The sequence below is a fragment of the Capra hircus genome, chromosome 17 (assembly GCF_001704415.2).
Source record: "Capra hircus breed San Clemente chromosome 17, ASM170441v1, whole genome shotgun sequence".
NCBI classification, from domain to species: domain Eukaryota; kingdom Metazoa; phylum Chordata; class Mammalia; order Artiodactyla; family Bovidae; genus Capra; species Capra hircus.
The window spans coordinates 57,693,620-57,814,202 of record NC_030824.1 but is presented as its reverse complement, the minus strand read 5'-3'; the positions used below and the strand labels follow the sequence as shown (position 1 = coordinate 57,814,202).

Genomic DNA, 120,583 nt, shown 5'->3' with positions numbered 1-120,583 from the left:
TGTAGCCAGTATACTTAAATACTTTTAAGCCTGAGTTTCTGCTTTTCTCCTAACTGAATTAAGTGCAGTTCTAGGGAATGATACAAGAATGTGAATAAACTGCAAAAGAAGTACAATTTCCCTTCACAGACCTTAACTAATTTATAAGCTCTACCAAAAGTGAACCATGCACTCCTCAGAATCATCAAGCTACAGATGTTGGTATGAATGTCAGTTTTTTAGATTGATCCTTTGAGTTCATTAGAGAAACTGGAGCTTAAAAATAAAATTTTATTTTTTTAAAAAATCAACTTTTAAAATATGTGTCACTACTAGGATCACATTTTATTTTTCACATTTAGAAAAAATCTTAGGGATGTTAAGTATAGTAAACAGTGTGGGTCTTAGGCCTCATCTCTCTTCGAATGTTGAACTAGGAAATTACTGAAATACTGAACTAGGGAATTATTAACTGATTTCAATAACAAAAATCTTTGTAGTAAGCTAGTTTTTTAAAAATGAAAAATTTGGCTTTGGATTAAATGCCCTCAGCTAGGCTAAGAAAGTAATGCTGTTTTTAGTACTTACTTAGGATATGCCTCTTACTAGTGGTATAACTTAGTCCTTTATACTTTTATATGTTCAGAAATCGGGGGCCAAAAATGGAGACTAGAAACCAAGAGTTAGACATGAAATGACACAAGGCTCTGCTCCACGAGGGGATAGATGTGCGTGGTTGCCCATCTCATTAGGTGAAGATGAATAGATACGGGAGGCAGACTTTAGGCATGTGCAGTTGGGAGCTGGGACTCCTATGTTTGCATTCGCATCAGGAGCACCCCTGGAGAAGGAGATGGCAGCCCACTCCAGTGTTCCTGTCTGGAGAATTCCATGGACAGAAGAGCCTGGCCGGGTACTACTGTCCATGGGGTCGCAGGAGTGAGACACGACTGAGCAACACCACCACCACCACCAGGAGCACCCCGGTCAGAGGGGCAATAGTGGTAACTAAACATTTCCTACAGACAAGCCTCTCCTTGCCTGGTTTCCAGATTCTTAAGGAAAAAACAAAAACCCACTGACTGTAGTCATACTTGTTTAGTTAGGTTTGATGTCCAGGAATCTGTAAGCTAAGATGAAAAGTGGTTCTGAGCTGGTCTGGCACAAGTAAATGGGAAGCCTTTGAAGAGACCTCCGAGCCAAGGTTCTTAACCTCAAGAGAAATCCATGAGTTTTATCAGCTTAAACAGGGATTTGTTTTCCTAAGAAATCTGGAAGGAATGTGGCTGCTGGCATTGTGTGGCGTTTGACGGCAGGGCTAGCATCCTTGTGACTTTCTAAGCATTTCCCTTTTGTCACCTTGTGGGCACAACACAGCCACAAAAAAGTGTGCCAGATACATATCTCTTTTTGTTAGGAGAGCAAAAGGGCTTCCAGAAACTCTCGAGAGGCTTCTTTCAGCTTATTTATTGGCTAGAACTGGTCAACATGGCATGCTGAGCTGCAAGCAACATGGATATATGAAGAGGACTGTCATCATGGCCTTAGCCCAATTATGATCCACCAGCTGCAGCTGAGTACATGGCTTATCCTACCAATTAGGCAAAGGAGGTACTGGTGAGTAATAATAAAATGAAAATTAAAGAATTGTAAGCTGCTGAACCGATTATTTGACAAACCTGTTTCTCTAGCTGGTTTTGTTTTCTCATTTATTCCTACTCAGACCATGTAAAAACTTCCACCTTAAATCTTGGAGGCACTGAAAGTTCACCACACTTTTGCCTGTATCCTTCCCTCTCACCAAGCCCACGCTGATATATCTGACCCGACCTGTCTTCTGGTTCACAAGGATTATCTTACCATCTTTATAGGTTCTATTTCCCTGGCAGCCGCCGCCTCTTTTGTAGTCCTTTCTGACTCTCCAACCCAGAACTCTCTTCAGAACCACATGGTACTCATAACTCACCAGACACTGGGGTTCAGGGCTTTTCACGTATGTACACGAAATACCAATGAGGGAGTCAAATTACGTAACAAAGTAAGTAGTTGCCTAGTCTTCCTATAGAAACAGAACCTCTGATGAGTAGATTGATCCCTTCAACATAGCAGTAGGCAAAACTACATGTCAAGACACCAAACTACACATTGAATTTGTAAGCAAGAGAAGGTACTGGACTTCAAGATGCTATGGTGTAAAATTAGGTTAACTTAAGTTGCATATACACTGCTTTTTTAGACTGCTGCATGCTATGTTAACTACGAACAGTTGATACGTACAAAATGTAAAATTCAAAAGGCAATAGGTGTGTGTGTATATGTGTTTCCTTTGTTCTGTTCCTAGCCATCAAGTTATCCTTCTCAAAAGCGTTGTTTTTGAGTATCCTTTTATGTATTTTAGTACTTCATGCATTTTTATAAATAGTGGTGTCTTACAATAAACTTATGTTGCACCATGCTTTTCTGCTTAGAAATTTTTTCTAATCAGGATATAATGATATAGTTGAGCAGTCTCATTCTTTTTAAGAGTTAACATCTGCACTGAGGTATTTGAGTTGGTAACAGATTTTATAAAACACTTTTCTTTGTAGTAATATTTTAAGTCCTTTTCTATTGCTGTACAAAATTTTAAGTAACATCGAATTCCTTTTTAAAATTTTCATTTAGATGAAAAATACAACTGATACACATTCTATATCAGCAATAAGTAGAAAACTGGGTTCTTATATCAAAAATATTTTAAGGACATAGTACAGAATAAGTAATTAAAAATAGATTCTGTCTTATTTTATTCAATATATTTGAAATAATCATTCACAAGTTTAACCTATCCTTAAAAATAGGCACTACTTATTTTAATATAATCCCATTTATGTACAAAGCAAACCCTTTACATATTCACACTTAGTTAAAAAGCATAAAAGGATATATATTATTAAACAAACACTGGTAACCTCTGGGAGGGTAAAATGAAGGGAAATCATAATTCTTTATTCCATTTATTTCTGTATATTTGAAATTTTTACAACAAACATTATAGATTACTCACATAAATTAATGTTTTAAAAGGCCTAATGGGTCTTAGTTAAACCACTTGTCACCAACTGTCTGCATGTTAATTAAAGCTTCTGTAGTTTCAGGGAGCTCTAAAAGTTTTTCTATGTCCTAAACTCCTTTTCTCACTTGTAGTATGAGTTAGTCCCAGTTCAGGGCATTAGGCAGAAGTATACTTGAAAGTGGTTTCACACTACAGGTGTCCCACTGTTCAAGAAATCTGGATCAGTTTTTAGAACTCCTGCTACACACTATCTAAAACTTAAAAAAAAAAAGTCAAACAGATTTAGATAATATCCTCTATATTCAAAACCTAGAAATAAATATATTTGGTACCAAGGGATACTTTGTATTGCTATCTGGGCATTCCTTGGCGGTATTGTCGCCTTTAGGCAAGTGGCTCACAGTCCTTGGCTGCCCATCAGAAATCTGTGGAAGTTTAAAAATATAGATGCTTTAGGGACCAACTCTAAAGATTTTGAGCTTGTACTGTACTTTTAAGGGAAACAAACATTCTTTAAAAAACTTTTTCCTAAATCTTGATCAGTGATTACACAAAGGTATGTTTAAAGAATGACATTACCTTGAGAATAACTACAGAATATAGAATCTTAGGGAATGCTACATCTAATTCAGAATCAAGCTAGGTTTTTCTTTTTGGGTAGGGAAGAGGAGGGTGTGTTGAAATGATTTTTGCTGAAGATATTTATAAGCACCAAAAACACTGTAAACAATGCTAAAGTTGGTAATAGTTTGTTTGCAGCAGTGGTATTCCACAGTAATCTTCCTTTGAAAGTCTAAACATACTGACAATTTAATGCAAAGACTGAAAACAAATATAATCCTGATGTTTATTTATCAAATTTAATCAGTGAAGTAATCAATTGGATTTTAAAATAAGGGCAGTTTCATTATAATTGCATACTTGGCAAACCATGTAAGTGCAGAAACCTTTTTTAAGATTTTTAAAAGGGGGCAACACTGCTCAGCATTTGGTACATGAATATATAATAAACCTACTGAAAATCTTCCTATACATTATGGAAACCTGGAGATAATTTGTATAGCTTGAAATGTCTTCATTTTAGAATCTTATGCACAAAAAGGGTTCTATCATCAAGATCAGAAAAGTGGCATTTTCTGTATTCAGATAACAATTTACAACACAACTGGCTTTTGATGTTACAGTAAGTTATACTTCAAGCTCTAGAGCATGTGGCGTATAAAACCTGATTTAAATTTTATATGACAAAAATCCCAATAAATGTTTCTCTTAATAAATGGCTTATCAATATTCTCCAATTCACTTTAATCATCCAAGAAAAAGTAGTTTCCACTCTTCTTTTGTTCTACATCCTAAAAAACAAAGAGAAGCAAACAGAAATCAACAAACACAGATGCAACAGAAATCAACACCATTCTCTGGTATGCCAGGGCTGGATTACCCACAGTATTACCGGTGCTTACAGCAGCGTCACACAATCTCCTCCGCACTCACTGGCTGCTTCTGGAAATTCGTCATCCCACTGCTCACAGGCAAGGTTACTATTCTGCTACCCACCTCCACTACCTACTAAAGACACCTTCCTTGGTGTACACCTCACACAAAATTGCTTTACATAAAATACCTTACACATACAAAATTTTGCTATATAAAATTCTGTTTCCAAAAAAACTGTTAAAATTCCATTTTCATCCTTCTAACTTTAAGCTCCTGATAAAAATGTAACCATGTCAGTTTGGGAACTGCCTAGTATACAAAATGTATATAAAAATAGTTTTTCCCAGTACCATTTGCAGACTGGCCAGTAATGATCCATCTACCTATCTGCCTAGCAGCTCCCTTATTAGAACTCAGGTGTGGTTGTCTAGGATGAATTGATACAGAGACTATCCTGAATAAGTGTCCTTGGGGACTGAACTGAGTCTCTACCCAAGAAAACTACAACATAAAGGGTAAGGCCTCAGAAGAGATTCTTATGAAAGTGCTCTAAAATTTAGTTGCTTTCTTCTGCTTAATTCACTTTTCAAAACTGAGGAACTATTCAGTTTTAATTTAAAACTTGCATTTCATTATCCTGGCTAGACAGTAAACATAAAATATTACAGTGAAGGCTAAAGGCATCCAGACACGGTGTTAGGTGCTTAAGAATAAGTGATATGCTCTGTGTCTCTTGCTTTCCAAGGCCTCACGTTTTAGTAGCCAAGCTAGGGGAGTAAAATATGAAAGGGCGATGGCTAGAGGGCCATGAAACGGAAGCTGTGCTTTAAGGAGGCATTCATTGCAGGCATACTAGAAACACAGAAACACTTTTTTAGCATTTTTTTGGGGGCGATGAAGAAATGACTGCTTTCTAAAAACCATATTTAACATCAAGTATAGGGCGCACAATTACTTTATATACCACAAAGGGAAAAAAAAACTGCCTATTAAAAGACTGCAGATTTAACCAAATTTTTTGTTTCATTGTTTAGAATTTAATGTTCACTGAAGAAGTCTGTTTAAGACTCTTAAAATATACATTTTAATCGTGTTGTTCTTATTTAAGCACAAAAAATGTGTAAAAAAACTGTAAAAACTTCTCTATTAAGTGTAGTTTCCCTGAAAACACTTTAAATGGCAAGCACCCTCAACACAAGTAGTACAGTGGCTGTGACTCAAAGAGAGAATGCTTCCAGACTGATGTGTGCCTTCAGAGACTAAAACGCGGAAAACATGAATCTCAGAACTAAGGGAATGACGGAATTTTAATGACACAGTCTTCACTTCAAAACATGCTCTCCAACTATCCACACTGAGAAGTACCCGTGACTCGAGATAGCTTTTTACATACCTTGATTGAATTGAGCTTGTTTATTCTTGGCCTGTAGTTGTTTGGGTCTCTTCTGAATGTAATTTCAAGCTGAGACAAAAATTTATTCATGCCGGCCAAAAGGGTTTGAGGACTAAGGTGAAAAATAGAGTCTATCAATTACAATTGATTTTTACTGCCCCCTCCCCAATTTAATTACTTTTTAGGAAGAAGAATATTAAGAACAACTGTTTCCTCTAATTCCTCAATCTTAAGTCATCTCAATAACAGTATAATCAGTATATTATAAATCTATATTAAAAATGTCTTTGCTTGACTAGTTTGGCTGTATTTTTGTGCAAAACAAATAGAGTTTAAAATGTATCTGATATGGAAAAAAACATTTAGCCAGAAGTACTACTTTAGAAAAATTAGGTGATGCAGAATTTCAAATCTAAGACTTTTAGGGGAGAAGAAAATTTAACAGAGAAGGTACAATTATGTTAGAAACTTGGCACTGAAAAAAGTATGTACAACATAATGGTTTTTAGTAATAATTTCTTTTAAAATTTCCGTACTATTTCTATACTAATCATTTTTGCTCACCTAAACTACTAAAATCATCCTAAACCATATCATACTTGTGGAACATTTTAAGTATTTTTTAAATACAAAGGGTGGATCATTATTTGAAGGCTTCCCTGGTGGCTCAGATGGTAAAGAATCCACCTGCCATGGGGAAGACCTGGGTTGGGAAGATCCCCTGGAGAAAGGAATAGCTACCCACTCCAGTATTCTGTCTGGAGAATCCCATGGACAAAGGAGACTCGCAAGCTATACAGTCCATGGGATCGCAGAGTTTGACACAGCTGAACAACTAACACATTCACTTTTCTTTTCACAGAGTCTAAGAAATTTCCCTAACAGTACATTATTTTCAATAATTGACAATTTTTAAATTAAAAAAAAAATTTTAAGAAGTTTACTTTTATTTCTTGGATGCATTATTCAAACAGCAAACCCATTCCTCCCTAAACCAGGAAATATTGCATTGGAATCACATGAACTTACTGTTTTTATAGGCCAAATGGTTGAATAACCATAATTCATATAGTTCAACCTACTAAGATTTAAGCACTAAAAGCATAATGAATTTCTCATTAAAGAAAGAATTTTCTCATGAACTGTGAAAGTTAGGCTTCTTTATATTTCAAGTGCTATCAAGCCAATAAGGAGAAATGAAAGAAAAAGGAGAGGTAAAATCATTCATTTTAAACTCGACTGTACATTTATAGCAGATATTTGGGGGTTAGTAAGCTTTACCACTAACACCGTAAACTGGGCAAGTCACGTACCCAAATAATGAAGCAGACAAAACATAACCAGAAAGAGAAGGTGAGGCCCCAAAGCTCTGCATCCCTATTCCCCTGGGTCAGGGCTATACCACAGTCTAAAACCCACTATTCTAATGTTATCCAATATGGTATATGAATACTCTTGGGAGTTACAAAATCACTTCAAGAGTTTTCCTTACTAAAAATTATAATAGTATGACTAATGTTTATATGCTGATTGGAAAAGTGTTGGAACTTATAATCAGGTTGAATGGTTTAGAAAATAGTTTACCTGTTCGCAACTGTGTTCTTGGATGGAACACCATCAAAAACGATGACTCTATCTGCTAGATAGGTTGCCATGATGAAGTCATGCTCCACAACAAAGGCTGTCTTCTTAGCATGGAGTATGAAACTAAAACACATGATTTTGAGATCTTAGTTTTATATCATCAAATAGTCAAATGCTATATTAAGCACATTTGTCTGCTAGTATACATGATCACATGTAATACACTTATGAGCAGGATATTACCGTTTGACAACTCGAGCAGCCATCAATCTTTGCTCAGAATCCAAATATGCGGATGGTTCATCAATTAAATAGACATCAGCAGGTTTGCCCAAACAAAGAGCTAATGCTACTCGCTGCAGTTCACCACCAGATAATGTCTGCACCTATTTGCAGAAGAAGTTCAATAAACCATGTAGAGATACCCACCATTTAAAATGATAAAACAACAAAAATTATCTTAAGAGTACCTCTTGATCGATGATGTTTTCAATTTGCAGAGGCTTCATTACATCAGTCACAAACTGTGGATGAGTGTAAGCATCTCTGATCTTTTCATGCAGTAGCTGGCGAACACTGCCCTGTTTTTAAGGGAAAAGTATTCAAATTTTATTTCAGTACAAAACTACTCTGATTATGCACCTTATCTATCAGCTAGGTTACGTTTTGAGATTTAAAAAATTAAAAACCCATCATGTCCACGTAAAGAAAAATAAAGCAATAATCTTAAAATCTGGAAGAAATAAATGACTGCTTCAAGGGACAAATCATTCAACTAGGAATACTTCTAAAGGTCAATATGTGTATCAAGTAATCTTAGGCAATCTGGGAGGTAACAAAAATGTGCAACAGTATGACAGGGATGAATATAAGATGTCTTGAGAACTTAAAAAGCTAAGTTTATAGAAAACATCAATGATGAAATTTTTAATGTAAGCCAAGTCATCATAAATGTTTTCAATATGAGTACTGAGGTACAGAAGTTAATAAATAAGTTCATTACAACACCTGCAGAAATCAAAGGAAGTTAATTTCACAATGTTTTAAGGTCTCATCCATATTGTAATATATATCAATGTCTTCCTTTTATGGCTGAATAACTGTGGCTCTACTGGTTTTTGTTCCTACCAGCAATCTATAAGGTTCAAATTTCTCTCTATTCTCAGCAATACTTGTTCTTGTCTGATTGAAGTCATTTTAGTGGGTGTGATGTGGTGTCTCACAGTGGCTTTAATTTGCATTTCCCTTATGACTAACAATGCTGAGCATCTTTTCATGTGCTTATTGGCCATTTGTTTCCTTTCTTTGAAAAAATGTCTATTCAAATCCTTTGGGTATTTAAAAATCAAGTTTTAAGAGTTCTTCATGTATGAGTACCTTATTAGATATATATGGATATGAGTACCTTATTAGATATATAATTTGCAAACAGTTTCTCCAGTCTTGTGAGTAGCCTTTCACTTCCCTGATGTCATCTGCACCACCAAACACATTAGGTTTTTGAAGATTTATTTTGTAAAAAGATGCCAAACAGACTTAAAATAGTTTTCCCAGTAGTGGAAATGAAATTAAGGACTGCAGTAGTCTTAATATCTTCCTTAGCCACCTTATTACACCTGTGTGTGTGCTCAGTCGCTCAGTCATGCCTAACTCTTTGCGACCCCATGGACTTGTAGCCCACTAGGCTCCTCTGTTGGAGAAGGCAGTGGCACCCCACTCCAGTGCTCTTGCCTGGAAAATCCCATGGACAGAGGAGCCTGGTGGGCTGCAGTCCACGGGGTCGCTAAGAGTCGGACACGACTGAGCAACTTCACTTTCACTTTTCACTTTCATGCACTGGAGAAGGAAATGGCAACCCACTCCAGTGTTCTTGCCTGGAGAATCCCAGGGATGGTGGGAGCCTGGTGGGCTGCCATCTATGGGGTCGCACAGAGTCGGACACGACTGAAGTGACTTAGCAGCAGCAGCAGCAGGCTCCTCTGTCCATGGGATTTGCCAGGCAAGAATACTGGAGTGGGTTGCCATTTCCTTCTCCAGGGGATCTTCCCCACCCAGGGATCGGACCCTTGTTTCCTGCATTGGTAGGTGGATTCTTAACCACTGAGCCAATTGGGGAGGGGGGGGACAGACACAAACTGATTTGGAGAAACATTCTGATATAGTATAACAGTAATGCTCTAGGTATATATACATACAAACTCTTCTTTAATAATAATAAAAAAAAATACCAGTATAACTCACGGTTGATTTGGGACTGATTTTCTGTGGCTTATAACTGACGTTTAGAACTGGAACTTCCCCTGCAGAATAATGCAAATAAATAAGACACTGAAAACTGCTCAAATCTTTAGAGTCTACTACATGGAAAAGAGTAAAAAAACTCAAGATTACAACAGTACCTCCTTCATCAGGTTTAAGCCTCCCAGCAAGCATTCTGATAAATGTCGTTTTACCAGTACCTGGCAACAGAAAACAAATTGATGTGAAAAATGTTTCACATTTAGAGTAAATCACTGCATTACTGGGTTGTAACCTGGAAACTAGTTTTGAAAAAATTCACTGACACTACAGAATTCTGAAGGCTATATAGAAAATTACTTGAACTTTCCTGATTCACCTCTCAAGCATCATTCTAAACTCATTAGGAGGAATACATACTATTTAAAGTTTATAATGGCCATTTTAAATGGGTCTATAAAGTCTTGGGTTGGTTCTTGAAAGACTTTTTTAGCTAAAGTACTGATGAACACAATTTATTGTTAAAACAGGACAATAACTGTTATGACTGACACCATCATCACAAAGGCCATTTAACATGAAATATTTAATTGCTACCAAGCTGAAGACATATATTAACTAAAGACAAATACATTGACTAAAGACTGATATACTGCAACAATCTCCAGAAAATTTTTCTTCTACAGTTTTGTAAGTTGTAAGCATAAAATTCGAAAATCATCTCAAAATCATCAGCACTGAAAATCATCTCATAACTGTATTTATGACAATAACCTATTATTTAAAAATGTCAGTAATATAACTATTTACAAAGTTGCAAGGAAAACATTTTAAACTAGACTGCTTTAGAATTACCAATTCTTTCTGGTCAGTTTCTAGGATGAATAAATGTCACTGTTATCAATATACATAGAAAAACCAGCTTAGAAAAAGATCTAATTCTCCCTGAGGGTTAACAAAAATGACAAATTATACCATACGCTGTCACAAAATGTGAACCACAATGAGAAATACAGGAATTCAGTCTTGTTCCCAGACCTATAATATAACTGAGTCAAAATTTTTCAGAGTAATTAAAACTCAGTTACTGGATAAACAAAGTGAAAGTGAAGTTGCTCAGTCGTGTCCAACTCTTTGCCACCCCATGGACAGTAGCCTACCAGGCTCTGCTGTCCATGGGATTTTCCAGGCAAGAATACTGGAATGGGCTGCCATTTCCTTCTCCAGGGGATCTTCCCAACCCAGGGATCGAACCTAGGTCTCCTGCGTTGCAGACAGACGCTTTACCGTCTGAGCCACCAGGGAAGCCCCTGGATAAACAGAATCAACTTTCAAATATCACAGAATAAGGGAAACTTACCATTTTCCCCCAGCATCACCATGATTTCAGAATCTGTAAACTCTCCAGCTACAATCGCTAACTCAAACTCTCCCATCTTTTTCTTCATTCCAGGATATTTATACATACACATCTTTTTAACTTCTTCTTCATTTGCTGTCTCAGCCACTTTAAAAACAAGTGATGCATCTCTGAATCTCAAGTTTTCTGTTGGAACGTAGCCATCCAAAAAAATGTTTATGCCTATTGGAAAGTTATTGAAATAGATTAGCAAAGATCAGTTAAAGACTAAACTTTTCCCACAGCAATAAATTATATAAAAACCAAACCCTAGGCTCTCTTGTGAGTAATCTATACATAGATTTAAATAGCAAGCAGTGCGACATGGTGTTTCACATACCTAATACCAGGTTTAATTCATGCACACACACATGCCTATATATACACACACACATACACAAAGCACATCTCTCCATTATTATGTGATTTTTATAAGACTTTTCCCATCAGATTTTATGTGAAAGGCTCTGATGCCATTTATTCTGTATTTTAGAATAAAAAATTGTAATTTTTCTTTAAAAAATGACAAGTAAAATGGAGTATTTTCACAGTGATATAAAATGAAGTAACACAGTTAAGAAGTTAAGTTATAAGCATTCACTTTCATGTGAGACATAACCATATGCGGAACTTACGATTCACTGCATTTGTTTTCAGATTAGCTTTGCAGATTTTTAAGAACTTCACTGAACTTTTCTTGGCTTTATTGTGCAAACAACATAATCTAAACAGATTTTAATAACCGAACAAAAACTAACATACTGGTACATGAAAATCCCTCCACACTAAGGTTGTTAAGAACCACAATGGCAGATGCACAGAAGTGGAAAAGCGGGTTATTTGGGAAACAATGAAAAGATCTGTTTTTGTGTTTACTGTGTGTAACAGAAGAAACAGTAGCTGAAGTTTCAGAAGGTCTTGAAAGAAACTCTAGGATGTTATTCATTTCATTTGCAATTAAGAACCAAATCTAGGCCTTCTCAGTCTAGAACACAGGTGCTCAATAAATATATACTGACAGAACAAATCAACAGATCCATTTATTCTGCCCAAATTAGCATTTTTGATCTTAAGCCATTTACGAATTAAGAATTCACGTTAAGAATACGTGAGGTTAAAAAATTAAAACCAAACATTAAATAAAAGTATAAACTCAAAGGAACCTAAGTGACCATTTAGACAACTGCCCAATCCATTAGGTAAGAAAACAAAAGCTCAGAGAAGTGACTTTGTTAAAAAAGAAAAAAAAAACAACACATCAGCTTTATACACTCCAACTGCAATGTTTCTCTATTTAAAAATGAGTTTAAGCTAAAATTCCTTTATAGTTCATAAAGAATTTTACATATAACATTTTAATTTCAGCATATTAAAGGAAAGCAGAAAGATTAAGTGCAGTTTGTTAGTTAAATAGTTTTAGCGGATAGGGAACATTAAAACCTCACCAGGAACTATTTCCTAGCATATGCTTTAGACAAGGCATCTATTATACAGTTATATAGAGTTAGCAACCATGGATCACAAAGAGGCAGACACGACTGAGCGCCTTTCACCTTCAGGTCCTCCCTTGTGGCTTAGCTGGTAGAGAATCTACCCGCAGTGCGGGAGACCGGGGTTCAATCCCTGGGTTGGGAGGACTACCCACTCCAGTATTCTGGCCTGCAGAATTCCACGGACAGTATATGTATATAGTTCATGGGGTTGCAAAGAGGCGGACATGACTGAGCGACTTTCCCTTTTCTCTAACTAAAATTATGAAAAGTGACTGCCATGTATCCGTGTCGTTATTATCAATATGACTCTAGAACTACTTAATACTTTAGGCAGAGAGTAGATACTCTGATATTAGTTGCTAACTGAGGAGAAAAAAATAGTAATTGCTACTGCAATCATCTCTTAAGACTACTGTAAGAAAACTGGGCACACTCACAAGTTTTTTCTTAAAATATATTATCTCAATAGATGGATAGTATCTATCTCAAATATATAGGTAGAAAAGGGATAGTAAGTCCTTCCCCACATCTTAAATTATTTATACTCTTTTTATAGCTTTTAGAAAAGAAAAGCCTGTCCAACGGAGGTAACTATAAAGCTACATGAATAATTATTCTTACAGAATATGGCAGATTTTCAAGATATGGACTAAGGAGACCTTTCATGTCTAGATTATCAGTTTAAGGCATAGCTGGAGAGAAGAAACATAAAAAGTAAAAATAGGAGTGAGGAAGCAGTGAAGGAAAACAGGAAAGAAATTAAAAGGAAGAAGGCATACCAGGTGGAGAGTGTAGTGATTTTGCTTCAGGAGCCACTTAGTGGTAGGCTAGTTTTTACTTTTGCCCAATGGCACCCCACTCCAGTACTCTTGCCTGGAAAATCCCATGGACAGAGGAGCCTGGTAGGCTGCAGTCCATGGGGTCACTAAGAGTCGGACACGACTGAGCGACTTCACTTTCACTTTCACGCACTGGAGAAGGAAATGGCAACCCACTCCAGTATTATTGCCTGGAGAATCCCAGGGATGGGGGAGCCTGGTGGGCTCCCATCTATGGGGTCGCAGAGTCAGACATGACTGAAGCGACTTAGCAGCAGCAGCAACTTGCTTAGGTAGGGAAAACACATGGAACAGAGAGACAGTCCCTAGTCCCTCTTTCCTGCAAGTAGTAGGAATAAGTGAAAATACACATACTGAGCTGTTGTATTAGAATTTTAGTCACTCACCAGACTATAATATATTTAACTATTTTATTAGACTTTTGGATAACCTTAGTTCCACAAACTTAGGCTCCAGATTAAAGATAAATTTGAAACATGAAAACAATATGAGCACTAAATGAATTTCAAGAGTTTTCCCACTGGTACTGGCCTATCAAAGATAAAGTTGAAGATGACTAATAATACAGGGATGCTACAGAGGCTAAAATATAAAAGAACATTTTAGTATAGCAAATAAATAGTGAAACTGATAGAATATTTTTAGCCACAACAAAAACTTCTCCAAAAAGAAATAGGTTATGTTTAACAACTGGCATATAGAACCTTATATATTTATATTCTATTGTGAGATTAAATTTAATAAGGCCAGAGTTTTGGATAAGTAATATGACAGCAACACTTTACTTAGTATCAACAATACATTTTCTAAGCATTAATGTGAAAGAGCATTGTGAAAAGTTTTTCAAGTTACCTTCTCTTACACTAAAAGGCATAGTGACAACACCATAAGCACTTGGTACGCCATATAAACAGCAGATGAAGTCAGAGAGATAGTCTAATACACTTAGATCATGCTCCACCACAATGATATATCTGAAAATCAATATAGATTAAATCAATGTTCATATTTCAAATTGTTTTCCTAAACTAAAAGAAAAAGGTTAACATGAAAGTTTATGAATATAAGAAATAAATGTTTTGCTAATAAAAAAGCATTTTTTACTAAATGTTTAACTAAAAATGTTTAAAGGCATTTTTAAACTTTACAAAGCAGAAATATTATAATAGACCTAAACTGTTTACTGTGCTATTCAATTTACATATTAAACCCTTCTACTTGTCCTATGCCACACTAGTTGCAATATAGTTGTAGTAGGGGATGCATAGAGAATATGACATAATCCTCAATCTGAGAACTTTCAATATTAGCTGCACAGACTAGGGATTGATATGAAACAATACCAAAAGACTACGTAGCAAAATGTTTTACAGGTGATAAAAACCTAATGAAAGGAAGGAAACAGGTTAGTGTGGGTACTGGAGCACTTAATGAGATAGAACAGGAGATGACTTTTTAATTAGTAAGAAAAAAAGTACTTCTAGCAGAAACTGTCAGGTAAATAAATAATAGTCATAAAGCTTTTATGCAGTATTTCATTCCTAGTCAACTCAGTTTAAGATTTTCAAAAAGCAATGACCTGCAGACATCAAATTCCAATTTATCAGCTTTCTGTACAAAAACCAGCCATATTTTTATTTTAATGAGATCATTTAATCATTTAATGAAATCATTACTCCCATAAAAACTGACTCAATTTGATTCACAATGATATACTGTTTAAATTGTCAAGCATGTCTAATTCATTGTTTTCTTTCTCTATCGAGATTTTTAATTCAGGGTGTCATATTTCTATTTAATATTGCTATATGCTTTTAACAAATCTCATTTTTTTCTTCAGGGCCCCAGATAAGGCTCTTAGTTCCAGATGGAACAAATTTAACATCCTCAGACCTTCTTTTAAGACCTTCCAAAACTATAGCTACTACAGATATTCAATTTATAAAGTTACACTCTGATAAATCCATCATACTTAACCTAATCTAACAAATTTGGCCTAGCCCACCTGACATGTGTTCAGAACACTTACATAATGCCTACTTTCAAATACAGTGTTGACTGCCACATGTAATGTGCTGAAGGCTACACTGCAAGTGAGCAACAGAATGGCGGCAAGGGTGCCAGCTGTCTGTCCTCTCAACACGTGGCTGACTGAAAGCTGCGGCTTGCTGCTGCTGCTCAGCACCACAAACCAAGAGAATACCAAAAGCTGAAGTATAGTTCCACTGGATATGTACTGCCTTCCCAACACTGTAAAGTCAAAAAATCTTGAATTGAACCACAGTATCTGTACATTCTTTTATTACATTTGTATACAGGATATACTGAAAAATGGATCTTTGTTTCCTGAATAATCTACTCTTCCATCTCTGTGTGTCTAAGGGCTAGTCTATGATCGAATGGGTCTCCTGCCTACAATCCTCATCTGTTGAAGTCCTATATAACTCTTTAAAGTTCACCTCAAATTCTACCTCCAACAGAAACACCCTTCTTAATGTGCAAATAAATAAATTTCCCCCACTGTTGAACAGTGCTAAGCATCAATGAAAATAGCAAATCACCTAAATGACCCAATACTTATCCTGCCTTGGTATCTTTACTGGCAATGTTCCATTACTTAGAAAAGTTCTCTGCTTTTTTACCACTGAAATCTTCAAGGCCCAGTATATGGCAGCATAGTTTTATCTAGTGGTTTTTAATGTACTTTTGAAAAGAAAAAAAAAAAAAAAAGTCACACCTTCTGCTTTCCCTACTTTCATATGAATCTTATGCAAAAGTCCTAAATGTTATTAAAAAATATTTAGAAGACTCTATTTTCAGAGGGTTTCAAACAATAATCTACAGCATAATGAGAAATCTATGCTGTGAAAATTTATACCCTACACTTAATTTTGGGTTATCTGTTGGATTTTAATATTCCTCTTGCATTATTGTTCCTCTCACTAATCCATCCTCTATTTCTTGTTGTTTCCTTAAAGGATACAATCTTCAAAATCTTTTTATAGTATTAAAGACTGAATGGGTGCCTTGATACATCATAGAATTTCAGAATGCAGACATACTTCCTGAAACTTTTTATTACCAAGTCTATCACTACAGAGAGATTATTTTGACCCTCTGTCTATAAAATCAAGACCCAGCACAACTGAGAAAAAGATTATCTAACAATCATTTTCTCCACTTTGTCAATCTAATCTGTTTTGGTATGTTACCCCTTTTACCACTATGTACTGCCCTCTCATAATGTAGAAAGTAGTGACTTGAATGAATACATGTCACCTGGTTGTAAATTATTATCCTTTTATTTCTCTGCTTATGTATTCTTTAATTTACCAGATCCTAAGGTCCCTGAATATTGGGACCGCATTTTATACTCTTACATTTCCCAAAGGGGCTTCTGCCCTGGTGGCACAGTGGTAAAGAACCTAACTGCCAATGCAGGAAGCTATGGATTCACTCCCTGGGTCAGGAATATCTCCTGGAGAAGGAAATGGGTACCCTACCCCAGTATTCTCACCTGGGAAATCCCACAGACAGAAGAGTCTGGTCGGGTATAGTCCATGGGGTCGCAAAGAGTGGGGCATGACTTGGTGACTCAACAACAGCAACAATTTCCCAAAGAGCCTATCATAATGCCCTGACCTATGCATGGAGTGAAAATGATGGTCACCATGTACCTCAACTAAGACTGTCTCGTTATTACTGACAAGTCTAAGTTTTCCTTCAAAGTATGTACAGGAATCATTTGTTCCTTGAATCTAAGGAGTCAAGTTTTTCAATTCTGGAAAATACCTGGCCATTATCTTTTCAGTTTGGTTTTTTTCAGATGCCTATAAAGACATATGCAATCATCTTCTCATTCTGTTCTCTGTCTCATTCTATTCTCCATGTCCCTGAATCTCCTCCTGTTTTTCCATCTCATTCTCTGTTGTACTCTGGTAGCTTGCTCAGGTCAACTTTTAAAGTTTCTGATGCTCTTCTGTTGTCCTAACCTGTCTAATCTGTCTAGTGAGTTTTCAATGTCATGACTATATCTTTAGTTTCTAGATTTGTTTGGGTTTTTAAAACATGTACCTGTTACTTTTTTTGTAGTATTATATTCTTAGAGCTTTAAATTTTTATGTTTTGAATGGTCTGAAATACTGCCTTACAGTCTCTGAGAATGCCACTTTCAGTTCTTCACGATCTAAGTCCTGCTGTTTGTTGTGTTTACTGACTCACTTGTACAGTTTTCTTCCATCATTGATAACCCTGGGTTTAAAGCTCTCGGTCTTTACCTGTAGAAACCCTGTGTGACCAGGGTTGAGAGCGTATGTCTCTGGAGTGTTTTCATATTTGCATCGTCTATATACCATAGAACTGACGATTCCAGGACTCTCTTTGTGTTACTTTCTTAGCATGGAGGGTTTTTAGACATCCCTGATTACATAAATTTCAATTCCATATCCATGTGAGCTGCCAGTCCATAAACAGATATGAAGGGGAACCATCTCTCCATTCCCAAGGCTCTCACTGAGTGACAGGAGTATGTTTCCTTAACATCCTCATGTGTTTGCTCTTTTGCTGAGAAAGCAGTTGTTTGAGAGTCCTGGCATTTTGTGTGACAATTCAAAAGAAGGCCCTGCTACCTGCCCACAAATGTTTGTTAAAGCTCAAGACTTATTACAGAGACAAGCACAACCCTTTAGGAAAGCCATCCTTGTTTCTCCCCTGTAATTTATAGTTCTCTGTTTGCTTTTTGATCCCCAGGGATTTCTCTTATGAAAGAAATTATGAAATCAACTACTAAAGAGAGGAACAGAAAATGCTATGCAGGAAAAACACTCTGTGTTCTGGCCATAGTCTTACCATATCATAAATTCAAAACCTAGAAATAACTAAATTTTTTGAAAACTTCCTCATCTGCAATATGGTAATACCATCTAAAGATTCTAACTTATAAGATTAATGAGGCTCAGATGAAATAACGGATATAAAAACTCTTCAGACTACAACAGCATTCTATAAATACATGATGTTGTGACTAGTAAGAAGTTTTTAAGAACTCTTTTGTGCTCAGTAAAGTCCTGGGACAACTGGAATTTCTCTGTTCTAAATGATGTGTATAAGCGACATATCCATGAGGATCTGCTTCCTGAAAATCCATAAATATATGTCAAAAATTTGTATATCACTATAGGGTATTCTTAGGCTCCCTGGAAACAGGTATGGTAGTACAGAGGAAACTTAAGTTCAAGTGATAGCTTCAAAAACCAAGATGGAATATATGCACATGTATATGACATGGATGGTCCTGGTGTTGAATCTTTAGAAATTTGTAAAACTTTTCAAACAGAACGGCATAGGCATATGGCAAATTTTACTTACCTGTCTGGATTTATTAGAGATCGTATAGTAATAGCAGCCTTTAAACGCTGCTTGACATCTAGGTAACTAGAGGGTTCGTCAAACATGAAACTATGAAAAAGAAAAGCAAACATAATATGAAAGGCAAGGATGATAATAATTCTATCTTGCACATTAAAGCACTGAAATATTTCTGATTTAACAACAAAAATCCCATAACGGTAAAAATTTCTGTATTCTGTTCACAAGCAGAAGGAAGAAATTATGAAAAGCAGGACGGCATATCAAGTCTGGGGAGAGACTCACAGATTAGGCTAACTTACAAACTGTAATCTCCTCAAGAAAACTATTCTGATATATTCCAAAGTAATTCAGAGCGCTTCCCTTATTGGCTGAAGTCAGCTGCACTAAAGCAAACAGTTTTTGGAAAGGAGGGCCTTGCACAGAATTATAGAATACTTTACGAAGAAAAACTAGCCTACCCTGGATGCCAGAGTAGAGTGTGGAAAAAGATGAGAGCAAAAAATATCTGGGAAAAGAAAGGCATTAAAAAGTAGGAAGGAAACTCGCCTTTACATTTGTCTCTCACGTGGCACGCCACCCTGATTTAGGATAACCTAGAAGACCTCATGTTCCACTTGACTATTAAAAACCTTGCCGGCCTGGTTGGAGAGGTTACATCTTAAAAAATAATCTTCCTATGTATAAAGAGAGTTCACAAAATAACTGACTTTACATTAAAAAGCTCTAGAATTCGTAAGTTGTAAAGTTTTTACCCCTGCTGGAGTAACAGGGGAATGGGCAATGGATGCACAGCTGCTTCAACATCTGAACTCAAAAGTTAAAACATTCACTACTCCTTCTATTATTAACAATTTATCCCAAACCACTGCTCTTTTAGCAGCATTATAAATAAAAACTCTAAAGTAAGGATAAGATTTACAAGAATATAAAGTGACCTACATATCAGCTTTCTGTATGCAAACGACAGCACAGGCGAATCTCTGCAGCTCTCCTCCTGAAAGATCTTCAACATTGCGTTCCTTCAGATGGGTTAGATCTATAAGAGGAATTGTCTTTAATGTTATTCTGTTTTACCTCTTCAGGGTAAAACGTGCATTGCAAATCATCCTGCATTTGAATATTTCAGCTGAAAGTATGACAATTACTAGAGATTTACCCATTTATTTCAGTAATCCATATAAAGATATCAGTCCTTAAGAGTTAAGTTCATGGCCTATTAAAACATACACACAAAATAAACACTTACCAAGCTGCTGACATACAATTGCTTGTGTCTTTGTTTCATCTTTTCGGTCCAAAATAGACCCCACTGTCCCCTGTCACAATATATCAGTAATAGTTACTATTATTTTCCTTCAATACTAAGCCCTTCAATATTAAGAAGAGTCACAAAGTAAAACAAGTTTATGTCCACCAATATTTGTAATACCCACTACACATCTCCTAAAACGCAACTGACCTTTGCAGCCTTGGGAATCTGGTCTACGTACTGAGGTTTGATAATGGCTTTTAGGTCATCTTCAAGAATCTTGGTAAAGTAATTTTGCAATTCAGATCCTCGGAAGTAAGTCAGAATTTCTTGCCAATCAGGTGGATCCTAGAAATGTATGTACAGTTATCTGAATTTAGTAATACAATTGCAAAGAGGATAAATGTTATACAAAATAGTAGAATACTTTTGCTTCTAACATACTAATAATACCAGAGGTGGATTTTTTTTTTTTCAAATCAAGGAACATAAGTTTACAAAATCTCAGAATTATCAATTAAGTAGTATTAATACATTTTTAACTAAAAAGGAGTTTCATTTATAGTTTCTCAGCACTAATTACACAAATAATCTTGAAAATAAGAACATTAAAAATAAAATCACACATACTCTCTCCTTCACAGCCTCATAAAACTGACCCAAGATACTCATTTTTATAAGGTGGTAATACATACATCATACTTCCCAAGGTTTGGCTTTTGCTTTCCTGCTAAAATTTTTAAAGCAGTTGACTTTCCAATACCATTAGTTCCAACTAATCCCAAAACTTCACCCGGACGAGGAATAGGCAACCTGTCACAAGTGTACAAAAATAATGAAACAACTCAGACTTAGGTAGAAAAAACTACATAATACCAGAACGATGTCTTCTGATGCACTTGCACTCCACACACATTCATTAATAAGCCAAAAGAGAAATATGTCAGATATTATTGGCTATTAGGAAAAAACAAAAACGGCAACCAAGATTAACTGTTAATTGTTAGAAATGCATCCATGACCAACATTACTCCAAATTTTATTTATTCAACTTTCACTCAAAGTCTAAAGTAACAATTTTTCTTTACATATAAGGCTCAGTTTTAATGTACAATAAAATGCTTTGGTACAAAACTGCAGAGCAGGTGCAACCTCACAGTCTTTTTCCTTCTTTCTTTTTTTTGGCCTGCCATTTACTTACAAGGAGAGAAGTGCCACATGAACCAGAAATATTCCACTTCATACTCCCTGCTGCAGTAGGGCCCCTTAAAGCTGGCAGGTTGAGAAATACCTTTTTATTAGTTAAATCTAGACTCCCAGATTCAAAATATTAGTGTTCAGCAGATTAAAAACCTCAAAGAATGTCAGTAACAGTATATGTTGAAGCTGAGAGTAATATTCTCTGTATATCAAGAGATTAATAGATAAATAAAATCAACACAAGGTCCCTTAAAAATTATTTTGGGGAGGATTTTATAACAACAATGATTCTCACCCCGGTTGTATACTAGAATCACCTGGGAGCCTTTTCAGCTTACGAACGTCCAGAATATACATCCAGAGATAAGACTAATTCAACTGGGTTGAAATTACCTGGGCATGAGTACTTTTAAAAAGACTCTCAGGTAATTTTAATGTCAGCCTGAATGAACCACTGACATATACAATGCTATTTTGCATGATGTTATAATATTATATTTTGCTTTAGTGGATGCAAAAGTTATTACCACTTTTTTCCATTTTTTTATTTCTCTGAAAATTTCAAATGTATTTTACTCTTGACTGAAGTAAAGAAGAATGTTGACTTGGAAATATACCTGTGAAGTTTGAAGGCATTGGCACAATATCGGTGTGTTGTTTCTTTTTCCAAGTTGCTTGGTAAGTTGACAATTGATAAGGCGCCAAAGGGGCATTTCTGTTATTTAAAATAAAGAATTAAGTTTCCGTTAATTTTTAGAAACATATGCATGACTAAAATGAACAGATTAAGAAGTTTTTACAATTAATTTTCCAAATGTGGGAGTTTCACACAGACGTTAAGTACTGTTTTACTTCCCTTCCTTAAAAAAGTTAAGTTACTCAAAGGCAAGAATTGTAACTAATAAATCTGTATTCCCCTTAGTAACTGGCAAAATGCTGGAGATTTAATCTGTTTAACACTTAGTGAAAAACCTTACAGACCTGGAGATAGATTTTTGCGTTGTTTAAAAAATATCATTAGATAAAAGAAGGTTAAGAGCAAGATAAAACTTGATTATCTGGCGTAGCTCAGCCAGTAACGCTTCTGTCTGCAATGCTGGAGACCTGGGTTCAATTCCTGGGTCAGGAAGTTCCCCTGGAGAAGGAAATGACAACCCACTCCAGTATTCTTGCCTGGAGAATCCCATGGACAGATGAGCCTGGCAGGCTACACAGCTCATGGGATGGCAAGAGTCGGACACGATTTGGTGCTATCTTTCTTTTCTTTCTATTGAGCGTACAATTTCATACACAGTCAATGAGAAATGTCCTCCCTTTATTTCCTTCTTCCTGTCTTCTGTATGCTTCCTTTTCAACTTTGTAAAGTCCTTTAAGTTTGTACTTTTCTTGGTCTATTTACGTCTCAACAGAGCATAGTATCTGCAATAGAGCAAGGACTAATGTCTTTCCATTGTGATTTTTAACCATCCCACATGAAAAAGATATTCATATTCCAAGTGAGTAAATTCACATAAAAAGAAAAACATTTATTCATAGAAAAACTTATTCAAATGGTGACTGTCAATCAGATAAATGCCCAAGGAATAAGAATGGTAAAAATTGGAAGGTGATTTAAGAGTGGTAATGTGGCTAGAAAAATTCCTCAGAAGTACAGATAAAACCAAAAGGATACAAAATGTATAAATGCAGATTAGAAATCTGTTTGATAGAACTGTTCAATAAGCTTAAGGAACTAATTCAAAAGTCTATATACAAAGATTTCAGTGAATTCCCATTTTCTAAGTTATAAGAACACAGAAGTTTAAAAAACAAAACTCTTATTTTCAAGCAAAATAATCAACCTCTAACAAAGAGTATTAATTCCTTAAGCAAGATTTTTTTTTTAAACAAATGGAGTCACTGCCATTTACGGACTTCTCTATTATTCCATCAATGTACATGAAATGCTTATAGGCTTCAAGTAATTTAAACTTCTCTTAATCTTCAAAGAAAAAATATCCATGTTGTTCATATACATGCTGCATTACAAGTATTCTAAGTGTTCAGGAAGTATACACTACCTTTCTCCCCAAAGAGATTCATTACATTAGTATCTTTTCTGCCATGGAGTACATACCCAAATTCTGGAATCTCAATATGCTATAGTAGCCAAGAAAGAAAATAAAATCAAATACAGTGTTCAAAATTAGATTTCCAGCACCCACAACATTGGCAGGCAAAAAATATTTGCTGGAAGAGATGTCTCCTGCTTATACTATTAAAAGAAGAAAAAACGCTTTCAGGTACCAAGCTTGGTACTTCCGGATACTTACCTGAAAATTCAGAAACCAATTTAAAATATACTTGAGCCTAATTAGAAAAAATAATAGGTGGTAGCCATATTCCAGGAAAGGTCCTTTCTAAAATACATTATGTGCAAATAAAAAATAACTAATTTAAGACCTTTATACTCTGGCTCCTAAATATCGTTTAAGAACCAAAGTTGGAAACCCATCACTCTTGAAAAACAGCCCTAATCAAACTATTCAATATAACAAAAACTGAAGCATTTTGAAAAATTACACTATTGGGATAAATTCAACAATAAAAGAATACAGCAAAAGCAGCACTTCAGGATTAGGTTAAACTAAGAAAAGTTTTTGGCTGTGTCCATTTTTATTTAAAAGTGTGAATTTAAAATTAAACAGATTTGAAAAAATAATATATAATATGACTCATATTTTTTGTCTTTATATTTCCAAAAAGTTCTGGTAAAGATCTGGAGAATGTTCTTCTCATAAGAGGGTGAAAAAGAGAAATTAATTTTGGTTGGAAATGGCTTTACCAAATTGCATACAGCAAGGATAACTTTTATTTTTTTAAAGGATAACGTTTAAATGGGGTGGCTTAATTAATTGAAATTGCAATAATATTACTAATATAAGAAAACCATTTTTCTAAATTTGTATGATTTTTTCACTGTTTCATACTTGGGTCTTTACAAACAGAATTTTTAAATTTCATTTTTAGGTTATAATTTAATACAATAAATAATATCACTTACTTTAATACAAATACCACAGCCAATACAAAGAGTTTCAGAAATCCAGGCTATTTTGCTCTGGGCGGTAACCTCTATGCATAATTTTCCTGCAAAGGAAAAGACAGAATTAAGTCATTTCTTCTGATAGTCTAGTTTTCTGACAACACTGTTATTTCAGCAATTCTGGTTCCAAATTTCCATACAGAATCAAATTTTCAAAGATCACAAAAAGAAATACATTTGAGATAATATCTTAAATCAGTGCTTTGTATGGATAGACTGCTCGACTTATTTACTTATATGAATATTCGTCATGTAAGACAGAGGTGACTAATATGCTTATTTTAATTTACTGCAAGAAGATGCTGGTTAAAGTATTTGTTATTATTGGGTCACTAAGTCATGTCCAACTCTTTGTGACCCCATGGACTGTAGCCCTCCAGACTCCATCCATGGAATTTTCCAGGCAAGAATACTGGAGTGGATTGCCATTTCTTCTTTATTTTTTTAATATTTACTTATTTTTTATTTGGCTGTGCTGGATCTTAGCTGTGGCACGTGGGATCTAGTTTCTTGACCAGAGTTCAAACCATGGCCCCCTGCATTGGGAGCATGTAGTCTTAGCCACTGGACCACCAGGGAAGTCCTAGGGGTTGCTATTTCTGATCTTAAAAGTTGACTAACCTGAATATTTAATCCACCAAATATGCCTTGACAATGGTATTATACACCTGACAGGAGAATGAAATACATTAGCTAGATCAGGAAAGCTCCCCAAAGACACGCATCTAATACACAGACTAAATTAAATTTAGCATTAAGAATATCAATAATGGCATTTCTGAATAGCACAGTAGACTGTAAGACATGACATCTAAAGTTTCTTCTAAGATTTAGTAAGTTTATTTCTCACTAACATATTTAAAGTAACAATTATTTAGTATAGCTTTTAAAGACTACCAATTCTGAGTTTTTGAGAATTTATTTAATCTTGAAAATGTAGCAAAAGGTCATGAACAGTCATTCATACTAAGCTGTTTTTAAAAAGAATATTATCAAACACAAACATCTTGGTAGTTCTTTCTTCATGACTTAAAGTAACTATAGGATTTTGCAGAAATGTAAGACTCTCACTAATTTGAACACTGGTTTGATTTTACAGTCAATGAACTTAAACAATACGTGAACTGTGAACTTCAGATGTTCAAACTGGTTTTAGAAAAGGCAGAGGAACCAGACATCAAATTTCCAACATCCGCTGGTTCACTGAGAAAGCAAGAGAGTTCCAGAAAAACATCTATTTCTGCTTTATTGACTATGCCAAAGACTTTGACTGTGTGGATCACAACAAAATGTGGAAAATTCTGAAAGAGATGGGAATACCAGACCACCTGACCTGCCTCTTCAGAAACCTGTATGCAGGTCAGGAAGCAACAGTTAGAAGTGGACATGGAACAACAGACTGGTTCCAAATAGGAAAAGGAGTACGTCAAGGCTGTATATTGTCACCCTGCTTATTTAACTTATATGCAGAGTACATCATGAGAAACACTGGACTGGAAGAAGCACAAGCTGGAATCAAGACTGCCGGGAGAAATATCAATAACTTCAGATATGCAGATGACACCATCCTTATGGCAGAAAGTGAAAGAGAACTAAAGAGCCTCTTGATGGAAGTGAAAGAGGAGAGTGAAAAGGTTGGCTTAAAGCTCAACATTCAGAAAACTAAGATCACGGCAAGAGGTCCCATCACTTCATGGCAAATAGATGGGGAAACAGTGGCAGGCTCCAAAGTCACTGCAAATGGTGATTGCAGCCATGCAATTAATAGATGCTTACTCCCTGAAAGGAAAGTTATGACAACCTAGACAGCATATTAAAAAGCAGAGACAGTATTTTGTCAACAAGGTCTGTCTAATCAAAGCTATGATTTTTCCAGTAATCATGTATGTATGTGACAGTTGGACTATAAAGAAAGCTGAGCGCTGAAGAATTGATGCTTTTGAACTGTGGTGTTGGAGAAGACTCTTGAGAGTCCCCTGGACTGCAAGGAGATCCAACCAGTCCATCCTAAAGGAGATTGGTCCTGGATGTTCACTGGAAGGACTGATGTTGAAGCTGAACTCCAATACTTTGGCCACATGATGCAAAGGGGTGATTCATTTGAAAAGATCCTGATGCTGGGAGGGATTGGGGGCAGGAGGAGAAGGGGACGACAGAGGATGAGATGGCTGGATGGCATCACCGACTCGATGGACATGGGTTTGGGTGAACTCCAGGAGTTGGTGATGGACAGGGAGGCCTGGCGTGCTGTGTGTGGTTCATGGGGTCGCAAAGAGTCGGACACCACTGAGCGACTGAACTGAGCTTAAACAGGATCATTTAGTCACAAAGTATTTAAAGAAATTTAGAATAAAATCTGGTCTTATTTTTACATTTTAAAGAAACCAACAGGGGTGAAAAGTGTACACTAAAGCCTAGAGAACCATGATGATAATGCATTCTTTTAAAACTTTCTCTTATCCTTAAATGATCCACAAAACAGCTTACCCATTCGAACCACAGGGCAACTCTTCTTGCACTCCTGCCGACATTTCTTAGGTTTACATTTGTCATGGTTGACAATAGCAATTCTTGTTAATTTATCCGCCATGATTCTAAAGAAGTAAGACTATCCAGTTCCTCTATTAAAGAAAAGATTAACAAAATTATGGCATACTCAATGCAGTTTATTAAGATAAGTAAGTCACAGGTATAAAAAGTTTGAGAGGAGGAGATATCACTATTTCAGATATTAATACCTGGAACTAATTAAAAAAACAAACTAGTGAAAGCAATAAAATAACTTGTTATGTCTGGAAAAACAAAATTTTACTTATATATCATTAATCAGAAAATTTATATGAAGAAGGAAAAAAATACTACTCTCAACAGTATATACAAATGTGATGAAACTCAAATTACCACTGAAAGACAAAAGACCTGAACAAATAGAATGGTATGCTGTCTCAATTTTCACAAAACAGAATAGTCAATATCATAGTTTTCAATCTTCCCTGAATTTATACATTTAATTCAATCTCAAAGGGAAAAAACTGAATCAGACAAATAAAATCTAAAGCTCTTATGCAAAAAGTAGTAATAGCCAGGAAAATGGGAAAAGAGTAAGGGGTCAGGGGAACCTATACTTGACATATGGAAAAAATTGATATAAGGCCTAAGTAATTAATGCAGATACCAGTGGATGAATACTGACCAATAAAATAGAACAGAAAGACTTGACATGAAACATACATAAGATAAAGATGTTTACTTCCTTCCTCAAACTAATCATCACTTCATGTCTTATCTATTTGACTATGATACTACTGATGGAAGTGGCAATTAGTAAGGGTTTAACCATTATGTTGGTCAATTGGAAAAAAAAGTAAAAACTGCTTTCGCTGGGAACTGAAAATATGGTCAAGATGAATTTTATGTTAACTGTGCTGATATGAAAAGGAGACCAGGGACTTCCCTGGAGGTCCAGAGGTTAGGATTTTGCCTTCCAGCGTAAGGGGGTGAGGGTTGATCCTTGGTCGGAGAGCTAAGATTCCAATATGCCTTGCAGCCAAAAAACCAAAACATAAGACAGAAGCAATACAGTAACAAATTCAATAAAGACTTTAAAACTGATCCACACACACACAAAAGAGAGACCAAGTAACCAAGTAGCTGAAAGTTTGAAAGCTTAGTGGCTCAGTTGTTTCCGACTCTTCGTGACCCCATGGGTTATAGACTACCAGGCTCCTCCGTCCATGCGATTTTCCACAAGAGTGCTGGAGTAGGGTGCCATTAACTATACGTATATAATTTTGGAGCTTTTAAAGTCTTGATATTTAACAGCACCATAAATTACAGAGCTGAGGTCAAAGTTAACATAATCTTCTATATACTGGGCTTAGTGATAGAAATTAATTTTCTTAGAATATGATCAAAGTAATTCCAAAAAGCGCCTTTCTACTCCAGTTTATTCCAATATGTAATGAAAGAACCTCAAGCCAATAGATTATTGATCAACAAAGACATTCTGCTGGCTTTTTCTATCATGACTATGAACCTCCATCCAGATTTTTCTTGACTGAAAGCTTCCTCTTGTATTACTCTCCAGTCTTTCACACATCGTTTCAATATCGTTAGGTTTGGACAGGACTAAGAGATGTTGCTCTTAGTGCTGCTCCCAGACAATTATTATCTCTCCCTTCTCATTAAAAACAGCCAGCTTTTGCTTCTTAGGTCATCCAGCTGCTTTAGTCATTTCCAACCATATCAGTCCCTCATCCTTTGAAGACTCCAGCCCTTGGCTAATGTTCACTCTTTACCAACTCTTGTCATAATACTTGGTGATTTCAATATGTTCATAGATGATCCTTCTATTAATAGCCTGTCCTCTCAGTTTATTAACCACTTTCCTCTAGTGAGCTTGTCTTTTACCCTACCCTACCTAGCCCTTCTTCCTTTGGCCAAATCCTTTACCTCATCATTTTGAATAACTGCATTTTTCTATAACCAACCTTTCAAATACGCCATTCTCCAACCACCATTTCTATCTTTTCACTTCACCACTCACATATACAACAATCCAACAACCCTTTGAACTCCCCTCACTCCTCAGACCTGTAACTGTCTTTGCTGCTGCTGCTGCTAAGTTGCTTCAGTCGTGTCCGACTCTGTGCGACCCCACAGACGGCAGCCCATCAGGCTCCCCCGTCCCTGGGATTCTCCAGGCAAGAATACTGGAGTGGGTTGCCACTGCCTTCTCCAATGCATGAAAGTGACAAGTGAAAGGGAAGTCGCTCAGTCATGTCCAACTCTTAGCGACCCCATGGACTGCAGCCTACCAGGCTTCTCTGTCCATGGGATTTTCCAGGCAAGAATACTGGAGTGGGTTGGCAGTGCCTTCTCCAGTAACTGTCTCCAGATTCTATTAAATTTCCACTGTCCTTCATCCCTTTGTATCTTCGATTTCTTCTGTACCCACCTAAAATTGTCAGTCACTTACACCCTTATCTATAATTCTGGTTAAATTCAACTCTTCACCTGCACACAGATGGCAAGAGAAAAAATAAAGCCATGCTGACTAGTATTATCTCAAGTGAACCTTTGTGCCAATTAGCCATCACACTATATGTATTTCCATAGCTAAGTCCCTTTGCAAACTAAAAGATATCCATCCACCAAGGAAAAGGTTACAACAATTTTTTCCTGTCTTTAACATCATCAATTATTCAGTCTTTCCACCAGCTTATTCCCAGCATTCAAACACTTCATTACCTGACCCCAACCTCCCCCACTGCTTCATTTCTCCACCAAGACTGCCAGGAGAAATATCAATAACCTCAGACATAAACGAACTGCCTACACTCAGATGTAAAAGAGTTCACATTTCTCTAGGTATTTTCTGCGGAATCCACTGCAGACATTAGTGTCCATCATTTCTAACAGCCTGTCAGGTCATCACTGTATTTTACATGACTAAAGCAAATGGTTGCCGGTATTTGCTTCAGGGTCTTAGCATTTTCTGCTCCCTTTGCGGGTAATGCTACTCCCACTAGTGGCTCACTCCTTCAAGTCTTTAATGTTGATTCTCAGTGAGTCTTCTCTAGCTATAAAACTGCCTTGTTTTCGTCGTCTTCTTAGCTCTTTCTACTATATTACATAGTATATATTTCATAGCTATAGGGTTTCCCTCATAGCTCAGTTGGTAAAGAAACTGCCTGCATTGCAGGAGACCTTGGTTTGATTCCTGGATTAGGAAGATTTGCTGAAGAAGGGATAGGCTACCCTCTCCAGTATTCCTGGGTTTCCCTTGTGGCTTGGCTGGTAAAGAATCCCTGCAATGAGGAAGACCTGGGTTAGATCCTTGGGTTGGGAAGATCCCCTGGAAAAGGGAAAGGCTACCCACCCCAGCATTCTGGCCTAGAGAATTCCCCTTGTATAGTCCATGGGGTCGCAAAGAGTCTGACACGACAATTTACTGTGTGTGTATATGCATTTATGTATTCTCTCTCTACACACACACAGACAATATTTTTCCCTTGCCAACTACAAAGTACCCCATCACGAGTGTAGGAATTTTGTTTGTTCATTTCAGTGGCTGGCCCAGTGTCTACGTAGTAGGAAAGCAAACATTTCTATTGAATGAAATGTGAAAATGAATTTAAATATAGTAAATAAATTTCCTACAGGTTATAACAACTTTAGGAGTCTTTGCAAGTTACCAATACATTATAGTGACAGTTAAACATTAAAGTATATTATTTTTAAAAATCACCCAAAATGAGACAAACATCGTATGTAACAGAGTTACATTAATGGATAGGTTCACTTTACCTCTTTATAACTTTTAGAAACTCATCTAAAGATCAGCATAAGAAAATAAGTGATTTACGAACTGCTACCAAAAAAGCTATCATTCTAGAAGAGACAACTCCCAAGAGACTGAAGATTCTTCAGCTATTAAAAATAATAAAACTAGCGATCATACAAATTATGGTGAATGAGCATGATGAATTCCCCTGCAGGGGATAAATCTTCATTGATTTATCAATGAAACTGTTTACAATAAGGTTTATTTCTGCCAAACTACCAAATTGTTTTAACTGCTATTTCAAACCATTTAAAAAACCAAATGACTGTAGAAGATGATTTTTATAAAATAAAACATACTAGAGATGGTTAATGGGGAAGGCAATGGCACCCCACTCCTGTACTCTTGCCTGGAAAATCCCATGGATGGAGGAGCCTGGTGGGCTGCAGTCCATGGGGTCACTAAGAGTCGGACAAGACTGAGTGACGTCACTTTCCCTTTCACTTTTATGCATTGGAGAAGGCAATGGCACCCCACTCCTGTTCTTGCCTGGAGAATCCCAGGGACGGGGGAGCCTGGTGGGCTGCCATCTATGGAGTCACACAGAGTCGGACACGACTGAAGTGACTTAGCAGCAGCAGCAGAGATGGTTAATAAGCTGATTTATATTTTAAAATGATGAATTATAATGCAGTTAAGAAAAATGAATACAGATTCTTTGTAGAACTGTTAATTAACAGAGCAAAGTGTAGACACTATTGTTAATTAAATGTCTACGTAAGTTTCAAGAATTGGGAAGAAGGATCCCCTCCTTTCTTTTTCATTGAGAAAGCTACAGTACAGGAAAGCTTGGAGGGGAAGACTGTAGTTACAGACTCCTAGGAACAAACAGGGATCTGAAGCTATCTCAAATCTGAAAACAAACTGTTGAAAACAGGTACTTAAACAATGACCTCTATCATCCTTCCAGCTGAAAGGAAAAAAGGAAGTGAGACATTTATAGAAAGCATTTGTAGTCTAAAGAAACTTAAGTCGAACAGTCATGTCCGACTCTTTGCAATCCCATGGATTGTAGTCTATCAGGCTCCTCCGTCCATGAGATTCCCCAGGCAGGAGTACTGGAGTGGGTTGCCATTTCCTTCTCCAGGGGATCTTCCCGACCCAGGGATTGAATCATCCATCTGCTTTACCATCTGAGCCACCAGGGAAGCAAAGTCTTAACCACTGGACCACCAAGGAAGTCCCAGGAGTTTTCCCAATAGCTCAGCTGGTAAAGGATCCACCTGCAATGCAGGAGACCCTGGTTCGATTCCAGGCTTGGGAAGATCCGCTAGAGAATGGAAAAAGCTACCCACTCCAGTCTGGCCTCAAGAACCAGCCCATGGAATCGGACAGGACTGAGCGACTTTTCACTTTGTAGTCTAAAACCAAAATTATTTTAACACCCTGTGAAAGCAAATGAAAACGAATGATGCTTATGTCATGTGAAATATTATAAAATTCTATGCTATTGCAGGTTATTAAATTTATAAAACGTGTAAGTCGGGAGTGGGGCACAACTCTGATTTCAGAGTCTTAAACTGAAGACAATTAGAAGGGACGCTAAATTAATATAACTTTATCCTTGCCCCATACCAGCAATTACATTAAATATTCTTCCTAAAAATATTTTTTACAGGGGGAACAAGGATTTTAACTTAAACAAAAACAAACAACACTTTTTGGTTCAGATAAGACAAGAGCCCTTGGTTAATACTGACAAAAACGAAGCATTATCGTCAAGTAGCTGGTATAGAATGCATATTCTCAGAATCAGGGACAAAAGTACTGAGGACTGCAAAACAGATGCCACTCTCATAAACGCAGTTAGCAGTCCCGCGGAAGAGAAAGCACCCCTCCCCCCAATAAAACCAAATACAGTGTTTTGACAGTTATTTCTCTCTCACCGATTTTACCATAAAAAATGAGAAAGCCTGCTTAGGTAGTTTATGGGATGTGGGAATTGACTTTAGCCGTCGCGCCCACGATGCAAGAACCACTGAAGGGGAAATAAAGGTACTTTCAGTAAAGACATAGAACCTGATCACCAGGGGTTTAAGATATGATAACGGGGAAATCGAAGAAATCACCAAGTGTCATAAAAACTACTGCAAAATGCAAAATGCGTTCAACTGGGAGATTATTTGAGATCACCATGGTGACAGCAGAGTACAAGCCGCTGTGAGAAAAGTCTGGCCATCATTTCTATAAAGACTGGGAGTGGACGAGGAGGATCCGACTTCTTGGCGGTAAGATGCCGTGACTCATTCCACAATCCCCAAACCGCGAAGAAAAGGCTTCCACCTGTGCCAGAAGAGCCGGGGCAATAGGGGACGCTCTAAGTTATAAAGGCGGCTTTCATACAGACTCAGGGCTAGGGGAGGCGCGGGGTCAAGGCGGGAGTGGAGGCGGCGGGGAGTGGACCACCGAGAGAATGGCACCTATATCCATTTCCATGTCCCCTGGCGGGGGTGGCGGGCCACAGCGGCCGAGAGCCGGGTCAGCTGCAGGGAGAGGGCGAGGCGCCCCCAGCGCTCGGCGGCACCCGCGCTCCGGCGGTCCCAGCTGTCTCGTCCAAGCCGGCTGCCACGCGCCGCTGCCGCCGCCACCTGAGGCCTAACCAAAGGCTCTCGGAGAATGTCCCCACGGTGTTTAGACCGTGGCTGACTGCAGCTAAAGGCCAAACCCCTCCAGGCTATTCACGTACCTGGAGAAACAGATTCCCCTGGCGGAGGGGAACGCAGAGATCAAATCGGCGCTCGCTGTTCGCTTCTCAGCCACACAGCGTGTTCCTGCGGCCACCGGCCAAAATGGCGGTGCCCACCGCCGCCTCACGCATGCCACAAGGACGCAACGCGCGTGCGCGCCAGGGCGCGCCAGACGGAGCTGTGGAAAGAGGTAGAGAGAGGCGGCTGGGACTGACGTCATTGTACTGCGACCCCAGGGACATCTCTGGGGAAGCTAGGCGGGCCTGGGAAGCCGAGTGGGAGTGGCGCGGAGCTGCGGCGGATCCAGAAAAACCGAGTGGCGGCAAGCAGAGTCCGCAAGCTGTAAGTGCGTGGGCTTTCCCCGACGGGGAGAATGGTTCTAGCTTAAGCGAACACCTCTTCTGCATTGTCAGTCTTCTTTTACGCCATTTCCTCAAGGCCCGTGGGTCAGAAATGGATCTTTAGAGGTGGCCCATTTTAGCACTTCTGGCAGAGGTGTCAAGCAGAACCGACAGAGTCTGGACCAGACACTGCTCGCGGTGGCTTTCTCTCCTTGACCTTAGCTCCTGAACGGAATGGCCCGGAACCCATTCTTCTTCGAGCTCCGTGTTTTTTCCACTTGGTGGCATCCAGTGCCAAGTTCGGCAGGTGAATTCTGCTCCAAAATAGAGATGGGCCTTTTCTGCTCCAAAATAGAGATGGGCCTTTTCTGCTCCAAAATAGAGATGGGCCTTTTGGGGGGACAGTTTGACATTTTTGGACATTGGAACATGTGACCGTAGGTTTAATTGCCTCATCTTAGATCTTACTTAACTTGTAGGTGGGAATACTTTAGTTTATTATTGAACCTATCCATTCATCCATGTACTCATTCAGAAAACTGCTAACAGATCGTTTAAGCCTCAGTCCTTTCCAGTTTGTAGTTCAGTGTCTGGTATTATTTAAAGAGTATCAAGTTTGAAGAGTTAGGGAACAACTGAGATCTGACAGGAGGTGAATATCAAAGAGACAGTGTGCAAACCTTCTGGGCCACGTTCATAATAGCATGTATGTATAACGATGTTTAGTAGTTGAAACTTTGCATTGCTGAAGCAATTTTACGTGTTGTTCACTATCCTGGAGGGTTTTTTTTCCCCCCAGATTTGGACACAGTTACCAAGATTAACTAACAAAAGGTGTGAAGGATGAAGTAAACTTGTGGTTTAGAATAGGCCCGTTACTTCTAGGCATTAAAGGCATTCTTCTAACTTTATGTTCTATGGTAAGAGCACATGTAATTGGAATTTTTGACAATTATTGAAGAGATGCGATTTTTCTCTGCATCACTTAATGGATTATATAAGATGTAGACCAATATTTACATACTCCAGGATTAAGATTTCAGTCTTTTTTAGGGAAAAAACTGCATTTGAATTGGAATTTTTGCGCATGGAGGTATAGAACTGCACAGCATTATAGAGTTACACATCAGCCCCTTTAGGAGGAAAGGGGAAAGCCCAGACCCCTCGAAAGTCTAGACTAGTTAAAGGCGAGCCTAGAGTTGACATCCTGATCCTATGAGGTTTTGACTACTGTGTTTTGCTGCTTTGCACAACTTGTAAGTTACATTGTAGAAACAAAATGTTACATTGTAGAAACAAGACTGAATTCTCAGTCCTTTTAAATTGCAGTGGTTATGTCAACTGCTTTTGAAAATAGATGGTTACTATCCAGGTTACATTAGTGATACACTGGCTGTTAAACTTTTACCATTTGTAGAAAGATGCTCAGGTCCTGGTGTAATGTGAATATTCTTTTTTTCTGCATAGAATATTTTTAAAATGACCACACCAAACAAGACACCTCCTGGTGCTGACCCTAAGCAGTTGGAAAGGACTGGAACAGTACGGGAAATTGGGTCACAAGCTGTTTGGTCACTCTCATCTTGTAAACCAGGTAAAACAAAACAGAAAGAAACTGTTTGTGTTAACTACTGAAAGTTTCCTTGTACACTGGACTGACTTTAATATTCGTTTTGTTTAGATGTGTGTGTGTGTATGTGAGTCACTCAGTCGTTTTTGACTCTTGGCGACCCTTAGCTCGCCAGCCTCTTCTGTCCAGGGAATTCTCCAGGCAAGAATACTGGAGTGGATTGCTATTCCCTTCTCCAGGGCATCTTCCTAACCCAGGGATTGAACCCAAGTCTCCTGCATTAAATGCAGATTCTTTACAGTCTCAGCCACCAGGGAAGCCCTTTGTTCAGAGGCTTTATTTTAATTTTAAAGTCTAATTGGATTTTCATTTGTTACATATCTCTTCTTAATTGCTTTACTAGTATCCACTTCAGTTTAACTGCATATGTTATAAGGTCCCTTTATCCTCTCCTCTTTTTGCTATGATTTAGTTACTTGGTTAGCATTTTTTTGACTATTTCTCTGGATGGGATAAATGAATGATACATTTTTTTTGCGTGATTATATATCCCCAAATAACGATTTTACTCTTGGTTGGGATAGAATTCTCTTTCTCTCTTTTTTTTTCCCTAGTGTGATAAAGTACTTTTTTTTTTTTTTTCTATTTTGAGAAAGGTGTCACTTCAGACTTTGACTAGGATGAAGTTGGATTAATTCTCCCCATTTAATGTGTAGTATTGAAGCTAGAGCTCACATCACCAGAGACTGAGAATTTCTTTATGGATTTAACACTGCATCCTTTTCCTGGACCTAAAGCAAAATAAATCTGTAGTGCTTTACACATTTGCGTGTCATCCTTATACAGGGGCCATGCTAATCTTCTGGCTATCATTCCAATTTTAGCATATGTACTGTCAAAGCAAGCCCTGGGATAGAATTCTTGAGTGGCAATCCTTCTCTCAAAAAGCTGGGCGTGCTAGTTTACCACTTCCTTTTTATCATGTTGCAGGTAAGATGGTGTATATCTGCCTTACTTGCTAAGTAACTTGTTCTTTCTTTCTGTTGATTCTTAGAGTTCAAGACTTTTGCCAGTATACATGTGTATCTTTTCTCATCCATATAGCCTGTAATATGATAGGCATTTTCAATCTGTAGACTCAAGCTCAGAGAAAGTTTTTTAGCTTAAGGAATTTCAACGATAATGGTATTGATTCAGTAGTCATTTTTCTCTCAGAAAGCTCTACTATTTACACATTAAGACTCCTGAAACCATCTTCCCAACCCAGCCTCTTCTGTTTCCCGTTAAGATTCTTTTCTCTCTCTTTTTATGAGTAATTTGAGGTATAATTTAGTTAAGAAAATCTCACCCTTTTTGTATGTATAGTTATATGAATTTTAACAAGCACATCACAAATTAAAGCACCATCACAATTAAACATAGATTATTTTCATCATTTAAAGAAATTTCCTCATGTCTCTTTGTAGTCAATCTTTTGCCCCGTCCCAGACCACTGACAACTTGATCTGTTTTGTGTCTCTTTGGTTTTTACCTTTCTCAGAGTGCCATATAAATGTAATCATATTTTATGTAGCTTTTGAGGTCTTACTTCTTCCACTTAGTATAGTACATTTGTGATTGTTCCTTTAGGAGTTGGTTCCTTTTTATTGCTGATTACTATTCCATTGTATGGATGTATCACATTTTGTTACCTATTCACCAGTTAATGGACCTTTAGGTTTGTGGTAGTCAGCTTCCCAAACGGTACCAGTGATTCCTGTTTCCTGGTTTTCATGCCTCTCTGATGACCTCTCCCACACTGTGTCAGGGTTAGTCTCTGGGACCAGGAGAACATGGCAGATCGCAGTCTCAGTGTGCAGTTTCTGAGACTAGATCATAAACGACATCGTGGCTCTGCCATGCTCTTGTTTGGATCACACCGTCTAGGGGAAACCAGCTCCCGTTCTGTGAGGGAGCAACGGGACCCGTGGAGAGGTGGATGTGGCGAGAGACATGGCCTTCTGACAATAGCCAGTGGAGAACTGGGGCCTCTTGGCAATAGTCATATGACTAAACCACCTTAGAATGGATTGTGAAGTAATGCATGTTTGGTGTTTCAAGGTGCTAAGTTAACTAAGATAAGGTTGCTTCCAATGTTTGGGGATTATGGAGGAAGCTACCATAAACATTCATGTGTAGGTTTTTATGTAGACATATATTTTTATTTTTCTTGATACTTAGGAGTAGAGTGGCTGGGTTAATTTATTTTTATTTCTTCCTTTCCAGTCTATACCTTTTATTTCCTTCTCTTGTCTTATTGCATGAGCTAAGACTTTCAATATGATGTTACATAGAAATGGCAAAAAGGGTTGTTGTTGTTTAGTCACAAGTCGTGTCCGACTTTCTTTTTTTGCAATCCTATGGACTGTAGCCCCCCTAGGCTTCTCTGACCATGGGATTTTCCAGACAGGAATACTGGAGTTGCCATTTCTTTCTCCAAGGGATCTACCCAACCCGGGGATTGAACCTGTATCTCCTGCCTTTAGATGTGGACCTTTTACCGCTGAGCCACCAGGGAAGCCCCAAGTACAGTGTTAGCTGTTGCTTCTTATGGATATGTAAAGTTGAGGAAGTCCCCCTAATTTTGGTAGATGTGCTGATAGAGTTTTGCCGTGAATGAATGTTGAATTTGTCAGATGCTTTCTCAACATCTCTTAGTATGATAATATGGTTTTTCTCATTTAGCCTGTTGTTTTGATGGATTATATTAATTTTAGAACATTAAACCAACTTTGTATACCTGGAATAAATTCCAATTGATTATGGTGAATAATTTTTTCTATACTTACATTCAGTTTGCTAATATTTGTGAATTTTTGCGTCTGTGTTCATGAGAGATATTATTCTTTAATTTTCCTTTCTTGTAATGTCTTTGTCTGGTTTCATTTTTAGAGTAATGCTACCTTATGGAACCAATCAGAAAGTATTCCCTCTGCTTCTATTTTCTGAAGAAAATTCTGGACACTTGGTATTATTTCTTCCTTAAGTTTGACAGAAGTCACCGGTGAAACCATTTAGGCCTAGTGATTTCTTTGGAAGGTTATTAACTTTTGATTCAATTTTTATAATAGATATAGGCTTTATTCAGATTATCTGTTCCTCCTTGTGTAAGTTTTGGTGGATTGCGTCTTTCAAGGAATTGGTCCATTTTATTTATCAAGTTTGTGGGCTTGGAGCTCCTTATAATACTCTTTTATTACCTTTTTATCCATGGGATCAATAGTGATGGCCCCTTTTTTGTTTCTTATATTAGTAATTTATGTCTTCTTTCTTTTTTTCATATTTAGCCTGGTTAGAGGTTTATTGATTTTATTGACCTTTTCAAAGAACCAAGTTTGCAGTATTGGTGATTTTTCTCTATTAATTTCCTGTTTTTAGTTTCATTGACTTTTATTTCTTTTCTGATTTTTATTATTTCTTTCTCCTGCTTATTTTGAATTTAATTTGCTCCTCTTTTTCTATTTTTCTAAGGCGAACACTTAAATTATTGACTTTAGAGCTTTCTTCTTTTCTAATATATATATATATTTCATGCTATAAATGCAGTAAATTTCAGAAAGCACTGCTTTCTGTTATTGATTTTTAGTTTAATTTTGTTGTGGTCTGGGAGTACAATTTGTATGATATCTATTTGTTTGAATGTTTTTATGTGTGTTTTATAGCACAAAATGTGGTCCATTTTGGTTAATGTTACACATAGACTTGAGAATAACCATGCATTCTGCTGTCATTGGATGAAGCAATCTATAAATATCAAGTTAATATAGCTGATTGATGGTGCTGGTTCAGTTCAATCATACGCTTACTGATTTTCTGCTTAATGGATAAAGGCTTAAGATTCAGAAGCTAAAATTCCTTTAGTGTCCTTGTTTTTGTCTCCCTAGTTATCTTTGAATTTCTCTAGAGACTCCTTAAATGGCATCTAAGCTTGTAGTTCTTTGAATTTAACCCACTGATACTATGTTGGAGTCCTGTTGATATGGTGTTAAGTTATGGGGAGAATGGAAATGTTCTGTAATCCTGTGATTAGATCTCAGTCTTTTAGTGGGCCTGTGTCTGTGCCTGTACCTTTTCAAGTGCTTCTCACCTTTCCTTACCCCACTTAGGTGAGACAGAAAGGCTAGAGGAGGATGGAGTCAGGTGTTTTCCTTTCCCTGCATCAGTGGCGCCGTGCTTTGCTTAGTTGCTCAGTTGTGTCTGATTCTTTGTGACCCCATAGCCTGCAGCTCTCCAGGCTCCTCTGTCCATGGGATTCTCCAGGCAAGAATACTGGAGTGGGTTGCCATTCCCTCCTCCAGGAAATCTTTCCAACCCAGGAATCAAACCCAGGTCTCCTGCATTGCAGGTGAATTCTTCACTGTCTGAGCCACCAAGGAAGCCCCCTGTGTTGGGCTCCGGTGAAAAAACAACAGCAACAGAAAAACATATTGGTTAGGCTCTGTTAAAACAGTTTTCCTTTAAGTCAGGCCTTTGTTACGGGAAAGAGAATGCTTTTGGTGTGATTCACAATGATTACCTTCCTCCTCTGTCTGCCTCCTGCAGAATTTCCTGGAGAATTTTCCCGGATGTTTCCCATGAAGAGAAAGAACCTTGTGGGGCTCCTAGAGGTAACATTCCTGAACATGTGGAGCGCTCTCTGAGGCTGGGCATCCAGGTGTTTGCACTCTCTCAGGCTAGTCTGTGCTCAGTCTCCAGCAACTAGTCAATTAGAAATTACTCTTAAGTTTTCCCTGTTGTTCAGTTTTCCTACCAGTTGCTAACTCCAGTTATAGTTTCTGCTCCTGGTAAGATGTGATTCTCTATTTTCTGTTTCTTCAGTTTTCTGGGTGGTGGTTTGCCTTGTGACCTCTGTTGGACCTAAATAATTATTGGTTTTCAGTTCAGTTTAGTTCAGTCACTCAGTCGTGTCTGACTGTTTGCGACCCCATGGACTATAGCACTCCAGGCTTCACTGTCCGTCACCAACTCCCGGAGCATACTCAAATTCATGTCCAACGAGTCTGTGATGCCATCCAACCATCTCATCCTCTGTCATCCCCTTCTCCTCCCGCCTTCAGTCTTTCCCAGCATCAGGGTCTTTTTAAATGAGTCAGCTCTTCGCATCAGGTGGCCAAAGTATTGGAGTTTCAGCTTCAGCATCAGTCCTTCCAATGAATATTCAGGGCTGTTTTCCTTTGGGATTGACTGGTTTGATCTCCTTGCCGTCCAAGGGACTCTCAACAGTCTTCTGTAACACCACAGTTCAAAAGCATCAGTTCTTCAGCGCTCAGCTTTCTTTATGGTCCAACTCTCACATCCATGCATGACTACTGGAAAAACTGTAGCTTTGACTAGATGGACCTTTGTTGGCAAAGTACTGTCTCTGCTTTTTAATATGCTGTCTAGGTTTGTCATAGCTTTGCTTCCAAGGAGCAAATGTCTTTTAATTTCATGGTTGCAGTCACCATCTGCAGTGATTTTGGAGCCCCCCAAAAATAGTCTGTCACTGTTTCAACTGTTTCCCTATCTATTTGCCATGAAGTGAACCAACCATTTGCCATGATCTTAACTTTTTTAATGTTGAGTTTTTTGAATGTTCAGTTAATTCAGCTTTTTTATTTTTGTTGTTGTGAGAGTGAGAGTAGCATTCTCCTTGCTCTTTACAAGTCAGGCTCTTTTTCCTTTTTCCTTTAAAATATGTGTATCGTTTTATTTGAAGTGGATTTAATATAGACATTTTTGGTAAAAATCTAGTCTGACATTCTTTGTCTTATAACTGAAAGTGTTTAGATCATTACACCTAATATACCTGTTGGTGAAATTAGATTTAAAACTACTGTCTTGAAATTGGGGGATTTGTCCATTTTTTCCTCTCCTTTTTAACCTGATTTTGGATAAATTCAGTATTTTTTGCGACTCTTTTGTCTTTCAACTGACTCATAAGTTATACCTCCTTTTTGAAATTTTTTGAGGAACTGCCTTACGGATTTCACTATATATCTTTGTCAGTTATCTTCAAGTAATATACTACTGCTATAGATAAGGCATACAGATCTTTTAACAGTATACTTCCAATTTCTCTCTCCCATCCTTTACATCCTCCTATTTTGAGATACATTTTATTTTTTGCACATTTAAAACCTTCAGGATACATTGATGCTACTTTTGTTTTCAAAGGTCAGTTATGTTTTGGAGTGACTTAACAAAACCTTTAACTTTTTCAATTTGTGGAACTTTTTATTTCTTTGAATAGATCCAGGTTTCTATCATGGTATCATGTTCTTCCTGCCTGAAGAACGTTCTTTACAGGTTTTATATTGCAGGTCTACTAGCAATGTTTGGTTGAAAAAATTTTCATTTTTCTTTTTATTACTGTGGTATATTTTCCCTTGCATGAAATTCTAGGTTAGCATCTAGGTTATCTATCATCTAGCATTCTAGATTATCATCTCTCTGTTTTAGAGATGATATTCTGTATCTTCTGGATTACATAGTTTCTGAAGAAAAGTCTGCTCTAGTCAATGTGGCTTTTCCCCCCTGCCTTCTTTTAAGATTTTATCTTTAATATTTAGCAGTAAAGATATGAAGTGTGTATATGTGTTTAATCCTGCTTAAGATTCATTGAGATTCTTGGATCTTCTAGTTTGATGTCCTGCATTATTTTGAAAATTCACTGCCATTATTTCTTCTGGTTTTTCTTTTGCCCCATCCTCATCTTTCTGGGAATCTAATTATACATATGCTTGTTATTGTTGTTGTTCAGTTACTCATTTGTATCCAACTCTTTACAACCCCATGGATTGCAGCTCACCAGGCTTCACTGTCCTTCACTACCTCTCAGAGTTAGCGCAAACTCATGTCCATTGAGTCGATGATGCCATCCAACCATCTCATCTTCTGTCGCCCCCTTCTTCTTCTGCCCTCAAATCTTTCCCAGCATCGGGGTCTTTTTCAGTGACGTAGCTTTTCACATCAGGTGGCCATAGTGTTGGAGCTTTAGCTTCACCATCAGTCCTTCCAATAAATATTCAGGGTTGATTTCCTTTAGGATTAACTAGTTTGATTTCCTTGCAGTCCAAGGGACTCTCAAGAGTCTTCTCCAGCACCACAGTTTGAAAGCATCAACTTTTCGGCGCTCAGCCTTCTTTATGGTCCAACTCTCACATCCGTGCATGACTACTGGAAAAAAACATAGCTTTGATTAGACAGGACCTTTGTCGGCAAAGTGGTATCTCTACTTTTTAAGACACTATCTAGATTTATGATAGCTTTTCTTCCAGGAAGCAAGCATCTTTTAATTTCATGGCTGCAGTCACCAACCACAGTGGTTTTGGAGCCCAAGAAAATAAAGTCTATCACTGATTCCATTGTTTCCCCATCTGTTTGCCATGAAGTGATGGGACTGGATGCCATGATCTTAGTTTTTTTGAATGTTGAGTTTTAAAGCAGCAGAGCATTTAATTTTAGTAAACCAGTCGGTATTTGTCCCTTTGCTTTAGGTGCTCTATTTTTCCCCCTTTTTTCCCTCTTAGTGTTTTGCTTTGGGTTTTTTAATTGGTCTAGCTTCATTGAGTCTACTACTTCTTTCTTTGGCTTTATTGAATCTACTAATGATTCTGAGGAATCTTTCATCTTTGCTATGTTTTTTATTTATGGCTTTTTCATTTGACCCTTAAAGGAATTTTTCCTGTGTTGAAATTCCCTGTTTCTTTGTTTCATATACTTTTTCCCCTAAATTCCTTAACATATTGGTCATAGCTATTTAAAGTCCCTTTTTGTTATTTTAAACATCGTGTTCATCTCTGAGTCTATTTCTAGTGATTGCTTTATCTTTTGATAATGTTTGTTTCTCTTGTTTGTTTGTGTGTCATAAATGCTAAAGTGTAAGTGTGTCATTTGTGCTAAGTCATGTCCAACTTCAGTCGTGTCTGATTCTTTGTGACCCTATGGACTGTAGCCTGCCAGGCTCTTCTGTCTATGGGATTCTCCAGGCAGAAATATGGAGTGGATTGCTGTGCCCTCCTCCAGGGGATCTTCCCGACCCAGGGATCGAACCCTCATCTCTTAAGTGTCCTGCATTGGCAGGTGGATTCTTTACCACTATCACCACCTAGGAAGTCTGTCATAAATATTTACCAAATGCTAAACTGTGGAAAATTCTGAAAGGGATGGGAATACCAGACCACCTGACCTGCCTCTTGAGAAATCTGTATGCAAGTCAGGAAGCAAGAGTTAAAACTGGACATGGAACAACGGACTGGTTCCAAATAGGAAAAGGAGTGTCAAGGCTGTATATTGTCACCCTCCTTATTTAACTTATATGCAAAGTACATCATGAGGAACGCTGGGCTGGAGGAAGCACAAGCTAGAATCAGGATTGCCGGGAGAAATATCAATAACCTCAGATATGCAGATGACATCATCCTTAAGGCAGAAAGTGAAGAGGAACTAAAGAGCCTCTTGATGAAAGTGAAAGAGGAGAGTGAAAAAGTTGGCTTAAAACTTAACATTCATAAAACTAAGATCATGGCATCTGGTCCCATCACTTTATGGCAAATAGATGCGGAAACAGTAGAAACAGTGACAGACTTTATTTTTTTGGGCTCCAAAATGCAGATGGTGACTGCAGCCATGAAATCAAAAGGCACTGACTCCTTGGAAGAAAAGCTATGACCAACCTAGACAGCATATTCAAAAGCAGAGACATTACTTTGCTAACAAAGGTCCATCTAGTCAAAGCTATGGTTTTTCCAGTGGTCATGTATGGATGTGAGAGTTGGACTCTAAAGAAAGCTGAGCTCCAAAGAATTGATGCTTTTGAACTGTGGTGTTAGGGAAGACTCTTGAGAGTCCCTTGGACTGCAAGGAGATCCAACCAGTCCATCTAAAGGAAATCAGTGCTGAATATTCATTGAAAAGATTGATGCTGAAGCTGAAACTCCAGTACTTTGGTCACCTGATGTGAAGAACTGACTCATTTGAAAAGACTCTGATGCTGGGAAAGATTGAAGGCAGAAGGAGAAGGAGATGACAGAGGATGAGATGGTTGGATGGTATCACTGACTCAATGGACGTGAGTCTGAGTGAATTCTGGGAGTTGGTGATGGACAGGGAGGCCTGGCATGCTACGTTCCATGAGGTCACAGAGAGTTGGACACGACTGAGAGACTGAACTAAACTGAACTGAAACATTAGTAGTTATTGAAAAAAAAAAAGGTATTTACACTCTGAAATGATAACCTCTTTTCTACTGTCAGACTTTTATAGTGGAAGTTGAGTAAGGAATTGACCTGGGTTTTAGATTGTTTTTTTTTTTTTTTTTTGGTCTGTTTTGTTATAGTTACCTTCAGATTCCTCTAAAGATTCCAGTGTTTGTGGCAGGGGCAGTTGTGCCGAGGAGTTTTCTTAATGTTCCTCCTCCATAATCGTTTTCAGTTATCTCTCTATCCCTGGGCTTCAAGGGTGTCTGTCTCCATGCTCTTGCCCTGCCTCCAGTGGTAAAATGTGATAGTTGTTACTCAGTGCAGAGGCTCAGAGGCAGGACTTCTCTGTTTTTCTAGTCCAACTTCAATCCTAGATAGCTCTTGGGTGCCTGGTCTCCAGAGTGGGTCCTTCTCAGTGTTTTGGTTCCTCCTACCTATGATAGCGAAACTCTGGTCTCTGTGGCTCAGCTGGTAAAGAATCCGCCTGCAACTTTGGACACCTGGGTTCGATCCCTGGGTTGGAAGATCCCCTAGAGAAGGGAAAGGCTACCCACTCCAGTGTTCTGGCCTGGAGAATTCCATGGGCTGTACAGTCCATGGGCTCGTAAAGAGCTGGACACGACTGAGCGACTCTCACCTCACTTTCACCTACAATAGGGAAACTCCGATCTTTCCTAGGGGAGAGTTTTCTGTCCTGTCCCAGAGGAAGGAGTGTTCCTGTTCCTTTTCCAAGCATATAGGGTTTTTTCCTTTCCTTCTCTCCCAGCAAGTCTGGATCTGTTCTGTGTGCTGGAGTCAGCAGGTCTGATTCTCTTCCCTTAGCAGCTTAAGTTCTTTTCTGTAGGAGAGAAGGCTTTGAGGGGAGGATGGTTTTTACTTTTCCTGCAGTGGCAGTCAGTCCCGTCCTCCATGCTTGCACCACTGACTTCCCAATTTCCTGTTCTCCCTGCAAAGTGTCCTCTTATGTGCACAGTGAGGGCTCTTAGAAAAGAATCTGAGAGTGTGAATTCACCTTGTGTTTGAGACTCCCAGGGCTGCTGTTCTTTTATGATAACCCACATTTAGCCTTTAGCAGTTTGTTAAAGTTCTACCTGATTCCCTTCTCATGTGTGTATTGAGTCGCTGTTCCTTCCTCCCATGCTCTACCACAGTTGGGAGTGGCTGTCCATCCTTTCTCTCTCAACCTGCAAACTGATCCTTCTTGGGTTTCAGGGTATTTGGTTGCTGCATAGTTTTAAGTGCTCATGTCTCCAAGAAAAATTATGAGATTTTAGTTTATCTAGCCATTTTTTGTTGTTTGAGTAAGGGTTGTGCCTTTTTATAGCTTCATAAGTTCTAGACTGCTTCAGAAGTTTCTAACATTCTTTCTAACACCAGAAGTTTCTGTGAATTTGCTCAAATTGAGTATCTTCTGTTGCTTTCCTTAGTAGCATAATTCAGCTGGTGCCATGCCAATCTCAGTGACAGGGTAGAAATCAGTGCCAGTTCACACTGTTTTATGCTGTGGGTCTTGGCAGAGGGCAGCACATGGAGGTCATTAGTTCCCTGAAGATGCCCCCACTGTCTGATGTCTTGGGGCTGCAGGGCAGAACAATAGCTGACACTGCCAGAAGAACGGTGAGATCGCTTGAAATCGTGTTGGGTGGGAAGGGCATGAAATTCATCAGTGCACTGTCACGTGTTTCGTTTCTGTGACTTTCGGCTTTGGGCTCATCAGTGAGATATAATTATGTGATTATCGTTTTATATGTTATGAATGACTGAATACTCATTAATGAGAAACAGCCTGAGAAAGTTGTTTAACTTTCAGTTTGGTTCTTTATAGTAAGATTTTTTCAGTTTAAGTCTGTAGACAGTTGCTGAAATCTCTAACAGTGTTAGAGATTAAAAAATAAAAAAAGACCTTATTGTCAAGGAGTTCACAGTCTAGTGGAGAAAGTAATAATTAGTCATTATTATACAATGTAGTCATGTATAACTTTTAGAGTGAGGTTCTGTTTTAAGTACTTTGCATGTATAAACCATCTCAATAAAGTCTCTGAAAGTCAATGAAGTATTATTTACTGTTATTTTTTAAAATCATTTTCCAAATCAGGAAACTAGAGCCCAGAAAAATTAAGTAACCTGGCAAATATCACCTGGTAAGTGGGGATGCTGGGATTCAAGGCAGCCAGTCTGCACTGGGTCGTACTGCTTTCCACTAAGTGGGCTCAGTGCAGGGTGGGCAAAGAAGGGGCCAGGAGGATCAGGGACGTGTTCATGGAGATGACTCACATCTGGAGTGAGGGGGTAAGGTAGAATGTCACTGAGGAAGGACCTGAGGGCAAGAGGAATGGTCTGTGCAAAGATGTAGCTGCTATGAGTGCATGGTTCTTTCAAAGAATTGTGAATAGTCAGCGAGAGAGCAGAGCAGAACAGAGCAGAGGAGCATAGGTGGAACTAGTTAGGAAGAGACCTGATCAGAGGGGACTTTATTAAACTGTTCATCAGTTCAGTTTAGTCACTCGGTCGTGTCCGACTCTTTGCGACCCCATGAATCGCAGCACGCCAGGCCTCCCTGTCCATCACCAACTCCCGGAGTTCACTCAGACTCACGTCCATCGAGTCCATGATGCCATCCAGCCATCTCATCCTCGGTCGTCCCCTTCTCCTCTTGCCCCCAATCCCTCCCAGCTTCAGAGTCTTTTCCAATGAGTCAGCTCTTTGCATGAGGTGGCCGAAGTACTGGAGTTCCAGCTTTAGCATCATTCCTTCCAAAGAAATCCCAGGGCAGATCTCCTTCAGAATGGACTGGTTGGATCTCCTTGCAGTCCAAGGGACTCTCAAGAGTCTTCTCCAACACCACAGTTCAAAAGCATCAATTCTTCGGCGCTCAGCCTTCTTCACAGTCCAACTCTCACATCCATACATGACCACTGGAAAAACCATAGCCTTGACTAGACGGACCTTAATTGGCAAAGTAATGTCTCTGCTTTTGAATATGCTATCTAGGTTGGTCATAACTTTTCTTCCAAGAGTAAGCGTCTTTTAATTTCATGGCTGCAGTCACCATCTGCAGTGATTTTGGAGCCCAGAAAAATAAAGTCTGCCACTGTTTCCACTGTCTCCCCATCTATTTCCCATGAAGTGATGGGACCAGATGCCATGATCTTCGTTTTCTGAATCTCATTGTGTATATAGTATGTGCCGCTGAACAATTTTAGCACAACAGCAGTGTTCACAATTTGAGAATTGTGGAGGATGGCCTGAAGTGAGGCAAGATTCGAGGTAAAGAACTGAGTTAAGAGACATGAAGTAGTTCAGGAGAGCACTGGTAGAAGGGAGAATTTTAATAAACTTCCAAAATGTTAGTATCAGTCTTCGGGAGATACAGATTTACCTCACTGCTATAGCATGGTTGGTGGTAGATGGCTTTGCAAAACTGTCATTTTTTTTCTTTGGAAATATTCAGTATCTCACTCAGATGATAGTTGAAATGGATTTAGTAGATTCAGCTTAATGCATACCAGAAAATTATGTTTCTTTAAAAATTATTTATTTTAATTGGAGGGTAATTACAGTATTGTAGTGGTTTTTGCCATACAGTAACATGAATCAGCCATGAGAAAATTATGTTTTAATTAGTGTAAGTTATTGTGATTTTAATCAGGAAGGACTACATAGGATAGTTTTCCGTTATCTGGAATGACTGGATAATTTAGAATTCTGGGTAAATTTAATTTTTGATTAATCAGATGTTAATCAGAAACACTTGGTTTCAAAATGTATATGACTTTTGACAGTATTTTTAAGTTGTCTCTCTTTCTTGTCACATTAAGTATGGCACTGTAGTTGTTGTTCAGTTGTTCAGTCTGACTTTTTGTGACCCTGTGGACTTCAGCCTGACAGGCTTCCCTATTCTTCACCATCTTCCAGAGCTTGCTCAAACTCATACCATCCATTGAGTCAGTGATGCCATCCAACTCTCTCATCCTCTGTCAACCCCTTCTCCTGCCCTCAATCTTTCCCAGCATCAGAGTCTTTTCTAATGAGTCTGCTCTTTGCATCAGGTGGCCGAAGTATTGAAGTTTCAGCTTCAGCATCAGTCCTTCCAATGAATTTTCAGAATTGATTTCCTTTAGCATTGACTGGTTTGATCTCTTTGCACTCCAGGGGACTCTCAAGAATCTTCTCCAACACCATAATGCAAAAGCATCAGTTTGTGGGCTCTCAGCCTTGTTTATGGTCCAGCTCTCACATCCATACATGACTACTGAAAAAATGATAACTTTGACTATACGGACCTTGGTCTGCAAAGTAATGTCTCTGCTTTTTAATACGCTGTCTAGTTTTGTCATAGCTTTTCTTCCAAGGAGCAAGTGTCTTTTAATTTCATGGCTGCAGTCACCATCTGCAGTGATTTCTGAGCCTAGGAAAATAAAGTCTCTTACTGTTTCCATTGTTTCCCCATCTGTTTGCCATGAAGTGATGGGACTGGATGCCATGATCTTAGTTTTTTTAAATGTTGAGTTTTAAGTCAGCTTTTTCACTGTTCTCTTTTACCTTCATCAGGAGGCTCTTTAGTCCTCCATCGCTTTCTGCCATAAGGGGAGTGTCATCTGCATATCTGAGATTATTGATATTTCTCCTGGCAATCTTGATTCCAGCTTGTGCTTCATCCATCCCAGCATTTTGCATGATGTACTCTGCATAGAAGTTAAATAAGCAGAGTGAGAATATACAGCCTTGAAGTACTCCTTTCCCAATTTTGAACAAGTCTGTTGTTCATATCTGGTTCTAACTGTTGCTTCTTGACATAGTGAACTTAATAAAACCTGTTTTATTTCTGAGGATTTTGTAGGACATATGGGTCATTCTTATTATCAGCTTGTAAAAAGTTTAAGAAACTGGGTTTGATATACGTACTTTAGAATATATTTAGAAGTTTTTCTTAAAAAATTAAAACCAACAACCAAGAAAAGGTGGTCCTAATAACTTTTGTGTGCAAATATGTTTTCTTTTGACCTGAAAGGAATGGACTGTTAGATATTTCTCCAACAAAGGGGTTTATTCAGCATTAGCAGAAAATTGCAGTTTGGGGGTCTGCAGCCATGGCAAGCCACATGTAAGTTCCCATGTGACAGGGGAAGGAGCATACTTTAGTAAAGAAAAGGAAGCGGGGGGAGTCTATAGTAAATGAAGAATCCATGGCTTTTCATTGGCTGAGTCCCTGCCAGGGAAGAGCGAGAGTCTTTCTTCTTCCTCTTTGGCTCTGCTGTGGTCCCAGGGCATGTCAGCTCTCCCTTCTGGTCCCCCAGCTCTGTTTAATTGAGGTTTCTGTTTAATGTTTCACATTTCCCTCTTTTGATTGAGATCTTTCCCAAGTTTGGTGGCACAAGGTGAATCATATGAATCCAAGAGTCTGTTTCTTAGAGTTTGTTGGCACAAAGATTGGTTAGCAGTACCTGATAGGGTCCTTTCCAGCAATGTCTGAGAGAGTTCTTCTGGAGGTATGTTTTGCAATAGATGAAATCTTCAAGTTGTAAGGTATGATGCTTAAGGTCTTCGTCTCCCAGGAGCACACTGTGGAAAGGTTGCTGTACCAAAGCAGGGTTATTCTTAATAGAAGCAGTTAGGCCTTTGCAGTACTGGAGCGCCTCTCCTTATATTGGTTGTGGGTCAGAAGATGCAGGAGCCAAGTGCACTGGGCATCTCATGATTATGTCAGAGGGCGAGAGTTTATGAGTGGGTCTGAGACTTAGAAGGACCAGTCACAGTGCTTCTGGCCACAGTATTTGGAGGGACTGTACAAATTTTGCCAGTTGAGTCTTAATGCCTTTTGTGCGTTCAACTAAACTAGATGATTGAGGGTGGTAAGCGTGATACGAGTGCTATAAGACTGACCAAGCCATGTCGACTTGTTGAAATACCAGGCCAGTATATTGGGTTCTTCACTCACTGTAAAATTCAGAAGAACCTCTAAGGTAGGGATAATCATTTGCTAAGCGGCTTAAGCCACAGAAAAGGAGTAGCTTATATGCAAGGCTTCAGTCTTAGAAAAAAACATAGAGACCATGACTAAAACATTTATATCAGTGAGACAGAAGAAGTTGTATGTGATCCATTTGCTAGACCTCAAATGGTCCATTAAGCAGTTTAATATGTGTAGGAGCAGTACAAACAAGCTTCCCTGGATTGTACTTCAAACAAGTGGGACAAGTGAGGTAGGCACTCTTTGTAGCCTTCTTAATGTGTTCTCACCAGTATTGATGCATGAAGACTCTCATTGTGTCAGTAGATCAATGCTACAGTGGTGGGGAGTGAGAATTTGAGTCTCTAGTAAAACTGGATTATTATTTGGTTCAAACCAGAGCTTTCTCTTTTTATCAAACAGTTACTGAATTTTCAGTCTTGTTTTTTTCTTTTCTGAGGCCAACTGTTGGACTTTTCTAGACAGTTTTTCTAAATTACCATTTGGAGAAATATCCTTGTAAACTATGACAGAGGTTTCACTGCTGTTGGTCCCTTTAATGGCAGCATTCCTGCAAAAATATCAGCAAGGTGATCTCCCTTCGTTTCCAGAGAGTCATGTTTAGAATTCCCCCAAATCTTAATAGCTAAAGCAGAGGTAAGTATCACATTCAATAATTTCTGAGCTTAGGGGCCATTTTAAATTTTATTTCTGCTGTAATTAAGGAAATCATGTTGGTTTCACATTTCAAAATCATGAGCTACTCTGAAAGCATATCTACTGTCACTAAATATCGGCAGCTTTGTCCTTGGTTAAAGTATGGGATCATGTAAGAGTAGAGAATTCAGCCTTTGGGGCTGAAGTAGCCATAGTAAAGATGCTGCCTCAGCAGCATCAAGAGAAATTGTAATTGCTTACCCAGCACAGTATTTCCCATTGTCACCTTTTAAATAACCATCAGTGAACCATGAGAAGTCAGAGTTACCTAGAGGAATTTACTGTAGGTCATCATAAGGAGTCAGGATGTGGTCTGTCAGCATTAAGCAGTTGTGAAGGACTTCATTAGTGACAGAAGCAAAGAGTCCTGGGTTCAGGCTTTTACAGTGTAAGAGAGTTGTGTGAGGAACAGCGTACAAAGGACGTTTTAGAAGGTGAGGCAGCGGATTGAGAATTCAGGAGCGCTTCTGCTGCGTCAGGTACCAAAGTGGTTGAAGGGGATTCCACAGTAATTGTTTTGCTGACCTGAACCAAAAGGGCAGTGGCTGCAGTGGCTGTAAGGCAAGTGGAGAGTGTCTCTCTGCCACAGGGGTTAAGGCTGAGAGCTTTAAGTGGTGGCTCTTTTCCTGTGAGAAATCTTGAGAAGGAGCGCAAAGAAGCAAATCATTCAGAACCCCCAGGGAATTTTATGTCATCCAGACCAGCCTTTGGGATTTGTGAGAAAAAAAGAAGGACCCTTAGTAAAACCCTGAGGCTTTATTATCTAGGTGACTTGTATTTCTTCCCAAATGAAGGCAAAAAGGTATTGGCTCACTTCATCAGCTGGAGTGCACTGCATAAATCAGTTGATGCTGCTAAGTCACTTTAGTCATGTCCGACTCTGTGCAACCCCATAGACGGCAGCCCACCAGGCTCCACCATCCCTGGGATTCTCCAGGCAAGAACACTGGAGTGGATTGCCATTTCCTTCTCCAGTGCATGAAAGTGAAAAGTGAAAGTGAAGTCGCTCAGTCGTGTCTGACTCTTGGTGACCCCATGGACTGCAGCCTACCAGGCTCCTCCATCCATGGGATTTTCCAGGCAAGAGTACTGGAGTGGGGTGCCATTGCCTTCTACAGCATAAATCAGTTACAGTTAAAGAATTTATTCCTGATGGGAATGGATGTTAGTAACATACAAGGATTAAAAACAGCAAGATGTTCAGGGATAAATAACAGTGTTGCTTATTGCTAGTAGGTCCTGGACAAACCTCTACCAATAAAATGGGAGTTTTACAGAGATAATGAGGTCTTGAACCTTATAATCTTGTATTATTGACTTTATGCCTTGAAAGACATTTTTACTTACAAGGTATTGATTAATTCTAGGAAGAGGTTTTGAGGAGTTGTTTGAATCTTGATGGGAGATATGCTAGGAATTCGTTAGTATCAGTTGACGATTTTGCCCATAAGGAGGGTAGTAGTTGATTTAATAGGGATAAAATGCTCGGTATTTCTGAAATCTGCTCTAGTACCATCAGAGATGGAGCAAACAAAAGATGTCAAAGGGTCATTTAATTAAATCATTTAATTAAAGGGTCATTTAATTGACTGTTAAGGGTCAAAGGGTCGTTTAAATTCAAAATGTAATTATTTTGAATTAAATAACTGAATTGAAATAATAATAATAATAATTGAAATAATAATTGAATTATTAATTAAATTAAATAATACTTTGTTATTTTGCTGCTGTCAGTGTCTAATAATTTTTCCCTTTTGGAAAAAAGAAAGAAATTCTGGCATGATAACTGTCTAAGAAGTCTTGGCCCTTAATAAATGAATAGTGGTGGAGGAACTGAGCGGAAAAAAAAGTCTTAGCTCTTCAAAGGGCCTAGACAAAAGGGAAAAGTTCAGGAACCTCCTGAGGATGATCAGAGATCCCCATTATTTGAACTGGTTTATTAGTTCTCTGAGACAGAGGCTGTTTTATAGTAGTAGGGTATAGAGAGTGGCTCCACTGTCAGGACTGGACGAGATTCCTTTCCATTCTGGAGAAATGTTTCTCCAGACTGACTGGGAGGATTGAGAAGAGTCCCTGTAGCTCCTCAGACCCCTATCATGGAAAATTGGGAGGACACTGGAAAGGCTGATTAGAGGGCGGAAAGCACCTAAAGTGCTTACATTTGGAATAGTCTTTTTTCCAGTGTTGTAGCTCTTTGCAATAGTAGCAGAAACTAGGAGGGTTTTGGTCCTGTCTAGGAGCCTTCATTTGCTAGAATTGAAAATTAAGAATTTAGGCAGTCTTCCTTTGAGATGACTCATCTAAAATGCAAGAGAACTAGCTCACCAGATTAACTGTATCTGGAGTGAACATAGTTTTCCATTCTATCCTGGTCCTTTTTACTAGAAGGGCCAGAGTCAGCCCGTTAATAAACAGAAGTAGAGGTGACCTGAGTGGGATCAACATTCAGATGGAAGGCCAGAATTTTCTTTAGAAACAATTAGAAGTTGATTATAATAATCATAAGGAGGTTCATCAGATTTTTGTGTGCAAGTCTGAATTTTGTTCCAATCAACAGGCTTTGGAAAAGCCCCGGGACTGGCTCAATGAAGCTGTTTATCGGTTGCTTGAGGCTGGTCACATAATAAGTTGTCAGGATGGTCTCCCAGTTGTAATTCTAGAGACCTTTCAGGATTTTCCCAGTTAGTGGTTTTCATCCAGTGCTGGCCCTGGCCTTCACCAGTTATCTTTGAACTAGTTGATAGGAATCAGAGAAACCAGGTTGGTAAATTTTAATGACTGTATTAAATTCCTTAGCGAATATGTAAGAATCTTCAATTACTTTGGGATCATTTTTGGCTTGGGATCATTTTGGCTTGCAGTTCAGTTTTGGTCTGGGGAATATAAGAAATTAAGGGTTTAATGTATATTATCATATGTGAAATAGATCACCAGTCCAGGTTCGATGCACGAGGCCAGGTGCTTGGGGCTGGTACACTGGGATGACCCAGAGGGATGGGATGGGGAGGGAGGTGGGAGGGGGGCTCAGGATGGGGAACACATGTACACCCAGGGCTGATTTATGTCAATGTATGGCAAAACCCACCACAATATTGTAGTTAGCCTCCAGTTAAATTAAAAAAAAAATAAAGAGAAGACAGAGAAATTAGGGGTTTAGCCTCTAGATCCTTAGGCGGCTTAAAGAGGAACATTCTGACAAATTCTAAAGAAAAGGGAGTTGGCAGAGTTTAAGAGACAAGGGGAAGGTTGGCGAGAGAATTAGTATGGGGGAATTAAAGGAACAGAGGAGGTGTCGTCAGCACAGAAGAGAAAGAGGAAGATGGCACCAGAGATGGAGTCTAGCCACAGGAGCTGCGGGAGGGTGACAAGATGGTGCCTGAAGTGGTGCCTACGAGCAGCCAAGGAAGAAGAGCCTGAGGCTTCAGGAGCCATTTTATCTTTCTTTAAACATTTATTTGCCTCAGTTTACCTTAAAATTTGATTTTGCAGAGAGACCATTTTAGACTCCTCATAATGTTGCGGAGCCTCAAAATACCAACCAAAATAAGCATTACACTCAGTTCTGGAAATTTTTGAGCTATTGTAGTCCAGTTCGGCTCTTAAGGAAATTAAGTTAGGAATCTCAAAAGTTCTCTGTAATGGCCATTGATATTCTAAATTACCTTTGGTCAAGTTGGTCCATTTAGTTAGAGATGTGCCTGAGGAAGGACTTGGGCTTTTAAACATAAAATCATCTGGAGTCCTCCCAGGGGGCGGACACACTCAAAATATTTAAATAGCTAGGATCTCATTTCTCTGAAGTTTTTCTCTGGAGTAAAAGAACAATTTCCAAACAGCTTACAGCACAGACAACTCAATTCAAACAACTTGCAGGCTAATTCCAGCCAGTTTGAAGGAGACAGCTTGGTTTGGAGGAGGCAGGCCAAAGACTTTTTTTAAGCCAGTTTCCAGAGGAGAGCCCCTTCCAAAGGAGCAGGATGAAGAAAACTGGAACAGTTTCAAGGAAACAGCCCCTGTTCCCAAATGAATGGGCCAAAGGTATTTTCAGCCAGCTTTGGTTGAAACAGTCTGATCTCAAAATTAGAGTGACTTGCCAAATGAATACTTGTATATAAAACAAAGCCTTAACTGAAGAGATGAAGCCTTAACCGAAGAGATGAAGCCTTAACCAAAGAGATGAAACCTTAAGATAAATCCCAAATAAAGCCTGGAGAGCTTCAAATGCAAAGGGCATGTGCTCAGAATCCAAGAGAGAGACTTACTTTCATACTCCAGGGTCAGCAAGAAAGCAGTGAGTGGGTTCACTGTGGGTATTGCACCTGTTTGCTCACCAGTCCTGGACCTTGGGGGCTCTTCCCCAGTCCCTGTGTGGGCCACTTCTCAGAACAAATATTTAATAAATATTCTGCCAGATATTTCTCCAGCAAGGATGGGTTTGCTTAGGATCAGCAGAGTATTACAATTCAGGGTCTGCAACCACAGTAAATCATGTGCAAGTTCCCACAGTGAAGGGAAGTAGTACCCTTTATAGGGAGGAAAAAGAAGTGGAGAGGGCTTTAATAAACAGAAAGCCCATGGCTTTTCACTGGCTGAGTCCTTGCCAGGAAAGGAGAGGAGTCTTTCTTCTTCGTTTTGGTTCTGCTATGGTCACAGGGTGTCAGAACTCCCCCTCTGGTCTCCCAACTCTGTTTAATTGAAATTTCTGTTTATTAATTTTTTATGCTTCTAAGAATTGAGGTCTGGTTAAGAGGACAGGATAATTTTGGTTAATTTAAATTACACAGTACTGACCATCCTCTTTATCAAACTTGCTGGACAAATATACATAGTAGTTTTATATTTTGAATATATGGCTCTTTCTTTTTCATGAGAATTCATTGTTGCTTGTGATTTTAGGATTTGGAGTGGATCAGTTACGAGATGACAATCTAGAAACTTATTGGCAATCAGATGGATCCCAGCCTCATTTAGTGAACATACAATTCAGGTAATACATTTAAAAATTTTTTTCAATTTGTATAGGTTAAAAGTGGACAAAGAAGTTGATTTTATTGACAGAAAATTTAAAGAAATACAGAAATTATAGTGAAGTACACTTAACTCTGCTCTTTATAAGCCTCAGAGATTACTTTTCTACTCAATTAGATTCTGTGTTTTAAGTTTACTCTGTCTTATCCGTTATGAATTCTTTTTTTTTCCATTTAATCAATACTTTTTGTTGAAGTATAGTTGATTTACAACGTTGTGTTAATTTCTGCCGTACAGCATAGTGATTCACTTATATATATATATACATCTTTTTTTAGACTATCCTTTTCCATTATGATTTATCATAGGATATTGAATAGGTCTCTGTGCTATATATAGTAGGACCTTGTTTTCTTTATGTATTTTTCATGGTATTTACACAGTTCCTTTTATGTAGATATTTGTCAGATGTACTTTGCAGTATGATTTATATTAGAAAAATATGCCTTGCTTACGCCTTAGTGAATTGCTTTAAGTATACCAGAAGTGATGATATTAAGTTCGTTAGGTATAAACTGTTCATGTAACTTCTCATATTTGTACTTCCATTTGGAAGAAAACTTTATTCTAACTTATTACGTTTAACGACACTTTCAGTTTTGAAATGCTTAATTTTGCTGTAAATGAAAAACAGCCGTATGTTTGTCAGTTGCTTTGAATTTATTGATAGATAGAAACCAGTTAACTTGCTTATCTTGCTCCATATACACCATCTATTTTAACATTCTGTATATAGTATTTTTAGTTTGTTTTCATTATCCTAGAATACAGATCAACACATTTCTTATGAAAAAACCCAGTAGTAAATATTTTAGGCCTTTTGTGCCGTCTGGTCTCTGTTGCAACTACTCATTAATGCCATTATAGCGTGAAAGCAGCTGTAGGCAGTGCCTAATCACTGAATTTAGCTGTTCCAATTAGTAATTGTAAAGTGAAGTGAAGTGGCTCAGTCGTGTCTGACTCTTTGCGACCCCATGGACTGTAGACTACCAGGCTTCTCCGTCCATGGGATTTTCCAGGTAAGAGTACTGGAGTGGCTTGCCATTTCCTTCTCCAGGGGATTTTCCCGACCCAGGGATTGAACCCAGGTCTCCTGCATTGCAGGCAGACGCTTTACCATCTGAGCCACCAGGTAAAGGTCCTTGTTTATTTATTTTATACACAATAGTGTATGTATGTTAATCCCAAACTCCTAATTTATCTGTCTGCCCTCCCCTTCCCCACTGCCCTGCTATTTTCTCTGGCAGCCATACGTTTGTTTTCTGTCAATACATGGATTTGTTTTGTAAATGAGTTCATTTATATCATTTTGTTAGATTCTAGTTGTGAGTAATATTTGATATTTGTCTTTGTCTGACTTAACTTCACTTAATATAATAATCTCTAGGTTCATCCATATTGCTGCAAATGGCATTATTTCATGCTTCTTTACGAATGAGTAATATTCCATTGTGCATATGTACCATGTCTTCTTTATCCATTTGTCCTTGGACATTTAAGTTTCTTCCATCTTTTGACTATTTAAATTGTGCTGCAGTGAACATTGGGGTGCCTCACTCTTTTTGAATTATAGTTTTCTCCAGATAAATGCCCATGATTGGGGTTCCTGGATCATATGGTAACTCAAGTTTTAGCTTTTTTGAGGAACCTTTATATTGTTCTCTAGGGCTTCCCTGATAGCTCAATTGGTAGAGAATCTGCCTGCAATGCAGGGAACCCCGGTTCAATTCCTGGGTTGGGAAGATCCCCTGGAGAAGCAATAGGCTACCCACTCCAGTATTCTTGGGCTTCTCTGGTGGCTCAGATGGTAAAGAATCCACCTGCAATGCAGGAGACCTGGGTTCGATCCCTGGGTTGGGAAGATCCCTTCTGGAGTGGAGAAGTCCATGGACTGTATGGAGAGTCGGACACGACTGAGCAGCTTTCACTTCCTTCCTCATATTATTCTGCATAGTGGCTGCACCAATTTACATTCCCACCAGCCGTGGAGGAGGGTTCCTTTTTCTCCACACCCTCTCCAGCATTTATTGTTTGTAGACTTTTTAATGATAGCCATTCCAACTGGTATGAGGTGATACCTCATTGTAGATTTGATTTCTCATAATTAGCGATATTGAGAATCTTTTCATGTGCCTGTTGGGCATCTGTATGTCTTCTTTGGAGAAATATCTGTTTAAGTATTCTGCTCATTTTTTGATTTTTTTTTAAAAATTAAGCCTAATGAACTGTTTGTGTATTTTGGAAATTAATCCCATGTTGGTAACATCATTTGCAAATATTTTCTCCATCTGTAGGTTGTTTTTTCATTTTGTATATAGTTTCCTTTGCTATGCAAAAGCTTTTATTAGGTTTCTTTTGTATATTTTTTTATTTCCTGTAGGAGACAGATCCAAAAATATATTGTGGCAATATATGTCACAGAGTGTTCTGCTTATGTTTTCCTCTAGGAGTTTTACAGTATCTGGTCTTAAATTTAGGTCTTTAATCCATTTTGAATTTATTTTTGTGTGTTGTGTTAGAGACTATTCTAATCTCATCCTTTTACATATAGGTGTCCAGTTTTCCCAACACCATGTATTGAACAGACCATCTTTTCTCCATTGTATATTCTTGCCTCCTTTGCTGCAGATTAATTGACCATAAGTACATGGATTTAGAGCTTCCCAGGTAGTGCTAGTGGTAAAAAACCCATCTGCCAATGCAGAAGATGCAAGAGATGCAGGTTCGATACCTGGGTCAGAAAGATCCCCTGGAGGGAGGGCATGGTATCCCACTCCAGTATTCTTGCCTGGAGAATCCCATGGACAGAGGAGCCTTGCAGTCCATAGGGTCGCAGAGTCAGGCATGACTGAAGTGACTTAGCACACACACAGTCACACATTGATTTGTTTCTGGGCTTTCTGTCCTGTTTCAGTGATCTGTATGTCTGTTTCTGTCCTGGTACTGTACTGTTTTGATGACTATAGCTTTGTAGTAGTCTAAAGTCAAGGAGCGTGATTCCTCCAGCTCCATTCTTCTTTCTGAAGATTGTTTTGACTATTCAGCATCTTTGTGTTTCCATACAAGTTTTAAAAATATTTTGTTCTAGTTCTTTGAAAAATGCCATTGGTAATCTGATAGGGATAGCATTGAATCTGTAGATTGCCTTGGGTATTATGGTAATTTTAACAATAATGATTCTTCCAGTCCAGGAACACAGTATATCTTTCCATCTGTGTGTGTTCTTTTTTCATCACCATCTTATGATGATCAGTTTTTGGAGTACAGGTCTTTTGCCTCCTTCAGTCAGTTCAGTTCAGTCACTCAGTCGTGTCCGACTCTTTGCGACCCCGTGAATCGCAGCACGCGAGGCCTCTCTGTCCATCACCAGCTCCTCGAGTTCACTCAAACTCATGTCCATCGAGTTGGTGATGCCATCCAGCCATCTCATCCTCTGTCGTCCCCTTCTCCTGCCCCCAATCCCTCCCAGCATCAGGGTCTTTTCCAATGAGTCAACTCTTTGCATGAGGTAGCCAAAGTATTGGAGTTTCAGCTTCAGCATCAGTCCTTCCAGTGAACTCCTAGGACTAGTCTCCTTTAGAATGGACTGGCTGGATCTCCTTGCAGTCCAAGGGACTCTCCAGAGTCTTCTCCAACACCACAGTTCAAAAGCATCAATTCTTCAGCACTCAGCTTTCTTCACAGTCCAACTCTCTCATCCATACATGACCCCTGGAAAAACCACAGCCTTGACTAGACAGACCTCTGTTGGCAAAGTAATGTCTCTGCTTTTGAATATGCTATCTAGGTTGGTCATAACTTTCCTTCCAAGGAATAAGCGTCTTTAAATTTCATGGCTGCAGTCACCATCTGCAGTGATTTTGGAGCCCAGAAAAATAAAGTCTGCCACTGTTTCCACTGTTTCCCCATCTATTTCCCATGAAGTGATGGGACCAGATGCCATGATCTTCGTTTTCTGAATGTTGAGCTTTAAGCCAGCTTTTTCACTCTCCACTTTCACTTTCATCAGGAGGCTTTTTAGTTCCTCTTCACTTTCTGCCATAAGGGTGGTGTCATCTGCATATCTGAGGTTATTGATATTTCTCCCGGCAATCTTGATTCCAGCTTGTGCTTCATTCAGCCTAGCGTTTCTCATGATGTACTCTGCATATAAGTTAAATAAGCAGGGTTTGCCTCCTTAGGTAGGTAGGTTTATTTTTAGGTATTTTATTCTTGTTTGATGTGATGGTAAATGAGATTATTTCCTTAATTTCTCTTCTGATATTTCATTGCAGTATGTAGAAATGCAACAGATTTCTGTCTGTTAACTTAGTATCCAGCAACTTTACTGAATTCACTGATGAGCTGTAGTAGTTTTTTAGTAGTGTCTTTGGGATTTTCTAGGTATAACATCATGTAATTTTGCAAACAGTAACAATTTCTTTTCCAATTTGAATTATTTTAATTTCTTTTTCTTGTATTACTGCTGTGGCCAGGACTTCCAAAACTATGTTAAATAAAAGTGGTGAGAGTGGGCATCCTTGTCTTGTTCCTGATCTTAGAGGAAATGCTTTCAGCTTTTTGCCATTGACTATGATGTTAGCTGTGGTTTTGTTGTATACGTCCTTTATTCTGTTAAGGTATGTTCCCTCTATGCCCACTTTCTGGAGTTTTTATCATAACTGGATATTGAATTTTATCAAACACTTTACTACATCTCTTAAGGTGATGATACTGTTTTATTCTTCAGTTTGTTAATGTGTATTTCATTGATTAATTTGAGGATATTGAAATATCCTTGCATCTCTGGGATAAATCCCACTTGATCGTGGTGTATGATCCTTTTACTGTATTGTTGGTTTCGGATTGCTAATATTTTATTGAGAATTTTTGCACCGTGTTCATCAGTGATATTGGCCTGTAATTTTCCTTTTTTGTGGTATCTTTGTCCAGTTTTGGTATCAGAGTGATGGTGTCCTCATAGAATGAGTTTAGTAGTATTTCTCCCTCTGAAATTTTTGGGAATAGTTTAAGAAAGATGTGTTAACTCTTCTCCAAATGAAGTTCATAGTTCCTGGCTCACCTCTGCAGCCATCTGGTCCTAGACTTCTCCTTGCTGGGCGTTTTTAAATTGCTGATTCCGTTTCATTACTGGTAATTCCTCTGCTCATATTTTCTGTTTCTCCTTGGTTCAGTCTTGGAGGTTGTACCTTTCTAAGAATCTGTCCATTTCTTCTAGGTTGTCCCTTTTATTAGTTGCTAATAGTGGTCTCTTTAAATTCTTTGTATTTTGTGCTGTTGGTTGTAACTTTTCCTTTTTCATTTCTGATTTTATTGATTTGGTCCCTTCGCCTTATTTTCTTGATGAGTTTGGCTAAGGATTTATCAATTTTGTTTGTCTTTTCAAAGAAACAGCTTTTAGTTTCATTGTTCTTTTCTGTTGCTTTTTAGTCTACTTGCATTCTAAGCTGCTTCAGTCATGTCCAACTCTGTGCGACCCCATGGGCTATAGCCCACCAGGCTCCTCTGTCCGTGGGATTTTCCAGGCAAGAATGCTGGAGTGGGTTGCCATGCCCTTCTCCAGGGATCTTCCCCGATCCAGGGATCAAACCTGCATCTCGTATGTCTTTAGCAGTGGCAGGCAGGTTCGCTAGGATTCACGTAGAACTGCTGTTATTTCTTGCTTAGATGGGCTTCCTTGACGGCTCAGATGGTAAAGAATCTGCCTGCAGTGCAGGACGCCTGGGTTTGGTTCCTGGATGGGAAGATCCCTGGAGGAGGGCATGGCAACCCACTCCAATATTCTCACTTGGAGAATCCCCGTGGACAGAGGTGCTTCATGGGCTCAGTCCATGGGGTTGCAGAGTTGGATATGACTGCACAACTAAGTACAGCACAGCACTTGCTTAGGTATTTGATAAAATTAACCATTGAAGCTGTCTGTTCCAAGTGTGTTTTTATAGGGAGTTGTGTTTTTTTAAACACACAATTTATTATTTCTTTATTTTCTTTGCCTGAATCAGCTTTCTTTTTTGCCATAGCACAGATTTTCTCTTTAATTACCAGTTTTCTCTCCCATTTCATTGCTACATTTCTCCCTCCAGAAAAATAGTTTTTTATGCCTCAGTTATCAGCAGGTTTTAAAATTACTTTTCAGTGTAATTTTTATTTTATATATGGGTATAGTTGATTTACAATGTTGTGTTAGTTTCAGGTGTACAGCTAAGTGATTGTTTTACATATATATATATATATATATCTTTTCAGATTCTTTTCCTATATGAGTTATTACAGAATATTGAGTAAAATAGTAGGTTCTTGCTGATGATCTGTTTTATTGAATCAGTTTTGATAAGTTGTTTTCAAAATTCATCTAATTTATTGGCCCAAAGCTGTTACCAATATTCCGTTATCACAGGAGTATGATTTGTAAGAAAAATACATACTTGGTTATTCAGATGTCTCATATATACTTGGTCTTCATTCATACTTCCTGGCTGAGAGCTCCCTAAACTCTTGGGATTTCCTGAATGATAAGAGCAATGGGATGATATTTGACTTCTTGCTCTCAGGTTCTTGAAAACACTTAAGGGAAGGGGACTTTTGGATTCCGCTCAAGGGTGGGAGCTAGTTGTGGAGAGAATCAGCCATGTGACTAGAAGATTGGAACTTGCAGTCCCACCCCGTGATTTCCAGGAAAGGGAGACAGTATTTTCCAGTATGTTCACATTATTCTGAAGAAGGAAATGTCAATCCACTCCAGTATTCTTGCCTGGAGAATCCCATGGACAGAGGAGCCTGGCAGGCTACAGTCCATGGGATTGCAAAGAATCAGACACGACTGAGCAACTGACACTTCACATTATTATTTCCCATTGCATATGCTCTTCTTCAGCTTTGCTACTTCCTAATCAAGAGATGGCATCAATGACTCCTTTCTTGAAACTAGTCAGGCCTTTGTGGACTTCTTGTCTAATAGAATATGGATGTTATAATACTGTTCTTTCTAAGACCTGGTCATAAAATCAGTTTCTTCCTTGTTCTCTGTTTTTTTAATGGGTTCTTTCCCTTGGTACTCATTTACCATGCTGTGAGAAAACCTATATCAAATAGAGAAACCCATTTAAAAAAATGAATCATAACCCAAGTCCTCAGCTAAGCTCCCAGCTGACAAGTGGCACAGCTTGCCAGCTGTATGGGTGAGCCACCTAGAAGCTCATCCTTCAGCTCTCAAGTCAAGTAGTCACACCCAGTGCTATGTGGAGCCTTCCCTTCTGGGTCCTGTCCAAATTCCAGATTCATAAACAAAAAAATTATTTTTTTAAGTCACTAAGTTTTGACATGGTTTGTTATATACTTATAGGTACATATTTATGTTTTCTCTTTGAAAGTTACTATTTTTTAATTCCATCATTTCTGTCTTTTCTTTAGCTGCCTTAATTGACTGATTTTTCCTCATTCAGTTCAGTTCAGTTGCTCAGTTGTGTCCGACTCTGTGACCCCATGAATCGTAGCACACCAGGCCTCCCTGTCCATCACCAACTCCCAGAGTTTACTCAAACTCATGTCCATCGAGTCGGTAATGCCATCCAGCCATCTCATCCTCGGTCGTCCCCTTCTCCTCCTGCCCCCAATCCCTCCCAGCATCAGGGTCTTTTCCAATGAGTCAGCTCTTCACATGAGGTGGCCAAAGTACTGGAGTTTCAGCTTTAGCATCAGTCCTTCCAGTGAACACCCAGGACTGGTCTCCTTTAGAATGGACTGGTCGGATCTCCTTGCAGTCCAAGGGACTCTCAAGAGTCTTCTCCAACACCACAGTTCAAAAGCATCAATTCTTCGGTGCTCAGCTTTCTTCACAGTCCAACTCTCTCATCCATACATGACCCCTGGAAAAACCGTAGCCTTGACTAGATGGACCTCTGTTAGCAAAGTAATGTCTCTGCTTTTGAATATGCTATCTAGGTTGGTCATAACTTTCCTTCCAAGAAGTAAGCGTCTTTTAATTTCATGGCTGCAGTCACCATCTGCAGTGATTTTGGAGCCCCCAAAAATAAAGTCTGCCACTGTTTCCACTGTTTCCCCATCTATTTCCCATGAAGTGATGGGACCAGATGCCATGATCTTCGTTTTCTGAATGTTGAGCTTTAAGCCAGCTTTTTCACTCTCCACTTTCACTTTCAACAAGAGGTTTTTTAGTTCCTCTTCACTTTCTGCCATTAGAGTGGTTTTTCTGATTCTTCATAGTAATTTTTTATTAGATGCTGAATATGGTAAATTTTACCAAGGTGAGTGTTGGATTTTTTTTTTCTTTTTAAGAGAATTAGAGTTTGCTCTGGCAGTCAGCTAAGTTACTCAGGAATAAAGTTGATGGGGTTTCCCTGGTGGCTCACTGGTAAAGAATCCACCTGCCAATGCAGGAGACATGGGTTTGATCCTGGGTCTGAAAAGGTACCATCTGCTGTGCACCACACTCTAGAGCCCAGGCCCCACAACTGCTCAGCCCACATGCCATAGCTCCTGAAGCCTGTGCACTCTAGAGCCTGTACTCCGCAAAAGAGAAGGCACTGCACTGAGAAGCCTGTGCACTGCAATTAGAGAAAACCCCAAGCAGCAATAGAGACCCAGCGGAGCAAAAGGAAAAAAAAGCAAACCTAGTTTCTTTATTAAGAAAAAGAATCAACTTGGTCTTTTTTTGGCTTGACTTTAAGCCTCTTTATCGGGAACTTAGAGCACCTTTTACTCTAGGGTGGAAGTCAGCAAACTCTTTGTAAAGGGGTAGACAGTAAATACTTTAGGCCTGGCGAACTATATTTAGGGCTCAATAATATTGAACCCTAAAATTAAACAGACTTACCCATCCAGTCATGAAAGTGCTAGACGGGTGGAGCCAGCCCCTATTAAATGTGTGATGTGAAGGATCTAAGCGCATGTTTGCTTCCTGAAAGACTCTTTCTCAGAGGAAGGGGAGAGTAGTGGGTGAGGGGATAGAGAAAGGCTGGGAAGATTACTTACGTCATCAGAATGAAAGCATTACACTCTTTCTTCTCCTTTCTTACAGTACTTTATCCTAAGGTGCCTGGTATATAGTAAGCATTCAGTTATGGTGATTATTATTATGATGATTTGAGCAATTTGAGTAGCTGTCACTGTCTCATAATCTATGCATTTACCCTTCCCACATGCATTGCCACTGGACAAACAGCATGATTTTGTATGCAATATTAGTTTTTAAATTTGCCACGAGATAAAATTTATAAATAAGTTTAAAAGGCTTTATGGAGTAATAGTTTTAAATTTTTGGTGAGGCACAGTTTACTTTGCAAATCTAATGAAACTACCTATATAGTATAAGTTATAACTATGAACTGGACATGGAACAACAGACTGGTTCCAAATAGGAAAAGGAGTATGTCAAGGCTGTATATTGTCACCCTGCTTATTTAACTTCTATGCAGAGTACATCATAAGAAACGCTGGGCTGGAAGAAACACAAGCTGGAATCAAGATTACTGGGAGAAATATCACATGCAGATGACACCACCCTTATGTCAGAAAGTGAAGAGGAACTAAAAAGCCTCTTGATGAAAGTGAAAGTGGAGAGTGAAAAAGTTGGCTTAATGTTCAACATTCAGAAAACTAAGATCATGGCATCTGATCCCATCACTTCATGGCAAATAGATGGGGAAACAGTGGAAATAGTGTCAGACTTTATTTTTGGGGGGGCTCTAAAATCACTGCAGATGGTGACTGCAGCCATGAAATTAAAAGACGCTTACTGCTTGGAAGGAAAGTTATGACCAACCTAGACAGCATATTCAAAAGCAGAGACATTATTGTGCCAACAAAGGTCCATCTAGTCAAGGCTATGGTTTTCCCTGTGGTCATGTATGGATGTGAGAGTTGGACTGTGAAGAAAGCTGAGCACTGAGGAATTGATGCTTTTGAACTGTGGTGTTGGAGAAGACTCTGGAGAGTCCCTTGGACTGCAAGGAGATCCAGCCAGTCCATGCTAAAGGAGATCAGCCCTGGGTGTTCTTTGGAAGGAATGATGCTAAAGCTGAAACTCCAATACTTTGGCTACCTCATGTGAAGAGTTGGCTCATTGGAAAAGACTCTGATGCTGGGAAGGATTGGAGGCAGGAGGAAAAGAGGATGACAGAGGATGAGATGGCTGGATGGCATCACCGACTCGATGGACATGAGTTTGAGTGAACTCCGGGAGTTGGTGATGGACAGGGAGGCCTGGCGTGCTGCGATTCACGGGATCGCAAAGAGCCGGACACGACTGAGTGACTGAACTGAACTGAACTGATACCTATGATTTCTGGGGCTGCCTAGACCTGGCTTACTGGTAGCTCAGTTGGTAAAGAATCTGCCTGCAGTGCTGGAGACCCAGGTTCCATCCCTGGGTGGGGAAGATCCCCTGGAAAAGAAAATGGCAACCCACTCCTGTATTCTTGCCTGGGAAATCCCATGGAGAGAGGAGCCTGGTGGGCTACAGTCCATGGAGTTGCCAAGAGTCAGACATAACTGAGCCGTTAAATCATAGACCTGAGGGTAAGAACCCATGATGTAGATCAAATTTAAAGAATTATGAACATCTACATGCTACTGTTAAATGATGTCAACAGCAATGTTGAATAAGCTAAAATACAATTGATAGAAAGGTGATGGTAGTTAAGATCCTGTGAGGCAGGCAGACACATGTGTGAACTCCGACTCTGCCGACTTACTAGCTTTGTTACCTTAAGCCAGTTACTAACCTGAGGGTTACTTTTTTTCCCTTTAATCAGCAAAATTGAGATGGTAATAGTTCCTCTATCACAGAGTTGAGGAGTCAATGAGATAATATATATATATAAAACATTGATTCTGGGCCAGACACAGAGCATATTCAGTTATTCACTCGCTGTTCCTGCTGTTGCTGTTGTGTTTATAATTATTAGTGTTGTTATTATCCTTTGCCTTTGTAACCTAACTCTGATTATCTTTAGGTTCAGTGACTAAATTATCCTGAATTTAATAACAGAGATGAAATTATTCTGAGCAGAAAGTTTGGTCATTTAGATCTGCTTTTGTTAAGAAAGAAAAAGGAATCCTTAAGAGTTGTCTTCATGATCTTTGATCTTGCCACTATAAGAAAGACCTTTCAGTGCCTATTTACGGCTGGTGTATCAGGCAAAAGATCTTTTGTACGCCCTTCAAAATTTCCCCTTCCTCCTGTGTTTCCCCTCCGGTCTCCTTCCTGGCCCAGCAGACAGAGAATGATGTCTGTTTGATGCCGCTGGCCTCTTTTGAAAATCTGGTAATGGCATTTATCCTGTCAGCAATTCCTGAGTATTTAGCGTTTTACATCTTGATCTGTCTTTATTACTTGAGGAACAGCCCTTAACTTTCCCCATTCCTTTCTGATGAAAAGCTTAGGCTATAGAAGTTTGGTGAGCTCACTAAGCTACAGATCCCCTGCTGTTTTTATAGACCGACTTTTGACACAGACTGCTTCTGTTCAAGTAGCTCATTGTTATTAAGTGAGTGCCAGTTTATACCAGATCTTAACTTTTAAATCACGTTGAAATAGACTTCTTAATGATTATTTTGTTTGATGTTTAAATTGTCTGTTTTTTCCCTCAATGACCAAAATAATACATGCTTATTTTAAAACATTAATCAGAAAATATAGAAATCATAAAAAAGAAAATAAGCTCTATGCCATCAGAATACTCAGTTTTACTATTTTTGTATGGTTCTATATAGGCCTTTTTTTGTACGTATGTAGGTTTATATGGCTTTAAAATTATTTTGTTTTTCCCAAAATGACATCCTTTGTTTCAGTCTGTTTTATAATCTGCTTTTCCCCCTTCTTTAACTATATATCTATGTGTATCTTAAATAGTTGTGTAATATTTCATTGAATTGGTGTATTATAATTTGTTTAATTCTCTATTGAGATGGACATTTGGTTATTTATAATTTTTCAGTGACTTAACTGCAGGACCATGAACATTTCTCTTTATCTGTTTTAGAGTAGTTGTGTTATTATTGTCTTTTAATGAATTCTTAGAAGTTCTTTGTGAGTCAAAGACTTTGCCTCTACTAAATGGCAATGAATGTACGTTTCCCTAATCATATTTGGGTATTATCAGTTATTTTCATATTTTCCAATATGGTAAAAAAAAGTCTATGTTTTAATTTCCTGTTTCTTTGATTATTGGCGATTGAACATATTTTAATTTTTTTTTTGGCCACAGCAGTTTTCTGAGATTAATTTTTATTACATAGTCTTTACTTATTTTTCTAAGATGTATATTTTAAAAGAGTAGAGGTTTATTTCTTGAACTAAGTAGTAAGATTATGCTTTCTAATTTTTAAACATTTTTCTCTTTGCTAGACTTAGTTTCTCATTTAGCTAGTTATTTTCAAGTATTTTAACACAGGAAATTAAGTAAGTACTAACTAGAAAAGAAAACCAGGCTTGTTAGAATAATCTTCTTTGTCTAAAACACAAGTGAGGAGAACTGAAACTCTCAATGCTTATTTGTACTCTAAGGTACCTATTTTGGCTTAACTGGTCCTTCTTTAGCATCTGGCTCTTGGCCATGTTCTAGGTGAGAGATGTCTGTAAAAGTAACGTGTATCTGTTTTGTGACATGTTCTTCATTTTTATTATTGTTAAAGGACATGGAAATCATTGATCCAAATACTCATTTTAGCAAAATATGACTTTTAAAATCAGAAGATAAGATGTTTGGGATATAATCTTTGCACATGATTAAAGCATGTTGTTTTTACTTTATTGCTTTTAGAAGAAAAACAACAGTGAAGACATTATGTATTTATGCGGATTACAAATCTGATGAAAGCTACACTCCAAGCAAGATCTCAGTCAGAGTAGGAAATAATTTTCACAACCTTCAAGAAATTCGGGTATGTCTTTAAAATTTTTAAAAATATTTTGTCCAGTAACATTTGCTGTTTAGAAGATGGTCACTTTTGACATCAAACAGATTAAAATGTTAATTTATAAAAGGGAAAGTGTTAATATTTTAGAAAACACTTTATATTTCTTATATTTTTCATTTTCTTCTGAATTCTGATTGTCATCTGTATTTTTTCTCCAGTATTTTATTACGGAAAATTTCAGATATACAGAAAAGCTGAAAGAACAAAACAGTGAACCCCAACATACTCTTACTCATATTCTAGATTATACAATTGTTAGTGTTTTGCTATATTTGCTTTGTTATAATCTGTCCATTATCTAATTTTTATGTGCATTTCAAAATAGGTTGTAGTCACTCCAAATATTTTAGCACGGTATATGATAACTAGAGTCATTAATATTTCTAAAGGTTCATTTGTTAAGGTAAAATTTATGTAAATTTTGCACAGATCTTAATTATATTATTTGGTGAGTTTTGACAAATGTATAATACATCTGTATAGCCCCAACTCCTGTTAAGATATAGAACTTTCCATTACCCAGAAAATTCCCGCATATTTCTTTCTAGTCAGTCCCCATATCTGTCTTACCCTCAGTGGCAACTGTTGAGATTTTGTTTGTTCATTCATTCATACCACAAATCAGTTTTGCCTCTTCTAGAATGTCATATAAATGGAGTCATACAGAGCATACATTTATGTGAAGATTCTTTCGCTCAGCCTAATTTTTTTGAGATTCATCCATGTTGTTGCATGTATCAGTACTTCATTTTTTGGATTCCTGAGTTGTAATCCATTGTTTGAATAAACTACAATTTATTTATCTTATGACAACTTTCTGAAGCCAATAGGACCGTGCTTTTGTGACCTGAATTTTATTAATCCCCAAATATTTACATTCCAGAGATACTTTCAGTGATTTTGAAATGTACACTTGGAAAATTGTGACCCTTATTAGCATTTTTTCTTTTCAGAAAATCTTTGAGCTCAAATAGTCATTAAAATCTTTTAAATTGGGTGGTTCTGAGAAAGATTTCTAGTTAAATTGTGGCCTGGACTCTTATTTGACTTGGTGTTTATATATAGATCTATCTACATTTATATTTCTTCGCCGAGTTAGTAGTAGAATACTTAATAAAAATCATATGTACTTTCATTGTTTTCTCATTAAGCGCAGTGTTTTTCTCTTGTGAAACTTGCTTATATATTAACAAATAATAAGTAAGTACATTGTCCACAGGTATTATTGCTCTTTGATCTTCTTTGAAATAAATTCATTGCTTTTTGAGATGAATACTTGGTCTTCTTCCGAAGTTATCTTCCTTTATTTTTAAAGAGTAATTCTGTAAATTTTCTCAAGGACTAATTTGATTTTGAAAAATTGCCATAAAAAAGGTAGTCTTATTCTAGTTTAAAAACATTTCTTGTTTTCTCTTGATAGACCATACTGTTAATTTGTACTTCCTGTGCTTGAATAAATTCATAAGTAGATCAGCTCTGAATTTTCTTCATTTAAATTTTTTTCAATTTTTACTTTTTTCATTCAGAATCATTAAAAATTTTATTATCATAGTCGTATTGGACCATTTGCTAGACTTTTATTAGTCAGTTAGTCATGTAACTAGCAGTGCTTAAAGCCTTGAGATATTTACTTCTTATACTTCAATTATTAAACATTTTATATTACATGATTGGGTCACTCACATTGAGAAGCCTTTGGGAGCAGAGTCAGCTTCTTTTGATTTAGAATTAAAGATTTGTCATACAGTTCTTCAGACAGGTTGAAATAAGTGAAACACTAGGAAGAAAAGGTTTTGATCCAAGATATGTATGGTTGAATCCTCCAAAAAGAGCCTGTTAGAACACTGCTACTTTCCTTATCTCAGAATTGTTACAGAGACTGCTAAAAGGAAATGATGTAGTCAGAATTGGGGTTCAAAGCACATTTGTATAATCTTAGCTTGCGTTTTGGAGAAGGCAATGGCACCCCAATCCAGCACTCTTGCCTGGAAAATCCCATGGGCGGAGGAGCCTGGTAGGCTGCAGTCCATGGGGTCGCTAAGAGTCGGACACGACTGAGCGACTTCACTTTCACTTTTCACTTTCATGCATTGGAGAAGGAAATGGCAACCCACTCCAGTGCTCTTGCCTGGAGAATCCCAGGGACGGGGGAGCCTGGTGGGCTGCCGTCTCTGGGGTCGCACAGAGTCGGACACGACTGAAGCGACTTGGCAGCAGCAGCAGCGGTAGCAGCATGTATGGCATATATTTATAACGTCCACTAGATGTCACTGTTGTCCTTTAATTGCTGTTCTCCTAAACTTAGAGATTAAGTTGAATACCTCAAGTAGTCCTAGTTGCACTCGTTTTTTCAAGAGTGTATTAAAAAATTCTTTAATGCATTTTGGGAACTGTAGTCTTCATGTCTGATTTCTAGATATGTGTTAAATATATGTTTGTATTTGTAAATTATAGGAACTTTAACGAATATTTGGACCATTGTAGAATACTTTTAATCTAGTCTTTGCTTTTATTATATCATTTAAGTCATGAAACATTAGCCATATAGAATAAGGGCTCTTTTAAATAGTCTCTAAGTGTGTTTATATTTCTGTGTAGTGACCACATAGCCTCATGAGACCAATAATAATAAATATTACCAGGTGATAATGTAAGTTGTTTTCCTGAAAAACTTAATGAACATACTGTTTCTCTGCCACAGTTCTCGCTAAGGAACCATAATTTTTGGATTTTGCTTTAAAATATTAGTGCTGCCTTTGCAGCTCATAGTATAAAGAATACTTTTATCTTTAATTATACATCTTTATATGTGATTTATTCTGTTTACTTTTTTCTTTTGTAAGTTGAAGAAGTTAAGAATTCGATAGCACTTTGTTTTTAAAGGAAAGATAAGCAAAGGATATTTTATTTTCTTAATGTTACTCTTCTATCACATCTAAATTTTTACTTTTAAAAAATCTTTGCTTTTTCTAACTCAGATACTAAGACAAGTGATTAAAATAGTGTGAACTTTTATGAAGTTTTTAGAACCATCATTTTATTAGTTATAGGACTGATTTAACTGAGTGGAAAATCCAACTAAATCTTTTTATATTTTTCCATGGATGCTTGCCCACCGGAGGGTGTAGTGTGTATTGGAGTGTTTTAATAGGTTTTCCTTTTTTACTAGAAATTATGGATTTGTTTACTTGAAACACTCTAAAGCCTATTTTCTATAACTTTGTTATTGATTTGAAATAGCAACTTTGAAAAAAATTATAGCTCAGGGTAAGAAAAACTTATCGGTCATCCTGTTTAACCAGGATTTCTAGTTTTCTAGCATATACTTTCTTTCATCTCAGTTATAAAGTATGGCATTATATGTAGATCTTTGTTTCCTCTGTTGAAAAATCTCTGCAAAAAGATCAGGCCCTTCCTTTACTATTCTAGAATGCATATTTTAACCTGTATTCCTGAAGAGAAAGTTAACACAGGAATTAAGTTTAGACTTTCTGTTTAATGGATGCAAGATACTGACTCTAGGTTTGGCCAATTGGAACATTTTTCATACCAGAGTTGAATTTATTTATGCTGCTCATTCTGCTTTCCTGTTTTCAAAATTATGTATCCTACACAGATTGGAAACCAACAGCCTAAGAACATTTTATGTTTATAATTGATTGTTTCTGCAGAAGAGACTATTTCTATATGGAAGGAAGAATTTAGCATTTCAGAGCCTGTGTCATTATCTTTTCAATATATTTCATCTCAGTTCTGTTACTTTTATGCAAGAAATCATGTTCATGCTGTCCAGGAAGTTATTCTAGAGATGTTTTCAAATAAAGATATAGTTTCTTTTTAACTGTTTAAATCCTTTGTATTTTAGCATTATGTTTTCATTTGATGTTGTTCTTTTTCTTTGCTCTCAGAAGGGAAAATCTGAGAGAAGGAAATTTTTTGTTGTTTAGCGTGAGGAACCAGAATACTACTGTGTATTAAATGTGATCATTTTAGAATACATCCCCAGCTAAAATCTAAGAAAATTTAAAATCTAAGTTTTCTAACTGGGCGAATAGATACATGTATATGTATGGCTGAGTCCCTTTGCTGTTTACCTGAAACTATTACAACGTTGTTAATCGACTATACTCCAATACAAGATAAAAAGTTTTTTAAAAAATTACTAAAGACAGTTCTCTTTTTATCTCTGTGTGTATTCTCATTCCCATAAAAAAAGCTATTGTAGGAATTTTTGTTCTCAAATATAAAACGAAAGTCATTTATTAGACATATAGTGGCAACTCTCAAAATTACTTCTACACAGTTTATGAAAAACAACTTGCTAATTTAAGGTTAAGCAGATGTTTTCAGCATATGTGAAAGTTGTCCTTTGGTTCATTGTTAGTATTTTACTTCTAAAATTTGTAGCCACAAGAGGATAAAGTACTGATAGAGCCCAAAATTGAGTGCTTAAGTGAATTTTAAGCCTTGCTTTTGTCTTCAGATAATAAAGCTCTTACCAAGTGTTTTTTTCTTTTTTTCTTTTTTTAAGAGGAGGCTTGAAACAAGTCTTTAATGTTAAGAGAGCCATAATGATATTTTCCTTTTCTTCCATGTGGGCGAGCATTTTGGCTGTCTACCTTGTGTCTTAAATCAGTAGCATGGCTATGAGAGTCCATATATGGTACTTTGACAGAAGTGGTTAATAAGTCAGCTCTTCTGTTAAAATAACATTTACTATTATAATTTGCGTTCCATTAATGTGTGTGGTAGAGTGCGGAGATGCAGACAAAGGCTCTGACTCTCTCCATTGATCTTAAAATCTACTTTTATTTACTTTCTTATGAGAGGCCTATTTTAAACAACTTGATATAAAGTAGAATGATTTAGGCAGTATCTACAGACACAATTTGGTTTGATAAGACAGTGTTTAATTTACTGAGCCTTTGGAAAAAATAGTTTTTATTGAATTTAGCTAATTGGAAAGAAAATATATTTTAAAATCAGTTTTTATAACTAATTTTAGGACATTTTGAAATGAGTGTAGAATATTTTGGTGTGGTACACACAGTTTTTTTGAAATAGTGTTGTCTTTTATCCCTTTCTGAACATAATGAAAAATATTCATAATCATCAGTACATACATTACTTATTTCTAAAATGGAGTTGAGATAACTATGCATTTGGCGTATGTTTCATCTTGAAACTAAAATATATTACAGAATAGAATAGTATATATATTTTTAGGAGAGGAACATTCTTGTATCTCTTATTTTTTGTTTGACCACAAACTTAAACTATAGATTTTTTGCATAGCCTGGCAATTCCCATGTAAGACAGATTCATGCTTTGTTGAGTAAATATTTATTTAGAGGCTGTTAAGTGCCAGACACTGTATTAGGTACAAGGGATACAGCAGAGATAGTCACTGTTTCTGCCTTCAAGCACTTTGCAGTCTGGTGGAAGAGACAGGCAAATAAATCAACAATTACAATTTAGTAAATACACACAGCGTGAATGAGAACACAATAGTTTAAAGTTTTTTTAATTTAATGATAATGATAGTTTGAACATTTTTTCTAAAAGAGGTGATGGTTCAACTGAATCTGAAGGATAGATGTGAAGCCTCCTCAGGTGGAGGATAAAGCGGAGCTGTTCCAACATAGAGGCTCCATACAAAGATATGGAGGCATGCAGGTCTGGCCTGGTGGCAGAACTGCCGGGAGTTTAGCATGCCCGACAGCTGGGTAGGTGTGAGGCATCTCAGGAAAGACGGGAAGAGTGTTTATTCTTTCAGCATACTTACTGTGATGGTAATGGCCTGTGTACGTAAGGAGTTTACCTTTTTTTTTGTAGAGTAAATACATTTGTTCCACTGAAAATGATATGGGTGAAGTCAGATTGTGCCTGCTGTCAGACTTCTAGGGAGCTTAGACTTGAAATGAGGAAACACTGATAAAGTGAAATCCTGGCTATGGTGGGACTGGAGCAATGTGAAAACCAGGCATGTAGTCCTGTGAGTGCAGGCTTACTCGCTCAGTTGCGTCCAACTCTTTTGCCACCCTTTGAACTGTAGCCCACCAGACTCATCTGTCCATGGAATTTTTCAGGCAAGAAAACTGGTGGGTCTCCATTTCCTCCTCCAGGGGACCAGGATACAAATTACGAGGATTTACCTAAGGTGAGAGCGGTTGGGTCCAAGAGGAAGGGATGTGTTTGAAGTAGAATGCAAAGGACTAGTGAATGATAGCTACCTGGGAGTATCCGCAGGTGATTCGAGTAGGTAGAACGGGACATCTAGCATTCTTTTCATGTCTGGCATCTGGTTGAATATTGCGATTTAATTGGAAATGGAATAGAGTAAGGACCATAGAGGTGGGGATGGAGAGGAAGTTTAAGCTAATGAGATTAATTTTGCCTCTGATTTCTTGTATCTTTTCAGATGGAAGACTTTTTCAGTGGGTAGTCAGGTCCATGAAGCTGAACCCGAGGGAAAAAGTCTAGGTTAGAGGTATAGGTTTGGGGATCATCCGTGTGTAAGTATCAGCTTAGGTGTGAGTTTCGATGTCATTCAACGTGTGCGTATGGTTGAAAAGAATACCAGAGTTGAAACTGGGGGAAATGCCAGTATTCAAGGATTGGGTAGTAAAAGGCCATCCAATGAAAAATGCTGAGAGGAACTGCCAGAGGTGAAAATAAGAATCAAGGAGATGTAATGTCACGGAACTGATAATGGTCAAGAACTCAGTTAGATAGGGACTGAAGAGTTTCCTTCCTAAGCCTGTGTGACACGTTGTAATAGGCAATGTACTTAATGCAGCTCTGAACTAAAGCAGTTCTTGCAAGTAGTTTAGTCACCCTTTGGAGGGATAGTTTCTAAATTTCTATTAATAGATTGGAGACTAATGAAATTAATTTGCTTTTGTAGCAAGAATTCTAAGTTTTCCTGTCATAGTATTTGTGCTAAGAAGATTCTGATGGGTATTCTTGTTTCATAAGTCTTTAAATTGGAAGGTTTTGTCCTGCTGATGCATACTTGAAAGAAACTGTGAAGTCGACGGGGTTTCTTTCAAGAGCATTGTGCTGTCTAGTTGCTTTTTACAAGAGCATTTTCACAGCAGTTATGGAAAAACTGCACTTAAAAAAATTTTTTTTAGGCAGAGTGACAGTAGTAACAGTCAAGGGCAAAGAAAACAACAACGAAAAAACAGAATTAGAAAGCCCTTTATTTAACCCTGGGCTTCCGTGATGGCTCAGTAAGGAATCTGCCTGCAATGCAGGAGACCTGGGTTTGATCCCTGGGTCAGGAAGATTCCCTGGAGAAGGGAATGGCAACCTACTCCAGTATTCTTGCCTGGAGAATTCCATGGAGCCTGGAGGGCTGCTGTCCATGGGGTCGCAAAGAGTTCGACATAGCTGAGCAACTAACACTTTCACTTTATTTAATCATACGGCAGGATGTGGGTTTCCCAGGTGGTGCTGCTGGTAAAGAACCTGCTTGCCAATGCAGGAGACATAAGAGACACGACTGAAGCGACTTCACACACACACACGCATGGCAGGATGTAACACAAAGATGCAATAAAGTGCACTTTCTTATGTGCTTCACTTACAAATATGAAAGTGAGATATGGATTATCAACCCCTGTTATGTAAAGAACGCTTACTGAGTGTGAGCAGCTGAATGAGCCAGGACTGAGCACCTGACTGAAAACCTAGCAGGTGTCGGAAGCAGTAGACTTTAATAAAAAAGTCAAACCAGCAGTTAGTCCGTAGACTTGCCACTGACCCATGTTTGTATACTTCACTTCAAAAAGGTTATCTAAATAAATCCAGTCGATTCCTTCTCAGAAAAAAAAAATGTTTTAATTGTGATAAAAAAATAACCCCATAGAGTTTGTCATCTTAACATTTTTAAGTATATAGTCGAGTAGCATTAAGTATATTCACACTGCTATATAACAGATCTCCAGAATGTTTTCATCTTGCCAAACTGAAAATCTGTGTCCATTAAAACAAGTCCTTGTCATTTCCCTCCCCTCAGACCCCAGTAACCACCAGTCAGCTCTCTGTCTCTGAATTTGACTGCCTTCTATACCTCATAGGAGTGAAGTCATGCAGTCTATGTCGTTTCGTGACTAGCATATTTCAGCTAGCATGATGTCTTCGAGGTTCATCCAAGTTGTGGCATGTGACAGGATCCCTTTCCTTTCTAAGGCTAAGTCACATTCCGTTGTATATATAGACCACGTTATGTTTACCCATCCCCCTGACAATGGACACTCAGTGGCCTCTACCTCGAGATTATTGTGAATAATGCTGCTTTGAACACGGGTGGGCAAATATTTCTTTGAAACCCTACTTTCAGTTCTTTGGAGTATAAATCCAGAAGTGGAATCGCAGAATCATATGGTAGTTCTATTTTTTAATTTTTTGCCTCTCTCCAAAGGATGGCTTGTAAGAAACAGGCAAGTTAGCAGTAAGACTTGATGGAAAAACATAGTAATTTGAAGAAGAAGGGGTAAGGTGAAGGGCCATGCACCATTGAAGCTTTGAAGTTAGAAGATTATAAGCTGTGAGGTACAGGAGTGGGCAGGATGGCGTATGAATGGAGTGGGTATAAGGACAGAGACACCAGGAGAGAGACAAGTAGGGTGGGACAAGTGGCTGCTGCCCCAGCATTTTTCATTTCCTGACCTTTCTGATACCTGGGTGTTTATTTTCTCCTGGTTTCCCATGTATATATAAACCTTTCCATAATCTCCTGCTTCCTGTAGACTTTTGATTGAGTTTTTATCTCTGGCTACTAAAATGACCCTGATCAGAACAGTAGTAGCAACAGAAAGAGCTGCAGTGTTTCTTGCTAAGAGATACCTGCTGAAAATATTTTTCATAATTTAAATATATATTGAATTGAGGTGAGCCTACTGAGAGACTTTCATTTTTTTTTTTTGTCAGCCTCTTATTTCACACGTGTTAAATGAAGAATTCATATTCTCCAAATATTAGGGCAAATAGTTGATTTTTTTATAGGACCAGTGTTGCATTTGGAAGAAAAGAATTGGCGTGTCAATTTTGATTTTTTAAAAAATATTTATTTTTTTAAATCTGCTGCTCCTGGTCTTAGTTGAGGAATGCAAACTCTTAGTTGCAGCATATGGGATCTAGTTCCCTGACCAGGGATTGAACCCGGGTGCCCTGCATTGGGAGTGCAGAGTCTTAGCCTCTGGACCACCAGAGAAGTCCCTCAGTTTCGATTTAGATTGGATTGACCATCACAGAATCGTTTTTGAGTTGTTGTGTTCACTATTATTTGTGTTTATTGTTAGCTTTGTGGCTCATTAAGTACTTTCTACACACGTCCCTGTGCTAAGCAGTCACAGTCACAGTTTTGTTTTTTCCTCTCCAAAGCTCACGTGGTGGTCAGGTATCATCCCCATGTTCAAATCAAGCTGAGGCTTAGAGAGGCGAAGTGGATCTTGTGCTGTAGGGCTCACGCTCAACATGAGACCGTGAGGACTGAATGGGGCTTTAGAGGTGATTTAGTTCATTAGGAACTCAGATGCTGAACAAACTCAGTTGCAGCCTTTCTTACCTTGCAGGGTTGCCAGTCTTGCAGTTTTTAAAGAGAAATCCTAAATCTGGATTTGAATATGAAATTTCCCGATTTTTAAAACATGCTGGGCAAACAAGGTATATTTACTGCTGGATGTGGCCACCAGTTAGCAGCTTCTTACCAAGTACGATGCCATTACTTACAAGCAATACACCATGAGGTGAAGTAAGCTGCCCAGGGTCACACAACAAAGCAGTTTTTAGCTGGGAACCAACGAACATTATGTATTTCTTTCATTTTTTTCCTTAAAAAAAAATCACATTAGATACAAGTTACCAAGACATTTCATCAAGTTTTAAAGAAAAATTGAAATCTGTACCTGAGGAAGTGAACTAGTTAGTACTAATTAGTAAGTGGTGGGATAGATTGATTATTGATTTTTGAAATGTATTTAAAAATTGTTTACTCCCTTGGTATATCCTCTTGAAAATTATTGATACATGTAATGCTAAAGTTGTTCGCGTGTGTGCGTGCATGTTAGGTCACTTCGGTTGCGTGTGAACTATAGCCCACCAGTTTCCTCTGTCCATGGGATTCTCCAGGTAAGAATAGTGGAGTGCGTTGCTGTGTTCTCCTCCAGAGCATCTTCCTGACCCAGGGATTGAACCTGTGACTCTTAGGTTTCCTGCATTGGCAGGCAAGTTCTCTACTGCTGGCACCACCTGGGAAGCCCGTTGTTGGCATACATGTTTATAAATATTTGCTTTTCTTTTTGCTGATTGCTTTTGCTTAATGATTTTATAAAGACCTTTAATCAGGGTAATTTGGAGAATAAGATTCCTAAGGAGAAAAGAAAAAAACCTCCAAGTTTAAGAATAAAAGAGTGAGAATATTGGAGTAGGAACCCTGGGAATATAAGCCAATTGATACTTTTTCTGTGGCCACAAGCATTTGTAGATTTTGGGGGACAGGATATCTTTCCTCTTATATTTACAATTATAGTTGATGGTGGAAAACAGAAACAGTAGTTCAACTATCTCAGTACTATTTTCAGAACAAATTGTCTACTTTGTAATTAGCTTAAAAATGATAATTAGCTAAAATGGTCCATAACTAATCTTGGTCTCTGGTGCTTAATTAAGTAGGGGAGAGGCGACCTTCAAAGTACTTCTCATAAGAAAAGATCTAGAATCAGACTGAATGATACTGTAACTTTGAGACAGTAGTAGGGAAATTGTTTAGATGTTAGCTATCTAACAATTCTTATTGTCTGAAGCCTTATCTTGTTCTAAATTAATATGGTGTTTCTTAAATAGCTGTGTAAAATTGCTACTGCCTTATTTTTGATAATGAAGATTATAAATTCTTATTCTGGATCTTACATAATCTGTAGGTTCCCATTCTTTGCCACCAAATGAACAAAATTATCATATAGTTACAGATACCACAGATTGAAATATATAATGCTAAGAGAATGAGAAGACAAGCCACAGACTGGGAGAAAATATTTGCAAAAGATATCTCTCATAAAGCACTGTTATCCAAAATATACAGAGAACTTTAAAAACTCAATAAGGAAACTAACAACCTGATTTTAATAATAGGCCAAAGTGCTTACCAAACATCTCGCCAAAGAAGATACACGAATGGCACCTAAGCATATGAAAACATGGTCTGCATCATATGTAACCGGGGACATGCGAACTAAAAGCAGATGATAGTACACATTTTACTAGGATGGCAAGAGTCCTGAGCACTTAGTGAACCCAGTCCTCACAAGGACATGGGACAGAAGGAACTCTCACTGCTGGTTGGAAGGCAAGATAGTGCAGCCACGTCCCTGGTGACTCAGACTGTAGAGAGTCCACCTGCCATGCAGAAGACCTGCGCTCAGTTCCTGGTTGGAAAGAGCCACTGGAGAAGAGAGTGGCTACTCTCTCCAGTATTTTTGCCTGGAGAAATCCATAGACTGAGGAGCCTGGGGTTACAAGGAGTCAGACATGACTGAGCCACGTTCGCTTTCACGTTGGAAGACAGTTTGGCGGTTTCTTAAAAAACTAAATGTACTCTTACCATATGATCCAGCAGCCTTGCACTTTGAAATTTACTCAGAGGAGTTGAAAACTTCAGTTCAGTTCAGTCACTCGTCGTTTCCGACTCTTTGCAACCCCATGAATCGCAGCACGCCAGGCCTCCCTGTCCATCACCAACTCCCAGAGTTCACCCAAACTCATGTCCATCGAGTCAGTGATGCCATCCAGCCATCTCATCCTCTGTCGTCCCCTTCTCCTCCTGCCCCCAATCCTTCCCAGCATCAGAATCTTTTCCAATGAATCAACCCTTCACATGAGGTGGCCAAAGTACTGGAGTTTCAGCTTTAGCATCATTCTTTCCAAAGAAATCCCAGGGCTGATCTCCTTCAGAATGGACTGGTTGGATCTCCTTGCAGTTGAAGGGACTCTCCAGAGTCTTCTCCAACACCACAGTTCAAAAGCATCAATTCTTCGGCACTCAGCTTTCTTTACAGTCCAACTCTCACATCCATACATGACTACTGGAAAAACCATAGCCTTGACTAGTTGAACCTTTGTTGGCAAAATGATGTCTCTACTTTTTAATATGCTATCTAGGTTGGTCATAACTTTCCTTCCAAGGAGTAAGCGTCTTTTAATTTCATGGCTGCAGTCACAATCTGCAGTGATTTTGGAGCCCCCCCCAAAATAAAATCAGCCACTGTTTCCACTGTTTCCCCATCTGTTTGCTGTGAAGTGATGGGACCTCTAGCCATGAACTTCATTTTCTGAATGTTGAGCTTTAAGCCAATTTTTTCACTCTTCTCTTTCACTTTCATCAAGAGGCTTTTTAGTTCCTCTTCACTTTCTGCCATAAGGGTGGTGTCGTCTGCATATCTGAGGTAATTGATATTTCTCCCGCAATCTTGATTCCAGCTTGTGCTTCTTCCAGTCCAGTGTTTCTCATGATGTACTCTGCATAGAAATTAAATAAGCAGGGTGACAATATACTGCCTTGACGTACTCCTTTTCCTATTTGGAACCAGTCTGTTGTTCCATGTCCAGTTCTGATTGTTGCTTCCTGACCTGCATATAGGTTTCTCAAGAGGCAGGTCAGGTGGTCTGGTATTCCCATCTCTCTCAGAATTTTCCACAGTTTATTGTGATCCACACAGTCAAAGGCTTTGGCACATTCAATAAAGCAGAAATAGATGTTTTTCTGGAACTCTCTTGCTTTTTCCGTGATCCAGTGGATGTTGGCAATTTGATCTCTGGTTCCTCTGCCTTTTCTAAAACCAGCTTGAACATCTGGAAGTTCACGGTTCACGTATTGCTGAAGCCTGGCTTGGAGAATTTTGAGCATTACTTTACTAGAGTGTGAGATGAGTGCAATGGTGTGGTAGTTTGAGCATTCTTTGGCATTGCCTTTCTTTGGGATTGGAATGAAAACTGACCTTTTCCAGTCCTGTGGCCACTGCTGAGTTTTCCAAATTTGCTGGCATATTGAGTGTAGCACTTTCACAGCATCATCTTTCAGGATTGGAAACAGCTCAACTGGAATTCCATCACCTCCACTAGCTTTGTTCGTAGTGATGCTTTCCAAGGCCTACTTGACTTCACATTCCAGGATGTCTGGCTCTAGATTAGTGATCACGCTATCATGATTATCTGGGTCATGAAGATTTTTTTTCTACAGTTCTTCTGTGTATTCTTGCCACCTCTTCTTAATATCTTCTGTTAAGTCCATACCATTTCTGTCCTTTATCAAGCCCATCTTTGCATGAAATGTTCCCTTGGTATCTCTAATTTTCTTGAAGAGATCTCTAACCTTTCCCATTCTGTTGTTTTCGTCTATTTCTTTGCATTGATTGCTGAGGAAGGCTTTCTTATCTTTTCTTGGTATTCTTTGGAACTCTGCATTCAGATGCTTATATCTTTCCTTTTCTCCTTTGCTTTTCGCCTCTCTTCTTTTCACAGCTATTTGTAAGGCCTCCCCAGACAGCCATTTTGCTTTTTTACATTTCTTTTCCATGGGGATGGTCTCAATCCCTATCTCTTGTGCAGTGTCACGAAGCTCCATCCATAGTTCATCAGGCACTCTATCTATCAGATCTAGGCCCTTTAATCTATTTCTCACTTCCACTATATAATCATAAGGGATTTGATTTAGGTCATACTTAAATGGTGAGTGGTTTTCCCTACTTTCTTCAATTTCAGTCTGAATTTGGCAATAAGGAGCTCATGATCTGAGCCACAGTCAGCTCCTGGTCTTGTTTTGTTGACTGTATAGAGCTTCTCCATCTTTGGCTGCAAAGAATATAATCAATCTGATTTCATTGTTGACCATCTGGTGATGTCCATGTGTAGAGTCTTCTCTTGTGTTGTTGGAAGAGGGTGTTTGCTATGACCAGTGTGTTCTCTTGGCAAAACTCTATTAGCCTTCGTCCTGCTTCATTCCATACTCCAAGGCCAAATTTGCCTGTTACTCCAGGTGTTTCCTGACTTCCTACTTTTGCATTTCAGTGCCCTATAATGAAAAGGACATCTTTTTTGGGTGTTAGTTCTAAAAAGTCTTGTAAAGTTACAGCCACATGAAATCCTGAAAAATCCACACAGAATCTTGAAAACTTATTTCCACACAAAATCCTGCACCCAGATGTTTATAGCAGTTTTATTCACAATTGCTAAAATGGAAGCAACCAAGCCATCCCTCCATAGGTAAATGGATAAATAAACCGACAATGGAATGTTATTCAGTGTTAAAACGAAATGGACTCTCATCCCATGAAAAGACATGGAGGAACCTTAAATGTATAGTGCTAGTGGAAAGATTCAATCTTGAAAGGCTACATATTATATAATATTAACTGTGTGACATTCTAGAAGAGGCACACTGGAGGGGGGAATAAGAAGATCACAGATTGCCAGGAGTTGGGTGTGATGGGAAGATGAATAGCTGGGACTGAGAAGATTTTTAGAGCTGTGAAGATACTCTTTGTGATACTATAAAGATGGATACATATCATGGTATCAGGTTGGTGCAAGCATAATTGTGGTTTTGGATGGTGAACTTTTGTCATTATATCTAGGCTCAAACACATCTTTATTAATCAAGATAGGGATCATTACAATCAACACATTCTTGCCAATGAGAAATAAGTTTGTTTATTCGTATGGCATAAAAATCTGTGCTCCAGGGTTCAACGAACGGTTAGAAAGCACTTTCTGCTATTTGTGGAAGCATTTTCCCTGCAAAAACTTGTCAAGATGCTTGAAGAATGGTAGTCAGTTGGCGAGAGGTCAGGTGAGGCAAAACTTCATAGCCCAATTCATTCAGCTTTTGAGTGTTGATTAAAAAGTTGAAGTGTTAGTTGTGTGACGTGTGATCGGGCGTTATCATGCAAAAGAATTGGGCCCTTTCTGAAGACCAATGCCAGCTGCAGGCATTGCAGTTTTTAGTGCATCTCATTGGGTTTGCTGAGCATGCTTCTCAGATGTAATGGTTTTGCTAGGATTCAGAAAGCTGTAGTGGATCAGACTGGCAGCAGAACACACCAGACAGTGGCCATGACCGTTTTTTGGTGCTAGTTTGGCTATGAGGGGCTTCCCTGGTGGCTCAGCTGGTAAAGAATCGCCTGCAATGTAGGAGACCTGGGATCGATCCCTGAGCTGGGAAGATGCCCTGGAGAAGGGAACGGGTACCCACTCCAGTTTTCTGTCCTGGAGAATTTCATGGACTCTGTAGTCCACGGGCTCACCAAGAGTTGGACACGACTGAGCAACTTTCACTTGGCTTTGGGAAGTACTTTAAAGCTTCTTCTCTGTCCAGCCGCTGAGCTGGTCTTCACTGGATGTCGTATAAAATCCACTTTTCTCACATGTCACAATCCAATGGAGAAATGGTTCATTATTGTTGGCGTAGAAAAGACGACACTTCAAAATGACGATTTTTTTTTTTTTTGGTCAGCTCATGAGGCACCCACTTACTGAGCTTTTTAATCTTTCCAATTTGCTTCAAATGCTGTATGACCATAGAATGGTTGACACTGAGTTCTTTGGCAACTTCCTGTGTAGTTGTAAGAGGATCGGCTTTGACTATCTTCTTGATTGATCATTGTCAACTTCCAATGGCTGGCTACTACACTCCTCATCTTCAAGGCCCTTGTTTTCTTTGCAAAACTTCTTGGACCACCACTGCGCTGTATGTTCGTTAGCAGTTCCTGGGCCAAATGCACTATTGATGTTGCAAGTTGTCAGTGCCGCTTTACGACCCATTTTGAACTCAAATAAGAAAATTGCTTGATTTGCTTTTTGTCTGTCATTTCCATAGTCTAAAATAAATAGCAAGTAATGTCACTAGCAAAAAAAAAAAGAAAACATATAAATTGAGAAATGGGCATTAAAATGATATATAACATAACCACATTTATTTAAGAAAGTATTCCAGGGGGCGGTCCTAAGATGGCAGAGGAATAGGATGGAGAGACCACTTTCTTCCCCACAAATTCATCGAAAGATCATTTGAACGCTGAGCAAATACTACAAGAATGTATTCCAGTATCGGATGCAAAGTTCAACAGTGCAAAACCACAGTTACTTCAGCTCCAACATAATACATGTGTCCAATTCCATAGAATATATAAGGTAGGAGTAGAACTCTGAATGTAAACTTTGGACCTCAGATGATTATGATGTGTCAGTAGAGGTTCACCCTTTGTAACATATGTAGCAATCTGGTGCTGGATGTTGATAAAGGGGGAGGCTGTCTATGCCCCAGCCAGTAATGCTGAAGAAGCTGAAGTTGAATGGCTTTATGAAGACTACAAGCCCTTTTGGAACTAACACCCAAAAAAGGTGTCCTTTTCATTATAGGGGACTGGAATGCAAAACAGGAAGTCAAGAAACACCTGGAGTCACAGGCAGATTTGGCCTTGGAATGCGGAATGAAGCAGGGCAAAGACTAATAGTTTTGCCAAGAAAATGCACTGGTCATAGCAAACACCGTCTTCCAACAACACAAGAGAAGACTCTACACATGGACATCACCAGATGGTCAGCACTGAAATCAGACTGATTATATTCTTTGCAGCCAAAGATGGAGAAGCTCCATACAGTCAACAAAAACAAGACCAGGAGCTGACTGTGGCTCAGATCATGAGCTCCTTATTGCCAAATTCAGACTGAAATTGAAGAAAGTAGGGAAAACCGCTAGACCATTCAGGTATGACCTAAATCATATCCCTTATGATTATACAGTGGAAGTGAGAAATAGATTTAAGGGCCTAGATCTGATAGATAGAGTGCCTGATGAACTATGGAATGAGGTTTGTGACATTGTACAGGAGACAGGGATGAAGACCATCCCCATGGAAAAGAAATGCAAAAAAGCAAAATGGCTGTCTGGGGAGGCCTTACAAATAGCTGTGAAAAGAAGAGAGGTGAAAAGCAAAGGAGAAAAGGAAAGATATAAGCATCTGAATGCAGAGTTCCAAAGAATAGCAAGAAGAGATAAGAAACCTTCTTCAGCGATCAATGCAAAGAAATAGAGGAAAACAACAAAATGGGAAAGACTAGAGATCTCTTCAAGAAAATTAGAGATACCAAAGGAACATTTCATGCAAAGATGGGCTTGATAAAGGACAGAAATGGTATGGACATAACAGAAGCAGAAGTGGCAAGAATACACAGGAGAACTGTACAAAAAAGATCTTCATGACCCAGATAATCATGATGATGTGATCACTAATCTAGAGCCAGACATCCTGGAATGTGAAGTCAAGTAGGCCTTGGAAAGCATCACTACGAACAAAGCTAGTGGAGGTGATGGAATTCCAGTTGAGCTGTTTCCAATCCTGAAAGGTGATGCTGTGAAAGTGCTGCACTCAATATGCCAGCAAATTTGGAAAACTCAGCAGTGGCCACAGGACTGGAAAAGGTCAGTTTTCATTCCAATCCCAAAGAAAGGCAATGCCAAAGAATGCTCAAACTACCACACAATTGCACTCATCTCACATGCTAGTAAAGTAATGCTCAAAATTCTCCAAGCCAGGCTTCAGCAATACGTGAACCGTGAACTTCCAGATGTTCAAGCTGGTTTTAGAAAAGGCAGAGGAACCAGAGATCAAATTGCCAACATCCACTGGATCACGGAAAAAGCAAGAGAGTTCCAGAAAAACATCTATTTCTGCTTTATTGACTATGCCAAAGTCTTTGACTATGTGGATCACAATAAACTGTGGAAAATTCTGAGAGAGATGGGAATACCAGACCACCTGACCTGCCTCTTGAGAAATCTGTCTGCAGGTCAGGAAGCAACAGTTAGAACTGGACATGGAACAACAGACTGGTTCCAAATAGGAAAAGGAGTACGTCAAGGCGGTATATTGTCACCCTGCTTATTTAACTTCTACGCAGAGTACATCATGAGAAACGCTGGACTGAAAGAAACACAAGCTGGAGTCAAGATTACTGGGAGAAATCTCAGTAACCTCAGCTATGCAGATGACACCACCCTTATGGCAGAAAGTGAAGAGGAACTAAAAAGCCTCTTGATGAAAGTGAAAGAGAAGAGTGAAAAAGTTGGCTTAAAGCTCAACATTCAGAAAACGAAAATCATGGCAACCAGTCCCATCACTTCATGGGAAATAGATGGGGAAACAGTGGAAACACTGTCAGACTTTATGTTTTTGGGCTCCAAAATCGCTGCAGATTGTGACTGCAGCCATGAAATTAAAAGATGCTTACTCCTTGGAAGAAAAATTACGACCAACCTAGATAGTATATTCAAAAGCAGAGACATTACTTTGCTGACTAAGGTCCATCTAGTCAAGGCTCTGGTCTTTCCTGTGGTCATTTATGGATATGAGAGTTGGACTGTGAAGAAGGCTGAGCACCGAAGAATTAATGCTTTTGAACTGTGGTGTTGGAGAAGACTCTTGAGAGTCCCTTGGACTGCAAGGAGATCTATCCAGTCCATTCTGAAGGAGATCAGCCCTGGGATTTCTTTGGAAAGAATGATGCTAAAGCTGAAACTCCAATACTTTGGCCACCTCATGCGAAGAGTTGACTCATTGGAAAAGATTCTGATGCTGGGAGGGATTGGAGGCAGGAGGAGAAGGGGACGACCGAGGATGAGATGGCTGGATGGCATCACTGACTCGATGGACGTGAGTCTGAGTGAACTCCGGGAGTTGGTGATGGACAGGGAGGTCTGGCGTGCTGTGATTCATGGGGTCGCAAAGAGTCGGACACAACTGAGCCACTGAACTGAACTGAACTGATGCTTATGTGGGGCAGGGGTATATGGGAAATCTATAGATTTGTCTCTCTTTTGCTGTGAACAAAAAACTGCTTTAAAAAATAATCTTTGTTAAAAATAGTTATTCTTTATCTCCCTACCACTGAGAGTAAGCAGTTTTCTTAGGGTTTAATTGACACACTGAACTCATATAAAATAGTAATTATAACAAACTGACAACTAATGTTTTCCCTACTTCTTCCCTGAAGAAGAACATGCTTGATGAATAAACAGATGAGATTTCATAATAATAAGTACCCTGATTTTTTTTTGTAGAAAACATCTCCAATTTTATAATAGAAATCAATAAAATAATTATTAACAGACTTATAGCCAGTAATTATTTAAAATGCTATTTTAGTATATACATTTATTCTTATTTAGAAAGCAACCTTGAAAATACATAGATTCTAACCCTAAAATATTTAGACTCATTAGTGTGTTTAGTGTCTAATTTTCAAAGAATCCCTGTTCAGATAATCTTGTATTTTTTAACTTACTGAATTTCAGTTTTGTGTGAGTTTACCTAAGTATTCAGATTCGGTAGACTCCTCTGAAGTTGAGGAAAAGGTACTCTGTGATTATTTAATGGTAGATACAGAGTACATTAAGTTTTTCAGGCAGAGTATATATCATCCTTCAAGATTCTGTTTTTGCTTTTTCTCCCATTTCACTTAATTGTAGTGAATCTTGCCAATCAATATGTAAAAACATAGTGTTTCTTCTATACTAACCTTATACAATAAAAACTGTGACCTTTGACTTATTCCCTTAATTGTACTTTCTTTGAGATTTGTGGGGAAATTGAATATTGTTGTTCAGTCAATAAGTTGTGTCCAGTCGTTTGCAACCCCGCAGACTGCAGCACGCCAGGCTCCTCTGTCCTCCACTTTCTCTCAGAACTTGCTCAAATTCGTGTCCATTGAATCAGTGATGCTATCTAACCATTTCATCCTCTGTTGTCCCCTTCTCCTCCAACCTTCAATCTTTCCCAGCATCAGGGTCTTTTCCAATGAGTCAGCTCTTCGCATCAGGTGGCCAAAGTATTGGAGCTTCAGCTTCAGCATCAGTCCTTCCAGTGAATTTTCAGAGTTGATTTCCTTTAGAAAGGACTGGTTTGATCTCCTTGAAGTCCAGAGGGCTCTTAAGAGTCAAGTCGTCTCCAGCACCACAGTTTGAAAGGATCAATTCTTTGGCGCTCAGCCTTCTCTATGGTACAGTGCCAACTCTCACGTCTGTACGTGACTACTGGCAAAAACCATAGCTTCGACTGTACGAACCTTTGTTGGCAAAGTGATGCCTCTGCTTTTTATTATGGTGTCTAGGTTTGTCCTAGCTTTTCTTCCAAGGAGCAAGCATCTTTTAATTTCATGGCAGTCACTGTCTGCAGTGATTTTGGAGCCCAAAAAAGTAAAATCTGTCACTGCTTCTACTTTCCCCCCTTCTATTTGCCATGAAGTACCCTTTAAATGAATAGTCCTTTAAAAAAAAGGTTGCATTTGGTTGCATTGTTCACTAAGTATTATACTCATTTTAGATATTGCTAACCTCTTAAAACTTAATATGAAAGCTTCCTTTTCCTATGTTTTGCGAATTACAATAAAGAGATATTACACATAAAACTTATGTAAAAAGTGACTGAGTTGCCAGTAGTCTCTAAAGCTTATTTTTAGATCTTCAGACTAATTTTCTAAGAGTTGAGTTTCCTCATTTTTTAAAATTGCGAATTTCTTGAAGACATGCATGTTCTCTAGCTATTAAAACCATTATACTTTGGCTGCATTATTTTATAAAATTGCTTTAATAGAATTTCTCTTTAGTATTAACCAACAGACCTACTTTGAGACACATAAGAAATTATGAAATTTGTTGTAATTCTGTTTGGAATATTTTTGAGATTGTTGTCTACTGTATCACAAAGTGGCCTTTTTGTACAGATCCAGAGTAAACATTTCCTCCAGATCTGAATTCAGGAAAAGCGTTTTGGTTCTTATTACGCATGCATGTGCCCACACGCACAAGTTCCTCTACTGAAGAACTTTTCAACTTAAGGGCTTTGATAGACATGAAGATCTGACTGTTGTAAGAGAGCAGTGAGTAGGGGAAGAAGTTCATCAGCTCTGTTAGCTACCAATATGTGGTATTAGCAGTTGATTTTCATAGTTAAAAAATCACACATATGACTAAATGGACTTAATAATAGCTCTTCGGACTATAATTAAGTAGAAGAATCTCTGTACTGTGAGAACCAATAATGACACCCACTCTTCTTTGACTGCCAGGAACTGTGTAGCCAAATTTGTGACCTACTCAATAACAATTCTGTGTGTATTTCTGTGCCTAATCTTTCCTTTCTGCCATTTAATAATTTTAAGCTATATTTCTTATCAGCTGCCACAAATCTTTGATAGCTTCCACTAGCACAGGGACAGTATCTGTCTTAATCACCCTCATGCCTGAGTATGTGGCACACAGGTGCTCAGTTACTATTTGTGCAATTTTTTTTCTTCAGCCATGGTCCTAGTATTTATTTTAAAGATAGCGGAGGGACATCTGTTTTATCTTTACTAAAGAAAAGAATTCTAGGCAGATTAGTTCTTAAACTGATTCCACCCTGGCAGCCCCACTTTTTGGTGTAAGTGTATGCTCCTAGAGAAGATGATGACTACAGGGAATATAATTTACCTCCTAGGAGAATCTAGGAGACTTGTAATTTACCTCTTATTCCTGGCCCAATGGTGATAAGCTCAGGTTAAGTAGGATAAGAGAGGCACTTAGGGAGTAAGAACAGGCTGATGAATGAAAAGAAATCTCTGCCTGCCTTCACTTTTCAACTGTAGTATTTGGGAGGTTGTGTCACATTGAAGATAATGAAAGGATAAAAATCAACTCAAAATCATTCTTAGCTAGTTTGTAAAATCTAGTTGTTAAACGTTAGCTTTAGCTTTATCCATTAAAAATTTTTGTCATTTCTCGGTGAATGAATAATGAAAGGCGTTGAGAGATGTTCCTGGCTGTAAAATACTTACTTTGAATGAAGAGTTGCCTTATGTTGAGAGAGAATTATCAAAGGCAAATATGGAATTCAGATTAAAATTTCTGTTGACTAGGATCAGGATTATCAGTAGCATGAAATTACCATGACTCACTGAACTCCATTTAACCTGAAGTCATAGTCATTTGAAACTTGTTATTCCCCCAGAGTCATATTGTACTTGCCATTGAACACAGAGTTCTCTAACCTTGGCTTATGGGGGCAAAACCCAGTCTGTTTCATAATCTGCAGCCTGGGTTTTAAATATTGTATTTAAAGTGGGACAGAAGGATGAGACTTGAGCCAGAGGAAGGAACATGTTTCTGAATTGTCTTTGCCACATGCTGCTTTAATCATAGGTTTTGGAGTCTGTCAGATCAGAGTTGAAATCGTAGTACTATTACTTCTTATTTTGTGATACAGTGCATTTCCTCTGTCCTCTTGGAGCCTTTGTTTATTTACTTTAAAAAATGAGAATCACAATACCTCTCTTGTTTGGGTGGTCATGAAGATTAAAGAAGATAAACTGTGTAACAACATCTGCAGTGTGTCAGATACTAAGTTTCTCAAGTTTATGCCCTTCCATTCTCCTTTTTTCTCAAGTTTTATAATGGCTGCTTGCTTTATCCTTACTCCAACCTTTCACAAGGTTGGAAAGTCTTATATAAGGCTTCCCCTTGTGGCTCAGCTGATAAAGAATTCACCTGCAATGTGGGAGACCTGGGTTCGATCCCTGGGTTGGAAAGATCCCCTGGAGAAGGGCAAGGCTACCCACTCCAGTATTCTGGCCTGGAGAATTCCATGGACTCTATAGTCCTTGGGGTCATAAAGAGTCGGACATGACTGAGCAACTTTCACACACACACACGTGCTAGTAATGGAGAGTAGACAGGTTGTCTTGGATTCAGTTCCTCACTGTCAGACCTAAACATGACATGTTGCTTTTTAAAAATTTAGTGTTGATATTTGGTATTTGTGTATCAATTGTCCAAAGTTACATAGAGCATATATTCCATGCCATTTTCTATTTGTTTTTGTTTTGTTTTGTTTTTGTTTAAACCTTAATGAAATTTTCATTGGCATTGGATTAAACATACAGAATAATCCTTTAAAACTACAGCATTATTTTGTGCTTTTTGTAAAAGAATAGTTTAGCAGTTTTAATCTTTCTGATATGATCCAGTTAATAGCGTAAAATCTGTTGGAGCACATGTTGAGCCATTGTGTCAAAATATTGGAGCTTTCTTTACTAACTAAGGTAACAGCTCACTAATGTGGATACTTCCTTTGATTTTGTATTTTGTTCTTGAAACTTTTTGTGCTTATGACATTTATTTCTATTTATTTAAAAAATAAGCAAAGCTGACTTAATACTGATGACTCTATAAATCCTTTCTCTGGAGAACGTTTTCTTTTGAATTAATACAGTATTTATAGTAATACATTTATAGAGTAGGAGGGTATAAATGCCATTTAAAAAATGTATTTATGTACATCTTAACTGCCATGAGTTTTAGCCAAGCCAGTATTTTCAAAAAAGCTCTGTCTGTCCTGATTGCATAAATATTTTTGCAAACATTTCCACTGAGCAGTGAATGAAACCCTGAAAGTCACTCTTGCCAATCTGAAGGCTCCTAGAACAGAGAATTTGAGAGCAGTATTTGACTTTGGAAATGCCCAGTGTGCTCCTCGATCTGGGAGGCTTTTGCTTTTGGGGCAGTTTGGCCAAACAATTGAACAGATTGCTTCTTTTTGAAATTCATAAAGCAAAAATGGAGTTAATCACAATACAATTTTTGCTAGAACATACGTTAAGTTGACTCGCTAGGTCAAATGATTTAAAAATTACTCTATGAAAAAGTTATTTAAAACTTAAAACTCATTTTAAAAATCCTTTGGAAAGAAATTGATATCTTGATATAGTATTAAGATAGCTTTTTACTTCTTTGTGGCCCAGCATAATAGACGATACCTTTGGCTTAGAAACTGGGAGTATTGAGTGTGACAGTTCAGATGATTTTGTATGTATGAGCAGGAAATATATGGGCCCAGGCCTGTGTGTGGATCACTTATACATTCATATACGTGGGAGTACGTTTGGGTTGGAAGTGAAATGAAAACAACTAGAGGATTGACTTACCATTAATAAAACTTAGTGTTGATATAGTTATATGGGTATCAGTTATCCATATTCACTCATCTTTTTCTAGTTGTTGCTCCGTAATAACAGGGCATCATTCTTTTACAGGACAGTTTTGAAGCTGGCAATACTCTGTGGTCCAGATACTACAAGATGATACTGTGAGATGATGGGGGATTATCTCATATTTTTCTGCCCAAGTGATGTTGAAAGACTGCACTTTGGCAGACTGGATAGATTTGGCTTCATACATCAATTTTGCCACTTACTAGCTTCCTAATGTGTAGGATAAGAATAGCAGTGTTTTCCAGTGGGCTTCTGAGTCAAGATAAAGTTTGCAAAGTGCTTATTATGTTGCTTGTCATGTAGCAAACACTCAGTTAATGCAAATTCTCTTTTGTGTTTTTAAAAAATAAGCAATATTTGGCAACTTAAAGCTTTTGTAAGTATTTGAAGTAAAATACAAATTAATTTCCGCAGTATCTTCTGTGGGGGGAGTAGTAGTGCTTTCTGCACCTTGTTAGAAATCTTGATAAAAGTACTGGATGCTGCATTTTAAAGGGTTCTCCTATTCTATATTTAGTTGTATAAACCATATAAGCAAATGTAGACATAGCTGATTATTGTTTTTCAAAAGCTTTGACATTTTTATGGTAAACTTCTATAAAATAGAAGTTGCTGTATATAATTTATAAATCATAATTTACAAATTAATTCAATTTTAGACAAATGTAGAGTTTCTATCATATAATCAACAGCCAGTTTTGGGGAAAATGACGTTACTGTGACATGTTATTAAGATAAACTTAAAATCCCATTAGATACCAGTATTGTCATGTTTCTAGAGGTTAATTGGCTGCATTCAGTTATAGATTATGAATGGTTCCACTTGAATAATCCACTGAGCTATCAGGCAGAAAGACCAATAGTTCACGGAACTAATTGACCTTGTCAGTATAATAGAAACACTTACAGATAAAATTCTCTTTGCTAACAACATTGCAAATGAAAACCCCAGAAGAAACTGTTATGTCCTATAATGCTGTGATTCAGTTAGCAGACTGTGGATGGAGGTGGGTCATGGAGTGTGGAAGTTGGAGAGGTGAGGGGTATAAGGGATAGGAGGGAGAATTTTGGAGGGACGCTAATCAGGCAAAACATTAGAGAGAAACACACAGTTTCAGAATGAGCGGAACTCTGCCCATGGCAGTTTTAACCATCTTGAATCTCTAAAAACGGGTGTCTTTGAATTTCTGTGAATTAGTGTCTTTAAGTTTTTTTTTTTTTCACCCTTCTTCTGTATGTCTGGCTCTTTTTTTATGGATCTGATAGTCATTATTGCAGTGAGTTCTGAGCAGGAAGAACACATCTTTGAGGAAGCACAGCTCTGTAATACAAGGATGAAACATGTTTGTCATGCTACTGTCTTGATTTATTTACATGTTTTACCAGCAATGTAAGAAAGAGATTATCTGGGGCACTGTTATATTCTGGATTCTAAAATAACTCTGTTTTTGTTTGTTTGTTTTTTGGTACAGGTTTGGATTTGTGCCAGAGTTGGGGCAGGGAGCAATGTGGGGAAGAGATGCAGAATAAGAGAGAACACTCATTTCATGACAGATTTTGATGTTTTTGTTTTCTCTCTCTCTCTTTTGTGGGTGGGGATGGAGGAGAGTAATGATGAAGACCATGTATTTTATTAAAGAACCAAAGCAATATATCCATCTGTCTTAAAGAATGCAAATGTTTTTCAAATGCTAGTGAACCAGTATCAGGCCTTGGTCTTTAAAGGGGAAAAAACAACAAAAAAGAACTTAGCTTAAAACTCATTTGGGGTAATAGGGATTTACAGAATCAGCCCTGAGAAACTGTGCAGCCGATATCAGCCTTCATTGTAATACTGTAGGAAAATGATAACATCCCTGTCTCATTTTCCTTTTTTAAAAAGACATCTTTTTCATTATAAGAAAAAGACAAATTGTTAAATGGGCTTGAAAAATAGTAATAAAAAAAAGATTTATAATGGAAAGAGTTGATGGTATATTTCACCTAGAGTAAAAAAGACAATGTGTAATAAGGGATTTTGTGGTTTTACAGCTCAGTGCATGTGTTTGAAAGCTGTTCTCTCAGCAACGTGGGTGGCAGGTTATGCTACCATATAATGTATTGTAGTTGGCTCTCCACACTTGTCAGGGTTAGTGTTCAACCACTCGGAAAATTTTCCCATTGTTCTATCATGTGAACCAAGACTAGTGTTGAATTCCCAATAACTTAAAAAAAAAAAAAGAGTTTTAATTAGAAAGTTTGGAATTTGATTACATCTTATTGTTTTAATACAGTAATATATATATATTTTAGTATTTTATCTAGTATTGCAATTATGTTTCAGGAAGAAAATAGCAAATCAAATTCATCTTGTTCTTTTTTTTAATAGATTTTTACAGAAATTTGTATACTGAATCTTGCCCTTTTTTTCTGTCTTAACACTCTATTTCCATCTTAAGCATTTTGCTTTAGATGGACCATGGCTCTTGGCAGCTAGTGCATTTTTAGCAAATAATACTGTTTCTAGTAAGAGTTGCAGAGAGAAAAAAAAAGCTTAGTGTGAGGTCCTTGTAAACTGAACCTTTGGAACATTACTTTATTTCTCTCCCCCCCTTTGTACTGCTTCTCTATTTGTGTAATGGTTATAAATTATATCCTTTGAAAGGAAGAATGAAAAACAATTTTGTTTTGTTATTTTCGTAGTTGATTTTTTTTTTCTTCTTTACCTGCTATTTTAAAGATACACAGAGAAATAAGCAATTATGGTATTGAAATTCCATTGTGCCAGCACCTCCAGAGCATAATCCAAAAAAAACAGAAAACCGCCTGCTGGGTTGTCTGCAGTATGCTTGTGTGAACATCAGTGTCTGCTGTTCACACATCATTTTTTTTACTGAAAATTCCTCTCAGAATAAAGACTCTGTGTTTTCTGAGTGTAGTGAAACATTTGTTGGTCCTTATATTTTAAATTTGTGAGGAATTCTGTTTATGGGCTAAGTTGTCATAGATGTATATTACACGATTGTTTCTGGCACATCGGGAAGTAGAGAAAAGGTGTGTGTGTTTATGGACTATAAAATAATGAAAAGCTTTAAATGAAATTATAAAGCAGTAAAGGTGAGAAATAACGAGCTTTTGTTGAAGAGATATATGAAGGATTGATTTAAATATTGACTTTTGTCCCTCAAAACCTATTTTATTTATAAAGTAAAGTATATCTTGGCGAGATGAATATACAAATATCATAAACATGTCCTGTACTTCAGGACAAATTCAGATGTTTAATATTCAAATACTTAAATATGGTGGCTTCTTGACAATATTGATTTAGTAAAATCTTTAAACTGACCTTACCTAATTGCTCTAATCAAGAAATATATTGGAAAATAAATTTATGGGTCCTTAGATTAATTTTTTTCACTTTAAATCTTATATACTTCATTTATTTTTATTCTTATTATGCTGCTGGTTTCTTATAAGACATAGATAGCAGATTTACAGAATATAATCCAGAGTGTTGACAGCTTCAACCTTTCTTTCAGACTCATAAAATATCAAAAAGAGAAAGTATTTATGAAATACTAGGGAGCTTCAGGTTTAAATTTGGTGAAATGGAAGTTGATGCCCACAGTCTCCCATAAGGTTTTTTTTTTTCCCTTAGAAACTTTCCATGTAAAAATTAGTAAAGGAGTAATGATACACATGTTTTTGCTGAAACTGAATTTTTATCCATTTCAACTATTTTTTATCAAGAGAGAATTTCAGGTGGTTTTGCCTTTGAATTTCACTGAGTTTCTTCACCAATTAAAATGCACTTTCACATTTTATAGTAATTGTATGAACCTTCCAATTATTGATTCTTCTTATTATTAAAATGAGATTACTGTCTGAAATCAGTTATCATACTTAGTCCAGTAAGCAGTGATGCTTGCATTCAAATCTCTCACATGTTCTCCTCGATTTGCTACTTATTAGTTGTCTTAATCTTTCTTTCAGTCTTGTAGATGGAAGAGATTGTCATTTAAACAAGGTATATCTCAACATGCCTCCAAGAAAGGGGCGTAAGAGCACCAAGTCCTTAACATGCTAGTTTCCTAAGGGCCTAAGACTCCTGAGTGTGCTGATTGCCACAAAGCCTAATTGCTCACAGAGCAGCCTGGCACACTGCCATTCCCCCACTGGGCTGTTTGTTGGTGCTTGTGAATAGAACAGAAATGTCTTTGCTTTCTCTACTCAGTTGCCGCTGATTGCAGTTTTAGGGAACAAGTTAACATTTTTCTTCAGATGATAGCCATTCAGGCCAAGGTGAAGTCAAACTTTATATATCTAAGCAATAAGCAGTAGAATTAGTTCAATGCTTTTAAAAATAACGTAAAATAAAATTCATTACTTCTTACCCTATAATATTAATCTTGTAGTCTTCACCTTAACTGTTCAAGACAGATGTTCTAGATTTGGGTAGACAGTTTTGAAAGTAAAGAGTGGTTCTTTTTTGTACTTTTGCTAACAGTATCTGTTACATATATGAGTTATTGGGCCAATGGAAATCACTGTTCTTGCAAAGTGTATGAGGGACTACTTCACTTATTTTGAAAATCCTTTATTGAGAATATTAGAGATGTTTGCATTGTAATTTTCAATGTACCTGGAGGTGTATATTGGGTTTTTACCTCTGCTTGGACCTGTAAGAAGAACTTCATTTGTTCCCAACATCATGCTCTACTTCTAGGCACCGTAACTAATAGGAAACAATGAGTGTTGTGGGACTTGCACGCACTTGAGTTACTTTCTTTTCCTCCCAATCTGCTTCAGAGTTCCACATCTCTTTAAAGCACATGTAGGGTTATACTTGAACTGCAAATAATTTATTCCCTTGTACTCATCTCAGAATATATCATAGCCTCATTTTTTATTCCAGAGAGACATACTTCAAGACTACATTATTCCTTCGGTGATATTCAGAGTTTGGGCAGGGAAATCACTTTCAAGTCCTGGCTTCATCCTTCATGAACTAGGTGACCCTCAGCAAATTATATAACCTCTCTATGAACTTCAACTTCCTCAGCTGTAAATCAGGCCTGTGGCATTGGGATGATTAAATCAAAGATCAGTTAATTTCCTGACACATGGTAGAGGTCACTAAATGGTACCTGTAGGGAGCAAAGCCTTGGAAACAAGTAGTGTTCTCCTAGGCTGTGAAAGCGTGTGCTTCAGTGCCTTTCTATAAAATCTCATGAAACTAAGAGCTTCAGTTACACATAGCTGTTGGATATGCATTTGTATATTTGAGTTGATAAACATACTAAGAGCATGGGCTTTGGAGTCTTCTGCTTGGGTTTGGGTTCCTTCCTATTTTGCCGCTTAACTCTAAACTTTGGAAAGTTAGCTTCTCTGGGCCTCAAATTTCTTGTGTATCAAATGAACATGAAATTAGTGTATCTCATATGGCTCTTGCAAAGCTGGAATGACTCAGTACCTGTAAAACTGTTGAAACAATATTTGGCAAAGAGTAAGTGCTCCAAACATGTTCGTTGCTGTTAATTGTTACGTTATTTCATGCTGCTGCTACTGCTAAGTTGCTTCAATCGTGTCCGACTCTGTGCGACCCTATAGACGGCAGCCCACCAGGCTCCCCCGTCCCTGGGATTCTCCAGGCAGGAACACTGGAGTGGGTTGCCATTTCCTTCTCCAGTGCATGAAAGTGAGAAGTGAAAGTGAAGTCGCTCAGTCGTGTCCAACTCTTTGCGACCCCATGGACTGCAGCCTACCAGGCTCCTCCGTCCATGGGATTCTCTAGACAAGAGTACTGGAATGGGGTGGCATTACCTTCTCCGATATTATCTCATAGAAGAGGAAAAATCGCAGAGCCAGAAAACTTGGAGTCAGCCTTAATTAGTGATGTCTCTTTCATCCACTCCCAGATAATCCCCATTACTTTGCTTTCTAGTCCCCTTCAGAGCTCCACATCTCCTGAAAGTGTCTATAGGATTATAATGCAATCAGAATTCTACTTTTTAGTTATTAACTCCATAGAATTGTGACCTACTTGCAGGAAAAATGTTTACATGTCTCTTGATCAGAAAGTATTTGTTGAGTTTATCACCTTCCACTTTAGGTCTTGGGTTAGTTTTTTAAACAGTCCTTTTAAAGACAACTTGATTGTGAAAAGACCTTTTAAAGGCTCCATGGAGATTCTAAACATCTTTTTTTCTTATTTAGTTATATATTTATTTACTGCTTTATTGAGATAGAATTGTCAATTCTGTTGACAAATTGAGTGATGTACAGTGTGATGATTTGATACACATGTATTATTGTGAAATGATTACCCCCAGCAAAGTCAGTTAACACCCACATGTCCTCACATAATTGCCATTTTCTGTGTGGGCAAGAACATTTAGGATCTGCTCTGTTAACAGCTTTGAATTATATTTTAGTGTGGTTCATTATAGTCACCATGCTGGACATTAGGTTCCCAGAAGTTGTTCATTTGACAGCTAGAAGTTTGTTCCTTTTAGCCAATATCTCCCCAGTTCCTTCAACTCCAGCCCCTGGCAGCCACCATTGTATTCCCTATTTCAATGGGTTTGGCATTTTTACATTCTACATGAGAACATACCATATTTTGTATTTCTCTAAACTATTTTTCAGAAGGTAGTTGGGTCTCTGTGTATCCTTCTACTTCAACTGGATTTTCTTAAATAAGCAATTATTCACTTAGTGGTTAAGTGATTTATATGAAAAGTATTTTATAGTGATTCTTTGGTATCTTAAATTACTGATCCCCCATCTCTTTTCCAGTGGTTTGTAATCTAGCCGTAAGCCGTCAAACTGCCTGTCTGCTTAGATATAATTCTGCCATGTATATTTAAAGGCTATCTTTAACCTTTCCTTGTTTTGAGTATTTGTTTACTATTAAGATTTATGGTGTTAAAACGATGATATATGTTTTAAATTTGCTATTTAAAAATTACTCACACATGTGAAAAGTCTTAGTATGCTAGACGTACAAACACAAGGTTTTAACATATCTACCATGCATACAAATTCTGTTTCTCAGTTGTGTTCTAGGATAAAAGATAAACTAATGTAAAAATAGCACATCATAATTTTATTTGGGAGCTCAAGGCCTGGGAAAAAGCTGAGCCTCGTATGGCAAGAGAAGCCCTGCAACTATGTGCAGGCATTGCTGCAATTGTTTCTCTGTGTGCTTGGCTCTCCCTCCTCCCCCAGGTCAGGAAAGCACCACAGATCGTCCATGTGCACATGTAGCTTACTTAATGCAAGAAAAAGAGCTTTATGCGCATCCCAAAGCTAAAGTGTACATCTTCCCATCCCTGTCATAATCCTTTCCATATCTTTTAGAGGTAATCACTGTCATAACCTTTTATGATAATTTCTTTAGTTAAAAAAAAAAAAAGTTTTCCCATCTTTGCCTGCATCCCTAAGCAATAGATTCGTGCCTGTTTTTGATCTCTTAACTGGTTTATTTGGTATTGTCAGATTTCTCCCTTCCCCCTATTTCTTTCTTTTTTTTTTTTGGCCAACTTGATCAATCTCGTTCTCTAATTTTCTGTTATGCTGCAAATTGTCTTAAGTTTTATTTTTTTAGTTTATTTTTGCTACCGTAAAATATGTGTGTAAGTTAGAAGTCTGAAAGGACCATGACAGCACTTACAGGAACGGCGCTTCTCTCTCTACCCCACACCTCCATCCTACTCCTCAGGAGCACAGCTCTTATTCTGAGTTATTTTAGCCATTTGGGGGAGTTCTTTCTGGTATTCGCTTTCATATTTCTAAATGACGTATGTGCAAATCTACATAATATGTGTTCAGTTCAGTCGCTCAGTCGTGTCCAACTCTTTGCGACCCCATGAATCGCAGCACGCCAGGCCTCCTTGTCCATCACCAACTCCTGGAGCTCACTCAGACTCACGTCCATCGAGTCCGTGATGCCATCCAGCCGTCTCATCCTCTGTCGTCCCCTTTTCCTCCTACCCCCAATCCCTCCCAGCATCACAGTCTTTTCCAATGAGTCAACTCTTCGCATGAGGTGGCCAAAGTACTGGAGTTTCAGCTTTAGAATCATTCCTTCCAAAGAAATCCCAGGGTTGATCTCCTTCAGAATGGACTGGTTGGAACTCCTTGCAGTCCAAGGGACTCTCAAGAGTCTTCTCCAACACCACAGTTCAAAAGCATCAATTCTTCGGTGCTCAGCTTTCTTCACAGTCCAACTCTCACATCCATGCATGACCACAGGAAAAACCATAGCCTTGACTAGATGGACCTTAGTCAGCAAAGTAATGTCTCTGCTTTTCAATATGCTATCTAAGTTGGTCATAACTTTTCTTCCAAGGAGTCAGCGTCTTTTAGTTTCATATAATCTCACATAGTGTGTGTGTACATATCTATAAAGAGACACGGTCTAATGAGGTCTTGTGCTCTTCTCAGTTGCTCAGTCATGTCTGACTCTGCAAGCCCGTAGACTGTAGCCCACCAGGTTCCTCTGTCCTTGGAAATTTTCAGGCAAGAATACTAGAGTGGGTTGCCATTTCCTCCTCCAGGGGATCTTCCTGACCCAGGAAGCGAACTTGCATCTTTTGTGTCTCCTGCATTGGCAGGCAGATTCCTACTATGAAATATTAGGATTTAGCTCTGTAATCCTATTTCTTCTCTCAAAAGCTTTTCTTTATTTTCCTAGTATAGCTTTTCTTGCTATTTACTAAGTCATCATACCCATTTTCACTGTCATGACCACATTAGTCAAAATCATTATTTTTGTAGAATTAATGATTGCCTCATTTTTTCATCTGAATTTTAAAAATGTTATCAGCTATTGATATATCCCTAAGTTCTCTGACAGATCTTTTGAAAACTTCTGGAAATAGTCATACATCCTTTCTCAGTTTCACATTTTTTTTTTCATGTAAGCATCCCTACTGTACCTTCAGCCTGGCTTCTGTGTCCATGTGTCAGTCAGTGGAAGTTCATTCAGAGAAGCAGAGCGCTGGTGTATGCTTGTGTGTGTGTGTGTGTGTGTGTGTGTGTGAGGGCTGGTATTGTATAGAGTAGCTTTATTTGAAAGATATTGTCTTACACAAGTAAGCGTTGGTTAAATAAATTCTGCAAGGCTGTTGCTTTCACATCTGAATGCTAGAGCTTGAAATCCACAGGGCAGGAAGTCAGAAGTGAAGATGGTAAAGTGGTGAAGGGCAGGGCCAAGCTGGAACCCATACACCAACTCGAGGAACTGAGATCCACATCAGTTCTCACTGCCCCTCACCTTGTGATGTCAGTGTGCTATGGAAGGAGTGATGCCCTTTTTCATGGAGCAGACACACACTCGTCTTGGGAGGCAGTGAACCCACAGGAAGACTCAGGGGAAGATGGAGCAGTTGTAGGCCTGGCTGCCGACCCATGACAGCGGGGTGTGTCAGCATGTAGTGACAACTTACGTGGGTCCCTAGTTTGATGATCTACAAAGCCTGTAGACTCACCTACCTCCAAATGCAGAATGGCCGCTGCTTCACTCCTGCGGTCGAAACCTTGCACAAAAATCTCTCTCATGTCTCACCTAACCGGAAACATGCCAGGAAAGGGATTCCAGAAAATGCAGTTTGGGTTAGCACAGCTGGCATGGTAGGGAGCCACCGTGGTGGCCTGGAGGCCGTTTCTCTTAGACCTCTGACTGATGGCCCCAGCTGCTGCTTTTCGGTATCCAGCACCCCATCAGTGCCCCAGAGTGAGCACAGCAGGGGTACTAACTGAGGCTCACTCCTGGAGTGAGCTGACAGGAGTCCTCTGACAGGCAGCCGTGGCCTAAGGACTCCTGGACAGCCATGCCAGACTTCCACGAGAACTGCGCTGCAGTATCACACACGACCCCACCCTCCTCCTTCCCCCATCTCCTTCTCCTCGGCTCAGACCTGCACTGCTGCCTAACAGCTCTTCCAGCCTTCCCTGGCTCCCTCCCCACTTTCTCTCACAGATGTTTCCTTTAATAAATTTCTTGTATATCTGTTTCTGTCTTGGTGTCTGTTCAGAGGACTTGGACAAACAACTGTCTTCTTAAGACATCCCTTCAACATCATCTTGGGAATTTCCTTCATCTTTTTTGGTAGATTCCTTGTTCCTTGGGTCCCAGGTCTTCATTTTTCTTGACTTTCTTCCTCTTTTGGTGAAATGTATCCTCCATATGGGAGGTAAAACTGCTGAAACCTTGCATGACTGAAAACTTTATTTTAATCTCACCCTCGAGGGATGATTTGGCTGGGTATGGAATTCTTGTTTGGAAATAATTTTTCATCAGAATTTTAAGCACATTCTCCATTGCCTCATAGTTTTCTGTATAAATGTTGAGAAATACAATGCCACTTTTGATTTCTGATGCTTTGCCTGTGACCTGTTTTTCTCTGCAGAGGCTTTTAAAATTGCTGTACCTTTGATGTTCAGAAATTTTATGATGGTTCTGCCATGGTGTGTGTGTGTGTTTCCTTCATCTTACTGAGTGTGGTTCGCGTCAGTGTGGAAACACCTGTCCTTTAGTTCTGGGAAGTGCTCTTATGTTCCTTCATAGTTTTCCTCTATTTTCTCTGTTCTCTCTTTCTGAATTCACATTTGTTAGCAGTGATTCTTCCTGCATTGAGCCACTGATTTTCTTGTTTTCTTTCTCTTTTGTTCTCAAATTCCAAGCAGTTCATATAACTTTGTATAATTAAATGTGTGTGTGTGTGTGTTAGTTGCTCAGTCGTGTCCGACTCTTTGCGACTCCATGGACTATAGCCTTCCAGGCTCCTCTGTTTGTGGGATTTCCAAGGCAAGAGTACTGGAGTGGGTTGCCGTTTTCTTCTCCAGGGGATCCTCCAGAACCAGGGATCAAACCTGGGTCTCCTGCATTGCAAGCAGACTCTTGACTGTCTGAGCCACCATGGAAGCCCTGTATGTGGTATATATATGTACATTCATACATATACACATACATATATACATACACACACGTGTGTGTGCATGCACATGTGCATGCATGCAAAGAACTGATTCATTGAAAAAGATCCTGATACTGGGAAGATTGAGGCCAAGAAGAGAAGAGGGTGACAGAAGATGAGATGGTTGGATGGCATTACTGACTTAGTGGACACCAGTTTGAGCAAACTCAGGGAGATGGTAAAGGATGGGGAAGCCTGGCATGCCGCAGTTAATGGGGTCGCAAAGAGTTGGACGCTACTGAGCAACCAAACAACAGTGTATATGTATATTTCTAAGACCTATTTTTGCTTCTTGGTCTTTTTTATAAAATAGCATTCTATTCTTGTTTTAAGGATGCTTTCCTTTATGAAGCTGAAGACATTAATAAAGCTTTGCTTTGTTTTTAAATTTCTTGTCCTCCCTTTATTGCTTCTCGTCAGATTTCCTTTTTTGTTTTTGCTTTTTTACAATTTTTGTTTTTTGTTTTTATTTTCTTTTTTTTTTTACATGCATGGAGAGCCTTGGCTATTTTCTCATAGCCTAGGCATGAGGCACAGATTAGCAGTTGGGGAGCCGTTTCCTGCTCGTGATGGAATTTGATGCTTACCAGGCCTTAAAGCAGTGTGGCCAGGCTGGCACCCTCACCTCTGTGCATACAGGCCACCTTCTCAATGAGGCCTGTTGTGACTACCGTATTTAAAACTGCACACACCTGCCCTCTGGTGCTTCTGATCCTTCTTTTCCTGCTCTGTATTTTCCCCAAAGCTTTTTTTCCCCTCAGAGCACTTTTATTACCTAGTGCTTATATAATACCTTATTTATTATATTTGTTATTCATTTTCCATCTTCCCTCCATAGAGTATTGGCTCCATAAGAGCGGAGATTTTGTTATTATTTGTATTTTCACTGATATCTTCCAACCACCTGGAATAGTGCCTAGCACAAAATAGGCATTCAATAAATATTTAATTAAATTGGGTATACTCACATCACTGTGTGTACCTCTCATCTTACGGATTTGTTCTTTTTTCGCTTTTCTCTTTTTCTTATGGTCTAATTTTTTTCCAGAAAATAGCAGTTCATTCACTGGCCTAGAGGCGTAGGGTGAAGGATAGGAGGTGGGATGTGGAAGGGGCTCCAGGGTGATCTGCCTGGGATTCAGCAGCCCTGTAGCTAAGCAAGATGAAGAGAGCTGAGGTTCACTGTTAAATGTCTAGACATTCACTCCATTAAAAAATATATATATATGCTGCCATCTTGTCTTGTTTTACCTCAGTCTAGATCCTCCCTTCTTTAACCTGTGCAGATAATATGAACTTTTAGTTTTCTATGGGAGTAGGAAAGGGAGGGTCACCTGCCTACTTAAGCTGGGGACTGGTGTGAATCTTGACATCAAACTGTTTCCTAATCGGATAACTTGTTTTCGTGTTTGCATATTTGTTTATTTTTAACCTAACCTGACCCTCCTACCTTCAGAACTACCTGGTGCTTTCACTTTCAGAGATAGTAGGTTACAGTGCACCGCGCTTCTTGACTTCTCCCATCCTGCCTGCTTTTGTGGATTTATACATTTTTCAAATTCTTTAGCTGTCATTTTTGTTGGTGTCTGGGAGTCTATTATTTCCTAAACTATTTTGCAAAGGATTTATAAATTATATTCATCAAAGTAGTATGTGCATGAGAAATAATGGATGATTAGCTATAACTCCTGAACATAAATAAATTTCCAATAAATTGATAATTTCCTTTTACTACACCGGTCACAGTTTCCAATAATCCAGGACACAGTTAAGTCCATGTTGACTGATGAACAGATTCTACTAGATTCGAGCAGTAGTACGATGGCATTTAAATATCCTCTTTGGAAGGTTTAAAAGTACTTTATATGTGTTTGTATACTTGTGTGTTTTCTCGTGTCAGGAGAGATGTGAAAAAAGATGTAAACCTAATTGGAATCTACAGTTAGCATTTAAGGAATAGAGTGTGGGGACTGAAAAGCAGAGGGCCGTAAGTTGGAATAGTTTTTCACATTAACCATGAGTGCTAGGGTTTTGAAAATGAAATAAAGTCTTGGTAAAAGGTTATGTAGTTAGTGAACTTCAGACGTAAAGAAAAATTAGAGTTGGGGGGCCAGGCTCTCATGTGGCAGACCAGAAGTGCTTGTATTATGCTTATATTTAAAAATATAAAAAGAATTCACTAAACTAGAGCATATCCAAGACACTTGACCCATTTTAGATGACATATAGTCGATGTCCCTTTGCCCACTTGTGATCTCTGGAATATTTTCAGTCAGTTTCCTGCACAGTGTAAATTTGCTTTTGCCCGACTGCAGGTTATATGGCTAAAATGTGGGTCAAGGGCCATTCAACATTAGGCAGAGGAGATAAGCAGAGTCTAGATGATGCTTACAGTGTTAAGGATCATGGATTTATTCTTAACTATAACAAGAAACTAATGAAAGGTTTTTCAGGGTTACATTTTTGCCTGATGACTCTGCTGCTAATCTGAGCTTAGACTGGAGGAGGACAGAAGCAGCTACGGTAAAATTGGTTGAGAGGTCACTAGAAACAGTCCTGGGCAGCAGGTATTGCTGCTTACCAATGCCACATGCCCCCATCTCCTTTCCTTGCCCAGAGAGACCACTTCCCACAGGAAAGACAGAAAACGCCTGGTACTCCATTTCCAGCTTCCGTTGCAGTTAGTGCAGAGAGGCATGTGATCCAGAAATGGCCAATGGGAAATCTGATAGCTTCAGGAAAACATTTTCCTCTATAATTAAAACAGGAGAAAGCCTTTTTGGACATTTGGTGTGTGAGAACATGATGCTTGCAGCTGCTGCAGAGATCATGGACAGCAGAGTATGTATGACAGAGCAGAAAGGTCTGGGCCTTTTTTTTTTTTTTTTTTAACTTTTTATTTTTACATGGATGCAGAAAGTCCACATACTGTGTGAAAGGCTCATTGAGTTTTCATGAATTAAAGAAATCTATGTAATCAGCAACCAATAGAAATCCAGAAACCCTCCTTATGCTTTCTTATGTGCTCTCAAGGTTAATCATTATTCTGACAATATGGATTACTTTCACTTGGATTTTTAAAAAAATCTGTTTTGTTTTTGTTTTTATCTTTCAGTGTTTTGCATTAGGAGATGGCATCATATTTTGTATATACTCTTTTGTGGTCTGGCTTGCTTTTACTTGGGTTTCCGTGGTAGCTCAGATGGTTAAGACTCCGCCTGTAGTGCAGGAGACCCGGGTTTGATCCCTGGGTTGGAAAGATCACCTAGAGAAGGGAATGGCTACCCATTCCAGGTATTTTCGCCTGGAGAATCCCATGGACAGAGGAGGCAAATGCGACTGAGTGGCTAACTTTGTTTGTCTGTCTGTTTTATTCAGCATGTTTGTAAGAGTCATCTGTATATTTGGGTAGCTACAGATTGTTCATTTTCATTCCTGTAGAACATTATGTTTTGTGAATGTACTCCAACTTATTCATTTGACTGTTGGTATGTATTTGGGTGGTTTGGCTAGCTGGGGCTTCTGTGAATATTTTCATATACACACTGTTGAATATATGTATGCATTTCTGTTGGGTGTATATCTCTTTGATTTGTAGTAGTTCTTTAAATTGTTAAGATAGGATTCCTTTTCTACACATAGGCATAGGCATATTTCCCAATCTGTGACTTGTTTTCTCCACGCTCTTGATTATATCTTTTGATGAACAGAAGTTCTTAATTCTGAAATAGTTGACCACTATTTGTTGATTGATGCTTTTTGTGTCCTATTTAAGAAAATTTTACCTAATCCAGAGTTACAAAGATATTTTCTTTTGGAAGCTTTAGTTTCTGACTTTGACATTTAAATTCAAATTCGTCTGAAACTGATTTTTTGTTTATGGTGAGAAGTGAAGAAATCAAGATTATTATTTTTCCCTCAAAATGGAAATCCAGTTCATCCAGCATCATTGCTTAAAGAAACTTATATAAATAACAAACCTATATATAACAAAAATATACATAGTTTTGTGATGGATTTTAAACCTTCTATTTCTTCTTTTTGTTTATCTTTTCCCTACTGCACCAGTGAGTGTCATCTTTGACAAAAATCAGATGTCTTATAAATTTGTGGGTTTGTTCCTGAACTCTGATCTCATGGGTTGTTAGTCTGTCTTTGCACGAAATCTGTACTGTTGCGGTTATCACTTAGGTTGACCTTGTATCCAGTGGCCTTGCTAATTAAACTTTCTTATTAATTCTAATAGTTTATAGATTCTTTAATTTTCTAGATGTATAGTCATATAATTTACAAGTAATATTAATTTTCTTCCCTTCCAGTCCGATTCATCTTCTCCCTTTCCTTCTGTCCCTCCCTCCTTTGTTCCCTTCCATTTTCCTTGCATTATTGTGCTGTTCATGACCTCCAGTACAATGTTAAATAGAAGGGGTCATAGTGGATGATTGTCTTCTTATAATCTCTTTAGAAAAGATTTTAATATTTCGCCAATCTATATGATGAGGGTAGGTTATTTGTTTAAAAGATTCCCTTTCATATTAAAGAGACTGTATTCTGTTCCTATTTGCTAAAAGTTAAAGTCATAAATGGATGTTGAATTTGTCAAATACCTTTTTTGTGTCTGACAATGATTATATGAGTTTCTCTCTTTTTTCTATTCAGTTCAGTTCAGTCGCTCAGTTGTGTCTGACTCTGCGACCGCATTAATTGCAGCACGCCAGGCCTCCCTGTCCATCACCAACTCCCGGAGTTCACCCAAACTCATGCCCATCGAGTCGGTGATGCCATCCAGCCATCTCATCCTCTGTCCTCGCCTTCTCCTCCTGCCCCCAATCCCTCCCAGCATCAGAGTCTTTTCCAATGAGTAAACTCTTCACATGAGGTGGCCAAAGTACTGGAGTTTCAGCCTCAGCATCAGTCCTTCCAGTGAACACTCAGGACTGATTTCCTTTAGGATGGACTGATTGGATCTCCTTGCAGTCCAAGGGACTCTCAAGAGTCTTCTCCAACACCACAGTTCAAAAGCATCAATTCTTCAGCGCTCAGCTTTCTTCACGGCCCAACTCTCACATCCATACGTGACCACTGGAAAAACCAGAGCCTTGACTAGACGGACCTTTGTTGGCAAAGTAATGTCTCTGCTTTTCAATATGCTATCTAGGTTGGTCATAACCTTCCTTAATAAAAGTCAATTACATTGATTAATTTTTAAGTGATAATCCAACTTTGTGTACCTGTGCTAAACTCCACTTAGTTGGACTTGCTACTCTCTTGTTTTAGATTTTCTTATGTTTCATAAGAAAAAGTGGTCTATAATTTTTTTTTTTCTTAAGGGAGGGATATTTTTATAATGTTTTTATGAGGCCAGAACAACGTGTTGGAACCAAAGTTGTTCTGGCCTCATTAAATTTTTTTTAAAATATCCCTCCCTTTTCTATTCTCTAAGCATTTGTACAGAGTTGATACCATTTCTTCATTAAATATTTGGAAGAATTGAATGGTAATGCCATCTGGATCTGGAGTTTTGCAATGTATTTTAAATTACAAGGCAATTTTTTAAATAGATATAGTTCTATTCAGATTTTCTATGTCATCTTTTTGTTATTTTTGATAAGTTGTATTTTTCAAGGAGCCTGTCAACTTTGTCTTCTGATATATGTGTGTATATATATATTATATATATGTATAATCTGTTGAGTCAATCTGATAAATTTTTAATTTCAGATATTTTATTTTCAGCTGTACCATTTCTATTTTAAAAATATATTCTAATTCTCAGATGAAATTATCATTTCATTTATTCATCTTTCCCTCTTCTTAGCTTGGTTAATAATAGTAATGAATTTTTGATTGATTGCTAGGCTAGACTCTAGATCTGTGCTGTTTAGCCACATGTGGCTTTCGGCTAATCTTAATTGAGATATGTATGGTATAAGTGTAAAATGTCAGATTTTAGCGATTTGGTACAAAAAAAAGTATGTAAAATAGCTCAGTAACTTTACATAGATCACATGTTGAAATGATACTAAAATGAAATTAATTCACCTGTTTTCTTTGTGCTGTTTAGAATGTAGTTCTCAGCCCTCAGAGATTGCCAGACACTCTGCTCTTCTTCTGAGAGACCCTTTGCTTATCCGTTCACCCTCCTGTTCTAAATAACTTCACAATTTAGCAGATATTTTGAGGGGAAAATAGGGCGTGTGCTTAAAGATCTTGAGGTTTCTAAGCATGTCTTCTCCGAAAGACCACACTAGTCATAGTTCCATGTGTTTCAAGAAGCACCTCTCTATTTGGGCAAAACCATGATTTGTAACATCTCACCTTGTCCTAGAATCGGCAAACACCCCCATGCTTCAAGTGAGTACAGAAAGACAAGTTACCTCCCTAAGGTTCTCCCCTCCCCAGACTGTGGCCTCCTATAGTCCTCTTTGTTTTAGTGGTTCTCTGACAACTCTAAAATGATGATTTGAAGAGATGCTGGATCATCAAAAAAGCAAGAGAGTTCCAGAAAAACATCTATTTCTGCTTTATTGACTATGCCAAAGCCTTTGACTGTGTGGATCACAACAAAATGTGGAAAATTCTGAAAGAGATGGGAATACCAGACCACCTGACCTGCCTCTTCAGAAACCTGTATGCAGGTCAGGAAGCAACAGTTAGAACTGGACATGGAACAACAGACTGGTTCCAGATAGGAAAAGGAGTACGTCAAGGCTGTATATTGTCACCCTGCTTATTTAACTTCTACGCAGAGTACATCATTAGAAATGCTGGGCTGGAGGAAGCACAAGCTGGAATCAAGATTGCTGGGAGAAATACCAATCACCTCAGATATGCAGATGACACCACCCTTATGGCAGAAAGTGAAGAAGAACTAAAGAGCCTCTTGATGAAAGTGAAAGAGGAGAGTGAAAAAGTCGGCTTAAAGCTCAACATTCAGAAAACAAAGATCATGGCATCCAGTCCCATCATTTCATGGCAAATAGATGGGGAAACAGCAGCTGACTCTATTTTTTTGATGCTCCAAAATCACTGCAGATGGTGAGTGCAGCCATGAAATTAAAAGACGCTTACTCTTTGGAAGGAAAGTTATGACCAACCTAGATAGCATATTAAAAAGCAGAGACATTACTTTGTCAAGAAAAGTCCATTTAGTCAAGGCTATGGTTTTTCCAGTAGTCATGTATGGATGTGAGAGTTGGACTGTGAAGAAGGCTGAGCGCTGAAAAATTGATGCTTTTGAATTGTGGTGTTGGAGAAGACTCTTGAGAGTCCCTTGGACTTCAAGGAGATCCAGCCAGTCCATCCTAAAGGAGATCAGTCCTGGGTGTTCATTGGAAGGACTGATGTTGAAGCTGAAACTCCAATACTTTGGCCACCTGATGCAAAGAGTTGATTCATTCAAAAAGACCCTAATGCTGGGAAAGATTGGAGGCAGGAGGAGAAGGGGACGACAGAAGATGAGATGGTTGGATGGCATCAGCGACTCAATGGACATGGGTTTGGGTGAACTCCAGGAGTTGGTAATGGACAGGGAGGCCTGGCATGCTGCAGTTCATGGGGGTCACAAAGAGTTGGACACAACTGAGCGACTGAAATGAACTGAACTGAATTGTCTGATAATGAAAAGAAGAAAAAAAACTCTCCTTGTGATGAGAACTCTTAGGACCTACTCTTTTAACAACTTTCCAAGGTATCGTATAGCAGTGTTAGCTATAGTCATCATGGTATACATTGCATCCCTAGTACTTACCTTATCGGTTTTTCTTTTCAGTGATACTTAAGTGTGGCTAACTTGTTCTTGTCCTCCAGAGATTTTCTGCAGTTTCTTAACACTTCTTCACCATTTTGGGCTTTTGGTGAAATTATTGTTTTTGACATTCACTTCAAATTTAATTCAGAATTGTTCCTGTAGATTAGTAGAACAGTCTATCTAGTTCTTATCTTTGTTATGCCTCTTTTTTTTTCAAACAGGTTACTTTAAGATTTAAACTGTTAAAAACTGTGTAAGCTTGACTCTCCAGGAACTCTTTCTGGAGGAAATGTCTCTATATAAAAACTCTTGCCGACTTACAAGTCCAGAATTAATGTCTTGACCCTCTGTAGCAGAGTGACTGATTTTGACCTCAGGGTGACTTTCTTAGGTGGGGTCACCTTCTTCACTAGGGTCAAAGAGCTTGCTTTCCATAGTGAGCTCTTTTAGTTGGCTTCTGTCTTTCTTGTTAAGCTGCCTTTGTGGTATCCTTACTTTCAACAAATTTGGAACTTCTGAAGTTTCTTTTGGATCCTGTTAGACTTTCTTTCTCTACAAGTAGGTCATCATTGCAGTTAACTGGTTGTATTCCTTCCGAAATGAAAGGATGGTTAAAATGCCAGAATCTGCTGCTTCATGTACAACAGTTCTCATATTGAGAGTCTGTAGAATTTTATCAACTCACAGCTGTGGTTAATGAAGGAGCACAAGGTGGTGAGAGAGGAGAGCAGAGGGCCACTTTCTTGAAGCAACTTTCAAGTCATTTGTTCCTTCTCTCATTTATTTTCCAGGGATTTGTGATTAGCAATAGGAAACGACATATGAGCAGCTTTGTATTTGATATTTGATGTGATTTTCATTAACAAATTATTTCCTTTTTTTTTCCTTTTTAAGGTAAGCTTTGTTTATGGTGGAGATCAACATATCCTTAGAGGATATCCTGAAATAAATCGGAGCCAGAGTAGAGCTAGTGACTTAGAGGTTGCTGATAGGAAGCAGAAGATCTTGGAGCCAGGCTGAGAGATCACTTGAGAGAAACTCTTCATAAGAGAAGTTTGCCAACCCCTGCCCTACATCTATAGTTAGCAAAATTGGGGGTATCTAGCCAATAAAAAATGTTAAATGAGGGTATATATGGAAAAAGAGCCAAAAGGGGAATTGGTAAGAAGAAAGAATGAGCAGGAATATAGAAAAATTTACATTCTAATGGTCATGGAAATTTTATTTATTGACGTCAAAATCAGAAATGGGGAAAAGAAGAAAGTTAAATTGGCAGAATTTTATCTTTTATTAATTTTCTGTTTAAAAATACAAACAATAGTGTAAATATTTTTCACTTAAACTATGTTAGTCTTTTAATCATTGTTATAAAAAAGGCATTAAAATTATATCTACTACACATGTTTTTGTTTAACCCATGAAATAAGTTAAAATATGGCAGGATCAGAATAATAACTTTTTGGAGATGACTGAGAAGTTTAAACAGGATACAATAGAACTGAAGTCGATACATGAGTTGTTCTTTATGATTTTCAGGCAATGTAGTTGATTGTGAAGCTATTTGAGAGATGTTAATAGCTATACATACTTTGTAATATACTTTTAGTGACTGAGATCAGTAATTTTCTTACGTTTTAAAGAAATAATGTACTAGTAATATTTATTGAATAATTTACTATGTTTACAATTCTGTACTATCATGCCCCAAATTATACACTACAGAATCTTAGTATAACTTCCATTACATTGAAGCATTTAAAAAATATTCCAATAATAGCGTTGAGTCTATCAGAAGTAGAAGTAGATAGATAATTAATTTGGTTAAATTTATTCAAAACATGATGCTATTAAAGTGCTGCATTCAGTATGTCTCAACATGTCAGCAAATTTGGAAAACTCAGCAGTGGCCACAGGACTGGAAAAGGTCAGTTTTCATTCCAATCCCAAAGAAGGGCAATGCCAAAAAATGTTCAGACTTTTGTGTACCATTGAGTACCATTGCGTTCATTTCACATGCTAGCAAGTAATGCTAAAAATCCTTCCAGCTAGGCTGTAACAGTATGTGAACGAAGAACTTCCAAATGTACAAGCTGGGTTTAGAAAAGGCAGGGGAACCAGAGATCAAATTGCTAACATTTGTTGGCCCATAGAAAAGCAAGGAAATTCAGAAAAACGTCTGCTTCATTGACTATGGTAAAGTCTTTGACTGTGTGAATCACAACAAACTGTGGAAAATTCTTAAAGAGATGAGAATATCAGACCACCTTCCCTGTCCCTCAAGAGACTTGTAGGCAGGTCAAGAAACAACAGTTAGAACCAGACATAGAACAACAGACTGGCTCAAAATTGGGAAAGGAAAATGTCAAGGCTGTATATTGTCCTCCTGCTTATTTAGCTTATATGCAGAGTACATCATGTGAAATGCCAGGCTGGATGAATCACAAGCTGGAATCAAGGTTGATGGGAGAAATATCAGTAACCTCAGATATGCAAATGATACCACCCTTATGGCAGAAAGTGAAGAGGAGCTCAAGAACCTCTTGATGAAGGTTAAAGAGGAGAGTGAAAAAGCTGACTTAAAACCCAACATTTAAAAAACTAAGATCATGGTATCTAGTCCCATCACTTCATGGCAAATAGAAGGGGGAAAAGTGGAAGCAATGACAGATTTTATTTTCCTGGGGTCAAAAACCGCTGTGGATGGTGACTGCAACCATAAAATCAAAAGACACTTGCTCCTTGGAAGAAAAACTATGACAAACCTAGACAGGGTATTAAAAAGCAGAGACATCACTTTGCCAACAAAGGTTCATATGGTCAAAGCTGTGTTGTTTCCAGTAGTCATGTACAGATGTGAGAGTTGGGCCATAAAGATGGCTGAGAGCCAAAGAATTGATGCTTTTGAATCGTGGTGATAGAGAAGACTCTTGAGGGCCCTTGGACAGCAATGAGATCAAAAGTCTACCTTAAAGGAAATCAACCCTTAATATTCATTCGAACGACTGATGCTAAAGCTCCCATACTTTGACCACCTGATGTGAATAGCCAACTCCTTGGAAAAGGCCCTGATGCTGGGAAAGATTGAGGGCAGGAGAAGAAGGAGGTGACAGAGGATGAGGTAGGTAGTTGGCATCACCAACTCAATGGATGTGAGAGCAGACTCCAAGAGATGGTGAAAGATAGGGAAACCTGGCGAGCTAAGTCCACGGGGTCGCAGTGTTGAACCCAACTTAGTAACTAAACAACAACAGTAAGGAGTTGAACAGAATCTTAGTTTTACTTTTTTGTCATTATTGAGATTCATTATTGCATACTTACCTGGAAAATAGATTATTCTAGCCAGGAGTGCTTTTCCCCTCCTCTGAACTCCTGTGGGTATCCATTATAGTCGTTTCCTATTGTTGCTATAGCATATAGCCACACACTTAGTGGCTTAAAACAACACACGGTTATTATCCTACAGTTCTGAAGGTCAGAAGTGCAGAATGGGCCGGGGCTTGGAGGCACCGTGGCGGAGACGCGCGGGGATCGCGTTCGCCTGGGAGCGAGGCGCATCATGCTGCGTCCACACACCGGAGAGAAAATGAAATTGCTTTGGCAAGCTAAAATGAGCTCGATTCAGGACTGGGGTGAAGAGGCAGAGGAAGGAGCTGTTTACCATGTCACCCTCAAGAGAGTCCAGATTCAACAGGCTGCCAATAAAGGAGCGAGATGGCTCGGGAATGAGTCATAAAGCATCGGAGACAACTTCAACATCAACAACACGTTTGGCCCAGAAACTGCTGATGAATGCACAGTGCAGTGGTGGTTCAAGAAGTTTTGCAAAGGAGACAAGAGCCTTGAGGATGAGGAGCTCAGTGGCCAGCTGTCAGAAGTTGACAGTGGCCAACTGAGAGCATCATTGAAGCTGATCCTCGTACAGCTACATGAGAAGTTGTGCAAGAACTCCACGTTGACCATTCTGTCCTCCTTTGGCCTTAGAAGCAAATTGAAAAAGTGAAAAAGCTCAATAAGTGAATGCCTGAAGAACTGATCCCAAATCAAAAAATTATTGTTTTTGAAGTGTTCTCTTTTTCTACACAACAACAATGAACCATTTCTCGATCCTACTATGATGTGCGATGGAAAGTGAATTTTATATAACCAGCGGTGACCAGTTCAGTGATTGGACCGAGAAGAAGCTCCAGAGCACTTCCCAAAGCTAAACTTGCACCCAAAAAAGGATCACGGTCACTGTTTGGTGGTCTACTGCTGGTCTGATGCACTACAGCTTTCTGAGTCCTGGCGAAACCATTATGTCTGAGAAGTACGCTCAGCAAATTGATGAGATGCTCTGAAAATGGCAATACCTGCAGCCGGCATTGGTCAACAGAAAGGGCCCGGTTCTTTTCCACAACAATGCTTGACTGCACATCATATAACCAATGCTTCAGAAGTTGAATGAATTGAGCTACAAAGTTTTGCCTTATCCACCATATTCACCTGACCTCTGGTCAAGCATCTCGACTACTTTTGGAAGGGAAAATGCTTCCACAACCAACAGGACACAGAAAATGCTTTCCAAGAATTCATCGAATCCCAAAGCATGATTTTTTTTTCTTTGTATAGGAATAAGCTTATTTCTCATTGGCAAAAATGTGTTGATTGTAACGGTTCCTATTTTGATTAATAAAGTTGTGAGCCTAGTTATAATAATTAAAAAGAAAAAAGTGCAGAATGGACCTAATGGATTAAAATCAGGTGTCAGCAAGGTGGGTTCTTTTCTGGAGATTGCAAGGGAGAGCTGTTCATTGCCTGTTCCATCCTTTAGAGGCTGCCCACATTCCTTGGCTTGTGGTTGCCTTACTCAGTCTTTGCTTCCATCACCACATCTCCTTTTCAGTCTGTCTTGGCCTTCCTCTTATAATGACCCTGTGATTAGGTTCACCTACCCAGGTCATCCAGGACAATCTTCCCATCCCCAGGTCTGTAACGTAATCACATCTGCAGAGTCATTTTGCCGTGGCAGTTAACATATTCAGGGAAGTTGGGGAAGGGCATGGACATCCCTAGGGACCCATTATTCTTCCTACCACATCTTTCTCCTTTTCTTTAGAATCATCGGATGTCAGAGCTAAAAGGGCATTGGATGAAAACTTGTCCAGTCCCTTTACTTTATATGTGAAAAACTGAATGAAACCAGAAAGGCTGTTTGTCTTTGTCTGCCTCTAAAGCTTTATTAAAAGATTTGAAATAAGGCCTTAGTTATGTTTTTTGTGCTTCACTGTACTTTTATCATAAGTATACAATATTTACTGCCTGAGTGATTAAAAGGTTAGTCATAGAAACCAGGTATACCTTATTTCTGACTCAGCTATTTTAAATTACTGCTAATGGAAGTTTATAGAAAGTGACTGACTGAAAATACCGTGAAGGGTAGGGATTCATTTATTCTTATATTTTAAAATTAAAAGAAAGAAATTATTCCATCTTAAAAATGACTACCTTTTTTAAGATGCCAATTCTCTGTCTCTTGCCCAACTCTCCTTTTGTCTGCTCACCCTCCTTCATAAAAAATGAAAGACAAAGAAAGAAACAGAGAAGAAAGAAAAGAAGGGAGAGAAGGAAAAAAGGGACAGTGGTGTTCACTTAATAGTTTTTCTAGAGTAACTCATGGAATCTGGATTGAGTTTCTTTGATATTCATTGCTATTGGGATGGATTAATAAGTACTATATGTAATAATATCATGTATTATCTGTAATGCGTATCTTTCATGTGTATTCAACCCAGGGATCGAACCCAGGTCTCCCACATTGCAGGGAGATTCTTTACCTGCTGAGCCACAGGGAAGCCCATTCAATAACTAAGATAATTTAAAAATCAGTGTTTATCTTATAAAAACTATTTCATAAATTTAGGAAAACTTTAAAATTTACATTAATTTTTTGAATTATGATTTTTTTCTCTTGTTAAGGAAGGAAAGTTTAGACTCTTGGTTAAAATAAAATGAAATTTTTTTAAAGTTTATCTGGAAAAACATTTTAAAAATCTAGATTTTAGGTTTAGGTTGTCATTCATACTAGATAAATGACTTACTGTTTTCCAAGAAAAAAAGCTTTGTCTGATGCTTATGCAATGACTAATTTTCTTTTGATATTCTTGTAGTTTATATAGAATCTGATTTATTGTTAGGTGAGTTTGGATATATTAGGCATGGTTCTTAAAATAAAATATGCCAGAAGCATAATCTTTTCTTACTTGTATCAGTATGGTTTTCCATTGACCCTATACATCTATACATGTCTAAATCTAAACTTGTATGTTATACAAGTTTCATTAAATACTGAATTGCAAATAATTCTATTTTTATTTTGTCTTCTAAGATGGTACATATAGGTACATAACATATAGGTGCATAACATATAGGTGCATAAAACCATGGACCATGCCAGAAGTGCCAAATAACTGATAGTTTATTATGTTGTCATGTTCTCAGTGAGAAAAATGTTAATTATAAGTCAACTTTAGAATGCATTTGTTATAATAAATTATGTTTGTTGGGTGAAAACATAATCTGACTCTTCTTTTCTTGGCAGCAACTTGAATTGGTGGAACCAAGTGGCTGGATTCACGTTCCCTTAACTGATAATCACAAGAAGCCAACTCGCACTTTCATGATACAGATTGCTGTTCTAGCCAATCACCAAAATGGAAGAGATACCCACATGAGACAGATTAAAATATACACACCAGTGGAAGAGAGCTCCATTGGTAAATTTCCTAGATGTACAACTATTGATTTCATGATGTATCGCTCAATAAGGTGACCTTAGAACAAAAGTCATTAAACATCTTATCAGTACATATTAAATCTGGTTATCTTTATTGAAAAATTAATTATTTTGCAATTTGGTATACATTGAAAAGTATTTTATTGTAACTTTAATAAATACATTTTGGGTCATAATATCTTTATTTTCTTTAACATATAATAAGGCTCACATATTTTATAATTATTAAAAATGAACCAATGATTTAATTTTCCTTATACCAAAAGAAAACCAATTGAACTGAAAAATTTTAAGATATACACAAGTATTTTTACTAACTAGGTAGTTATTTTATATAGTGATCATGCATTAGAGTAATGATGTATTGCATGTTTGGGAGAAAAAACTATGTTTTATCAATAGGTATTATCTTTAATAAGTCAAAATTATTATTAGTTTTTTCTGTCCAGAGGAATGTCTTATATTAATGCTAGGCCTTAAAAATTTTTTTTTTAATTTGTTTATTTGGTTGGTTCGAGTCTTAGTTGCAGCACACAGGATCTTCTTTTGTGGCACACGGACTCTAGTTGTGACATGGGTTTAGTTGTTCCACAGCATGTGGGATCTTAGTTCCCCAGCCAGGGATCGAACCTGTGAGCCTCTGCATTGCAAGGCAGATTCTTAACCCCTGGACCACCGGAGAAGTCCCAATACTAGGCCTTTTAGAAACCTGTCAAAATAAGCTTAGCATTCAGTGTCTTATGAGAGCCACTCTGATTTGGGGAGTGTTATTAATTGTATCATAATTGTTGTACTTTCATGAAATATTTTTAACCCGAGTTATCTGTATCCTAATATTGTATCAGATTGCTACTATAATCTACTGTTTATCCTAGTTCTGATGGTGCTTATAGGATAGTTAATTTCAAATTTGTGTCTGACACTGAAGTCCCATTCCCTAAGGGATAATGCAGCTCACAAAATTTTTTAAAATATATGAAATTATTCTTTACATATAAAAATATTTTAAAGGTGCTTAAATGAGTTTTGTTTCCATGGTTTAACATGAATCCATTTGATTCTGTATGTCTTCCCCAACGCTACTTGCTGCCCCATATCTCTTACTTTGGGGGAGACAGAACTTCCCTATATTGGCTAATTTTTTTTCTTTTTGTGGCTGTGCTACATGCTTGTGAGCTCTTAGTTCCCCAGTCAGGGCTCAAACCCAGACCCTTGGCAGTGAAAGCATGGAGTCCTAACCACTAGACCACCAGGGAATTCCCACCCCTTATTGGCCCTTATTTGGGAAAGATTCCTCAGAGGTTCTTGCATTACTGGGTAGACTGAAGTCTTAAGTTAGCAAAGTTTAAAAAATAATTATGTGTTTGATTTTATTGTGGCAGATTTGATTTATTGTGGCCACTGATTTATGTGGATTCTATAAAAAATGAAGGTTTCATATTTTTCACTCAGCAGAATCTCAGCTCTTTTTCTATGAGTTCCACAAAGAGTTTGTTATTTTCATTTTCTCATTAGAGTAAGAAGCATGGTAGGTGACTATATGGTCAGCAAGAAGTCTGTAACCAAAACTCATTTGAGATCAGCAAATTAATCCCGAATACAGATGTGAGGTACTGGAAGGAAAAGAAGAGAGAGCTGAAGAAAAACATGGATAAGAGTTTTAAAACAGGAGCGAATCAAGGAAGTAAGAAGAGTAATATATAGTTGGCACTGTATTAGATGTTCTGTGTTAGTCTGATAAGGAAAACGTTCATGTAAACACAAGGTCTTCATCTAAGATACAGAGATATCTAATAAAAGGTACAGGAGGTTTTAATAGTAATAATTATAATTTATCAGATGCAGTCTGTTATTTCCTACTATCCTAATAGTTTGTAAAGAAACTCCTAAAAG

General features: G+C 38.2%; 2 protein-coding genes across 4 annotated transcripts; one reads left to right on the top strand and one right to left on the bottom strand.

The window, feature by feature from the left end:
* Positions 2,752-33,587, bottom strand: ABCE1 (ATP binding cassette subfamily E member 1). Its single transcript, XM_005691212.3, has 18 exons — positions 33,354-33,587; positions 26,809-26,942; positions 24,280-24,365; positions 21,854-21,951; positions 20,732-20,849; positions 20,247-20,384; positions 20,034-20,103; positions 19,727-19,823; positions 18,785-18,874; positions 14,270-14,391; positions 11,047-11,268; positions 9,848-9,907; positions 9,690-9,748; positions 7,919-8,029; positions 7,692-7,834; positions 7,449-7,571; positions 5,865-5,976; positions 2,752-4,386 (listed from the first exon to the last, which is right to left on the bottom strand). Exons 2-18 carry the CDS (start codon positions 26,909-26,911, stop codon positions 4,339-4,341), a joined length of 1,800 nt encoding a protein of 599 aa, XP_005691269.1. The 5' UTR covers positions 26,912-26,942; positions 33,354-33,587; the 3' UTR covers positions 2,752-4,338.
* On the top strand, positions 33,000-118,807 carry ANAPC10 (anaphase promoting complex subunit 10). Of its 3 annotated transcripts, none has more exons than XM_005691210.3 (5): positions 33,000-33,696; positions 35,163-35,289; positions 56,050-56,140; positions 68,964-69,084; positions 118,496-118,807. In XM_005691210.3, exons 1-5 carry the CDS (start codon positions 33,457-33,459, stop codon positions 118,724-118,726), a joined length of 810 nt encoding a protein of 269 aa, XP_005691267.3. In that variant the 5' UTR covers positions 33,000-33,456; the 3' UTR covers positions 118,727-118,807. The 3 variants fall into 3 exon arrangements, with proteins under 3 accessions (XP_005691267.3, XP_017917062.1, XP_017917061.1); XM_018061573.1 differs by lacking the exon at positions 118,496-118,807 and adding an exon at positions 69,279-70,358 and having other exon boundaries at positions 33,591-33,696; XM_018061572.1 differs by lacking the exon at positions 33,000-33,696 and adding an exon at positions 33,734-34,002 and having other exon boundaries at positions 118,496-118,770.

Excerpts from the sequence above, each read along its gene's own strand:
- ABCE1 (XM_005691212.3), bottom strand. The coding sequence starts at position 26,911 with ATGGCGGATAAATTAACAAGAATTGCTATTGTCAACCATGACAAATGT. Across the intron at positions 21,952-24,279 it reads GCTGTGGTATTTGTATTAAA|AAATGCCCCTTTGGCGCCTT; the intron begins GTAAGTGATATT and ends TTTAAATAACAG. Across the intron at positions 19,824-20,033 it reads AATTGTATGTCAGCAGCTTG|ATCTAACCCATCTGAAGGAA; the intron begins GTAAGTGTTTAT and ends TTCCTCTTATAG.
- ANAPC10 (XM_005691210.3), top strand. The coding sequence starts at position 33,457 with ATGGCGGTGCCCACCGCCGCCTCACGCATGCCACAAGGACGCAACGCG. Across the intron at positions 33,697-35,162 it reads GCAAGCAGAGTCCGCAAGCT|AATATTTTTAAAATGACCAC; the intron begins GTAAGTGCGTGG and ends TTTTCTGCATAG. Across the intron at positions 56,141-68,963 it reads TTAGTGAACATACAATTCAG|AAGAAAAACAACAGTGAAGA; the intron begins GTAATACATTTA and ends TATTGCTTTTAG.